Below are 121,896 nucleotides of genomic sequence, written 5' to 3' on the forward strand. Positions count from 1 at the left end.
TTTTAATTAAAGAGATATTAATTTTTTTTTCAAAATATTTAGGTTTTTTGTTTATTCTGATTGCTTTTAGTTTTTTTATTGAATAAACATCATAGCTTGGAAAGCTATTATTTAAAAAATATATATTTTAATAAGAAAAGCATGAATTCTGATAGAAAATTATTTTATTTTAATTGAATTAATTATTGCTCTTCTCCCAAAAAAAAGTTTCATTACCATAAAATAAAATAAAAACTTAAAAGTTCTTTGTGGCGCAAGATGAAATATCTGTATTCGCATTTATTTTTTAACTTGTCAATTTAGTTTTTAGTTAGTATTAACTATTTTTTTACATTTATGGACAAATATAATTTTTTTATTTATTTTTTTAAATATATGTATTTTTTTATTTGCAATTAACTTTTTTTTATTAATATTAAAAAACATGTTAACAATGACCACACATCCATTTTTTTGAGTTAAAAACTTGTTTTTAATAATATGGATGTTCAAACCAGCTTATATATATCTCGATTAATTTTATAGATTTTAAAGTTAATAATTATATAAGTTTCTAATAACTATAAATTTATAAAAATTAAACTAGTTATTTCTAGGCGACTATAGCAAGCAAAAGTTAATGAGTTTTCTTCATTCTACCGGTGATGAAACATGGGTCAACTAACTAATCTATATAATTATATGTGTGTGTACATGCAGGGATGCACTCATGTATACTATATTTGATTTCTCTATTACTTCTTTTTTTCCTCTCAAGTGATTTAGTTTTATGAAAATATAATTAATAATTAAAAAGAGATCATTGGTCCAAGATCGAAGAAATTAAATTAAAAAATAAGAATCATTGGTATGTACCTACTGAATTAATATACTTTAATAATGATAATCATTAATCATTAATCATTGCTAACTATTTAGAATTTCTTCAAACATTTTTCATAATGATAAACATCATCATCTTTTTTTCTTATTTTTTTCAAATGCATTATTCTTTTATCGACGAAGGATTCACCAAATCGTCAGTCAAAGTAATTATTATGCTCAACTAAACCAAAACAAAAGAATGGATAATTAAAAATAGTTCAAAATAAGTCAATAATTAATATTTAAAATAATAATAATTAAAAATTCATTCAATTATATGAAGGTATTGTTCTCTCATGTTATCTTTAATTACTCCTTTTTATAATCGTTACTAATATTAATAAGAGGTTGTTTATATAAAATAATTTATAAAATTTATATTATTGCCTTATTCAGATAAAAGTAATCCATAAATATTATAATATAATAGTGATTGTAGTAGGAGTAGACATTTTAATTTTAAAATATTAAATATAAATGTTAGTATATGATATCCAATATCTTTTTTTTTTTTGAAGCTTTTTTTCAAGAATTTTTAATTATATAAATTACTAAAACTTAAAAATTAAAAAAGATATAATATTACTAGTCGTCATATTTTTACCTTTTATAATCGTTTCTAATATTAGAAACACTTCTTTAAACAAAAATAAGTCATAAAATTTCCAATCATGTCTATGTTCTTAATTACTATTCACTCTGCATCTAATTAAAACTCAAAAAGTAATAAAATAATTATTAAAATTCAGAAAATTATTAAATGACCTTATTTTTTTTATGGAGTACCATTTGGTTATCTTATTTTATTTTTTCACACTACATTAGAAGGAATGTTTTCTATACTTTTATAAAATCTACTAATATTCTTTAAAAAAAATATTGACGGATGAAAAGACATTTCATTCTATTTGAGAGAGTTTGAGTAATGTAATGTTTTTTTATTATGTAATTTAATGTCACAATAGAAAGAATGTTCTTTAAAAGAATATGTGAAGAAAAGTAATATATATATCATAGACAATGAATATAAATAATATATTTTTTTAAAAAAAGAATTTATGTTCATTTCTTTTAATTAAATACGTACAAAGTAGGAGTAAAGCTTCTATTTCCACTACGGTTATCAAAAAACACTTTAGTATTGACAATTTAATAACTTTATTTATTTTTCGTTTGAATTACATAATAATTTAGATATCTATGAATGACACATTATGTGCAAAGAGAAAACTAGCCATCGAAAAAGCAGCAACAAAACTAATTAAAGACATCGAACTTCCATGTTTGGGACCATGAAAACCAAAGCATGTGACAATTCCCGGGAGATTCAGGCGATGGACAGCATATTTTAGCTGTCAATACATCTATATGGCCGACAGTGATTGTTTTCTTATGAAATGTGATCGGTATGGTTTATCTAACCTGTCCCAGTTAAGTTTAGTTTCAAGAAACAAAGAGCATTGAAGCTGTAATTGGATAAACAGTTCGTTATTTATATAAACAAGCTTGACCTAATGATTCTGTATCTGCAGGTGGTTTCTTGGTTGAAGGTTTCACTTGCTTCATTATCATCAATTTCATAATTTAGTTGAGAAAATGATTTTCATTTTGTAGTCGAAACCCAATGGACCGTATCCAATGCCTTGGAAAAGAGAGAGTTAGATATGCATATGTGAATTGTAAATATTTCACATTGAATGAATTGAAGAAATTAAGATGATTGTATATAATATGGATTCATAATTTATTAGTCCAGGTTTTTAGGTTAGAGAAGATCTCCATCTTTGTGTATGAGTCATCCTGAGTGCATGTCCAACGCGAATGTAGTGTATATCTTTATGTGTAAATCCTTTTGCATACAGTCTTGTGAAGAACACGAAAGCCTATTCATCTCTCTCAGCACTGACATGTCTGCCAAAAAAAAAAGGTATTTTAACTTTCAATTTTGACAACTTTAATTTCTATCAGGCTCGGAACCTTCACTTTAGAAATGCATTTCGTGCCACAACCTTTTCTAGAATCTTTGGATTCGGAGATATGATAGATAGATAGGCAAGATCCATTTGTAGCAGTTCTGTATAGAAAAAAAAAAAAAAAAAACCCTTCTGTAGAAGGAATAACCAGAAAGGAAAACTTTGATTCAGAAGAAGGCCCTCCACATAATTTGATTCCCGTTGAATCAACGTTGTCCCTTACCACATAGCATATATTACCAAATTAAAGCAGAAGAAGATACGCAATTGTAAGGGATCGGATCAATACCTTCTGCTTTAATTATATGTACGTCTGTAAGAAGCATATGTTTTTAACTTGTGTCTGGCTGAATTTGATCCACTATGCCTCAAGCTTACCAAGGCCAGTATTGAGTCCCACCATCACATCCATCTTCATAAATGTAGCTTTAGATTGAAGGGGGTGTATCATCTATTTGATAGGACGGAGCTTAATTAGAACTGCATTTGATCATGTATATGCTTAGGCTTTGATATTCTTTCACCGTTTCATAAATCATTCTACCCTGATTAGCGACAACTACCCCATATTTGGGAGGTCCCTTCCCTGAACCCATAAATGTTTTCGAGGGTCTTCGAGTAGCTAGTTTGTCCGGAAAGATACATGCCCATAATTTTCCACCGCGGCGTACATTGGAATTATAGATTTATATATCGATAAGATTATTCATTATTTCTCGAAGCTCAATCTCTCTTTCTGACGAACCATATAGTCAAGAAAAACCATGAACCAAAATAGCCAAGTGGGTTCAGGTCATGAGGTTTGTGTATTGATAAGATCATTCATTATGTCTTGAAGCTCAATCTCTCTTTCGGACGAACCATATAGTCAACAAAAACCATGAACCAAAATAGCCAAGTGGGTTCAGGTCAAGAGGCTAAATAAGTGGGAGGGAAAAGAAGTCTAATAATGTTCATAGAACTTATATATCAAGTTCCTACCGCAGGATTTTGGACCCCAATTATTTTCAATTACTCATAACCACAAAATTCAGAACAACGAATGATCTCACCTGATTCTCTTTTGATTAGGAAATGATTTGAAGACAAACTCTTTACCAAATATCACTAAATGTAGTGATCAGTTAAAAACTCACATAGACAAAGCAGCAGCACCACGCATGTGTTTGGCTATGGATGAATTGCAGGTCCTTCCACTAATTACAACAGACAGAATATATCTGTATGGATGAGGATTGGCGGGGTGACTTTGTGCCATGGTCCCCTTCTGCTACAATCAAACCACCTAAATCATGAGCTCTCTTTCTCAGCTGCTCATTATAGTGCTACTCCATCTAAAATAAAGCTTGCACCACAACCATCCTCCATAACTTTTTATGGCCGACCCACTAACATAGATTCCAAAATGTTCTTGTTCATTGACCTACCAATTCCCTGTAGATATCTCTTGTCACAATCTTCTTTTTTTTATTCTTTTTAAACAGCCGTACTCAATAGTCAGAAAATGCAGGGTTATTAAGTTCTTCATCAAAATACTAGTGCAGAAAATGCTAGAATCCACTAGACATATGAAGCTTCAATTTATTTTTTTTCTGCAGTACGTATCCTGTTAAACAGACAGGGGCCCTGTGATGATTTCGATTCAGAATTTTGCCCTCTTGCTTGGCTTTCAAAGATTTCTAAATTTTCCATCGAATATTGAAGCTTTTTTGGTGGGAGTCAGTTTTCGCATCTTCTTTCTTATATGGGAAATGAATACTGTTTCACTCCGAGGTTTAAGAATATAAATTTCCTATCAGAAAAGGGGGAAAAATTAAGAAGAAAAGGAACAGAAGAAACAAGTACATCAATATTTTTTTCTGAGGCATCTAACAACTCCCTTTTGGCTAGATTGTCTAATGTATATTTAGATTTCTCTGTAGCGTTGATTAATCAAACTGTAAAGCAACCGTACTGATGATTTTTGTAGCCTAATATATAGTGCTTCGGGTAAGAATTTAAGCTACTATGTGCACCTTAGGTTAACATAAACAACAATTTTAAATCAAGAAAACAAATTAAATCTCCTCGCCCTCTCCAGGGTAAGGTACATGCGCAACTAATGACAGATAGGGAAACTTCGTTAACTAATCTCGGTTTTGCATTATAATTCAGATCATCGTCAGCCTTATACTACCGGATTTAATGATATTATATATTAACAAAACTCTAGAAGTGTGAGTATTTAACTACAGCAATCCATACTTGAATACCAATTTTGCTATAAAAAAAACCACAATACTAGCTTTTAAGGTAATCCAGTATTTTCACAATGATCTATTGGTTATTACCAAAATCATAGGGTAATTAAATACTTTAACTTGTATAATGTACAATAAAATGATTATTCTACCCTTGGTTCCAAAAAAATTTAAAGTTGTTGTCCAAAGGCCTTTTTATATTTTTATTTTTATTTTTCTAAGAAAAAAAGAAGAAGAAATTAAGATGGTGCTTTGCTTTTATAATACTGACCTTTTAGCCGGGTGCCATCTGTCTCCGTAGGCATGGTAAAATGACTACATGCTCTTCAAAATAGAATTATATATCTTTAACTAATTACATCTAGTGGCATTTTGTGTTTTCATATGAGTTTTTTTTTGTTATTATCAAGTTGGTTTAGGGAAAATTTTGTAATTTAATAAATATAAACAATATTAAAAAGTGGCTAACAAGTGAGTTGCACGTGTGGGCGGTTCTAGTGCTCTTCGAGAGGCGCATGTGAGGTCTTTTGTTGATCAGGTGTAGGCTTTCACTGCATCATTTGAATTGTTTTGGCATCCCCTCTATGATGAGGCGACACATGTGTCCAATGGTTGTTTGATTTAGCGTCGATGGTCTTTTTATTTTTTCTCTTCTTTTCTTTTTCCTCCTCGATTTTCATACTTGCCCATTCAAAATTTCGAAGCAACTTTTTAATTTGTTATTCTTTTAGATTTTGTTTCTTTTCTTTTGATTATTGCTTATTTTGTTTGAAGCAATTTATAAAATTAAATTTGTTTTTCAATTTCATTCCCCTTCAATTATTTCATCTTTTAAATTTCATCCTCATTCTTTTGACTACTATTTTTTTATTTGAGATAAGTTCTTAAATTGATTTTTTTTATACAATTTGATAATTCTTAAGTTTTTTTTCATGTCAAATTTGGTCCTCGTTTTTTTATTTTTATTTTTTTCACTTTGACATTTTTTAAAAGATATTTTTTAATTAAATTAAAATAATTGATTAAATGTAAACATAAGATACCCACTTCATGATATTTAAAAAAAGAAAATAACTTTTTTATTGGGTAGACATCATTTTATTAGAGCAGATAATCATTTTCTAAAATAAAAAATTTATTTAAAAAAATAAAATTATTAGACATAATTAAATATATGTTCGAGATCAAATATCTTGATTTATATTTATTTTTAAAGTTTTACAGTTTATTCTTTGCTTATCATTATCATTAATGATGTTTTTCACATTTATTGACATGAATAGATACTAATTTATTTAATAGATTGACACATATTTTTTTAAAAAAAATTTATAGCCAAGAATACATGAAAAAACATGCATAATTATTTTTTTAAAAAAATATCTGATCTCATCAAAACACGTGTGAAATAGCATGTTGACCTATCCAGGCCAATTTTTTCCCTCCATGATATGTCTCGATCATGCTTTCTCTACTTCAATCTTTGCTATTGATGCAGCCCAACCCAACAGGCAAACCTCAAACCAATTCGAGTATGTATTTTCCACTCCTAAAAATAACACCGAAATGTCTCCATGGATGGTAATTATTCAAAATTCAAATTTAAAATCCTAATTTTCTCTTTTTCAAAAAAACCAAAGATATTAAAAAAAAACCTGAACTAATTGTTTATATCTAAATCTAAATTTTAACTTTCTTAAATTATTTATCTATTTTGTTATAAATTTTTAGATTTTTATATTTACGAGATTCGCATTAAAGAGGTTTTTAGTATTAATTATTTTACTAGTTTATTTTTTAGTGGGATAAAATAAAAATCTTAACTTAGTAAGATTAGTAAGACTATTTAAAGTCTCCTTAAGTATTTAGATCAATGAGAACAAGAAATAGAGAAAAACATTAGCTGTGATTTTATTTTTTAAGGAAAAAAATGTACATGAGTTTTGTTAAACATTGAGATCGACATTTTCACTCTTTTATAAATTATATAATTTTAAAAAATTGTTTATTTCAATAGAACATGATTACTTAATCCATTACTCAATTTATGCACCTAAAATGCCAATGTGGACGCAATCTACGTAGAAAGTTTGGGAAAGAAACGTTGAGGCAGCTTGTATCTAGACAGATATAATAAATCTTTATAATGTTTTCACACGTAGGCTCCAGTAAAAGAAAATGAAAATGAATTTAAGGATTTGTTTGTTTAGTGTAAAATATTTTAGAGAGAAATATTTTCTTGTATTTGTTTTCTATAAAATTAATGAATATAAAATATTTTACAAATAATAATTACAATATCATCTAATTATTTCAATTGTCATTTTTATCTTACCATCACCGATATCTCCTTTTCTTCCATATCTATTACCATTTTTTTTTTCATAACTAAAACATCATTATCGCTTTCACCATCATTATCATAACCACTACTATCTCCTTTATTATTATATTACCGCTGTCATTGTATATACCACCACACCCCCACTAAAAAATATTTACATAAAAAATATTTTATGCAAAAGTATTTTTCAAACCAAATATTAAAAGTATTTTACATACAGAATATTTTATTAAAAAAATATTTATCCCTCAAATATTTTACACAAAATAAACAGTCAATAATCACACTAAAAATATGTTTGAGCAACGGGAATGATATCCTCATGATGATTAGACAATGACTCCGCTAAATAAGGTACTATTGAATAATGTAATAAGAAGTAATTTAAATAAGAAAGATTTAGATTTTCCATGTCCATAATAATACTACGATAAATTATCTTAGTTTATTAATAATCATTTCATTAATGATTGAAGAGTATTTTAAAACTAATTTATGTGTAAATCGAGATAAAATGATTTTATGATAAATAATTGTGAATTTTTTATAATTTATACATTCAAAATTTAATGGTTGTACAGTTTTTTTATCTTAACAAGAATAAAAGATGGCTTAATTTCATAATCCAATGCTCCTTATTGTTTAAGGATCAATGCATGAGATTCTTAACCCACTTTTCTAAATCATCATTGATCTAAAAGTCGATTAGTAGCCTTAAATTCTCCATGCATGCATTATCCAGCTGGTGTCTCGATCGAGGGGAAGAAAATCACTGATTTGATTCATTAAAATAATTAAATTGCCTAATCATCATCGATTCCCAAATTAGATGAAGCTGGACTGGTCCCATGTGTTAAGCACTTGCCTAATAATTAAAGAGACAAACTAAACCTAGCTAATAATACAATTAAGAGGTGCTTACCTATATTCTCGGCGGGATTTATACCCCTTTGGTTGGCACATTCCTGCAAGTGTACAATATCATGATTGAATTTGTGCTCCAAATTTGGTCCAAGATTGTGTAATCTCATGACTTGGCTGTAAGGGGCAGTTTGGAATCTATATTTGCATCTCATAAGCATATTGAGCATATTAATTGTGTTTGCCCAAAGTTAACGACACTTAATTTTTGCATTAATGATGTGAGATTTGCCCCAAGTTGAGCAAGTGCCCAATAATTCAAGAGAGCATGGTGTGGCAAGGACAAATTAGAGGAACATAATGAGACATGTAGAAGAGAAAAGGTTCAAAGAAAAATGCAATAAAGAGCGGTCTACATATACCTGCATGATTTACATTTTCTTTTCAAGGCAGTACATGTATTTTACTTGGAAGAGAGTTTTTGATAACGCGATCCTCGCTTAAATTTTGAATTTTTATTTTTATTTAAAATAAAAAAAATTTATGATTTTAGATCGTTTTGACGTGCCGATATTAAAAATAATTTTTTAAAAATAAAAAAACATGTCATTTTGATATATTTCTAAATAAAAAATACTTTAAATCGCTATTGCTATCATAATATCATCTATAACACGACGACGATGAACCCAGTAACGTTTCACTATATATTATTTTATATTCTATATAATTATTTATTATAATTTTTTCCTTTTAATTAATAGCTTAGGGGGTAGATTTAATATTAGTATAAATAAAGTTGTTTTGTTTATTTTTTGATAGAATTTGATATTTTGATAATTTTAATTAAAAAAATATTCCTTTTCTCTTATTTGAGAAATTATCTACAACATCTAATATTTTTTAAAAAAATTCTGTAATTCAATCCCTTCATATTTTTCTTTCAAACCCAATTAATCTACGTACATGAAGCAAAACTTGAAATCAATGCCTCTAGCTCATTGAGAATTATAAATAGCTAGCTTATCTAATTAAACTCTGAAAAAAAAAGATGTAAATTTGTAACTGTTGACTTAGAATAAACTGAACCTTTTTTCAAAAAATCTTTAGTTTGATAGACATCCAATTATTAAGGGCGGAAAATGCATTATCTTGTGTGCTTTGACAACTCAAAAGTTTAAACAACGTGACATTAAGATGAAGTAGTGGAAAAACTTCGTTGAAAAAAAAATATTGACTTTTCATGATCGATGAGATTTGATTCCTTGTGGAACAAGGATACTTTGTTATTTAAATCCTTTGTTATTTAAATCAGTATTTAATTTTGTTTTATAAAGTGACATGCAAGTAAAAATTAAAAGGGATGAAACATTTATTTTTGGAATGTAAAGAAGAGATGTGTGTTGTTTTTCTTGTTTAGTGAATAGATAGTAAGTGTAGTGTTTCTTAATGAATAATCCTCAGTATTTATTGCCCTTTCTCTCTCAAAATCAAAAAATATATAGCTTGAAAAATATCATAAAATAAATATTATTCATGAATAATATCATGGAGAAGAAATATTACCATATAAATAGTACTATTAATAAATAATAAAATAAGATGAGATGAGGTAGCTTAGTCAGACCAAGCCGAGAGAAGAGAGAGAAGAGGTAGTGTAGCTCAGTCTAACCAAGTTAGAGGACCCGAAATTCATTCTAAATAAGCTTTGCGTAAATATTTTTAATGAATACCAATTAAAATTATACAAAGATAAGGGATGAAAGATACATAAAAAAAAAAATAGAACTCGGTCGGGCCATGCCCCACTGAGGATGCTAGGAAGCTTCTTTTTCTTTATTTTATATTGTATCATCACATTAATTTTAGAGATATATCTTATAGCATCCCATAATAACTTATTCTACGTGTGGTCTATTTTATGTATACTTATTTTCATGATAAACTCTTACATTTTTTATATATATTGGCCCTCTCAGTTTTTTAATTTTAATTATCCACTTTAATAAGTATTTTCCCTCCAGTTTTTCTAAGGACTCCACCTCACTATTGAAAGCGGTGTGCGTGTGCAGATGGCAAGATCAATTATTGGACTTGACATAATTATTTGAACATGATAAAATACATATTCTGTATGATCCATATGGGACCGAGAGGGCTTACATCATCGGAGAAGGTGTAACGGAACTTCGAAACCATTATTGAAGCTTGCATGCTGTCAGCTCCCTTCTCTTCCTCCTCGCGTGGCAATTAGACTACAGCATAATCTAAGCATTAAAATCCAGTATCATATCCATCTTTCGTCAGTACACAAGTTGACTCCCACCATATGAACTCGTTGTTGCAGGATTTGAATTTTAATTTATGATTAACTGAAAGGTGTCTCAATTAAAATTATTTATATATTTTTGGACGGTTAACCAAATTAAATTAGTATTTCACATTATATGAGCTAGCTAGTGATAAGAAGAACCGGTGGTGCAGCGGTGTCCGCTGAGAGGATGATTAGAAACATTTTATCTCCATTCACACTGTCAGAACTTCACTTATCTTTTGCTTCAATGGATGAATCAACTTTGATTTTCAAGATTTTATACATTAAAGAAAATATTTGATTGTTAAAAAATAAAGAAGCAACAAGTCAGCTTTTAAAAAATCAGTGCTCTGCGGCAATGGATAAGATTTCTTTGAAAAAAACTGCAACTTGTTAAATAAAAAATTTGGATTCAATCAATAAACTTAAATATTATCCAATTTAATTTTAAAGAAAGGAATCATAAAAATAAATATTAATAAAAAAAATTATGAAAAAAAAGAACAATAAAAAAAAGATCAGGGCTAAAATTTGGCAAGAAAAATCCCCAATAAGAATATTGAAATTTGAAGAAAAAAATGATCCTAAACAAAATAAAATTGCAATTAAAGAAATTAGGATTAAACTTGAAAGATTAAAAAAATCATAGGAGGTGAAATTAAAAATCATTTATAATGTGATAGATTATTTATAGACTAAAAAATGGTATGGGTGAAATAAAAAAAATTATTGAGGGCTAACCAAATAGAATAAAACTGAAAAAAATTAAAAATTAAAATAAAAGTTAAAAAAAGATGATAAAAAATCAATTTCAAAAAGGAAAAAAAACATGACAAACCTCTTAAACTTGATCTAATCTCTTAAAGTCATATCCCGTGAAATCTTTGACTCAAATTCAATCAAGAAAGATAATTCTCAACCAGTTTAATTTTGAAGGATGAGATCGGCAGAAGAATATTAATAATAAAAACTTGAAAAAGCAACTAAAAGAATGAGAATAAAAATTGATAAAAAAAATCTAAGGAAGACGCAATTTAATGAGAAGATAAAAATATAATTCCAAATAAAATAAATAGCAATTAAAAGAACAAGAATCAAATTTTAAAGATTAAAAAAATAATAGGGGTTAAATTAAAAAAAAATATGTAAAAATCAAGTGAACTCAAACAAACATCCTAAACTTGATCAAATCTAAAAAAACTCATAACTTATGAAACCGAATCTAAGTCTAATCAAGAAGTTTATTATGAGCCAATTTAAAAATATAAATTTAAAAAATTTGTCAAAGAAAAAAATCAACAATCAAAAGAATAAGGATTAAATTTGATAGGAAAAAAAAAACAAAAGAGGATGAAATCATGAAACAAAACCAATTTAAAAGATGATCCCAAATAAAAACTTGTCAAGTCCAAAAAAATAGCAATCAAAAGAACATGAATTAAATTTGATAGGAAAAAAAAGCTAAGGAGGGTGAAATCGCAAAATAAAATCAATTTAAAAAATAACTTAAAACTAAAAAAATAAGAATCAAAAGAACGAGGATTAAATTTGAAGTATTAAAAATATAATAAGGGTAAAATTGAAAAGATACAGTAATTTTATAAATCATTCAAGATAAAAAAAACATAATAAAAAGAAAATGAACCAAATCTGATGAACCAACAAATTAAATGGTTGTTCTTGAATTTGGCAAGGGTTGTCGCAGAAATCTAGGTGGGGAGAGAGAGAAGGGGAGAAGAAATGGCTAACGGCGCCAAACCACTGTGAATGGTGACACATGCACAACCTCGTGGGGTTGGGAACGTCGAGACCTTCCAAACACCGCTTTGGAATGCTGCGTTTGGTGGTTGGACAGCCCCTCACGCACCGCTAGAACAACGCAATGGCCATCCACATACTGGCTTCTAGGTTTTTTTTAATTATATTTAATAAAATTAATTTACAACAATGCCCTATAACCCTTGAAATTTACAATAAAACACAAAGTAAAATGACAAAAAAGCTATTAGATGAGAGTTTAATTGGTTTTGTCTTTAAAGGTATTAAAGTAATTATACTATTTTATAAAAATAAAAATACAAAAATATTCTTATGTTGTAAACATTGAATTATTTTATTCAGGGGTTAATTTTATTATCCATTAAAAAACATAATTATTAAAATAACCCATACAAACCTTAAAAAAATATTTATATCATGGTTAAAATACCAGCCTATCCTCGAAAAGAGATTAAAAAATTAAATAATAAGTGACAGATATAATAATTATGTTATAATAATAAACAGTCAGCTGTGTACTGAGAGACGATAACTTTAGCAGCAGCAGCTTTAATGTTTTTTGATAATAATAAAACAATCCCTAGTGGAAGGAAAGCTTCCTTGGCAATCGCAAGAGGTATGCCACGTAAGGAAGGATAAACAGGAAAGAGAGAAATAAATAAAAGTGTTGACGATATTGTTATTTCTAATCCAAAGGTGATGGACCTCCCCTGATTACTCGGCGGACGCCTCGTGAGAGCATCGGAGGGCCTACAATGCGCCAAGTCTTGCCTTTCTTGATTCTTTTGTGAATTTTTGTGGTTACGGAAAGCGAACAAAAACTTTAACATGCATCCCGTTGTATCATATTCTAGCTCGATATCCTAATTATATTTTATCCACTAATTCCACGGTCTTCTCGATTTTAAGCCTTTTCTAGGTTTGACTTCCAACGAGCACCCTTTCCTTGAACTCGCCCATGACGTCTAAAAAACCATTTGCTAATTTGGCTTTGAGGGTAAACTGTTTTAAAAAATAATTGTTTAGTTATATTGTACTACCGGTTTAAGAAAATAGTTTAAATAGTTGTTGAGATATAAATCATAGATAATATAAGGAAAAAGAAACTCAAAAATCATTAAAAATAAATAAATCAAAGTTGGCCTATGACATTTTCATCAAAATTTAAATTTTTTTATTTAAAATATTTAAAATATTTTTATATTGTTTTAATGTGTTTTTAGCCTATCTTCCCTCGTGAAATCAACATGGATTCGCCTTATATTATATGGGTTGTATATATTATATGCATTCGCGGAATAAGTTATTTGCCAGTGTTAATAATAAATTTTAAAAAATATATTGTTTTAATGAATTTTTAAATGAAAAATATTTTAAAAAATAATCATTATTATAATATTAAAAACTAAAAAATTATTGTTGAACGCAACTATAATAATATCAGATAATTAGATAAATATATTTAAAAAAATAACCATAACAATATCGGAAAAACACGTAACCCTAGAAGCAACCCAAGTTTGAAAATGTGAACAGGGAGAACCTGGACCCAAACACGTCCTCGTTCAACAGACCACTGACGTTTACGACTAAAGGCACGCAAGCAGGCAGGATGGAGAAAGAAAAGTTATATTATCGATAAACGTTGACATAAACAGCAGAGGCGTAGAATAAAGTGGTAGCATCGTATGGTGTTTCTCTTTGTTTGACTTTTCCCCGTGGCAGCTCCGTAAATAACTAGAGTCCAAGTTTCCTACCATGAAACAATAACCAAACTTCATGGATTTAAGATTGGGTTTATGCTTTTTTACCAAATCTTTTTTTTTTCCCTTCTGTTAGATTGACAGAGAAGAGAAGCTAATGTCCTATTATTAAGTTTGAACTCGGCAATCAAACAGAGAGTGACAAAAAGAAAAGACTCTTTTTTTTTTCTTATTTCTTTGCCAGATATTTTTCCTGGGTTCACCTTCTTTTTAGCAATAGCAAAAGAAATAGTAAACACAGGGAAGAACCTGAGCTGGACGCATCGTTGTAAGAAAAATACATTGAATCTGGACAGGATTTGGGGGCTGTGTTGTTGTTATAGGATACACAGATAAGGGTTTTCCTTGTTTGATTAATAAACACTATCAAGTTTGGCGCACGTAATATTGGGTAGGTGATAACTGTTTAATTTAAGGTTTTATTACTACTTTATAATTTTGTAAATTCTACTTCTTTTTTTGCCTCTTGTTTAATATATTTTATTGTCCTCTTGTTCCTCCTCCTTTTTTACTTACAGAAATGGGCGAGGACTGTGGTTAATCTTATATGGTTTTCGTTACAAAGTGCATGAACGAGGAGGTGAGATACAATGTCTTTTAATTTCTTGAACCCATCTTCCTCTATCATCTTCTAAAAAGACATGCAATTTGGGAGATTCACATTTGTTAGTTTCAAATCATAGAAAGGAAAAGGGGACCCTTTGAATTCTGGGTTTTGCTTCTCATCATCATGGTATTGTTTTTTCTGCCTGCACATTGAAAGAAAACAGTAACAGACCGAAAGTTTTACAGTGTTATCCTGTGACATTTCTTTTTAACAATGTAGGTTGAGTATAGTGATATACAATGATTTGGGTGTTGCTTCATGATTAATTAATTAAATAAACAAATCAATCAATGCTTATGACGTGCTTTCGTTGTTGCAGTCAAGTTGGCTTTTAGGGTTTTGCGGAGAACACAAAATTGATTATTGAACTAAACGATCATGTATAAAATAATTTTTGATGTCCTGTTCGTGTCCTGTCTGAATATCGCATTCCTGTTTTAGGGTTTTAGCTTTTAACCATAAATGCTTAAATGCAGTCATTGAATGTCATTTCTTCAATAGAATAATGCAAAAATTGCTGTTCATTTTATGTTTGGATACGAATATCCCTTTTCTTTGTGGACAGGACAGGGCCTTTTTCTTGTTTCTTTTGGTTGCTTTTTTCTGGTCCATAAGAACCATGGAAATTAATAACCTAGTTAGAAAAAGGAAGTTAAAAGCTTAGAACGAAAATGCTCTTTTTTCTAATGACTAATTGTGGTTGGAGAGGAGTTCCGTTTTCAGGCTTTTCACTTTGTGATACCAAATCCTTAGGCAACAAGACATTAAACCTCATTTCGCTTTACATTAGCCATGAACTATTGATGGTTTGAGGAGAAAACATGCCAGGAAAGCGAAAGGTGCCAGTTTCTTAGCTGCTGCCACGTATGCTCCCAGGTCAACTACTCTCATATTGCAATTTTTTACTTCACAAGCACCACAATTATGTAGGCGATGAAAAACTGCTTACATCTATCACCAAGTGTTGAATAATCCATGTCTAGATCGGTCGGAAATAATAAAGTCGCCGTCCACTTTGCTCTGTATCATGTATTTGACATGTAAGAGATCTAGATTCATACTTAACTACTAAAAAATAGAATTAGCAACGGACGATTCCGTTGCAAATAATACTAACATCTGTTGCTAAAATAATTTAGCAACGAAATTAACAACGATAAAAATTGAATGTAGATTTGTCGTTGCTGATTTTTTTATAACGGATTTGTCCGTCGCTGATTTAGCAGCTTGGTTGGTAATCATGATTCTCTCTCTCTCTCTCTCTCTCTCTATATATATATATATATATATATATATGTTAATTAGGAAGGTTTGACCAGTGATCCCTTTCAGAAATTATATAAGCAGGAGCGTCTATACTTTCATTCATGTTCAAGACGGCTTAGCATTTCCCTTGTCCTAAACTTCTCTCCATGCTAGCTTCCTTTGTTGTGGTTAGCTTCAATTTCTTGACTATTGTTCACTGACAAAAGTTCCATTTTGTTAGTTTGTCAGCGTCTTTCCACTTCTTTAGCTTCTGCTTAGCTTTTCTTTGGGGAGACTATACTGAATATGCTTGATGTTCTGTTAATAAATTTCAGAGTTTGTACTTGAATAGGTTTACTGTACATGCTAATAGAACACATCAAGAACAAAATAGAAAACGATATTTACCTTGGTTTGATTCAGTATTTCAAGCATTCGCCTCATATTCTTTGTGCGCAGTTATGATCAGCATTGCCTTCTTTCTGATAATGATCATCTTGTAAACTGTCCTGCATTACAGGTAAATTAGTTGTCTACGTCTTCAGTGCTTCATTCAACTGAAGAGAACCTTGAAAAAAAAGTTATGGATATTCGAAGCCTGTCCTCCTCTCGCCGTCATCCTCAAGATGCACCTTATGTTCACAAGGTTGGACTTCCTCCTAAGCAAAACCTCTTCAGTGAGTTCAAAGCCACTGTGAAAGAGACATTCTTTGCGGATGATCCTCTACGTCCCTTTAAGGACCAACCGAGGTCTAAAAAGTTCATCCTGGGCCTCCAAGCTATATTCCCTATTTTTGAATGGGGAAGAAGTTACAATTTTGCAAAATTTAGAGGTGACCTCATTGCCGGGCTGACCATTGCTAGTCTTTGCATTCCCCAGGTAGATTATCTGCTTAAAAGATACGTGAGCAGCAGCAATATTGTGTAGTCCCCACTTTGCACTATTTCTAATAGTCTACATTTTTGGAAAAAATCAGGATATCGGGTATGCAAAGCTTGCAAATTTGGATCCTCAGTATGGATTGTGTAAGTTTCCCTCACTTGCGTGCATCTTGCATTGCTTTTCCTCTTTCTTGAGTCTGATGGTGTGTTTCTGTTGTTTTTGTTTTAAAATGTTTTTCAGACTCCAGCTTTGTTCCACCTTTGATATATGCCTTCATGGGTAGTTCAAGAGACATAGCAATAGGACCAGTGGCTGTGGTGTCTCTCCTGCTGGGGACTCTGCTTCATAATGAAATTGATGATCCTGTAGGCAATGCAGCAGAATATCGGAGGCTGGCATTCACAGCCACATTTTTTGCTGGAATCACTCAAGTAACCCTTGGGTTTTTCAGGTTAATGTTTCCAAAGGAGATTAAACTTTCAGCTTTCTTTCATATTGCAGTTTTTTTTAGTGTCTCTCTATCTATTATATCTTTCTGTTAACATCATACTGGTTGGGAACAATTTATCAGGTTGGGGTTTTTAATTGACTTTCTATCACATGCTGCTATTGTCGGTTTCATGGGTGGAGCTGCCATCACAATTGCCCTCCAACAGCTTAAGGGTTTTCTTGGGATAAAAGATTTTACAAAGAAAACTGATATTGTTTCTGTAATGCACTCAGTATTTGACTCAGCTCATCATGGAGTAAGTTCTCTCCCCCTTGCTCTCTGACTTGTAGTGTAGCCTTTTTCTTACCTTTAAAATGTGAACTACTATCTAGTAAATTGAGAATCCCTAGTTAAATAAATTCTCATATCTGTGGTCACTGATTTGTGTACAACAAATATTTCGCAGTGGAACTGGCAAACTATTGTTATTGGAGTGAGCTTTTTATCTTTCCTTCTTGTTGCCAAGTACATTGTAAGTCTGATCAAAGTCTAATTATACTAATTCTTATGTGAACTGTTACCTTATTGCAAAACTTTTCTAATTCTCACCATCATTTGAGCAATAGGGAAAGAAGAACAAGAAATTCTTCTGGGTGCCAGCAATTGGTCCGTTGATATCTGTTATTCTGTCAACATTTTTTGTGTATATAACCCGTGCGGATAAGCAAGGAGTTCAAATTGTAAGAAATTCTCGTTTTTTCCTTCAATTATAACGTGCATGATTCTGTGATTACAATTATGGTTGGGACATCAGAAGTAGTGATAGCTGCAATGGCTATGGTATCACTATTAATTATTCTGTGATTTTTGAAGGTGAAACACATACACCAAGGAATAAATCCCTCCTCTGTGAATCAAATATATTTCAATGGTGACTATTTGCTAAAAGGTGTTAGGATTGGTATTGTGGCTGGGATGGTTGCTTTGACGGTGAGATAACTTTGCAAGCTATTGTCAATTTGCACATTATATTAAGAGAATTTGGTCATCAATCATCTAACAGACTTTGTATTCCCTTTATCTTGGAATGGGATTTTCAGGAAGCCATAGCAATTGGAAGAACATTCGCCGCGATGAAAGACTATCAGCTGGATGGAAACAAAGAAATGGTGGCACTAGGAACTATGAACGTTGTTGGTTCAATGACTTCTTGCTATGTGGCAACAGGTGAGAAGGATGCCCATATAAATTATGGCACCTTACATTTTAATAATGACAACGAAGTGTATCACCTATTGTGGATGCGTAATCATATATGATCTAGACTCGACTATAGAAACTTCATTTTTCTGAGCAGCCATAAAATCCAATCAATTAAAAGGAAAAGTAGATGTGAACTTTTCAATCATACAGCTACTTACAATCGATCTGTCATGACGCCTAAGTTAGAATAGATGCATATAATGGTTCCCAAACAAATGTTTGACTACTAGATGTTTTGATCTTCCTTTTGGGTTGAGTTTGGCATGGGAAACTCCTTAGGGCTAATATGAGGAGGTTCATGTGATTGTGCAAATCCTTTGAATTCACTATATTTTTCTCTCATGTTCATTACTTGCAGGTTCATTTTCTCGATCAGCTGTGAATTACATGGCTGGCTGCCAAACTGCAGTCTCAAACATTGTTATGGCGATAGTTGTATTTTTCACGTTGCAATTTTTGACACCTCTTTTCAAGTATACCCCAAATGCTATACTCGCAGCCATAATTATATCAGCTGTGATCGGGCTGATTGATTTTGATGCAGCATATTTGATATGGAAGATTGACAAATTTGATTTTGTTGCTTGCATGGGAGCATTCTTTGGTGTAGTTTTTGCTTCTGTTGAGATTGGCCTCTTAATTGCAGTAAGAATTATGATACCCGCCAGCTAAAATCCTTGCATTACTATATATGATTGCCAGGATTAATTAAATTATGTTTTCATTGTGTCATGGAAGGTTTCGATATCCTTTGCCAAGATTCTCTTACAAATTACCAGGCCCCGGACCGCAATTCTTGGAAATCTACCAAGGACAGCTGTATACAGAAACATTCTACAATATCCTGAAGCAGCTAAGGTCCCTGGTGTTTTGATAGTGAGAGTCGATTCTGCGATCTACTTTTCTAACTCTAATTACATCAAAGAAAGGTAAAGATGTTTTTTGGCCTTTTAGCTATTCGATTCATGTGTATTTTGTGTTGTTTTGGTGGAGAAAGACCATCTATGAATTGAAATCGAACCGTGGGCTGTTATTTTTTTCCTGTCTCACGCTTCTAATTAAGTACCTTTTTCTTTGAGGTTTTGGCTTTAGCTATAATGGAAGAACACAACCCTAGTATTTGTAAGACTTGTTTTGATTAGGAAGCTACCTGAATAGAGTTGAACTGTAGATGATAGGCAATTAGAAAGTCAAACAATTTGTATGAGTGACTATGATGGATAAATTCAGTAATTTTATAATCTGGTCAGGCTGTTTTGTTGGCTTGGGGGAGGCATTTGAAGCTTAAACTTGTGGAATTCGTGTGTTTGAAGCGCTATGGTTGCAGCGTTCATAAGTAAAAGGAGCTTAAGACATAGCTATGATTTTATTATTTAGAGTTTCGCAAGAAGTTGAGATTTCCTGCAGCAGCTTTGGTGAGGCTAAAGATGAGATTTTCTTGCAGGATATTGAGATGGTTGAGGGATGAGGATGAGCTAGTAAACAAATCCGGCCAGACCAAAATCCAGTTTTTAATTGTGGAGATGTCACGTAAGCTGTTCTCTGCTGAATCTTCATTGCTATCTACGAGCTGACTTGCTAATATTTAATTTCAAAACTCATTTACGATGCTTTTGGATTTGGTGCCAGCCGTTACTGACATTGACACCAGTGGCATCCATGCGATGGAAGAGTTATTCAGAAGTCTCCAGAAAAGAGAGATTCAGGTGATTAACTCTTGCACGTTAACACTGCCACCTAATATGTTATGAAATCTAAGCTTGTAAATGAACTACAGCTACATTGCAGTATCATACACGCCTCTAGAACTAACACACAAACACATGTAATACGATAATATGTGCTTCGTTGTTAAGAAAAGTTGCCTTACCGGATGTTCCTTGTGCTGTTGCACAGCTTATCCTAGCAAATCCTGGAACGGCGGTGATTGATAAGCTCCATGCCTCTGGTTCTGCACAATTGATTGGAGAGGACAAAATCTTCCTCACGGTTGCTGATGCCGTGGCATCATGCTGTCCAAAATCGATGGGAGAAGTTTGAATTGTGGTTTTTGTGTTTGAGAGATGAGATCTCAGGGCTGCTGTGCTGTGTGGGCATTAGAATGGGGGGAGCAATAATGTTGAGTGGTGGTGGGTCATTGTAAAGGTGGTTTGTTCAGTGGATTGTCAGTGCTACCCTCCCTCCCTATTACCATAACACAGGAAAGGTGCATTGTATGCTCTGCATCAAGGGATAAGTTCAAGAAGGAAAGGTAAAAAGCAGTGGAAAAAACAAAAATAAAAGGGGGTGGGAGGCGATAAGGATCTGGTCTTTTCTTTTTTTTTTTTTTTTTTTTGGTGTGTATATTTGTGAAATGTGAATACATGTATGACCATAAAATCCGAGTATAATTTGCATTCCGTATACGGTGAATTCGAGGAATGGTGTTATTCAAGGCAGTTAATTTGCATGTCGCAATTCTTTCACCAGTTTTCAAGCTTCTCTGTTCTATTTTCTCCCTAGTTCTGCTGAACTCCCATCCCCTCTTCTTCTTGTTTCTCTTTTTTTTTTTTTTTTTTAACAATGTGAATATTCTGATCAGCTGTATACCTTAATTAATTAACTCTACAAGTCATCATAAAATTAACAAACATATAAGTTTATAATGATTCTGAAATTTATAACAATTAAACTGAAAACTTTGAAGAACAAATCCAGAACGAAACAAGTTAGCTCCTCAAAATTACTCATCCGCTCTTCTTACCATTACAGGTGTTAGACATGATCGTTCACTGTTAAAGCTTTAGAGTTGTGACACTCCGATGCGTGCAGAGCAAGAAAAACAGGAGGAATCGAAGGAAAGGAAATCGGCACGCTATTTGCTTTCGTTGCAGTCAAAACGAAGCTATCAAGTAAAGAGACGTAATTTAACGGTGGGCCAAAAAATAAAAAGGAAGAGTATAATTGGCTGAGAAGAATCTGAAAGATGAGTTACGTGTTGAACAGTAGAAAAAATTGCAGAGACTTGTGGGGTCTGATATGGAAAAGGACATTGACATGTGACCCTCCAAATCCAGAGAGCAGGTTTTTGAATGAGGTAAGCGGGGCCCCTACAGCAGTGAGCTTTTTATTTTTTATTTTTTATTTTTTATTTTTTTTATTTTGTTGGGTTTTAAGAAGAACATCGACGAGAAGCAGGCCACATTCATTCTGACTTTTTTTATTAAAAAAAATGGCAATATGATGTGGAAAGGGATTCCATGCTGCATGGTAGCGTAATCTCTTCTCTCTTTTCTTTTCTTTTTTATTATTATTATTTTTTATTATTTTTTCTAATTAATATTTTAAGCAGTAGTGGTCCGACTATCGAAGGTGACATCTCCCATCATTTCTATGATAAGTGTTGGAGAAAATTCTTAAGGTGTCCTGGCATAATTAATAGCATTAATGTTGCTTTCTTGATTTATTTATTTATTTATTTATTTATTAAAAAAAGGTAGATATAAAAATGAGAGAGAGCCTGGATGAAGAAGTGTTTATCATTTTAGTCGGTTGTAGATTTGGATTTTTCAGTTTAAAAAATTACTAATAAAATTTATTAATTTATCTCATGCACCATCACTTTTTTCAGCTTTGAGGTTAAGATTCCTGCTATTTTAATGGCCATGTGTACTAGACCATTTATAGCCCAGACACCCCCCCCCCCCTTTTTTTTCTACCTTCAGTGTTTTTTCCTCTTAAATTTAAATTTGAATTCATTTTTTTTTTATTCAAACTGGTTCTTTTTATTTTTTTAGCTCAATTTCATTTAATTAAATAAATTAAAAATATATTTAGGATGTTATTTTTTTAATATGATTATAACATGTTTTTATAATATTAATGGATGTTTTTTTTATGCGGCCTTTTATAATAAATTTTATAAAAAAAATTTGCATTTACTACTTTTTTTCTTGCTTGTTTTTGTCATGGCTTTAGTAGATTAAAAAATTGATTCCAATAAATAAATTTATTAAATCTAACTAGATCCATGACTCGTGTGGCAAGTTTACCAAGTGAGCTCGGGTCGATCAAAAATATTATTGCTTTAAAATTATTTTTTTCAAAAAAATAAAACAAGGAATTTTGAAAAGTTTTGAGTCATATCGAGTTTTGGATAGAACAATCATGCTATGTTTGGACCTGCTAGGTTGAACGAGTCATATCAAACCAACTTCAACATAATATAATTATTTTATTTTAATTGAATTTTAAATTTATTTTTTTCTAAAAAATGGTACATAACTAAATTTAAAAAAAAATAAAAGCATGATGTGTGGCACAATATCATATTTATTGATTTTCTTATATCCCTCAACTTTCATTGGTTGTTTTTTTTTAATATTAATTGAAACATATGATTATCAATTATTTTTATTAAACACAAGAATCAAGCTTTCAATTTTTATTTGAAAATTTTATTATTTTTTAAAAAATTAACAATGCTCACATGTTTTTTTTTCATTAAAATTAATTTTTGATCTCGCACGTGTCACATGGTAAAAATTGGATTACTTATGGATAACCTTAAAAAGGCATGGTAAGAACATTGCTCACCGTGCCATTATTCATATAGGCATAAGCCCTTTTGGATTGCCATGGTGCTTCTTTTTTTTTCTCAAAAAATTGTTTTTTTACCTTCATAAAACCAAATTGAGAAACAATTGAAGTAAATTTGTTAAGAGAGGGCAAAATTAAAAGAAAAAAGAGAAACAATCTAAACTATGCAAGATAAAATCAATACATTAAAAACTTAAATTCTTTTTAGCATGTATCATATCATCATAAAATATTTAAGCAAAAAAACATGATTATATAAGCAAAGTCTAATATAAAAACAAAGCTTTGAGAATTTTTTTCAAAGTTATAAATATATTAGACTAATAAGCATTGATATATCGTTGCCTCAAATACATATAGTTTTAAATCTATAAACATGCAAAATAAAACTCATGTCAAATATATTTTCAACATAAATATAATAAAAGAATATTAGCATATATATTAAGCATTTATATATTCAAACTTGCAATTGATATAAAATTAAAGTCCTGTCATGCATACTAATAATAATAATTAAATTAAAAAAAGAAAAAAAATATTTATTTGTTGAAACATTTTAACGTAATAAAACTTTTGTTATTATCAATGATGAATATATTTGTTCTTAAAAGTTTACTGCTCGTTATTTATGTAATTAGAATGTTTGTAATATGTTTTTTAAAATTCTAACTACAACGTCTTAGTTTAGATGCGTACAAAAACTTATACAACTCAATTAAAAGCAATCACTCCAGTAGGATACCTGTGAAATGGCATCTCCATTGTCAAGAACACCTTCTGCAATCATGTCTTTCCCACCTTGCCATTGTTAACCAGTAGGTTGAAATACAAGCACGACAGTCCCCTGCATTCGCAGTTCTTAATCTCGGGGTTGATAGTAACATCATTATAAATCAACAAGTTACCATAAAATCACCCATTATCTATAATGTATCTTGCAATTGTTTCAGGACATGGAAGGGGGAGGATTGAGGGTTTTGCAGGGAACTAGTGGAGAAAATTTGGAAAAAAAAATATAAAATAAAACTTTTAAAACACAAAGATGTAATTTCTTTAAAAAGAAAAATAGAAGGGATGTGAAAACAGAGAGAGATTTGGGAGAATGGGCCTTAGCAATCAGGGGAATCAGAAATACAAGGAGATATTTCAATAGGCTACCGAGCACAATTGAAATGAACCCAGGCCCATATAAATAGGAGCACCCTATCGAATCCTATCCCCCCCCCCCCCCCAACTCATACTGCCTCAGTAAACGCCATGGCTCTTCTCCCTGTATTTCGCACTATCATCACCCATTTCTTCAAACCTAAAACCCTAAACCCTTCCCTCTCACCACTCTTCCAAGAACCCACTGTTAAAAATCTTTCCTTTCTTGCCAAGCACAAAACCCTTCTGAAACCCCATGCCTCTCTCAATTCAAAAACCACTTTACTTCTCAATGGTCAAGACCAGCGCTTTATGGGCCTAAATGGTACTGACGACAAGTCGATATCTACCACTATTGCAGCCATTGTAACCTCCGTGGGTGGACCACCTGCTTCCGTGGGGATTGTCAGGTTATCTGGTCCATCTGCCGTCGAGATTGCTGCACGTGTGTTTAAACCAATGAGAAAAAAGAAGAAGAAAGGACTTTGTGTGTGGAAGCCTACCAGTCATGTCGTAGATTACGGGGTGGTTTTGGATCATCAAGGGAATGTAGTTGATGAGGTATGTTTGTTTTTCCATGGTTTTTTGTGAGTGCTTAAAATGTTGAAAAGAGATCGTCATCAATGCTCTTGGAACTTAGCTGAGTAATCATAACTCATGAATTGGCGAAAAAATGCAATTTTTTCCTGCGGGATTTTTATTTTTGCAAACTGGATTGATGGGAGTGTTTTTCTGATAGTTTTTTTTATTTATTTTTAATTGAATGATTGAATGTCAAGTTTGTTGTTTTTATGGCCTGGTTGTTTTGGTTAGCCCACGGTCTTGGTCCTTCTTCCTTAAAAAAAAGGGTTTTATGTTGGTTTCTTACTTATTTCAGGTTTTAGCTGTACCCATGTTGGCTCCAAGGTCTTACACTAGAGAAGATGTGGTTGAGCTTCAGTGTCACGGGACTGAAGTCTGTCTTCGTCGTGTGCTGAAAGCTTGTATAGAAGCTGGAGCCAGGCTTGCAGAACCAGGTTGCCTTCTTATTTGATCTTGTTCTTGGACACATGAATTTTGGCAAGACAAATCTATGGCTTTCGACGACATTGACCGCCCTTCATGTGCATTGCCAAAGTGGTCAACTCTTTTTCGTTTCTCTCTTTCAGGTGAGTTCACTCTACGTGCATTTCTAAATGGCCGGCTGGACCTTTCGCAAGCTGAAAATGTTGGAAAGCTCATATCATCCAAATCCGTGGCTGCTGCAGATGCAGCCCTCGCTGGAATTCAGGTATGTGTTCTTTAAAGCACTCAATTTATCATCCATTTGTCTTCACAATTTAATCCTACCTCTGACCTTCAAGTAACTAGGAGTTCTTATTTACATCGATCATGTGAGGCTTTGTTGAAAGCATGGCTAGCAGCCCTGAAACAATTTCTTTGACAGGGAGGCTTTGCTTCTTTGGTCAAATCACTAAGAACGCAATGCATTGAGCTGCTTACTGAGATTGAAGCTCGTTTAGACTTTGATGATGAGATGCCGCCACTAGATTTGAATTTAATCATGGATAAAATACATTCCATGTCAGAAAATGTGGAGAATGCACTCAAGACAGCCAATTACGACAAGCTTTTGCAATCTGGATTACAGGTATCGGCATGACAACTTTCTAACTGTGGTTGCCTTGCATTGCTCAAGTTATCGTTAACTAGCAGATTACACGCATAATCTACAACTAGTAGGCTTGTTACTTTATCATTGCTTTGTAATTTGCATAATGCTCAAGAAATTGCAAAATCTGCTTTGTTTTGTGGTGATAAATTACACGCATAATCAAGTTGTCGATGATGTTTATGATTTTGATTTGGTGACATTCTTCTTTTGAAATCTGGCAGATAGCAATTGTTGGCCGTCCTAATGTTGGGAAGTCCAGCCTTCTTAACGCATGGAGCAAAGTATGTTGCAAAAACCACTTTCTTATAATTCTAGCTCTGGGCATCCATCCTTACCTTAGCAATAAAAAAAAGTTTGAGTTTAAGGTGTCATTTGACACAATGCCATCATAGTTGTTTTGTCATGATGTTTCCCTTCTTAAGTATAAACAGAATCGACATCTTTTGAGTTCCATGTTTCAATTTAGCGTGCAGAGTGAGCGGGCAATAGTTACAGAAATTGCTGGAACCACCCGTGACATTGTTGAAGCCAGTATTACAGTTGGTGGCATCCCTGTGGTCCTTCTTGATACTGCTGGGATCAGGGTGACTGATGATGTCGTCGAGAAGATTGGTAAATTTACCTGATAACTACGTCATGATTCTGTTGATGTCTTACCAGTTGCAAACATATTTGTGCACATATTATTGAATGAATGGATACCTGGGTTTCTTTTGTTGTTTTGCTTAAAGGTGTAGAAAGATCTGAAGCAGTTGCCCTGGGTGCTGATGTCATTGTTATGACAGTTAGTGCTCTTGATGGATGGACACCAGAAGACACCGAACTTTTGAATAGGATTGTATCTAAGAAGGTCTTACAGGCTACCTCTCTCTTTCTCTCTCTCACAAACACATGTGCCCACCCACGCACACACAAACACTATTTTAAATGTCGGTAGTATCCTTTTCTTAAGTTGGTGCTTCTCTATTTTTCCACTTTTAATGCGATGAACTTCGGATGGAGTTATAACTTGTTCCTTTGCTTTTGGAAATACAGAAATCAGTTGGCTCTTTTACACCAATGATCCTTGTAGTTAACAAAATAGACTGTTCTCTGTCCTTGTGTTCGGAATGGGTTGATAGGGGTGGTGGTTCTTTTAGTAAGCATGTTTTCACCTGTGCTATTACTGGTCAAGGAATTCAAGATTTAGAGATGGCAATTTCAGAGATTGTGGGTCTTAACAAAATTCCTGCGGGGGGACTCAAATGGACTGTCAACCATGTAAGCTACCTGTCAATGTGATTTCTCTTTCTTGTTTTGGTTGTCGGTTCTGCATTGCTTTGTGTTCTTATTTGTAATAACTATAATCCAATCGTTGGCTTTAGTTCTGAGTTTGACTCAAATCATGAGTTAATGTGCATTGAACTGACTCTGTGCAATTTAACAATCAAATATCAGAGACAATGTGAGCAGCTTGTGCGGATGAAGGAGGCTCTTGTAAGGTTGAAATCTTCAATTGAGGAGGAAATGCCCCTGGATTTTTGGACTATTGATTTGAGGGATGCTGCATTGGCTCTCGGACAGATAAGTGGAGAAAACATCTCTGAAGAGATTTTGTCAAACATTTTTGGTAAATTCTGTATCGGTAAATAGATGGTTCTTTTAGTGCTTTTAGACTTGTCTAAAATACGAAAACTTGTGATGCATATTTTTCATTTCCTCGCTAGTTTCTTGTTAGAAGAGTATTGAAATTGCACATGTTTTTGTTGAGTGTTTCATTTCTCCATAATAATGAATGTGATTTCTCCCTCAAGAAAAACATGGAAGATGACTTTGGTAATAGTGACTTAAAGGTGCACGTGGGCTTTTGGGTTTTCTCGATCGTCCATTGTTTTAAACCATTAGTAAAACTTAATACTTTCACTTCTGTTGCAGCATGGTACCCATGGGTGGAGAACTATGAAAAGAATGGGATAAAAGAAGGCATTGTTGGTCTAACCTGGTGGGCCGACTTAGAAACCTAGTGATCTGTGGCCTAATCGTTGCTGGGTTTGTAACTATACCAGTAGTAGAATCAAAACCTGGTTTACCCAGTTAAATCGTTCAATCCGATTAAGATTTGATTAAGATTTGGTAGAGAAAAAAAGTTGACTTAAAAAATAAGAAAAAACTAAACTTCCAAATAGTAGAAAGTTGAATTTATTAAGGTAATTAATTAATTGTATCTAACTTGTTAACCTAGCGGGTTGGTTCACAAATCAGTGACGACTCAAGATCTTGATTAGGTTAGGCTGGGCGTGACAACTATGGAGTTAGGTTGACAGCCCATCCTCTAACCATATATATAGTTTTGGAAATATAATCGTTTTCGTAAATCATAAGCTGAAAAAGTAGTCTGGAGTATCAAAATATTACGTAGTCAGTGGGTATAGCGGCAGACAGGTCGCCCGTGGAATGTTTCTGCATGAGGGTGGGGGGGGACGCCTAAGATATTGGGGTAACACCACCACCATTATATGTTTGCATCTTCCATTGCAACTTTATTCGATAATAATCGTCTTTGGCCGGCAAAAGGCAGCAGTTTAACAATAATGACAAACATGGGGGTGTTGGACATGAGTAAATAGGGCGGCTTGAAACAACAAAGCAGAAACCAAAAGGTTATTTATATTGGCAAGGGAGTTTACAGGCTTTGCCCAAAATGTGTTTCACTATCAAAAGAAAACTGACAGAGAAGGAGCTGAAGGAGAAAGAGAAGAGACGTAAAGCAAAGGAGAAGGAGAAAGAAAGGAAAGAAGGGGGAAAGAACGCCAGAGAGAAGGAGAAAAGGAAAAGAGAAGAAAGCGAGAGAAAAGAAAGGGAAGACAGGAGAAGGAGAGAAGACAAAGAGAAGGAGAAGATGTGGGAAGAGGAGGAGGAGATGAAAAGGAAGAAAGTGAAGGAGAAGAGGAAACACGAAGAACTGAAAAGAAAGGAAAGGGAGAAGAAAGAAAAACTGAAGCATAGGACGACGAAGAAATAGTCAAGCCATGCCATTCTACCTCCTTTATGATGCTCATAGAAAAAAAATTAAGGTGAAGTAGTCACTCGGGTAGTGTTTGTGATAGTTGATTCTCTTTAACCTCTAATTTGCCTGCACATTGCGATGTCTCTTAAGATAATAAAGCAATCAGTCTGAATATCAAAGAGAAAAAGGTGCCTACTACAGAACGAGATTCGCCAATATTTGACGAGCAATTTGTCATTTTATTTTTATTTAAAAAAAAAATCTTTCATCACACATTCCAGCAGCATCTAATAAGGCACTGTGCAGAAAAGGCCAATACTATAACATCATTTGAGCAACGTCAAGCACACAGAGAGTCGGAATTTACTACCAGAAAAGAAGACGGAGCACAAGGAAGATAAGGATGGAACTAATGATTTTCATTCATTAAATGAAAATAGAACGATTAAATACCATCTTAAACATCATTATTACAAAAACAATCACACTACTAATGGACGAAGCATTGGCTAATTTATGGCTACTAGTGCTGCTGGCGAACCGCTCTCTCATCGAAGAAATTTATTTCCCTACTGGACTGAAATGTACAATTGCATGAAAGCTATAATTGTGTCTCATGACTGACTGACCGACTGACTCCTCCAATATACAGCGATGATCAACTTAACTGGTAATATTACATTGGCATAAGCAGCTTGTAGATCCCAGTGGCAGGGCAGGGCAGGGCAGATGTTTAAAATGCTTCTACTAATATGTTTCTTATCAGAGTTGTACTTATTGCAGAGTAAGAAATACCAAATAATGGGTGCAGGACCATCTTTGCTGGCGAAGAACAAACTTGGCAATCAACTAAGCACTTTACGAAGTTCATTAACCAAATGTTCTCTGCTTGATGGTTCCACCTGCATTAAATATAATAAAGCATCACATCACCTCTGGACTGGACAACAAAAATAATATTTATGAGGGTAAAGCAAAGAATGTACAATGATTTTACCTTGCTTAGAAGGGCAGCAAGACCTTGTGGTAGAGCTTTCAAATCTGACATAGATTCACCAACGCTTGTTAACTGAAGCAATACCTTCTGGACCCGCAACTCTTGTAGCTTGGCTTCATAATTTCCTGAATCATCCTTCCATGCAAAGAATGCTTCATCATCCACCCAAGCATCTTCTCTCCCTCTTGCAGTATCTGAATTCAAGAACCAAATTTTGATCATGTCCATTGCAGATTTATGTGTCAGCTGCTGACCTGCTGCATCTATCACATCCTTGATCAGCGAACACTCAGCAATTCTCCTACGCAACCTTCCACAGAAGAAATGGCGTGATCTAGCCCAGTCCACAACTTCTCTTATCACACCTTTTGCCTCCATTCTTAGAGAAGAATCATGAAGCTCGGCAAATTTTGTGGCTATCTGAGTGTAGACAGGCAAAAGCTGCTTTTCACGAGTTTTTATCTGCTGTTGGAGAGAATCAGCCATTCCATATGGTGTACTGCTCCTGGCTTCCTGAAGTTTCAACTTCAAATTGATCAGCTGTTGATCAAGCCTACCCATGCACTCAAGCAGATCCTTTGTCCTGAATTTGATCTCAATCATTCCTTCTGGCTCAAGGACATTACCTTTAGCTGTTCGATCTGCATACATTTCAATGTGATCTGAATTGATCTTACTATCAAGAACAGCCCATGCCCCGCCACGAAGCTCACCCATCATGGGAATATACACAAAAACAGGTTGTTTGTAATTTCTAAGGTTCTCAACTATGGTTGCACCTGCCTGGAGGATACCTTCAAAAAGGTCTCTCTGCCCACCAGAAAAGCCTCTCCAGTTGGCTAAAATGAAAAGCGGGAGCTCTTCTCTATTGAAATCAAATATTGCCTGAGCTGTTTTGGTTGCAGAATCTGGAAACCATACTTGCCCAGCCTGAGGAACAACCCTCTCATGGGAATCAAGCTGTCCTGGGTCAGCAGGGATCACTTGCATAACTGTCTGTGTCTCAACAGCTACTATTCCAACAGGGATTCCCCCAAGCTTTGCCCGTCCTGTCACGACTGTCCTTGCCCAGCCTTCCAGTGTCTCAACAAAGCTATCCTTGTCAAAAATACCACCCAGCCACTTCCCACTGCCATCAAAAATGCCACAAATAGCAGCTCGAGGGTCACATGAATTCTCTGGGAAGTAATCCACAGGTCTTTCTGGAGAATCTAATGGACGTGAAATGGGAAGTGCACCACCCACACGAGGAGGAATACAGCTTAGCCACTTGAAAATAGCTGATACCCCTTCAAGATCATCCGAGACAGTAAGATGAACTACCCCGTTGGTTGCCATAATTTTAGGTCCACCAAGTTGCATGTGCGAGCTGTACACCTCACGACCAAGAAGTTTGTTTAAAGCAGAAAAACCAGTCAAAATAATAGGCTGATCAAGCCTCTGAATACAACGCATTCCAAGCCGAGTAAGATAGGCACCAATTCCTACAGTTCTGCCAGTCACATAAGTTAAGGTAAAGGTTTCTTTGTATGCCCTAGAATATGCACTGGCAATGGCCCCACTTCCAGATAAATTCTCTACCCCCAGGCCATCCTCCTTCCCCACAATGGCATCGATCACCCATCTTGTTTCTCCATTCTCCAGCTTCAACTCATGTGCTATCACTGATGATCTGATCCGAGCATGATCCAAAGGACTTAAATATACATACTGAAAGCCACGATCAGGGAAAAGTTCATCTGACCAACCAACTTTAAAGCAGGATTTGACTTCATCAGCAACCCCAATACGGGCACCTGAATTTGCTGCCAAATAAATAAGTGGAATTTTCTTATTGCAGGCAAGATCAGTCACTGCAAGAAAGAATGCATCCTCTCTTTGGCCAAAAGAACCTGCTTTGAAGGTCACGTCATTTGCCACTACCAAAATAGTCCTTCCTAAAGGGAACTCAGGAGTTAGTATTTCCATGCACCAAGCTACCATCCCAAAATCATTGAGCCCAGCTGGACGCTGTGTGGAAATAAGAGGTGTGCCCCAGCTACCATTTTCATTAGCAAATATGAGCTCTGTCACCTTTAGAACTTTACCCTCAGGTTTTTTCATGCCCGGGAATTGGGATGCCCATATTTGTTCCAAGACTGTCTCAAAAGCCTGAGAACAAAAAAATATGTCAGCAACGTAATTTGACTCCTCAGTTATTTTTGTGCCAAAAAAATAACTTCTGTTGTTTTCAAGTACATAATGCAGGACTGACCAATGGAAAATCATAGCAGTAAGTGGTGCTGCTTTTCCTTGCCATTAGACGTTTTCGATCAAGAGCTCCCAACGGTTGATAGTGTGCATTTACTGGTACAAGATGCAGAGGACCCTGTACAGAGATTGAATGGTACACCACTCTGTGCTTGCTAGTATCCTCTAATTCCCGGTATATCTGAATATTATATCACCAGCTAGTTATTTTTCAGATGAAAGAAAATTGTATAAACGAGTGAAGAATTACAGGAGCAAGTTGGAGAATGAGCCATCGTCACATCAAACACCATGAAACTGGAATCCTTTTCCATGAAAACTAGATGTTTTAAACTGGTGCAGGAACCAAATCCAATACATTGTTTGAATAATACCCCAAAAGTTACCATGGTGGCAATTTTCACACCATAACTATATTGGTGCTAAACCCAAAATTTGCTGACTTGCAAGAGCAGCGATAAAGATTCCCACACTCAAAACTCAATATCCCGAACTAAACAAACCAAATATAGCCATTATTTCATCTGAAAACTATGGGTTATGCCGGTTATAGCCCAGGATAACCAAATGACAAATCAACAAACTTATGGTTAACTAGGAGTAAGCAAACCAATTGGAATAACTGAATTATTTAACTAGATCAAACTAAAGAAACCAAATAGGTTGGTTTCTCAAGTATGCTGGGTAGGTTTGATTTGAAACTTTCATAATATTTATTGATTCGATAATTCGATTCAATGTTTCCATGAGTTGTATGAAATTTAAATTTAAGCTGGGGGCAGATTTGGGCCAGCAACCTAACCCTGGTATGGGCCAATTCAGTGTTTCAGAAAAAAAAAAGGGCCTATCCATAATTACCCTTTAAAAAATGCTATTTACAGTTTGGGCTAAAAAATAACCATACAGAATCAACCCAAGACAGTCAATTTTTAGTTGTCAGACGAGTTCTTTTTGAAAATTCCAGTTTTTGCAAACACGGTATGGTAGTGTTTTTTCGGGTGAAAAGTGACCCGAATGAACTGATGCTCACCCCTAATATGAGATTAACCAAGGGTTATCTTCTGAAATGCATGTCTGGAAAAGGCTACCTTCAGGACATGCAACAGATGATATATATACTTACATGCACAGCGCATGTGTGACCAGTCACATTTGCGACGACAACCCTCCAAGCACCATTTGCCTGTCCAGATGACGCCATCCAGAGCTTCACTTCCCACTCGCAGACGCCCAGTCTATGCATTCTCACACCAACAAATGCATGGATTTCCCTAGCCAACCCTTCCAAGATTGCCTCTACTGCTGCTTCTTCTTGCTCAGCGTCTATTTCAACTTTCCTGGTGACAATATCTCAAATATGAGAAGCATACAAAAGGTCCACTGACTTCTTGCAAGAAAACATAAAACTTAACAAGAGCATAGGAAAAAGTTACTTTGGGTATGGCACAAGATCATCTATTTGCTGCTCACGTAAGATACAAAGGTACATATGAGCATGGTCAGATTTGACCGTAGTATTATGCACATTAAGCTCCAATTCTTCCATTGCAGCCACCAATGACCTCAAAATGCTCTTTGAAGTAAAGGAAACAGCCCATTGGGTACGAGCTGTTTCCATTCCCAGCCCTTGATATGCAGTAAATCCTTCATTCATTGTTGTCTGCCTTACAAGTGTTCTAAGAAACATTCTCCGAATTGGCACTGGCTTGTCTACAACAGTGTACAAATGCCATTGTCGGTCCCGGGATGGAGTATATTGTATATTTTCATAGCCTTTAAGCTTGTCCTGTATAAAAACAAATTGTGATAAAATTCAGATCAAAGGATGTAAATTGATCCCTTCTTTCCTTAATTAAAACAAAGAGTCTACAGACAAACCAATTCAAGGTAGATGGACAGTGGAGGTTCTAGGTGACGCAACAGAGGCTCTTCTGCATAATAAAGCTTTTCTGCTGACCAGTGAAAGGAATGCCTCATAGGAGCGCGTCCTTCATCTCTCTGTATAATGCAACTAATAACACCAACACCAGCACTGTGTAAACTGGAGCCCACCTCTTGCTCCTTGAGTATTTTGGCTAATTTGTTAATTCTCTCCTGAGCCTGGTCCTCATCGCCACTGCAAAGAATGATGGGCAAATGCCAATAAAGGGCTAGGTTAAATGAAGGGAGTACTCCTCAGGATATTAACCTGAAGAAAATTGTGTGTTTCTTTAGTTTCTCTCTCAAGTACTGTAGAAACTTAGTAGTTGCTTTATTCCCAAAATAGGACTTGCAATGATTGGTGCTATACACAAATTTAAATCAGACCTGCCTGAATTTAACAAGTTCTTTAATGATTTTCAAAGTGGAACTAGCCTTTAGATTCTAAATGAAAAACATACCACGGTGGGATGTATAATAAACGGTTATCAATGCAATAAGTATCATATAATGAAAACTATGGAAAGGAAACATGAAACAACCACTATACCTATCCTGAAGTAGACTCATCGGATTGTTGATTCCCACCAATGCAATGTGCATCATATTTCCAAAGCTAGATGGTTCTAAAGATCCATTTGAAATTGTTTCATGAGGGTCATGCACTGTCTCCCGTAATGCAGCGCTAATGATAGCTGGCAAAAATTGAAGAGATTTAATAATAACCATAGCTCCCCATTTTTGCTCACAGTGCTTTTCAACCAGTGGTTTATCTGATGTTTGATCTCCAGAACCATTATTTCTCTCAATGTGTTCTTCCAAGAACTCCCATGAAGCAATAAGACCAGATCTGTGCCACTGCATCCTGACACTCCCCTTCACAAGATAGGGCTGATGGAAGGCAAAAGAATGCTAATTTCGTCCAGAAGAATAACAAACAGAAAGTTGTAAAAGTAATAACAGAAAGTTGTAAAAGTTAGTGATATGGTACCTGGTATAGCCTACGGACATAAGTTTCCACCACTCTCCTTTGAAGGGTGTGGTCGCCGTGATCAAATAGACCCACAAGGGCATCTTCAACAGCTAAAGGAGCACTAACAAGGTCCTCCATTCGTTCATTAATTGCACTTTTCCTCTTAGGAGTATCCATGTTTTCACCATCCTCTGTGAACATCTCCAATTCAGAAAGGCTTCTAGCAATGGTGGAACGAAGTTCACTCAGTTTGGTTTGTTCTAGTAGCTGACTTGCCTTTAGTGCGAGCTGCATATACAACATTGATAATGATCTAAAATTGAGAAACGAAAACAACCAACGACTATTAGAAAATGACATGGAGGAAATTCTCTTCCTGTGATGAAGTTAAGACTGATTTTCAAAAAAAAAAAAACAGAAAACAAATAAAAAAACAGAGATAAAAAATACTAATAAAAATAAAAAAACATTTGTGCACAACTAAACAGGTCTAGCAGTCAACCTCGGAATAATTTGTGTGGTTAAGTTGAGAGAAGCGGATTAGTTTGTCCCTATATGCAGCAGGGTTGGGATAAACCAGTTGTTCCATGAGGCATAGTATCAGCTTATTTTTACTTCTGACCCCCTGCAAGCCCATTTATACAGTATCAGTTGAAATATTTCAATAGAAAACTAAAAGAAACAAGAGGCAATCCAGCCGAGCACAACATAAATGTGATACCTGATGAGAAAGCACAATGTCAACAACCTTCAATAGATCTTTCTTATATTGAAGTCGAAGACGTTCAATCACATCAGCCTGGAGAAAGATACAGGCAGGGAAAAAAAAATAAGGAATTAAAAGATAATAGTATATTCAAGAAGATTTTATTGTGGAGTCACCTAGCAATTCCTGATGATTTTTTCTTGCAAGCAAAAAATTATTAAAATGTAAGCTAAAGTATAGGAGTGGGGACCAAGCTCCAAGTCCACTGAAAGTTCTGACAGAAATTCAACTGTTTTGCCTTATGATTTTAAACCAGAAATTAAGAATAGCAGGCAAGCACAATGAGAGGTGTTCGTGCAGTTATTGTCAAGAACACAGATATTGATCGCTTAAAAAAAAGGATAATGGGAAGGAAAACAAAGAGAATGGATGAAGTTACTGTCTGTTAAATTAGCGTTCTCCAAAAGAGGGAGCCACCAATTAAGATGCTTTAAAACGTGGAAGGACTAACAGAACAATACAAAGGAAAGAAATTAAAACAAGACCGACTCCAAAGATTAAAGAAAAGAGGAAAGTCATAACTTAAAGCTTGAACTGAACAAATAAAAGAACAATCTTGTACTCTAATTGAAGCATGATGATTATTCAGGAATCAGGATGTAATTGAATCGTGATGCTTATTCAGGAATCAGGATGATATAAAGATTGGTGCTAGCAATGCCAAGTTATCAGGACAAGATTCTCAACTTAGAAGACCAATTCCATAGAAAGACTTGTGTTTCGTTTGAACACACTAACCTGGATGTTATCACTAAATAACTCTTCAACGGATAAATACTCTTCAAAAAGTGACTGAACAATAACACGGGCATGGCTCTCTCTTCCACCCTCATAAGACTTCACTAGACTCATCAAAGGTTCAACGAGCCTTTCCTGAGCTCCTTTTTCTTTTTCTGGACAAGAGGATAAATGGGCCTGCAGAAAAAATGTCCGTAGTCCAAGTGTATTGAGCACATTAAGGAAGAGGAGCAAAAAGGGTTACAAAACAAGGAACATGAAAAAAGGAAATCACCTCAAGCACGCCCTTCAATAATTTGGCAGGGAAGTCAATATTCAAGGAGCTTGAAACCCCCTCAAACTCTCTGTTAGTAGCTTCCAACTGAAAAAATTACACCAAAACAAAATCAGATATTAGAGAGAATCCAGACAAATTTATGGGCATGATAATGGATATCAAAGCCACATGATAACTACTCACCTCAGTTCTAAGATCTTTTGGAAGGCGGTTTGCGAGAACAGCCAAGCACTCTTGCCATTGGAGGAAAGGGAGTTCAGGACTATCAAGACAAATAAGCAAGTTTTGCACTACCTGTCATCGTTGTTGATGAAACATAAACTCTTAAGAAAAAGGGATTATTGTAACATGATTGCAGGCATATGCTATTTACAAGTTTATGAAGCGATAACTTAAAGTGCAACGCAAATGAAGTTGAAAGAGACTAATGATTCACAATAAGGTTTGAGCTTCAAATAGAAATTGCAAAACAGTGAGAGAACACTTGCTTCGTCAATATTATGATCATAACCAGCAAGAATCATCCGGGCTGCATTTAGGCTTGCAGCACATCTTTGATGAACTTTTCCAGAAATAGCAGTTGGCGGGCCCAGCACCGGGAAGCTCCCATGAAAAGGTTCAGCCTTTCGTACAGCTGAAGGATCATCAAGATCAAGCCTTGCTATAAGCTCACCAGCCTACAAGAAAATTCTTTTTCTTAAATTCATACCAAGACTGAGAAATTAAATTTCTAAAAGGGAATATTATTTACCTGCATTGCTTGACCTTCGGACATTTTGAACTGAATCAATCCAGAAGCAGGTGAAAGAAGAGGCATGCACATTTTCATAACTTCAACCTCAACATATGGCATGTCTGCATCAATATGACTACCATCCAAAACCAAATATCTCAGCAACTTGCATGGTGTCTCTGCCATTAATTTTGATGGATCATGATCATTCTGTAACAAGCAAGTCCTTCCATCGATGAGGAGGCGAGTTCCAGCTGCTTCTTCTTCTGCATATATCACATGGCTGTTCCCATCCAGCTGTAACAAAGTGGAATCAATAAGTTTAATTGAGGTGTCAAAAACATATTAAGGAAAATAAGTACGTAGAGAGCACTGATAACATAAGCAACAATGCAACATTCACAAGGCCATGAAAATGAATGCTTGCCTGCATCAGTAGACCTCCATCACGTAAAGTATGTATCTCTACTTCAAGCTCTGATTTGTTCATCCTCAATTTATAGCTGCCCGGTCCCTCTCTAACCATGTCAATCTAGTTTTTCAAAATGTGAATGATGCATGTTATATGAGCCCATGAGGCACGAATCTTCAAAAATTCTAGATGGGCAAAACAAGGGGGGCAAAAAGAATAATATAAAATGTATAACAATCAAGTACCGTGTATTTGCTTCCTTCAATGTTCAGTGAAACTTGAGAGTTAACAAGAGATATGTGCTGTAAACACGATTGGCAAATGTTAACATCGATAAACATCAAGTGAAGAAACAACAGGTACTGATATAACCATGCTTCATCAATGTACCTTGGGAGGGATTTGCCCCTTTTCCAGATAACCAATATAATCAGAAACTACAGCTGCGCTGCTAGCAGATGCTTTCTGAAGCAAACAGAATTTCAAACATAAATGCAACATAAAAACATAGCCAAACATGATATTATGATTACTGTTTTCATTTCAATGGGCTGCTACTTACATACAGAGCCCCTCCGACAACAGAGAGATACCATGGGGGTCTCTCTGCTCTAACCCGCATCGCAATCCTACTGTCCAACCAACCTGTGTGGATTTTATTATCTCTGTAATCTGAAGCCTGTATAGCATTTAATCTATGTCAGTTTGTTTTTTTCTGGAGCATCTCTTTTATCAATTTCTGTGAAGAAAGGGAACATCAGCAGAAATGAATTATCAATGGGTGAAAAGTTTACATGTAAAAGGTCAATTGTGTAGTCAACATTTGTACGGATTTCTCCACGGATTTGAATTTCTTTTAGTCCGAGGACCATATTTGCTATAGCCAAAGCTCTAGATTCCCCAAATGCAAAAACATGTCCTGAGGAAAAGTTTGGAAAACACTCAATGAACTGCAGGAAACAAAAATGTAGACAAAATTGATGGGAAATATTACTGTTGAAGATTAAAAATCTAACATCAATCTCTGTCGTAACAAGATATACAAGGCAAGGTAAAGAAAATCAGTATGTTTAACGTCTCAAATAATTTTGCAATTACACATTCCAATTCAAAAAAAAATATTACAGAGAATTTCCATTAGCAACTCTGTGCACTTCAAAAGAAAGTAAAACTGCTTTTTTTCAGATTTCAACATGCAAAGCTCACAGAGACCTAAAACCATTTTGGCTAAGTTGAAGAATAAGGCATTGGACCTCTTGCAACAACCAGTTAATTTCATTTGATTGTATTGCAGAGAATCAAATGACGTTGTGAAAGAAAGTTGATTGCAGTTACTCATCAACTTGCACCTACTTTATTTAATTTCTTCAGTTGATAGGTGATGCTTACCAAATTGAGAATCTGAGAATTCATGAATGCCTCCTCCAGACTGCAGATGATAACCCAAATCACTAAGTTAGAAAAACCAAGGTTCTGTCAACAAAAATAGTAAAAAAAAATAATCAAAAGACAGACAATAAAAACTACCTTAACAGAGAAGTAAGCCCACACATTTGGCTTGCTTTTAAAACTTAGTTCCTGTTACAAGGCCATGTAATTCAATATGGGTGTATGACAAGTTAATGAGCTTCAAGCGGGAATGGTAAAGACCCCAAGAGCCATACCTGTACTTTTCCACTTGTTGGCTTAAAACCATCATCTGGATCCTCACTCGTCACACGCACAGCTACACAATGACCTTTTGGTCTTATGGACTCAGCCTTGTCAAAATCAAAAGGGGTTGCAACCAATGAAGTTTTCCTCCATGCATCATAACCTCCGCCATGTTCCATTCCATAAAATCTCCTTATCTCTAATTAAATAAAAATAGCAAAAAACATAAATTCAATGGCTAAGGAAAAGGGCCTTGATGAAATTGTGGATCCATTAGTGTCATACCAGCAATTTGCCAGAGAGGAATACCCATCCCCACTGCAACCTGGGCTGCTGGCAGATTTATTTCAGCAATCCACTCAGTGACAGGGTGCTCCACCTACATTGAAATTATTCTAAATGTATTTAGAAAAATCCAACGTTTGAATTGAGCAGAAATGAGGTAAGAAGCTGCTACCCGATATGTTTATTCATGCCTTAAAACATTATTACACAACCAAGGCAAGTTTATTATCATCATGCAAGCAAGTCCTTTCAAGAAGATCATGGTAGTCCTAAAAGACTTTAGCTCAAGCAAGGAAAACTTTTCAGAGTGTTCTGGTTACCAGCTAGCTTAATATGCTTCCATATACTCATCAAATGCATTCTTGGATTAAAACATTTTAGCACCAGAAAAATCCAACAAGAAGGAAAAATGACAACATGAAATGACAGTTAGTGAGGGCAACACCAGCCTAAACTTAGGCCTTGAAAAGTATGCATACCTGTAACCGAGGGTTGAGTTCTAAGAAGTAATACTCGCCAGTGTCCATGCTATACAAATACTCAACAGTGGCTGCTCCCACATAATTCACACATTTTGCCAACCTTCGTGCTGCCTGTTCTAGTTTTTTGACCGTGTCCACTGGTGCAACAGTAATTGGACCCTCCTCAATTATCTATTTAACAAACATCAGCATGCCAGACTGTCAGATCTTAGAAGGACACACTCCTCAGAGATGATGATATGGCTGTTACATTGTATTTTATGATGATGATGACAAAAATAAGAAACCAAATAGACAGTTACGTAGGCCAAATTTAAGGTTACATCTAATAAAGAAGCCTACTTTCTGGTGCCGCCTCTGAATGCTGCAATCACGGCTATGCAATGCTGCTACATTTCCATGATGATCACATAGTAACTGGACTTCTAAATGTCGACTCTAAGAAACAAATTTGAAGTAGATCATCAGAATAAGATCTTTGTAGTAACAGTATGAAAGGAATCTGTTCAAATTAGAAGACCGTTGATAATCTAACCTGAGAAGCAACCTTCATAATAAATATCGGTGAGCCTGGGACTTCACCCTGAACTTGCTTGAACAGTGCCCTGACTTCATCATCATTATGAACCTAGAAAATATACAATCTGGTTCAATAAGTGATATACATAGCATATCCCAGTGTCCATTTCAAGAGACCTAATAAGTAACATGATTAGTCATGCTTTTTAACAATTGAGAAGTATGAACAATATACAGGGAAGGTTAGAATAATATATTCCATAAGCGAATCATTCTAAAATAGAAATCACAATACAGCTGTGCTTGAGGCATACCTTTCTTATGCCTTTACCACCACCACCCCATGATGCCTTTATCATTGCAGGGTAACCGACAACTTGACAGCTAGCAATTGCTTCCTCTGTTGTATATACACATGCTTCCCTATATATCTCATCTGGGATAGTAACCAAGCAACTTTGTGGAGAAATTTTCACCTGCAAAACAGAATTGGAGTATCTTAGACATGGAATAACACTGAAAACAAAATCACACTACGTCTTGTGAGAGATAATTACATGAGAACCACTCCATGGTAGGGTAGGAACATCAGCTGCTTGAGCAATCAAAGATGAACCAATCTTATCTCCCAATGCTGCCATTGATGTAGCCGGGGGGCCAAGAAATACAATCCCCTTTGCATTCAGTGCATCTGGAAGCTCAGGGTTCTCAGAAGCATGACCCCAACCAGGCCAAACTGCATCGACATGAGTTATCTCTGCCATCTGGCAAGTGCAAATTACAGTTTGTCAAAAAAAAAATCTCAAGTGAAATAAGAACTCAATTTTATTTATTAACAAACTAATATCCTTAAACAAACCAGAACTGGATAGGATAAAGGATAGCTAAGTAAGAATAAGAGCAAATTCCATAGTTGCTGATAGATCTTCTTGATGTTCTGAGATACTTGAAGGAAGAGAGACTTTGCGAGATTCTATTTCTCACCTCTATCGTACAATTCATTGACTAATCAAGTTCACCTTTTCTATCCAATTAAAAGCAGACTTCAATAATTTCAGTCAACGAAATTGAAAATTAACGACACTGAACAAAGCTTTTTCTCAAAATAGGTGACCTAACGGCCGCTGCCAGACTAAACACGCCAATATAACTGGAATGCCAATTCAGTTGCCTTCTAATGCTTTTGTCTACTTTTAACTGAAACAACAAAAAAACTTGAATGCACAAAAATGGATTGAGTTCAGAGTACACACCTCTACAATGAGCTGCACATTGGCATAGTTATTATTGTTTGTTCCACCGGGAACTTCCACAAACTGATCAGCTATTCTGATATGTTCTGCATTGATTCTCATATCTTCTGGAGTAGCCATAGCCACCAACAGGATAGCTTTATCCGTACCAAATGTTTCATAAGCCCATGTCCTAACGCTACGCATAAACTTGACAGCTGCCATTCCATTGTTTGCAACTAGAATACTATGTATTGGCTTATTTCCTCCAAGGGCACGGCAGAAATGATCCACAAGGGATATTGTAGCAGGGCTCCTTATTGAAGCTATCCCATTTATGTACCCATTCCCACGCCCAACAGCCAAGGTTATAGGCGGTCTCCTTTGTGCTTCTGACATGCTGCACCAGAAAAGGAATATGTTACCTGTATAGCTCATGGAATCGACAGTATCATCTCTTAAGAAATTTATTTACTCTAGTTGGTTCTCTTCAGATTGAATCAAGAGCAGTTGACAAACATGAAGAAACAAAGTGAATCTGAAGGTCAATATGAACACATCAACTAAACAGCTCAATCATAGAGTCAGACTGTTTCATTCCGTGACATCATGAACACTTGCTCGCGTTTAAGCAACTAACTAAAACAGAACCCCAGTTCCCATCATGTTCCAATTCTAGTTATAAGCAACCAAACAAGACCCAATAGTAGAGTGTATCACGTTCACGGATGCAAGATCTTAGAAACAATGATAACAGACAGACAAAAGGTTTTGCTTAAAAAAAACCACTCCTTAAACAATGATAAATTAGAGTCCCTCGAATTCACACATCAAACAAAACCCACCCATTAAGCCTCGCTAAGTTGACATTTCAAGTGAACCAAGAGAAAGAAGGATGGAAACGAACCTGCTGGTATCTGAGAAAGCTGGAATCAAATTCAACTCGACTCAAGCATCGAGGTGTGAGATTAGGACGAGAGAGAGAGAGAGAGAGAGAGAGAGAGAGAGACTGGGAACGGGAGAAATGTGATTTTGTGTTACAGTTCGCGGCAATGTCTGTCATCTTTTTATATTGCTAGGTGACATTAGACCCCTCTTAAAAATGCGAGGAAAAAAAAACATGGAGTTTATTAATTAATAATAGAGGAAATTTACAGGAGGGTAGGTTTGAGTTAGAGAGGTGGACCTTCATGAGGTGTAACGGCTTTTATTGCTACCCGGCACGTGGTGCCTGCCCTTCCACTCCCCCTACCCGACCCCCTCCCTCCATATTTATTTTAGTTCCATCTACCTTCCATTCTCTCTTTCTTTTTCAAGATACGTTTGATAAATTGTCGGACCATTTTAATGGTCAAGGTTGAATCTATTGTAATCAAATACAAAGAAGAATAAAAAAAAACCTACATGTACAAATACTGTTCTTATAAATATTTTATTAATATAAGTTTTTCCTGAAAAATAAGGGTTATAGAAATAGCTAGATAAAAACCAAATAAAAATACAAGCATATCTCGCAAACATATAAAAATAATACTTTAATTTTTTCAGTTACATTTTTACTGTAAAAATATATGATATATATAGATTACTAACATGTAAGAATTAAATAAAAAATAAATTAGAAATTAAAAAGTTGTTATAACATTTTAAAAAATAAAAAAGCTCTTAGAAAATTAAAGAGTTATAGCTGTTAAACAAAATTAAAATAAAAAAGTTGTAAGGATTTTGTGATTTTTTAAAAAATTAATTTTAAATATTTAAAAATCATGGTTTCAGTTGATATTAATAAAATACAAGCATTATATAGGTAATTAAAAAATTTCCTCTTGCTCCGCTCAATTTTATACGTTTTTATTAATTATTATCCTATATATTAAGTTCAATAGATAAAATCTTTACTCAAATCCCATTCAAAGTCGATATAAACAATGTGGAGAGTAAATCTGATGATGACGTGACACCCTCCAAGCCTCTATCTATCATCTATTTTCCTATCCAGTAACAGTTGATGGATAGGAAAGGAAATCTATCGTCATTTTACCTCTCGGAGAAGGTAATCTTTTGATTAGTATGCACTATATCGTCATAAAACGAGAATTTTCTTTCTGCCATCTTGACTGCTACGGCCATGAGGGGTGGTGGTGCAGCCCACCAACCCTTCTTTTTAATAGCTACCTTACTAGGGAAGACCAGAAATCTAGTCTTCCTTGCCCAGACATATAGAGCATACATCATTCATTTTTGTTTCAGGATGATCCGTGCGAGAAAGGAACAGAGGAGGGGGGAGGGGAGAATGGTAGAATGAGAGTGATTGAATGAGATAGATGTTGTGTGCAGGTGAAGGCTTTGTTTAGTGTCGTGGTTCGACTTTAATTTCGCCTGGTTCGGTTATGGTTGGAGGGTAGATCTACCCATGCCTTTATTTATTTATTTATTTATTTATTTTAATGGGAATTATTATTATTTGTGATCATGCAGGAATCACATTCCCCCTTCAATTTCAATGTTAATGTTTGTGTTTCGTAGCGTGATCAATCAAAGGGATAATGATTAATGCATTTGCCAACACTGAATTTCGGGGGTTAGATGGAAGCAGGTGGACTGATTTCGCCCTCTACGGATTTTTCTCCCATGTCTACCTAACTATTCAAATATACAGAAAACAAAATTGTTGAAACTAATATTGATAGAAATCGAGGTGATATATAGTAGCAATACTTGTAAAAATATTGTAGTTATATTATTATTATTATTATTAATATTATATATGCACACACATACTAAGTTTTAATTGGATTGTGCTATATTATAGTTCAGATTAGAAAAAAAAATTCAATGTCAAAAAAGTATTTAGGTTGGAGAGAATTATGTGATAGTTATTAAATTTTATCAAACAAGTTAATATTAAAACCACTTAGAGTGATTTTTTATTCGATTTAGATGTAAAATTAAATCATGTAGGAATTGTCTTGATGTAATATAGTTGATGTAACAGGTCAGAAGACAATTTAAATATTCAGTTTGATTTTAAAAAAATCATGACGATTATTTTTTAAAATATTAAAAAGATAATATATTAAATTGATCCAAAATTTATAGATTAACTAATCAAACTCATGATCCGGATCATGGATTTTACTTGATTTAATAAATATGTTTTTTTATATATTTTATATTTAATTATATGATAATAAAAATATAAAATATAAAATTAAATAGCAATCAAATATTCAAGTATTTTTTTCAGATGGCTAAAAGATAAATTAAAATAAGTTGTTAAAAAAAGAGAGATACAGAGAATGAGCATGTAATTACATTTTGACTCTAAATATTTAATTCTTATAAGTATTGAATAGAATTTCACAAAGAAATCTAGAATCTTTAAAAATACTGTTTGTTTTCTTGTTATTCTTCGCTCGAGCATCTTCCCATCCGCTCCTTATCAGTAGAGTGACCAGGCAAGCAGTAGGAGTAGCAGGCCGTACTGTTCTTGACGAATAATTAAGAGGGTGGTTTAGCGTTGCCCAGTTAATCAATCGTTGTTAATGGTACGTCGGGTTATCTTTAAATTAGCTAAATTTTATGTCAAATTAATTTTGATTCAATTTAATTTACATTCAAGCCATATAAAAAATTTAATCAAGATATTTCATGGTTAATCTGCAGAATTGGTGGGTTTGATAACATTATCAAATTTAAAATTAAACTATATAATTTAATTGAATTGATTGTATCATAATCATAGGTTATATAACTTTAATGATAGATAACGTGAAAAATCAAATTATATAAAATAGGATATTAAACTACTTAGTGTTTTTCTATTAACTAAAAAGGTTTGCTAACCCACAATTAAGACCAGATCAAACAGCATATATTGAAAATGAACATTAAACAAGCCTGCTATAATAGAGTAACCCTTTAAAAAAAACACACACGAAGAACATACCTCTTGTATCCCTTTCAAAATAAATTTATGGATTGAATGGTAATGTGCTCTTTAAATTTGAAACAAATAGTAGAATCATATAACTAAAATTTAAATGGTAAAATCCAAATATTTAAATTAACTTGTATTATATCAGTTCAGTATAAACAGCTAAGAATAATCACCAAAATAAAGAAAAAATCAAGGAGGCTGGAGTTTCAGATTAATTAGATTCAAATCAAATCAGGTTGCAAAAATCAATAAAAAATTAAAAACTCATTTAAAGGGATTTACTCGACAATAATCATCAATCCAATAAAAAACTTCGTTCATCGGCTAACCTTAATAACATTTATAATCCATTCAATTATCTAATAGATGATTTAATAGTAAAAATTTAGGATTAAAAAATTTATTTTTTTTTGTAATTTTAAGTTCAAGACATATAATTATTAATATAATGATCATTAAATATTTATATAATTATTAACTTAAAAATTTATAAAATTAATTAAGATATATAAAAGTTAACCCAACAGTGATAAAAAAAAAACCATTAATGATCCATTCCGACAGAATATGAACAAATGCTGGATATTGAAAATTGAACCTTATAAGAGAGAGTTGTTAAAACCCATAGAAAGAGTACATCTGTTTTGGTGCATGGTTGTGTTTGACCGATAAAAAGATCAATGAATATATAATTGTTTTCCTATTCTATCTGTTGCATAGAGTGGTTTTTTTATAGGATATACAGTGTAGAAAATTATCACTGTTTGACAATGATTGTGAAGAAGAAGAATTTGATGGCCACGACGATGGTTTTTCATATTCTACTACATATTTTTTGAGATCCGGATAATTATTTGAGTTTTTTGGGTTAAAAAAACTTAGTGAATATATAAAAAAAAGACAAAATTGAAATTTGAATCACTGGATCGACTGCATAAGAAAAAACAAATAAAAAAAAACAACCAACTTAAACAAATTGCTAAAGTAAGTGATTGTCAAAATTATTAGAAAATATTAAAAAAAACGTTTCAAATTAGATTAGCTTATTAAATTCACAATTCAAGGCATGAGATCAAAATAATTTTAAAAAAAATAAAAAAACAATGAAGGAGGATCCAAAATTAATCAAATGTGAAGAATCAGAATCAATAAAATAATAAGAAAAAGGTTTAAGAAAATTAAGAAGTTGACTCGAAATAATTCTCTAGACTCGTGACTCGGGTCATCAAAACATAATTATTCCATAGAAGACAAATTAAAAAAAAAATAGCACAAGAATCTTGATAAACTAAATGTCAAAGGATAAAGTTAAAAAAAAATATTAATCCAAAACAAATATAAAAAAATAAAAAGACTACTGGAAAACTTGACTTAACCAAGCAGGTTGACTCGTGAACCTTGTAACCCTAATCCGAGCTGAGTCTCAGAAAATAAGGGGAAATGACCTAGCCTGACTGGGTTAGAATCTTGGGCTGATAAATGACACAATTAGCTAGGGAAACATCAAGTCAAATCCCGTTGAGTCTTTTCTTCATTTTTTTAATCAAAATAATATCATTTTTACTTTTTAGCTAATAAAAAATTAAGCAATTAGTCAGGAAAAAGCCATGTCAAAACTCATTGATTTTCTTTGCCATTATTTTTGTTTATCAAAATAATATCATTTATACTTCTTGCACAATAAAAAATATAATTGACCCCAGTAACCCTAGTCATTCAACTCAACTCGTGACCCGCGTTATGACGAGGGTCAACTCCCAGACCGAGTTTTAAAACCATGATAAAAAAAAGTATCAAATATGATATGAAAATTCAATGAAATTAAACAACGAGGGATAAAATTACCAAAAAAAATCAACCAAGAAGAGAACTCAAAATAAAAAGGATTTGTAATCATAAGAATGATGATTAAATTCAACAAAAAAAAAGAGAAATTAAAATCAAATGACTAGGGATGAAATTAAAAAATAAAATCCAATAAAAAAAGATTAAAAGCAAATAAATAGAATCAAAAGAATGAAGATTAAATTTGATTAAAAAAACATAAAAAATCAAATCTCAGTTGATAAAATTAAAAAATAAATAAATAAAATTCGATACAATCAAGAGATTGAGGACCACCTTACAATTTTGTAAGGCCATAACATCTTTCGAGATGGAGGAGAGAAAAACAAGAGGAAAAAAAATTATCGCATAAGCTCTTATGTGCCATGAAAGCTGACACATGCCGACCCACCGTGTAATGAGTAACACAATACTTCGGAAGCCTTCCTAAAAGACCACCAACAATAATCGGGAGGTGTCACATGCTCTTTTTGAAGGGCGCAAATAACTCTTACTTGTTAGGATATTATATGCACGCACCATTCATTTTTCCTTCTAAACTTTAGAAAGATCAAAATACTATTGAAATCAATCTTGATTTCAAGAAAATCAAGGTTAAAAAATCCTAATCATTAAAAAGAAAAAAAATATGACCATAAAAGCTATGTGGGAATTACACTGCAGAAAGTGTGAGATTTCGAAAACCCTCTTAGACATTATCTGTTATTTTTTTTTTCAAGGGAATGAGCGCAACTACCAATCAACATTAAAACACTTTAATAAGACCCACCAATTTGAACAGCATGGCCATTCGAAGACTACCAACTACAAGTCGTTAGTAAATTTGATTTTTAAAATTATTTTGATGTACTAGTGTTAAAATAAAATTTAAAAAATAAAAAAAAATATTATTTAATATATTTTTAAATAAAAAATATTTAAAAATAACCACTATTTTAATATCATCTCAAATTATTAAAAACAAAAAAGAGTACTGGAGAATCCAACACGACCTGTTCGTGCATCCATCGTTACCATAGTTATTTTCAAGTTTGTCAACATTTTAATTTTTTGTTTTTGAAAGTTGTATTACCAAAAGAAAAGGGTTTGGAAAATACGCCAATAAAAATTTATTCTCTTAATAGGTGAGAAAATAGGTAAAAAAGGTATGATTTTTTTTATATTATAGACTGATTAGTAAATACTAGCTACCGCGGTCGTCCGGGTCTTATAAATTAAAATATAGTGTAATAATATTTACTGGAGGAAATTTTTATTGATGAAACATTCTTGATGGAGTAAACGTGTATTTTTTTTTTCATACACGTGATTTGTAATTTAATTTTTCATGAAAATTTTGACAAATACATAAAAATCTTAAACAGTTATTAAAAAATATAGCATGAATAAATAAATAAAATATTTTTTGTATTTTTATAATAAAGTAAAACAATTTCTTAAATTCAAAAAACAAATTGAAAAAAGTATTTGTATATAAATAGAAAATATAATTTGTAAACAATTTTTCATTTTTTTTGGATTTTTTATTATTGTTCTAAAATTTTTGATCATTTTCCCTAAAATTATAGCAATTAAAAATCTGACTCACATCCCTCCATACTTTTAAAAGTAAAATTAATAGAAAATTAGGTTGATTTTTTATGAAAGGACCTTTACAGCGTAACAGAAAAATCATAAGGGTTGCTCAAATTGAAACCACAAACATATTTTTGCTAGAAATCGATATAATAGAAACCATAATCAACTATGGCAGAGCTAAGATTTTTTAAATAAAAAAATAAATTACTAACCAATATTTGATATTATGTATTATATAAATATGTATTATATAGAAAAATTAATTTGAAATATATGTATTAACTCATGTCAAACAAAATTAATTTAAGAATATTTTTAAAATGAAAAAACTTACATTATAATTATTCTTTTCGAGTTTTTTATATTTTAAACCCATTTCATAATAACTTTATTATTAATCTCATCGAATATATTTTTCTCAATATATACAATCAAATTGTCATTCATCTATTTTTAGTTGAGAGTGGGTTCAATGCTTGTATTTTTTAAATCTTTCAAGGATCGGTGAAATTCTTGACAACAATTCTATGCTGACATGATAGACAGTAGCTAAAACCATAACTTAAAATGATTGCCGTGATAAATTGATATTGTTATTGTTGACTTATTATTTTTTACAGGTTGGTTAAACATAAATGTTAAATATACTTTTTATTTTTCTATTGTATCCCTAATTTTTTGAGTTGTCCTATACTTTATTTTTAATCATTAATAAGTTTATCACCATCCATTTTTAATATGAAATTCATAGCAAAATACTTATCAATTCATCAAAACCCATTTCAATTCATATCCATATGCATGTAATATTACCAATACACATATTAATTCAACAAACCCTTAAATTATAATAAATCATAATATTTTCAATAACTAATTATAAAAGAATAAAACTAAAATTAAACAATAAAAACAAATAAAACAAGATGAAGAAAACTTACCTAAAACATAAGAGGTTATTTGCTGACTTAAAAGAAATTTTGCAAAAGAGAAAGATGCAAGAATAGTAGCTTTCAGGAAAGAAGAAAGACTTTCAGTTAATTAATGAAAAAAAAGAGAAAAAGATTACTAAAATGTACTGGATATATATATTATATATTAAATTATGTATAAGTTAACAATAGCCTACTTGAGTTAATTATTAACCAACAAAGAAAATTAAATTTGTTAAGGTATTATTAATATTCTAACATAAAAAATATTTTTTTAAAAAATTAATTGTTCCCTTTTACCATAGTTTCGCCATTGCCTCTAGTGTCATTAAACCATTTATAACTTGTAGTTATCTACACAATTCAATGACATATTTATTGATATTCTATTAAATTAGCTGTATGTCTCATGAAAATTATTCAATTAATTTTTTTATAATCAATTATTTAATAATTTGACTATATTATCATAATATAATGACTATATATATTATGGTAGTCATTATAATTACATGTATTTGAATAAAATCATTAATAAATTTTATGCCCATAAAATATTTACCTTATTTTTTCTCCTGCTATCAATTTTTAATTTTTTATAATAATTTTGACGTTTGGACAAAAATATGCCCGTGATATAATACGGGCCATCTATTTAATACATGCTAACTGCTCTAGAGTAATATTAATGCGCAATTGCTAACGTCATGCCAATTTTCATGAAGTCTTATTCTGTACTTGTAACATTAATTAATGCATTTTTCAGTATGTACTTGAGTTCTTATCATAGTTTTTATATCGTTTTGATCATAATTTTGAGATTCGGTTCAGTTCAATATCTAGATTTTAAATTTTAACTGATTTTATAAGTTGTTTAAGTTAATTTTTTTATTTTAAAATCAACGGGTTTTAATGAGATTTTTAATCAAATCTTACTGGATCAATTGAATCATCAAATTACACCGAGTTTTTTTTTTCAGATTAGATCATGTTTTAAAATTATAGTTTTGATAATTCAAAAGAAGTATTACCAAGAGGGTCGTCACATGGCTGCATTCATCTATCAAAAGAAATATCACATGGGATATACACTTTTAATTGCTTGATTGGAAAGGTTGAAGGTTAGCATGCTAGAATTTTGATAAACTAGTAAACGATAAATTAATGTGATAAGTTAATAATTTATTAAATTTATAAGATAATATATTAAAAAAAACACATATATTTCATTTGATATTTAAATGAACAATATTTTTGTACATCAAAATTATACGCACACACACAAACCGAACTTTTGGTTAGTTATCTTCACGCCATACCATCCATGCCTGCCGTTTTCCCTTGCTTTTCTGCCCCCCTCGAGTATATATACACTGGCACCGGATTCGTAGGGGCCGAGTAAAAATTTGGGAGCTCAAGAGGATTCAAATTTCCCCAATCAAGGGAAAAAAGAAGAAGAAGTCTGAATCAAATTCAAGAAACCAAAGATCTTCTATTTAACAGAACAAGAACAGGAAGGCATATACTATCCAATAAGTCCAAAACTAAACAAGAACCTAAGCAATAAAAACAAGATGGTGAAAGCCAACATCTTGTATTTCAAATCCACAGAAAGAGAGAAAGAGCGGAAGCAACAGCGGAGCTAATAAGAACCGAAGAGGGTGCAGAGACAGCACATGCCGTCCCTTTTGCTGGTGCTTGTGCTGGTACATCACTAGTTGCTGGAGCTGCTGCTGATCTCCCATTATCATCACTGTTCGATGGCGCTGGAGCTGGGGCTGAAGGCTGGTCATTCTCTAAAACAGGAGATGGTGCAGCTGGCTCTGGTGCAGAGGATCGATGGAGTGTTAGCTGCATGAACATTAGCCACACAAAAAAAATGTTCAAGCTTATAACAAAGATTAACAGTTAAACTCCTTATAACAGATTGAAATCATTGAATGTCATCGGTCATCGATCGGTCATGATAATATAATTACGAGACTGTTATATAATAATCTTGTTCTGCAGCACCCCACGTTTTCACAAATTGAATTCGTTGTTTAGAGGTAAGGTGTTTTACTCGATGAATAAATAAAAACACACAAAGTAGATCTTTCAGATTATTAATTATTATAAAAAAAGAAAGAAAGATGAAACATTTTCAGATTGATATTACAAAAACATAATCGAAAACGTACCAGGTGCACCGGAAGGAGGCACGGAGACTACGTTCATGCAGAACAAGCAGATCATTAAATAAAAAAAATTATTAAAAAGATTATAAATAATTCCAGTCAAATGAAACACGCTAGTATTAAATCACTCACTGCCACATCTACTAAGAGGAGGAGCAGACACTCCACACTCAGAAGATAAAGCTGCAGCCCTAGTAAGATTCACTGCAACGCCGGCAAAATCTGCACTGTGCTTTAATGCAAAACATAAGCACTGATCATCATCCAGACTAAGCACTGCTTCAAACCCAGCACAGCAAGAATCAGTGGGCTTCTCCGCATTGCCATCTGACAAATAGGTTACACAATCCAACATGTCAAATGCAACATCGCTACAATCTACTGATGGTGCCGGTGCTGGTGATTTTGGAGGTGATCCATGTTGCGCACTGTTTGCTAGCACAGCCAGCGTGGCCAAAATGCATGTAATGAAGAGAGCTGTCTTCATATACATATATTTTCTTTCTGTTGTTATTCCTCAGTATAGAGAGTGATCAAGGAGAGAGGGAGGCTCCGAGGAACAAAAAAGAAAGAAGAAAAAGGTATAGGTAGCTAGGGTTTGTTGTTTATTAGTTTATGCATATCACTTTAAATAATAAAAAGCTTAAAGATAAGAAATTCTCCTCGAATATCTCTTCTATTAGTTTGGATTCTGTTTAGGAACTGGGATGTTAGTTTTTAAACTCTTAAGTTTTAATTTCTAATCAATTTATTCGTCAAGTAAGCCAGTGTTCTAGCCACACTAGAATTCTTAGAGGTGAGGTGAGGGTGTATTTGGGATGATGATTGCGATGAAATTTAAATTATTTTTTATTTAAAAATATATTAAAATATTTTTATTTTTTATTTTTTAAATATCCAATGAAGCAGCCGTTGTTTTGATGTGAAATTTGAAACGATGGCTTGGTTTGGGCTCCTCAGTCATGTTTATAGTCAGGGCTAAATATTTGCTGAGTTGAGAAAAGACTGACCCCAAATCAGAGCTTTTTAATGGGCTTTCAGTCAAAACCCAACCCACCCGCATTCGTTTAATTTTTTTTTTTAAGTTTCAGCTACTGGGCCACGGCCCGCCCTCCTTCTCTAATAATAGCGATTCCAATTTCGTTTTTACGCACAAAATAAAACTTTGATGGACCATGAAAAGAAGGGACAGCGAGATCAAATTAGTATATCATTAATTGATTAATATATCTTAGATTTCCACACCAAATATTATTTGTTCTCGTTAAAAAAAACAAAAACATGCTATTGGAACGATTTAAAATATCCCCATACAACCATCTAGTAGCATGTAGATTACTTGTAAAAATTTAAATTTAAAAAGTTTGTTTTTCTTGTAATTTCAAGTTTGAATCTTGTAATTGATAATATTGATGATCACTAGAGATTTATCTGGTTATTAATTTTAAAATTTATAAAAATTAATTAAAATATATACAAGTTAGTATAAACATCCCACATGAATGAAATGAAATAAAATAAAATATCTACATACATCTCATTAAGCTCTGCCTCCACATGTATAATCTTGTAAAAAATATCTTAATTTGGACAACAGGTGGGACCCTTTCTGGCCTTTAACACTAATGACTCCAAGTAATTAAAATCCCTCATTTTTATATGAATTAAATATCTTAACACGATGTCTTGTCTCTCTCGTTATAGCACAGGAAACAAAGCAGAAAGAAATTAAAAATATCTATCGCCTTAGAGGGTAACAGTAGTAGTCAGTGGGACAAAGATGTAAAGAGCGAGCTGTGTGCAGTATCTGCCCGCCAGAAATGCAGCTAGAGCTAGATTCATCCACCCAGAAAAGAACCATGGTGCTTTTTCCAGTACAGGCCAAATTCCCTATAATTTTAATATTTCACGAGTGGACAGGTTCCTAAACTGTCATTCTCCCATTGTGGACCAAAATGATAGCCCCTCATTGCTACTGGACAAGTATGTAGGGTGCCCTATGCAAGATGGGTCGCTTCGTAAATTTAATGGACAAAATGGGACCCTACTATTTTGTTTTTGAGGCGCTAGTATTTTGTTTTTGAGAAATCCATAATTTTGCACCCACAAGTTGAGGCATTGGAAACCAGAAACTTACCTGCCAATCATTGCACGCACATTATATACACCTATACCTAATTCCTCGAAAATGGTCCACAGCTAAACCACGTCCCCTTCTTCAACAGATTGGGTCTGAACAGTCATCGTAGCTGGCTAATAGCTGGTGTCAAAAGCGACGCTAATGTCTATTTATTCTATGGTCCTCCGTCCAGTTTTAGCAAGTTAAAGGTTCTGGATCTCTCAATATTTGATTGTCTGCAAGTCTTACACTATCTCTTGTAGGAAACCCTAGCTCTTCGTTATACAGAATAATATCAGCGACAACCAGCACTGAAGCAGTTTCTCATCATCTAAAGTTGTGGCTGTCGAGATTAATCTAACCATCAGAATTAATAGTGTAACTAAAGGACTAACAAATGGGCAACTCTAGCTTGCTCAAGAAAAGAAAAGAAAAGGTTGCAGCAGTACACGACAACAATTTCCCAAACCCAATGCATCATTGTTATTGTAACTTATCATCATGAGTAGAGAAATATCAAGAAAAAGGAAAAGGGGGGGGGGGGGGGGAACTTGTGTCGAGATGCGCACCACTGTGATGTTAGCATGAAATCTTGTATATGTGGTGGATAGGGTTTGTTCGTGGATTAAATCTTAGCGACTGTTGATCTTTTTAAACATACATTTTACAGTTAAATTTTGGGTTAAATCTATTGTTATAAGCAAAAGGAATTAATACATTAAACTGCCATTTTAGATTATCTGAAGCTAACAAAACCATCAATATGCATGATATTTTTTATGTTTCATAGCTGAGTTTTTCATGTTTTTAATAAGAATATAACTGCAGTAAATAGCTCGTCGTGAATTAAAAAAAAACTTTAATTATTGTACCTTAATGCTAACATTTTTTATTCGTTTTTCATATTTTTAATAAGAATATAATTGCAGTAAATAGTTTTTATTCATTGTCCAACCACCAAAAAATATATTTTATTGATGGATTATATTTTAATTATTTGTTTTTAATATTTATGATGTGCTGTCTGTATTCATCCATACAGGGATTAAAAATAAATTTACGATTTGTCATGTAATTTAATCTGATTAAAGGATAAATTAATATCAAATATCACATTAAAAACGAACCAGTTACGGATATATAGGGTTAGTTTCGAGCTATTCGTGGTCCATTGAAAAATTGTTTTCAAGATCCAAGACAACGTTACAAATGAGTCTTGAATTGTTGTTCAAGACTTCTTTTTTCTTTTGCTCATACAAAGAACAAAATAATTTTTTAAATGATTTTAAAAATACATCTTCAACTAGCTTGGTGTATCTACAAAACAATGTTTTTCAAAAGCCAACCCTAAAATCCAAATTAAAATAGTCTAGCGAAAAAACAAAACTGGTTACATCGTGAGTGTTGTGGGCGTCAATGGCGAAGTAACTTATCATTTGCTACAACTTGGACGAGTCATTAATGACCAACCATTTATGAAGACTCATAGTGGCAGTTGATAAAATTCTGAGGGCACTTGTGAAGCGGGGATTGGTAGAAAGAGCTTTTGGAAGATGCAAAGGGCACCGAGAGTTGCTCTCCCCGAGATGGAACAAATTAACGAAAACAGCATCTACAGCAATAATATATATATATTATATATATATATATAGATCCTGCATTAGCAGTTCACAAAGAAGCTTGCAATTTCAGGGACTTGGTGCTGAAGTTATAAACGATCGTGACTTGTGGGGCCAATGACGCCTTAACATCACTTGTATCTTCATCATTGTTTGGCATTTTGGAAAAAAGGAACAAAATAAATTTATTTTCGGCTGGAAAAACATATGCTTGCTGCATTTATTTTTGTAATTTTTCTTGGAGGATATTTGTACAAATGCTATGTGGATATGAATTGTTTGTGCCTTTTCAATTTCGTTTTGATAATTACACAGCGCAGCACCTGTGATCTGACTCGTGAGTTTGGTCACTAGCTGGTTGGTTTGAGCCCATGGCTTGCATAGTGGAGCCGGACCTTGGCTGGACCCCGGGACCATCTTGTCCCAGAGAGGGGAAACAAGGGCTGGTGTGGATCTTGATATGCAAACAATTAGCACGATAGGAAGCGCGCTAATTTGCATCGATCTCGCTTAAGATCATATACACGTTGGGGAGAACTAAATGGAAAAAAAGAGAGCAGAGGGATAAGGAGCGGGGGATGCCAATCTTGCTTCTGGTGTTTTTTCTTTTCACTCCAAAATTAGAGATTCATTAGAGGCTTGATGTTTCAATAAATCCCCCATAATATCGAACGGCTCTGTATCATTCTTTATTCACATGGCAACGAAACTTGAAGTTTCAATACATCCTAGAATGAGAAGATATGGCGACATCAATTGAATGGATCACCATGTGAGAAACGCGAATGCATACAAGGAAACTTTTATAGCCTAATCTAATGATTAATGAAGTTTTGGGCGAGGATAATTAACTTCTAAAATGAGTAAAATGTTGTTAATGAATTTGATCCTCCAAATTCATAGGCATATAGCAATCTGGTTGTTATCTAGTGAATGAATCGCTCATGAGAGTGTGGTTTGACATGATTAAATAAAGGGTTCTGTAAGAAGAATAAAGAAACAAACAAAGAAAATCACACATGGAAGTTATATATACACATCAACGATGATGGCCATAAGTGTATGAATCTGTTAAATTTGGTATTCATCTTGAAACTTGAAACCAAATTTCCAGAGTTCCTCGGTCGAATAATTACAGGGAGATAGGCAATGTCCTTGTTATGAACATGTTGGCAGGCCAGGAGCATTGGTTGTTTACGAAAAAAATCTTGAATTCTTGCTATGAATTAGCTATAAGAATATCAAACTTCCAGCCCGATCGATCGAGGACAAATAAACAGTGATCTTGGCGTCTTATAATTAACAATTAACTTCGCAGTGAAAACAATATAAGATGATTGAGTTCATCTGCTCGATCGGATTAAAAGTGCTTTGCCAATAATATTAAAATTAGTAAAATTTCTAATTATCATAATATAATTTGAAACGATAAAGATGAAATTAATATACCTTTTAAAGAATTCTCTAAAGCACTTAATGATACGTGAAGGAGCACAAGTCTCCAATCCCTACTGGAAAACTAAACTTAGATAGAAATAAATGATGTGTTTTTTTTAGTTTAGTGTGGGTGTTCGGGTTAGCTTGCGTGTACCTCGATTAATCTCACGGGCCTTGAAGTTAACGACTATGTAAACTTTCAGTGGCCATTATATGAACAACCACAAGATTTGAACCTGAAACTATAGAAAAAACAAATTTTTTAAATCCAAATTTTTATCACTGAATCAGTATCTATAATTAATAAATGATGTTTTTACATCATATCAAGCGAAGACTGACATTTGGGCTAAAGTTAAAACGGGGATATTGCATGGAAAATTAGGGTGAGAAATGAAGGTCGTGGATTGGTTGGCACTGACCCCTAATTGTAACATGTTATAGGAATATTCACTTGAGTCAGCGACACGTACGCCTGATATTTTTTTTTCTTAATTTAGATTGAAAGCTAAATAGAATGATGAAGCGAGCATGATAATTAAGCAGACTGATGCTAGTTAATTAGAGGTTTGATGCAGACACATGCCAACTTGCTCAAGTGGGGGAGTTTTGTGTATTTGATTAAATTAAATACAAGTATGGAGCCCTGCTAGACGTGATAATTAAACTGAGAACCTGCAGGGTAACTTTCACTATAAGTTGTAAAAGAAGATTTTGTTGTTTTCTTTATATCTTGACGTTTCTTGTGCCAACTGTTTCCCAATCCTCGGCAAAGCAGATGGGGGCAAGCATGGATTCAAAGCAATATAAATAATTAATTAAACATACACAAAGCAAATTTTATAATATCAAAATCTAGCTAAAGCTCTTTTACCACGTACCAAAAGAAGTTACGAATGAGTTTATAGTTAAATTAATGCTACTAGCAGCTTGTTTTTGTGTTTTGAAGATATTTTTGATTTAAATTAGTATTTTTTTTATATATTTTTTAGATTATTTTGATTATGCTGATGTTAAAAATTTAAAAAAATAAAAAAAATATTATTTTATTATATTTTTAAATAAAAAAAACTTTAAAAAATAACATTTATCACAATAATAACCAAGAAACATGAGTAATAAGAGAATGATAATGTATTTGTTTTTGTAATAATTTCTACTTTGGTTGCATTTGAAATAAAAAGCTTGTGTTTTGGGACCATTACATCTTAATAAAAGCAACATCAACATGCTTGTACTTAGTTGCAAGCTCAGTTTAACAAAAAAAATTCTTTTTTTCCACATGCTACGACGGTCATTAATTTACCCCACCAAAATTAATGTCTTTCTTTTTTATTGGTCTTATTCCAATATATTATGATTGTTATGCAAATTAAGATAAAACATAGTGTCCTTTTTGGTAATTAAAGTTGCAACATCAACTTGAACAATGGTTTTAACCAAATATTTTTAATATGTTTTTTTATTAAATAATATTTCCAACTATAATTTTAATCAAATATTTATTTAAATTAAATCAACCACAATTAAAAATGATTTTTCTAAACCTAAACAAAAAAAAAACCAGCCCCGAAAATATCCAAGTTCAAAATCCTAGTGGAAATTGGAGTGTTCAAATTGAGAAAATCCAGCCATTGAAAGGAGGTAAATGGAGAGATCATTGAACATTATAACGTCGAATCAAATTATATATATATAAAATACAGGAAAAGGAAAAGAAAGAAGGAAAGTAAGAGCTAAAAGAAAGGAGTGCAGAAGAGCAGACGTACGAGTGATATGGCGAGTACAAGGAAAGAAGAGATTAAGATTCTACAGAAAGCATCCGGAATTAATCCTGTCCTCCAGTTGGGCAAATTGAATATATATATATATATATATATATATATATGCCCTGCCATGTTGTCCATTTTAATAAACCTTTTTCACCACCTGCTGCTACACTTGCTGCAGAGAATCTGTGAGCATCTCCATGTATAAATTGTCTAATTAATAATCAATATCGCTGCTCTTCTGTTAATTTGTCTATTCCTTGCGATGTGTATCTTCTCCCTGCGGTGTCAAAACCACAAAGACTCGTTAAAACCTCGACCGATTTAATTACTAAGATCATTTAACATCGAATTAAGTAAGTAAAACAGTTTTTATTATATTCTTGAGCAAGCCCAAACCATCTTTCATGGTCTCCAACCCATTCTCTTCATCTCGATCAATCATTAATTTATTAATGGATTCTCAATTAGATCTTTTTTTTGTTAAGCTTAAATATTCACGAAGAACATATATAATCAAGGTAGCTTAGCTTCTCTCTTCCTGTAGAAAGGGCAGATTTTTCTTTTTTCATAACTCATCTAATAGATCTCCACCATGCATGGATGCATGCGAGCAAATTAAATTTATTCCTAAATTATTTAATGTCACAATAAATAAACTAAGGTGGCCTTTGATGCCGGGGCATCTCAAGATCCCCACGTAGGAATCCCAATTTTCTCATAACGCATGTTTGTTTTTCTAGGAAAAATTCCTTGGGATACTCGACGGTCACGCCCCAAAACAGATAATTTTATTAGGAATAATAATCTCACCCACCCGATGGAGTTAATATTCATCTGACTTGTATCCAATCCAGATTATTATTATTTTAATTCTCTCTTTTAAAACAAAATTTAACTTTTATTATGTGTGAGTTTTATTTTATGATATTTTTGTTCTATATTGAGATTTTATCCTATCGTGTCGTGATTTATGGATGGAATTTTATTGATTTTTATGCTCTAATTTCTAGAGTATGATTTTATTTAATTTTTGATATTTTTCCTTTAAAATAAGAAATGGGTGGGGTTGGCTGGAGGAAAACAAAGCCCTCCATCCAAATGTTTTTCACTTCTTTATGTTAACAGGTCGAAGAATACAGCACCGTGCCTGGTGAAGTGGAAATCAGAAATCACGTGGGAGCTGCCAATTTCAAGAGAAAAGGCGGGGGGACATTTATTATATTAATTCTGGTTAGTCCCACCCGGGGCACGAATCTGAGAAAGAGAGGACTCTCCTCCTCCTCCTCCTCCTCCTCCTCCTCCTCCAGATGAACCACTTCCTTATTTCTCTTTACTGTGATGGTGATGGTTGGGACCCACTGCTGACTAGGCCACTGATTCCATTCTACTATCAGCTTGCACAAGAACAGCTACCAATCCCCTGGACTTGTCGCCCCCAATAAATAAATAAATAAATCATTTAATCAAATATTTGACAGAATCTTCTAAGATGTCATCTCTCTCCGTGCTTATTTTCTAAATCAATAATAATCCTCATCATTCCCGCTGGCTATTTGCGTGGCCAAGTTAACGAGGGCAAAATCTCGCCCATGGAATCTTCCCTTGCCGGACGGAAGTGTATCCCAGGGAGTTTTTTTTTTTACTGAAAAAATATTCTTCAATGTAACGCGGCTTAGGGTAGTATAGTTGCGCGTGTATATTACATGCGCGACCACGGAAAACACAATGTCTGAGCACTTCTCAACCCTTTTAGCCCCCTGCCAAAGAAAATACAATTTTGAAAACAGCAACTCAACACAACAAGTTAATTATCCTTCAGCACAGATCACCACACAACTAATTAAACACAAATCGCAATTTCATACCAACTAATTTCTTAATTAAAGAAACTCAACCACAGCACCAAAACAATTTATTATAATAAATAACTTTAATTCAATTACATCATGAAACTACGTCTAATAAACTAACCCGTCGACTGACCTACACCCTCAGAACCACGAGCATGTCATTGTCTTCATGCACGATAAATAGCCTTATCCTTTTTTATTGTAGTGTTCAAACACTCAGGCTCCCCAACCTTGTCAAGTGAAGAACAACAATATGAGAACTAAGTATTGAATGTGGGGCACATAATATCGTTAGTGTCATTAAGAATCATGGTCGTGGCTCTCTGACCCTCATGTATTAAAAAAAACTCACATAATATATAACAAAAGAATATATCTTCATTTATAATATATATAGAAAAGATTTTTATAAGTTACAGAAAAATTGATCCACACTAGTTCATCATTATATCTTGGTGCATATGGCTCTCAATTATCCAGATTGCATGCCGACTGACGCAGAGTATCACGTGGAAGTCTAAGAGTACACTCCCATGGTGGTGTAATGAATCGCCTTTTTATTTTCATATACCAAGACATGTAGAGTTCTAACTTAATAGGTAGATATCACTCTGTAAATATGTGACCTCTCATTGCATGCTAATGATTGACATATTCTACATGCATTACCAACCAATCATGGTCCATTTTACCTTGATGATTAACAACATGTAAGTCATCAAATGTGTCGACATCGTGAGGGATGTGTTAATGCAATTCAAAACCCCCGCATTACCCGATCAGGGAAATGCACATCAATAATAGCAAAATAGTGCATTAGAACCACTACAAGCCATAAATCATTGCCCTCCATGCATAACAAAAAACTTTTTCTATCAATGAATTGATGTAGGGTGTTTGTATCATCTATCAAAGCATAAAATAAATATATAAAAAAAGCATTATATGGTGGTTGTGTGGTCATTTGACTGTAACTTGAGACCTATGTGAACTCCAAACTCTAGGATTTTTCTTGTTTGAATCTCCTATTTAAGTAGAGCTCTAATATTTGTAACCTATTTGTGGTTACCAACCAAAACATTGCATTAAAACTCACATTACTAGCCATGGATACACTAACATAACAATTTGGATGTCCCTCATGTAACATCCTTCAAGTAATATATGTTTTTTTTTATAATCATCGAGAGTATATTGAGAAGGCCATAAAGCGAATAGCCAAAGAGAAATACAAGCGATATAAAAAAAAAATGTTAACATCAATTTTAAAAAAATTCTACCAAATGCGTCCACATACTAATTTTTTTAGTTCGACAAACAAACTGTCTAATGTCAAATTAAAGAACTTGTTACTTTCTCTATAGTAAGTGATATCATTATCGACATCGATGATGGTACCACCATAATAACATAATAATTCCACTATAAAAGGTATATTTCATGAAAAACACAACAAAATACAATGACAGTTTAGTAATATAGCAAATTCATCAAGTTACATCGGCTTGATATTAAAATTTTAATAAACCTAAACACAATCAATAAAACCATAATTCATAAAATCTATCAAAAAAATAACATCATCTATGAACTAAATTGGGGTCATTTGAAGCTAATTAATAGAATTTATAGTTAATGCAACTTTAACCCTAACATGATTAACACAAACCGAAATTCATCAATTTTATATAAATAATAAAATATACATACTTAATTGACTAATTTTATATTTAATTGATATCAAATATAGTTAAGTTAAATAAAATTAACACAAACTCTAAAAACCTAACCCTAGACCTTGTATCCAGTGATGAAAACAAATACATTTCTACAACATGTATTATTTATCTATTCAAAAATTCCGAAGAATAGATCTTCACATAATTATACTCGTTACTCACCCTTGCTTTGGTTATGACGATTGATTATGGAAAAGCAATTCAATTCAAACATTTGCTCTCTATTTAAATAATTAGTATTCAAATTCCAGAAGTCCAAACCTTCGAGACAGAAACAATAAGTACTAGCTAGTGGCTCAATACATCAGTTCGTACTCCATAGACTAGTCACGAATTATTGTTGTTTACGCGCGCAAATCTCTCTGATTATTAGGCAACTCATGCATCGAAACAAGATGGAGGTGGGGGTACCACCGGGAAAATGACGGGAATCTTCTTTAAAATCAATACCCTCCCACTTAGTACTGTTCAGTCCCAAACCCATCAATTTTATCTCTTGAAATCATTTTTTTACCACCATGAATTCACATATGCGAGCACACATGTACACACACATTTAATTCTGCGTATAATAATAATAGTGATAATAACAATAATAATCGAGAAAAACTTGCGAATCTGCAATTTTCTTCCATTACCAGCAAGACAAAACAGGATAAAATAAAAAGTGTAAGAAAAAGCCAAAAACAAAAACAAAAACAAAAACAAAAAAAAAACTAGGAAAAGAAATGCAGACTCGTTAATTCTAGCTAGGCAGGCCTCATAGTATGCGCCGCGGATCCACGTAAAGCAGCTTCAAAACTTGTCCCTTTACATACAAAAATATACGCCTGCATTCAAACCCACGTTCATATACTTCTAGACTTGGATTATATTATATATAGGCGAAGTTTTTTTTTTTCATTTTTCTTGGTAATTAATAATTTCTACAAGGCGGCAACGGTGCTCTCTCCTTTAGCGGAGACTTCTGTTGCGGTGGTGGTGGATACAGATTCTTTCTTGGATGCTAATGAGCACTTCTCTTTCCTCTCATCTAAGCTCATTTGTTGTTGCCTGCATTCCAGGCTGCAAAAAGCACTGTCACCCCTGCAAGAAGCCAAATTAACTTCGTTAAAAACAAAGTCGATGCCATGTGATCACTATTAAATAAGATAGATTCACAGTAATTAATTAAAGAACAAATAGTGTATTGACCAGACAGATGATAAAATTAAACAAAGTTGTTTGATAAAAAAAAAAAAAAGTTGGATGCATCAAGAGAAATTATTTCATGGAAGATGTGTCGGATTATGTTGTTATTTCTTGCAAAACATGATTGGGAATCGAATTGTCACATAAATAAACTGAGCTTACCATGTAAATCTGTCACTTACTAGTGAAACAAGGTTAATTCTTTTATTTTTTTTCACATGTATTACAACCGAAAATCCCAAGAAACAAGCAAAAATATCTCCGAAGATAAATTAACGATTTGAAGTTAGGATAAAAAAGAAAAAGAAAAAAAACGTAACAGAAGATGTTCGATTGTTGGTAAAGATTGTCAAAAGAGAATAAGTAGTAGCACAACTTACATAGCCTAATATAGAGAAAAAAGGATTACCTGTACATGTAGATGTCACGGCCAGGGATCAACCGGCGCTTGCAAAGAGAGCAAGCCCTCAAGAAGTGAGCAGTCTCCAAGAAATCAGCAGAAGCCCTTCTATAGGTAGTTCTTGGTGATCCAGCGTCAGACAAGAACAGTTGATCTATCAGGCCACCATATCCCGCCTGTTTTTGATGATGATCAGACGGTGGTGGGGCTGCTTCACTAGTAGCAGTGTTTAGATCAAAGGTGATCTCTGAGAAGCTTGTTGTTCTCTTCATTGGATTACGTGGTCTCTTGCCCAGCAACATCTTTGTTATACTCTTAGCAACTGCTAGCTATTAAGTTTTTGAGTTTCCTTTCACTGAGAAATATAGAGAGGGAGAAGGAGAGAGAGTCTGAGAAAGAGGGAGAGGAGAGGGGAAGTGCAGGAGAAGAGGGGGTTGGAAAGATAAAAGAAGAGCCAGAAACCCAGGAGTGAATCTGGGCCGTTGAATTAATATGCTGTTTTGGTATTACAGCAAATCCACGTCATTGACCCTTTCATCATTGTTTTGGTAGCTTCTGATACTTTTTTTTTTTTTTTTTTTTTAATATTCCCCATTCCAAGCAGTTAAACTTGAGGGAGCTTGAGTTTCCTCGTTCGTGAGTGGTTATATATATACATTTCCACTGTAATTTACTCTACCGTATGAATCGGTTCAAATTAGTCCCTATATTATAAATTTGATCAAATCAACTCTCCTACTTCTAGTTTTGAATTGCTTGGGTCCTATTGTCTACTTGTTCAATTAGGTTTATCAAAATCCAATAGTTGACTAATCTAATGCCTCATAATCATTAATTTGTCATAAAATGTGTCACTTATTATATTAAACATAAATAACCAAAGTAAAAAATATTTTTAAAATAAGAGGAGACTCGTATTAAGAATAATAACAAAAACTACTATCAATGAAATAGTAAATAAAAAATTAATATATATGCATGTGTGTGTGATTATACACTCAAATGCAGTTTTTCTTTTAATAAAGAATTAAATATCATATTTTGCATTTCATCAAATAATCCATCCCCTTCCTTAGAAATTGCTTTCTACGTATTGTTGTATCTTGTTTTCAATTTAAAGAATATATCAACTTATCTGGATCTTAGTTAACAGAGAAAAAAGATATTATTTTTACCAATCATCTAAACCATTAATAAAATCTATCTCCACTGCTCAATTATTTAATGATTTCATTAATTAAACATTCATTAATTATTGCACCACAAACCATCATCATTCACCAAAAACTATGGATAAACAAAAATTTATTTTGTTGTCCAGATTATTATTTTACAGCAAACTCGAATTCAAGCACAAGCCGAGCCAAGCTATCATATGTGTGATTTTAAGTATAAAGCCCACTTTGTATATGATTTTTTCTCTCTTTTAGGATTCAATTTTAATTTTTTAACTTCTTACTTTATAAACACCAAGATAGTTTTGTTTATTTTCTATGTGGAATAAATTTTTTTTAGAGGATTTTGGATTTCATCAAAACATATCAACCAAACATTTTTTAAGATTAATTTTTTATTTATTTATAATTTATTTAAAATATATTAATGTGTTTTATATTAAAGAGTTTATGTTATAGACTAAATTTCAACAAAATCTTAATTTTAAAAGTAAAAGGACTGCACTTTTAATTTGGTTTTATTACCATGTTTTTAAAAAGATTTTGCAACAAAATCATCGTATCCACACACCAGCTAGAGCCTTGGACCAATCACTGTATGCGGCCGTCTCATGAGTCATTTTCCATAGCTAGCATCCTCTTTCTGCATCAATTATTTGGGGAGCTTGGTCTGGACTCCTCTGGCCTTCCCACTTGCGCTGTCTATTTTGTAATTGCAGTTTAACAAATTAAACTGAACTAGTTGCGTAATTATATATAATTCTCTAATTATAATTCACGTGAAGAGCCTCCTTATTCCCTTGCAGCAGCACAGACAGTAATTTTTCGTATTTCTTATTAAATTGCAAGGCTAAAATCCGCCAATCTCAACACCAATAGAACGCAAGTAGAGTGGTCCCTGACTGAAAAGAAAACTTCTCCGGGGAACTCTTGCTTTTGTCATATATCAAAATTGACTGATGGTCAGCACTCAGCACTGACCAGTGGGTGCGTTGTAAAAGTTTCATGTAAAATGTTTGGCTGGCGTGCGATTGGTTTCTGATTTCCAGCAGATTATTTAATTACTCGTAATTATTTTTAAGTTTTGCCCAAATATTTATATATGTTGTTGAAACATTTATTTAATCATGTCGTTTTAAATGCTAAACATCGCGAGAATCTCTTGTCTTGCTTTCATTGGTTGAGTTCTTCATTATTTTTGGAGGAACTGGATGCTATTTGTCTCCATTTTCCTTTCCACAAACATCCTGGTTGGGCGTGCGAATTAAGGTACACACCGGCTTTAAATTTCTCAGTTTTCCTCTTTTGAGTATAAATAAAAATTTAACCCCGTATCTTTAGATGATATTGATATATATATATACACACACACACCTTAGCTTAAATTTTCGCTACAATTCCTAGATTAGGTGGAACATTATCCTAATTACTTCTCTGAATATGAAGCCTTTGTATCACTTAATTATAGGTTATGAGTGTTATAAGTAGAAGCTACAATACCATCCAAGATTTTCCAAATTCATGGGGCATCGTAGCAAAAAACCAGCGAAGAAAGGAGGGATGCGGCCTGCAAACAGTGAGCATAATAATAACAAAAGAGAATATATATGGCAGTGAAGTGGAAACTAGAAAGTAGAGGATTTCTCTAAATCCTTCATGATAAGATATCATATCTCGATCTAGTTTAAGTAGTTTTTAAAGTGTCAGTTCTTTTTAATGTGGAGAATATTATGCTATAAATATAATCTAGCTAGCTACGAGCATGCACGTTGTGATAGCATATGGTATATAACTTTTATCACGAGAAGAAATATTTTGTTTGCTTCAAATTAATGTGACAATTTATCGGCATCTATACTTGAAGATAAGAATCAATCGTGCATGGAGCATTTGAAAAGATGTTAATATGGTAAATTTTATATCTTCGAGATCTTCTTTATTGCTGATCCAATCTTTGATTAGCCTAAACTGCCCCATGAATTGATAAATCATTGTAAGTGTACAGCGGCACCACTGAAAGTAAAGTTCTATCAGTGATTAGACATTCTTTCTTCAAAATGCGCCCACTTTCTCACCATGATGATCCAAGAAAGAGAAAATTAAAGGTAGAAGAATGACGTAAAGAAAGAAAATTAAATTAGTTTTAATATATTTTAAAAATATTTTTTAAATTAAGATTATAAAATAACTAGAATATATATATATAATTTTAAATTTAAATATTATAAATTTAACTATTATTATTATATTATAAAATAAATAATACTTTATATAAAATAATTTTTATTATTTCATTAAACTATCTACAATTTCATTACGTATAAAATTCATCCGACAAGAATTACAGTTTTCATGATTTTTTGAGCATATAACAAAATCAAGTAAAATATTATCAAGAATAAAATTGAGATTACAGTGCAAGTGAATTTAATTCATTCTACACTAGTTTTTTGGAAAAAAAAATACTATTCAAAACAATGCAAGTAAATTTATAAAAAGTTTGCACTATTTAAAAAAAACAGTTCACATAAACATTACGAGTGGATTTAATTTTGCTCTGCACTGCTCACGTAAACAAAAGCAAACAGTGCAGAGTTTAGTTGATCGTACAAAAAAAAAAGTAATCGAGAGAGCTGTTTTGAATTTATCTACGTTTTAAACACGAAATGCACTGGGCACATAAATAATAAACTATATTTTTTACTTTATCAAACAATTAAAAAACAAAAACAACCACGTAAAGTGGTAATCTAGAGTATAAAGTGTATCACTTTGGTTACTAATTTGCCTTAGGAAAACACAGATAATTTCCACGCTGATGAGAACTTGAAGCACATACTTTTTTTTTTACCACTTTGTAATTTCACGGGGTTATACTTATTGGCACTATATTTATGTTTTTTTTTTTCAGGAAATACAAAACGATGCTAGCAAAACAATTTTTACTGCCAAGCAAGCATCAAGACTTCTAACAAAAAACTGGAAATCTTAGCCGGACATCAAAATTAATCTGCGTCGATGGCTCAATTCTGCTAAAGTTTTCTATAATTGCTGCAGGTAATTAGATATTACCACAGTCCTAACACTGATTTTGTTTCTCGGGATGAGCAGAAAATGGTTTTGGTCCCGCATTATGGTTTTTTAAAAAATTAAAATTATTTTTTATCTTTAAATTAATTTTTTAATGTTTTTTTTATTGTTTTGATGTGCTAATCTCCAAATAAAATTTATATATATTATTTTGATATATTTTTAAATAAAAATTATTTAAAAAAACAAATATTATTAGACTCCCAAAACAATCACTTTATATATCATAATTGAAGAAAATTTATCTAGAGTGAATCTATTTGTTATTAACATTAATAAAAAAATATAAAGCGAATTTAAAAAATCTTGTAATAAACACCCTGTGGACTCTGATTTCACGATTTACTACTGCAGTGCAATGAGTATTGTGTCTTTCAAAGAAAAAATAAGAAGGTTAATTATAAGTAGAGGGTATTTTGATCTTTTTGAATGACCCATGAGTTATTGATGATTTGTTGGGGGTGTATATGACTTTTTCTTTTCTTGAAATAATAAAATAACTTATATACTCTTCGTATTAAATTTTTTAAAACTACTAGGTGAGGATATTTAGATCTTTTTAATTTTTAAAATACAGTAAAAAGATAGCTTTGCCCTTAGAATCCAAAAAAATAAAACATGGATCCAGGGGGCTCTTGGTCTTTTTAGTATCTTTTATTTTTTTTCAATTTATCTTTTATTTTTTTAATTTATAATATTTTTCTCTTAGTTTTTTTTTAAATTTTATTGATTTTCAATTTAATTATCGTTGTTTTGATTTTTTTATTTTGTTAAAGTTTTTTTTTCTTTTCAATTTAACCCACTAATAAAAAAAATATTATTGTCCTCGAATTTATTTTTTATTTTGATTTTCACTCTCATTCTTTTAATTTTCATTTTTATCTTAGATTATTTTGTGTAATTATTTTTTTTATTCGATTTTATCTTTCAATGTTTGATTTGCTAGGGATTGGGATTTACATTTTTTTCGTGTATGCTGCCTCCGGTCTAATACCCGGGTTACAAGATTGAAAAGTTAACGCAGGTCAACATCCCTTTTCATGCTTATTTTTTTAAAAAAATTATCGTTCAACATTAGGTTTTCTTTAAAAAAAATTGATTTTGTGGTTTTTTTTTATTTTTTTTTATCAGGTTATCCAAATCTTATTATTCGAGTCACGAGTTTTGCATGTTAACTCTGGTTGATTATCTCTTTATTACCCAAATTACATGTTTATCATGTTAAAGTGAATCGACTCGGATTGATTTTTTTTTTTGTTTTTTTTATCCAATTTTATGTTTCCAAGGTTTTATTCCCAAGTTATATTAATGATTTTTTTTATTTATTTACATAATTTTTTTTTTTTTATGATAATGATTGCTAGGTGCACCAATTACTTCAAGACTTATGAGATGTCTTGCGAGGGATAGCGAGATCGGTCTAATATCCTGGCTGGACTTCGGAACCCACTCGTGTGAGCAGCTTATTCCTTGAAATTGAGGTATCATAGCTTTATTGCCATAAAATAGCTGTTTTTGTTTCGTAATAATTTACCAAAAGAAGTACCCAAGCAAGGTATTGCTTTAGAACAACGTTTTTCTGCAAGTGGTCAAATATATATATATATATATATATATATATATATATATATATAGACACACACACACACACACACACATACATCTGTTCGTTGAGTTGAGTTGCTTCTGCTAACAATGGCCAATAAAGGGATGTCACCCACGATCACAAGCAAAATATCTTCTTCAACATAGGCATTTGAAGGGCGCCCACCAGCTGCAGAATTCGATATTTCTACAACAATCATAATTGTAATCTGGAGAGTGACCCTTCAAATCAGACTTAACGATGAGTATATTATGTAGAAGCGTGATATTTTGAATTGGTTGAAATTCAGCAGAAACATACGTTATAACTTGTTTTGTCATGTAATGATTGATGTTAGCCACTGAACATCGACATGGACAAAAGCTTAGGATATTTCTAAAAAGGCTACACTCTGCCAGAAATTAAATTAGAAAAACTACAAAAATCAGTGTTTTACAGTGAATCAAGACTGATTATATTGTAGATTACTATAGTATAATACCATTTTTTTCCCTCTAGAGTGATAGCCAATGAAATGAAAATAGAAGGCAAAATAATATTTTCAAGAGGATTATTTCACATTATCAAATTATTCGAAGTAAATTGAATTTTATTTTTATTTTTTAGCACAATAAAATTATTTAATTATTTTTAAAAACAATAAAAAAATAAATTGTTGTCCAAGCGATTGTAGTCCTTTCACCTTTTTCCAAAACAATAAAATGATTGAATTACCCTTACAAACAAAATTTACTAAAATGAAATTCAGGGGCTATTATGTATTTTCATTATGGTTTTCTTTTTTAAAAAAACAAGTGCATTAAGTTACAAATTACTATTTTAATAAACATAAATATTATTAAAAAAATTAGTTGATGAGTGCATTGCTCGTGTCAACTTGGAGTTTAACTATAAAATTTAGGTGATGCATACAGTATCACCCGACAACCAAACTTCAACTTTTAGGGCAATGTTAAAATCTACTCGATGGCTTCTGCATGTTTGGGCAATGCTTGTGAGGAACGAAGCTTAGGTTTGGCACTGATGACCTTTCTTTTCTTTTTTTTTCTTTTTTTTTCTCTCATCCTCAATTCTCGTGTCAAACCCTCTAATTTTTCAAACCAACCTTTTAATTTTGTTTTTCTTCAAATTTCATCCATGTTCTTATGACTGTGATCGTGGCTCTCTTAACTTAAAGGTTGTGAGTCGGATTAGTCTTTGTTATTTTTGTTTTATTTGAAATAATTTATAAAATTGGATCTTTTTTAATTTCATCCTTCTTTATTTTTTTTATTTATCAAATTTGATTTCAATTCTTTTAATTGCTATTTTTTTATCTCTTTTTTTTAATTTTTAAATCCCATCCCTTATTATATTATTTAATTTAATTTTCATATTATATTTAATCCTTATTCTTTTGATTTATATTTATTTTGTTTCTTAATTTTGAATGTTTAGAAATTTTTCTTTGTGATTTTGATGGGTTTGCTTTCTACAGGGCAACTCGGTCTAATGAATAAGGTCACAGGTTTTGAATATTGACTTGATTTGACTATGATATTTTTTAGATCTATTTTTTTTAATTTCATCATTCAACATTAGGTTATTGGATCTTCAACTTTGTGATTTTTGTTATTTTTTTTTATATAAGGAGTTATCTCAATCTTATATCCCGAGTTATGGGTTAGCCGAGTTGAACCTGGTTAACTCTAGTTTTTTCTTTAATTTTTTTTAGTTTCATCTTTCATTATTTAGCTTGCTTAAAAGCTGACCTCTATTATTTTATTTTATTTTATTTTTGTACAGAGTTATCCTAACTTCACAAGCAACCCATAAATTATCTCATCCAGCTCTTTCTTTTAAGGTGATGTATGTGTCATTGTTAGACTCCCAACATTACCTTGATGACCTTTTCTTTGTTTCCTTTCTTTTTCTTTTTTTGTCTTGAGATATGTGCAACAACATAAAAAAAACATCATATGTTTTGAGTGTTTGCACACTATTTTTTTATACTTTAGAAAAAAAACCCTATAATTTTAGTTTTTACCATGACATGTGTATAGGACTATATATAATAGCAAAAACATGCATAATTTTTTTAAGTTAAAATGATAACAAAGCGTGAAATTTATTTTTCTATTTTAAGTTAAATAAAAAAAGTAAATCATTTATTACAAAGGATTAAATTGTATTTTTTTTTAGATTGAGAGATAAAAAATGCGTTAAAAAATAGCTTAGACGTTATGGCTTAACTCTTCGAACCTATAATCCAGGTCATGAACTCGACTAGGTCTAATATTTAAAAAAATAATGATTTTGCATGTAAATATAGAATAACAAAATTGTTATAAAAAAAATAGGCCTAAAAAGAGCTCAAGCACATGGTCTTTATGGGCCAACTTGCCCAAGCCTCTAAAAAACCCAAACTCGTTGGCCTTCAAGCCCATACCTGTACACCTGGACTTGACATATTATTTTAATCTTTTTAAGAGGAAAATGACCTATTGTTTATCTCAATTTTTTAAAAAATAATAATAATTAGGCGACATGTTGTTTGTTGAGGTAGGTGACTTGTAATTTGTCTGCTTAATTTTAGGGCACCACTATAGTGGTTAAAAAAACAGAGTATAGAGTTTTTTCCCCAAAAAACTTTTTTTAATCCATTTTAACAACAAAAAATCTCATAAACACACGTAAAGCATATATTAATCAATTTATTAGCCTAGAAAACTAAAAAAAATTGTACAAAAATACGAAATCAAACAGTGTTAGATTTTTCTTTTTCAACTTGAATCTATGTTTTTAGGCAAAATTGAGATTTGAAAAAACCATCATCAAACTCCTTTCATAAAACAAAACTCGTGAACATCAAAATCAATTATTTTGGTGGTCAGAATTTGCAACCATTTTGACTTTATCTCTCTACATCAAAATCTAGCGAAGGTCTCTTTTCTCTCACAAATCCGGGATTGAGAAATAATAAAAATAAATTTTTTTACAAATACTGGAATTGAAAAAAAAGAAGAACATAAAAGGTATAATTTTGGAAATGTATTGACTAAATTGAACTTTTCACACCAACTTTGAACACTATTGATTTTTTAGTCTTTTCTAGCTTAGTCCTCCTTTGACTCAATAAATGAAAAATAAGATTTGGGGATTAAAATTACAAAAAAAAAATCTCACACTACAACAGTCAACGGTTGAACAGCATCCTTCCGTTTTTTTTTTTTTTTTTCACTGAACTGGATGTTCCTCGTCGAAGTCTCAGCCTGATGTCACCATTATTGATCATCCACTCCTGGCTCCAATCATTGTTCACATTCTTTAGCGTCCAATAAGCCTGCGCAAAAGTAGCTCTGCCACAGACCTCCAATTGGGCCTTAGCGAATCTTTGGTAATCCTGCTGTGGTCACATAATTCAGTTGGGCCGACCTATTTGTGTGGATGAAATCAATGTTCTGTTGGACTCTCATGCCGTTAAAAACATCAGAGAAGAGGTTGTAATAATGGACATCAATAACAGATCCAGTTAAGCCACCAGATCGAGGAAAGAGTTCTCTTGGACCATCCGAGCTCAGCCTATTTGACATCACCACATAAGCTGCTGAGGAATGCTTGCGGACAGCGTCGTCACCGGCCTTGTAATATTTGGTCGCACTGTCTAGAGATGCTCCTGGTGCCCGCCGCTCATTCATGAGTTCAACTGCATAAAGGCTTGGGCTCTTTGCATACCTAAATACTCGCATGCATTTGTACCACAAAATTACCTGCTGGGGAATCCCAGGATATTTTCATTCATATTTCATTTACCTGGCAGTTAAGAAGTCTATAACATCAACTGTTTGTTCTGCATTTGCATCCGTTCGATCCCATTCTTGAGAGCCATCTGTAGAAGAGCTAAGTTCCCAACCATTTTGGGAGTCAGGGGCAGCATGCTGATCAATTACAACCTTCGATTCATATTTTCTGCAAGTTTACGCTGCCAAATTACATGGGGATTGTAGTATATAGCATTAAGATTAGTGGTCGGATAAAATACCAGTTACAGATAGCACAAAAAATTTCCCTCCCGTGCATGAAGCATAACTCTGCCCGTTTCTGTAGACTGCTAACAAAATCTGTCAAGATCTAATGTCTCATGTTAGAATTGCTGTAGAGTTTTAAGGTTATTAACTCCCGTTCTCTAGAAAATTCACGTTACTATGTTAGATGGCTATTAATGAAGTTGGTTGGTGACTAGAGTTCGAGTTTCATGTACCAGTTACCAAACCTAATGAAGACCAACTGGAACAACAGTGGCTTTAAATCGCAGCCCAGTAAATCTTAAGAACATGACCCATGAACTCTAAAAGTACTAATTTCTTGGCTATATATGTGTGTGTGTGGGTGGGTGGGTGTTTCTGATTTTGCAACGAATTGCATGGGTTATAGATGGAGATGGGCATACAGTGCCCATAAGAAAGCATTGTCTAATGCTTTCAAAGATCCGCCTACGCAAGGTTGTGGAGGGGTGGGATCACTTGCTATCCACCATCCAACCGGTATTCTCACAGAATTAATTCCCTTTTGAGATATGAACTTGAAGTCATCTTCAACAATGAATGTTCTCCAGTGATCCTGTTATGGACATCATCAGTTAGTACATCGATTATTTTCTACGTGACTGGCTTTAATTACTACATCTTCACGTCACATGCAGTCGTTATCCAAGTAAATGTTGGACACTAATGGGAAGTTCTAAGAGGTAAAATTCAGCTTAACTAAATCTTCTAGGCTTTTTAAAAACATAAATCTGCTATACTAAGTCCACGCTTGGATCTGATCCACATATGAAGGATTCAACAGCTAAAAAAAAATTTAAAAGATTCAAAGTCAACTCGTCCAGGGCACGCGAAAGGTGAAATGGGATAATACTTTTCTACAATGCCTTCGGTTTTAAGAAACAGATATAGATTACTGAAACAATCTTTACATTATTTTAGATGGCAGATATAGAATTTCGAGTAGTGATGAAAATCTTAATATATTCATTTCGAAATTAATCGTTGTTGACCAAAAACAGAAACTTCCGGTGATCGATTCTAGGAACATCCAGTCAACCAAAAGCACTGTAGAGACTTCTCCCTTGTGCTTAGCTCGTTATAGTTTTTGGAAGCTAAAGATTGACGGGAAATCATGAACCTGTAAATTTAGTAGGCTCTTACCCTCACAACTTGTGGGGCTAGTTTTGGACCATAACCATTAGTGACTTGAAACCCTCCAGCAATGGTCATCACAAATACTGACGTGTACATCGTCTCCCCATTTGCTGTCACTTGCATTATCAGGTCTTACCAGCTCCTCTGTTTTTGCCAGCAGTTGACAATATAGCCTATGCTTAAGATGGTTACAAAATACTGTATTTGCTTTTACTTATTTACACATCCTACAAATTAATCATAGTTACTTGTCTTAAGCCCGACCAAATATAATGATTTGCGGACTTGTGGTTATGAATAGAGGGAGAAAAGGTAAGTCACCTGCAAGAAGAATCCTTTGGATGCTTTGATTCTAACACGAATGGAGTCGTTCGAGTTTCTCACAATCTCAAGATTTTCAGATCTTCCAGATGTCAATCCCATCGGCATTGGCTTCCAAGCCCACGAATAGTTTGCTCAAGAGCCTGAGGTTGAAATTCGGTGCATTAATCCTCCGTAACTGCAGTGACAAACGACAAGCTTGGATTACACTTTACATCCTGATTTAAACTGCAGTCCAGGTCCATCCTAGAGAAGTTGACAAAAAATGAAAATCATGATCTGCGATAATCATCAACCGAAAAGAGTAACAAAAAAGTGACAGAGCAAATAGGGGAAATTATCCATTATAGTTTTCCTTGCCCTAAAGTGTGTTTATGTAATCGATTTTTTAAGAGTATTTCTTAATTGAAAATGTATTATTTTGTCATATATATATTTTACATAGCATATTAAAATTATATATATAAAAAAACATTTAAAAACATCATTTTAATATTTTTAAAGAATAAAAATAGTTTGAAAAGCAATTTTTTAAAATATAGGATGGACCACAAGTTTGCTGCGTTTGGGTTTTCTTTGGTGACCTTCACAGCAAAACCCCCCAAATTACTCATCAAGATACAACCAAAACATGCTTAATTGAAGCCCAGTATACTGTGAGAGAAGAAGTATGGAAGAGACTTTTCCATAAAAGAAAGACAATATGTCATTAATTTCCATGGCTGGTCTTCTTTGCAAGCGTAGTGGCTCCAAGATTAATCTTTTGGATTTCAGGAATCGAGGTGGGAGACATCTCATTACGGTATGCACTTTCTGTGTAGAAACGATAACATTTTCCAGGCCCAGTGCACCAGCCATGTCCAGCTCGTTGCTTGGCAGATGCCTGTGAAATTGGCTTTATAACTAGGGAATCAAGCCCTGGCTTTAGATCATACACATTCTTCTAGGCAACTCCAGGATCATTAACATAAACAATTCTAGCCACGCCACAGCATTCCGATAAATAATAAAAATAGCATTAAATGTTAGCAAGTGTATAAAATTTAAAATATAAAGCATAATTATAATGAACAATTATAGCTTAGATCAAACTAAAGGTAATTTTCTCTGTTTATAATCATGCATGCACCAACTGGTTGGCGATGCCATAAAAAAAGAGAAGGTTTAGTCCAGTCTTCAGTAACAAGCCAACCACCAAGAACAACTGCTTTTTACTTTAAAGCTGGGATTTACTCTTCTTTATGAAAGACAGGATGATAGAGCTACGACATGTAGTAATGGTCAGCAGCTGTCTTGCTGCATATATCGCCACTTTTCATTAGCTCTCTTGTCTGTTTTAACTCGCATATTAATTACAAACAAGCGTTGTAGATTTCTTATATTGGTTGACACAAATGATAATATAATTATCATTTTATTTTTTCCAAAAATATCGATTGATTAGTTACTGAGAGTAGTACGGCTCTTCTTTTTTTAAGTTCAGCTAGTTATTTTTAGATTGGTCGGGAGTGCAAATTGGTTTTTTCAAATATGTAAGCACGTTATAATAACTAAATTATTCTTAAATGCTTTAACTAATTCTTTAAGAATAATAACTAAATTATTCTTAAATTCTTTAACTAACATGTATAAGCTTTTTTATATTTTCATCATGATTTTTTTGTTGTTATTAAGTTGATTAACTGAGAGGTAATTTGTTATTTAATAAATATAAAATACAATTAAAAAATAAAAAGTTATTGGTGCGTGAGTTCAACATGCTATCACGTCCTTCATTTCACCGTTCTCAAGCGGTGTGTTTCAGCAACCAAAGACTGTTTCTCCAATGTGGCTGGGATCATCTTGGTAGTCCTACCCTTTCTAGGTAGAGTGTGTGACTTTCTGATCTTTAATTTGACATCGACGATCTTTTTTTTCTCTCTTTCTTTTCTTTTTAAATTCCATGTTTAACTATTTAAATTTTCAAAACAGTTTTTCAATGTGTTTTTTTTATTTAATCTATGTTCTTGTGATTACTATTTATTTTATTTATAATAATTTATAAAATTAGGATTTGCTTTTATTTTTTTTATTATTCAAATTTAATTATTATTTTTTTATTTTTTATTTGTTTTATTTGAAATAGTTTTGTTACAAGCCTAATCAATTGATTTCTAGTTGACTACCCAATCAACGGTTGAATGGAATCCGTTTGCAATTTTCTCAAGCTTTAAGCTTTCCCATGGGAGAAGGCAAGTAGTTGAGTTCGGCCTCGGCCTGTACTAGAACAAAAACGACTTTTGAAAAGTGATTATTATATAGACTGTACCAGCTGATAACATAAGCCTCTAACTATGCCTTATACCAATCTGATTGTTATATTTAGATTGGTGGATTTTCGGATTAAATTGAGTGTAGAGCACTTGGGTTTTCCTTATACTAATTTTCACATGATATATAGAATTTGATATTAAACAAATTCTAATATTGCAATTGCTTGAAAAAAAAAACGTTGACATTATAAGAATTGAGAGGTGCTGTAATATACTAGCAGAGCAGCAAAATACATCGCTGGAAAATGTACTTAGTTTGCTCCAAGAGAAGGCATTGACCAGTGCCTTGGGTGTTCCCTGGTGGAATGATCTGTTAACCAACACCGATCGAAACTACCTTGGACTGCCAGCCTTGCTTGCAGTATAGTTTGGATGCCTCCTGTCGACAAGGGCCAGGCCTGTTTGACTTTTAATCGTACGCAGGAGAAGACTCCAGCAGGAATTTATAACTTTTGTCAACTCCACGATTAGAGAAAAACGCAGACACTGTCATGTACGATTCAACCACGAGATCCAAATATACAGTGGCTTGGGAGTTTTTTTACTGTTATTTTTTAAAATATTTTTTATTTAAAAATATATTAAAATAATATTTTTTTATTTTTTAAAAATTATTTTTGATATCAGTGTATCAAAATAATCTGAAAATACTAAAAAAAATATTAACTTAAAATAAAGTAAAAATTAAATTTTTATTATATTTTTTATCTGTTTTAATTTAATATTTTTTTAGTATTTTCAGATTATTTTGATATGCTGATATTAAAAATAATTTTTTAAAAATAAAACAAATATTATTTTAATATATCTCTCTAAAAAAAATACTTTAAAAAATAACAAACTTCACTTCTAAACAAACTGTTACTCTTGTGCCACAGGAAAGAAAAGGAATGCAGGAGATGCGCTAGATTAGGAATGGTGTAGTTAAGAGAGAATATTTGAAACGTAATAACTTGAAAGGGTATTGGACGGCGTTTAAAACTCCGATCAGATCATGAATTAGGAGCTGTTTTGGATTAAAACTCGAATGATTCGGTGACAGACCGAAACAAGATTTTAAAGCAGTGCCGTCGTATCATTCATCCCGGAAAGGAAATTGGTGACAAAGGGAGCTTCTTAATTCACCGAGAAGAGCCCATAATTAAACTGGGTCACGACTCACATGTGAATGTGAAAAAGCAAGGACATGTGCGATGGGCTGGAACACAGTGAGTGATCCACCCTTTACTTCCCTCCTTGGACAACCATCTCTCTCCCCCCCATGTGAGCGCCGACCGACATTTCCAGCTATACTTTAATCACTACGCCACTTCCCAGCCCACTCCCTGCACATCTCAGTTATCTATCCAATGGGAAGATGCCACGAAAGACAATGCCACCTCTTAAAATGACGAAAATACCATAGAACATGCTCTGCTGAAGACCGCGTTGGGGCACCCACATATTTCTCAACGCGTAATCACCGCAATTGCTTTCGGTAATTGCACACTTCCCTCTTACTTCACCTGCTTGCCCATCTCTACTCCTTCCTTTTTGGGTTTTTTTATAGCGCTTTATCTTCTCTACTCAACGCATTTGCTTTTAGATCTCAATCTCTCTGTCTCACACTAGGTCTCAAACAAAATGGCTCGCGTATTCATGCTTCTTGCTCTCTGTGTGCTACCGGCCCTTGTAAGTGCTGCTCGCCCTGGAAGAAACCCATTTAGTGTTCAAGGACTCGTGTACTGTGACACTTGCCTTGCTGGTTTTGAAACCCCCAAAACGACTTACATTGCAGGTATGACTACGGTATCTCGTTTCATTTCAGTTCAGTTGTAGATTTCTAGATCTTACTCCATTTTAAAAAAGGATGGTTGTGTTTGTAGTTGATTTATACTCTTTCTTCAGGAAACAGACGATTTGTGTCAGAAATGTTTAGATTTACTTGCTGGTTAGTGTTCGACTGCGGTTTAATATTAGATCTGTTCAAAACAAAAATTTCAACTTCGACTTTTGTTGGCTAAAATGTTCACCCAGAACCAGTGTATTCTAGTTGCAAGGGAAGTGTGATCGGGTTTTATCTGTTTGATTAATGATTTTTTATTGTAGAGATCACAAAATCTATCAACTGTAATTGACATGGTAAAAAAAATTAAAAAAAAGTTCATCTTCAAAAATGTTTGCTTCTTGTTATAGTGGTTGTGGTATAATCACCAACCAATAAGACTATAAAACAACAATTCCGAGATGTTTGGCTATCCAATCATTCGTGTATCTTGCACACTGTTTATATATAGGCTGCATTGTTAGAATTATGCTGAATGTCTAAAGATCTTTATATGATGCTGTGCATTTCTGTTTCTTATAGGTTCCAAGGTTAAGGTGGAATGCAGGGACAGGAAGACACAAGATCTTGTCTATAGCAAGGAAGGCACAACAGACTCAACTGGAAAATACATCATCACTGTTGATGAGGACCACAAGGATCAAATCTGTGATGCCATGCTAGTTAGCAGCCCCCGCAAGGACTGCAGCTCACCATCTGCAGGCCGTGACCGTGCCCGTGTTATCTTGACCAGTTACAATGGTCTTGTATCAACCACTCGCTATGCCAATTCTATGGGTTTCATGGCTGCACAGCCCATGTCTGGATGCACTGAGCTTCTCAGGTCATACCAGGAGTTCGATAATTAGAGTTTCACTGAGTTACTCTGAAGTGTCTAGTTGACTAAATACTTGCGTGGTTTATTATTCTATTATTATCTATTAAGATTGTTACCCGTATTGATTTGTTTCTCGGTGTTTTAGAGGGCTATTAATTTATCCTTGTTAATGGACTCAGTTGGAATTTCTAAGTACTGTATGCAAGTCACATTTTGAGTATCTGAGTTGGTATTTTGCCCATCTTCATCATTATTTGATCAGAGCATCACAATGCATCTGGAGACCCGTGCTTTTCAGCAGTTATCCTTTATCTGCTCGTTTCTTTTTCTAGTCTTCGAGGAATATTTTTCAGGCAGCTGTATTTCTTTCTCCGGTTACTGGGAGGTGCTTATAGCCCCAAAAAGAAAGAACTAAAGTAATACCCGTAAAGAATTCCATATCCAAGGTGGGGCTTGGTTTAACAAGGCACGAGTTGCAATCTCTGTTGTGCTTGATATGGATTTTCCACCGCCTTCCCATCACCCCTCTGATAAGATCAGCCCATAGGCGCATTGAAACTGTTCCTATCTCGTTCCCCCCCAAACGGGACGACTCGAGTCCCACTTTGAGGATAAGCTTCTGGTAACCCTTATCCCGAGTAACCTCCAAACCGATTTTTACAGCCCACAGCGCTGCTCTCTCTCCAGAATACAATGAAAATGACCTTGCCGATCTCTAACAATCCCACCTCTCTGCTTCACCTGGGTAGGCACCACAGCTTCAAGTTTTATCCATTCGTAGGTGAATAAGTCCTTCCTTTTAGTTAGCTTAAGGGCTGACTGGCTAGCACAGTATGTGCTCCTGTCCATAATGGTGGCCTGGTCATATTCCTGTCCATCAAGTTTTAAGGTGGTCCCTTGCTCGTTACCCCAAATGGCGTCAAACAACCCATCATTAGATTTCCAATGCGGAGCTGAATTTGGCTTTTCCTTGCAAATCTCTTTCAGCACACGTCAAATACTGGGTTATAATTGGTTAATTCGACTGCTGCTTGTTTATGGAATTCCGCATCCTTGATCGGGTGAAAACAAGAAACGTAGCGCGAAAATGTTATTTGGGCCTTTGAACTCAATACCTTTCGCAAATGGTGAAGTCCGTACTCGATGGTTCCTAAAAGCCTATAAAGTAGTGTAGAAAATCCAATGGGCCGATGCCTGGTCCTTTTTTCTTCTTATCATGAATCCAATCAGATCCCTGAACACTCTGTTAACAAATCTTTCGAATTTTTATTCTACAAATGACTTCGATGTTTTAGAGTTCCCCTTTAGAAAAACATTACAAAATAATAATTTGAAGTTAAAAAAAATAATATTTTTTAAAAATACATTCTAACCACAATCCTAAACACGTATTGAAAAGAAAACAAGAAAATCGAGTTTTAGATCCTTTTAATAACTATTTGAATGTTGCATATGAGACTTTTTCTAAGATCCAAGACCAAGAAATTTGGGATTAACTAAGCTGTCGTGCATATCATAAATCTACCATGACAATTCTTTTTATAATTCACTTATGTATTTCTTTTTAAAAAAATAACTATTATGATATAAATAGAATCGAAAACATCCAAGGCCTAATTGATAATGAATGTTTAATCAATTTGTCACGATATTGTTTTTTTTATATATAGAAAAAATAAAGGTAATGAAGATAAAAGAATAAAACATGATATATATATATATATATATATATATATTATTTTACCTAAACTTATATATGTTAAAAAGTTATTAAATATTTTTTTTACTTGAAATTATATTAAGTTTTAAAATTAATAATATTATAATAATCTTAATTATAAAATCAGGACTAACCCAACAGGTTAATCTAACATGTTTCAACCTAGACCTGGATGAGTCTAGGTTGAGACATGTCCCATTATTCCTGTTTTGAAAGTATAAAAATTCACTTTAAAAATGTTTTAATAACAAAAAAAAATATTATATTTTTATGTTTTTTTTTAACTAAATATATTTTTATTATTTTTATTTTTATCTTAAAACAATAATCAAATATACTGAAGACTGAAGAGGTAATGTAAGAGGAATGGTTTGAAACATAGTTGCTCAGCTTAGAACTGATCCATCATAAAAAAAATCCATACAGGATTTTAGCATTATCTGATGTACTCCCTGTCCACTTCTCTTTTCTTACCAGTCATTCCTCATCGAAGAAAGCAAAAAGAATGAGAGATTATTCAAAGGAAATTGAAGATGTTGAATTCCATACCCACAAAATTAGCCACGACATACATCGCCCTCTTCCTTCTGCTGGGCAAACGATAAATAAGCAGAGGATGTCAAATCCAGAAAACTAGTCCCAAAATCCTTGCCCCTCTCAGGCACCACGTCTCGTATCATTGGACATGCAAGAAGTCATTGGGTAACTTTATAGTGGTTGCGGCAGGAGAGTGTTTGAGAAGGATGGAGAAGAAAATCAAGCAACGTTCAGATTTGTTTTTAAACAAGAAAACAAAAGGATTTTGATGACTTAACCTGTAATACAATAAATTTTTTATCCGATGGTCAATAGTTATTGACTGCAATCTGTAAATTTAAGGCATTTAGAAACCTGTCGCGAATATGTTTGATTCCGGACCATACAAGGACCCTCTGCAGATGTTTAATTTTGTTGTAATCCAGTTTGTGATTGCAAATTGATTGGGTGGGCCTCTAATTCGGTTCATCTTGAATCTATAGTTAGACTGGTCCTGAGTTTTTTCATTACTCTGACCTCCTGTGAATGAGTTTAGTTCTGTCCTGTCCAATTCACCGATCAAGCCTTCATGTGACGTCCTGTTCTTAAACATGAGATTGCCGATGACATCTTTTGGTTATCAGTTATCACCAGGGTTGCCATGGATCAATAGGATGTGTACCCAACAAAATCTACAAGAATCAAAACTTCTATCCTTTTATCGCTTTGGTAATTTACTCCGTTCTTCTTTCCCTTTTCTCGACCCAAAAACATCATCTTTTTATCGACGGAAAATGGCCGGGGAAAGAAGGTCAAGTGAAAAACACAAAGAAACTGCCTTGAATACCCTGAAATACATTGGTATTTTCTTGTACGCCTCCCTGGAGGGTTGAGAAATGGGTTGCCATGGATATACTGTCCACTCTCGGACGCCTCCCTCTAGGAGAGAAGGAATGATGCATTGGTATATTCTTTCAAAACACCTGGACAGTGATTGACCTTCCATATGCTTTGGCAATTTACAACGTTCTTCTTTCCCCTTTCTCGACCTAAAAAATCATCCTTTTATCTATCAAATTTACCCATATACCGGGTATTAAAAAATCATTTTAATTTAAAAGTTTAAGTTTTAAAATTTATACAGATTTATATTATTTTATATTTAATTTTTATTATCAGAGTTCTGATACAGCTATGTAGTCCACTCTCGTACGCCGCCATCTCGGAGAAAAAAGGAATGATGCATTGGTATATTCTTTCAAAACACCAAGACAATGATTGACCATGGCTGTTTTTCAAAAATTTTAGTTATCAAAACAACCGCTTTACAAATGTAATTTTAGTTCTAAAATTTTATTTATAATTATTAATTAACCTACTACATTTAAATAATCCTATTGAAATTTAAATTGACTACAACTAACCCATTAAAGAATCCTATTGAATTTTAATTTGACCACAACTAGATTTCTTTCATCTATAATTATCATAATTATTAATTACCCTAAAAAGTTAAGTAATTATATTCAAAATTAAACGGAATACTATTGAGAATAAAATGACATAAAAAATCAATTGTTTTGATTTGTAGAGAATAAGTATTATTTTAAATTAAACTAAAAAAACCAATATATATAAAAGTTCCCACTGTTCCAGTATTGCTGTTTTCTAGAAAATTATTTAGCATGAGCTACTCTTCAAAAAAAAATTAAAAGTGTTATTTTGGGAAAACAAAACATTTTTTTGGGTAAAAAATCATTTGTAAAGCATATTTATTTATTTGACTTGATAGTTTTTATGGGTTATAGTTGTTTTCTAACTGTTTAGAAATTTGACATAGTCAAACTTTAATGACTCAATAGATTAATTATGTGGCCAAAATCCAACCAATTTAACTTTAAGAATGTTTATTTTTTCAAAAAAATAAACTTGAAGCGAAATCATTTGGGATAAACACAAGAATCCCGACCTTACGTCGAGTCTGCTTCCTATGTTGTCAACTGGCCTCTCCTGGGGAAATTTCCCAGTCTAACATCTCATTTCCCTAAAAAGGAGTTGTAAATTCCATGTTTGGTGTTTATGAGCATGCCTTGAGCACGTGTTATATCAAACTCCGCAAAGGACGCGGTCGTGTTAGGTGGCGCTAATAGTTACGGGGGCTCAAATTTGGGGCAGCTTGGTTTGGTGGTGGTGGTGGTGGTGGTAGGTATACTTCATTTTGTGCGGGACAAGTCGGCATGTACTTACTGGTCCTTCAAGCCTCGCGAAGACTTGTTTGAAGCTTCAAAGAAATTTGCTTACCTACCCAGTACTGGAATTCGCTGGTAGTATACGACCATGCAACAAGGTTCGCCGTTCATTTCAGTTGTGTTTCGAGCTGGAGCTGGTGCTGCAGAATCGTTTTGATCCTGTTTGCTTTTATATTTTAAAAGTTTTTTTTAAACAAATTTAAAATTATTTTTTTATTGAAAATTAATATATTTGTTAGTATTTTCAAAAAAATAATTTTTAAAAGATAAAAAATTTATTTTAATATATTTTTAAATAAGAAACATATTAAAAACCAGTTGAAAGTTGAAACTCATGTTCTGAGATGAAGGAGGCATGACTGGCTTTTGGGTACTGCTTATGTGCGTGTGGATAGTTTCTCTACACTAGTTTTCATTTGTCAACCTAAATGATTAAGTTGGTAAGCCCACAGATCCTCCCAACACGAAGAAGAAAGGTCAATGTTATAAGGTATTTAAAAGAAACAGCATTTTAACCTTTTTTTCTCACTTTGCTCGTGCTTTGTTTTTCTCCAATAAACTTTAATTTGGCTAAACTTTGAATTATAAACTTTGGGTCAACGTAGAATAATTTGTGTATACACACCCTGTATATTTATATTTATATTTATTAATAATAATTTATTAGAAGGTGAAGTAAAAGACAATGCTATTGCTCCGGGTTAAGTTAAACATATGGAACTGATCCATTTCTCAACATAAAACGACGAAGGTATCCAGGGCAAATATGAGATTTCAAACTCAAACATGTGACTCACCACATTTATTTTAAGTGATTCTTTCTTCTAATTTACCATAAAAAAACACCAAGAGCCATCAATAATGAAATCCTAGCTTGCGAGAGTAATCATTTTGGATTCGCAGGATTTATTTTTTTAAAAAAAAAATTCTTCTTATTTTATCCCCAACTCGCATTGATCTGGATTGATTTAGATTTCACCTTCATCTCGGTAATTTGTTTTGTATGCGTGTCTATTGGGTTCTTGTTGTGTAAATAAAATATTTTTTTTATTAGTTTATTAACATTTGATTTGATAAAATAAAATAATTTTTTTTTAATTTTTTTAAAAACATTTTGGAGATTGGATTGATTTTATTTTAATTAGACAAAGATAAGTAACGATGTTAGAATGACCAATTGTTTTTTTTAAAATTAATCACCATAACTCGAGATTTTTTTCAAAAGGAGACAGATAATGCCACTCAATTTCCAACCCACTCAATATAGAATGATGAAATATGGTAAGAAAAAACACTTAAAAAAATACATTATGGTCAACCCGAGTTAGCATTACAAACCTTTAACTCTGGTAATCAGGGTTGAACCAGCTTGGATTATCCCATCAAGCTTGTAGCCCATATCATAAGATTGGAATAACTCAATATAAAAAAAAACCATCAATTCTCAATCATGACCCGGATCATTAGACCCGAAGAACCAAAAAATGATGCAATCCAATTCCCAATCAAACATTTGAATGATGAAATTAAAAAAAATATAATTATACAAAACAATTCAAAACAAAAAAAATAACAATTAGAAAAACGATGATCAAAATTATAATAAAAAATAAAATTTATATTTTATTGAAGGTTGAAATTAAAAAGAAAAGCAAAATAACCCAAAAAACATCTAAAGTAATGAGAAACAAAATTTATATAACAAATAAATTTTATCTTTGATTGAAGTGTGAAATTGAAAAGAAAAATAAATTTAACAAAATGACCCAAAAAAACAAAAGAATAAGTATCAAATTGGTATAAATAATATACCATTAATTTGGATAGAAAAATAAAATTAAAAACAAATAAAACTTTTATAAAAAGGTTAAGAAATAAACCAGTATACCATTAATTTGGATAAAATAATAAAATAAAAAATAAAAAAACTTCTAAAAAAATTAAGAAATAAACTAGAAACAAAAAAAATAAAGATCAAATTGAAAATTATAATATTTAGTAAATTAAGATTGAATGATGAAATTAAAAATAAAAAAAACTTAAATAAAAGGACCAAGAACAAAAATAGAAATAAAAAAACTAAGGATTGAATTAAAAATATCAACAACAAAGATGATCAAACTATTATTTAAAAAAAAAACAAAAAAAAAAGAGAAAAAACCCACCAACAAGAAACTAACCAACCAACACCAACACACGCTGCCATAAGAACGACTAATTCATTCCACAGAAGTGCTAACAACTTTTTAATTTTTTATTTGTGAAAATACCTAATTGGCCATAAACTAACCTGATAATTATGAAAAAAATATATGTGAAAAAAAATGAAAAGGCTTTAAGGCCAATTTTATTTTTTAACTTTCAAATGAATTTTAACTATATATTTTTATTTTTATTTTTTATATCTAGTCAAATATCAAAGTGATTCTCGTCTCATATAATAATTATAAAAACCCATTATGAAAGTGCGAAATTGCTCTTCAAAGCTAGTTTTAAATTTTTTTGTTTTTAAAAACATTTTAATTATTTTATTGTGCATTTAAAGTAAAATAAAAACTTATTTATTCCTAATCAATATGATAATAACTAATTTTTTTTGTGAAAAAAATTGAAACCTCTCAATAACTAGTTTTAAGAATTTTTTTTATATGAAGAGTAAGATTATTATTATATTATTTCAATAAACAATATTTCTTAATATGGAGATATAATATTTTCCCAGCAACGCTTAGCTATCGTTAATTTACTCATTTTATTTATCAAAATCAAACAGAATACTCTAACTTAACAATTCCTAAAAAAAGAGAACAGGAGTGTTTGATGCGTCGTGCTTGCCTGTAACGAGGGGAAAAGGAGACAAAACTGCATAGTACTACAGTAGAAAACAAACAGAGAGAAGGTTGGTGAGGGAGAGAGAGAGAGGAAAGGAAAGGAAAAGAAGAGAGACAACAACCCGACGATTTGTTCTATAAAATACGAAGTAGCATTTTATTTTGTCAGCTCCCCTTCGCTGACGCTCACCTGTTAGAACACAGAGATAATAAATATACAAGTAGGAGAACAGTATTGAAATGGACACGTAACTAACTAAGCTGTTCTTTCTTCATCTTCTCCGTCAACTTTTCTCGTAATAAACTCTCCTCTGTTTTTGCACTCCTCCTCGTTTTCTTCGCTCTACTTCCTCTGATAATTATATAAATACCCCCTCTCAAGTCACTCCCCTTTCTGACTTTCTCTCTATTATATTACTCTGTACACCTTTTTTTCTCCCTTTTCCCCTTTCCTTTGCCATTTTGGTTTCTGGGCTCCTTCTCTTCCTGAAAGGTAATTTGTTGCTTCAAAATAATCTGTGTTCTTGCTTTCTAATAATGTGTTTCTCTATTAATTCTGTCACTAAGTGATTGGTTTTAATTTGAGTATTTTGCTCGGACATGGCCGCCCTTCCGCAATAGATCTGTATGTGTGTGTGTGTGTATTTTTTTTTGGGTTGCCGCAACAACATGCGGCTTTTGTTGTTGGTCTTTTCTTTATTCTTGCTCTCTCCCTCTCTATTAACATTGGTTATGTTGGATCTTATTTGGGTTACATATGTTTGAATCTTTTTGGCGCTTCTTGAGTTCCTAGGCGTCTATTCTGCCTTCTTTTATTATCAGTGTTGATTTAATTTGCTAGTTTTGTGAAAAAGAATACACTATGTGCTATTTCTGTAATGCCTTCAAAGCTACTGTAGATTCGTGTATCTTTCTACTCACTGTGTTGAAGTAGATGTTGGTCCTTGAATGGAAGAAACCCACTTGTATAATTATTTGTGGGTCTTGGATTTTCAGGATGGCCACTTCTGTGTTTCACCAACCCCTAGGGACTGCTCAGCCCCATCAACACCTCCAGAACTCTGGTTTTCGTCATGAGCTTGGCCATGCTTCGGTGAAACTGACATTTAAAGGTTTTAAGGTTGAGACTGGATTGTCAAGAAGAGGAGGTTATAGTTCTTGTAAGAGAAAATTTGGTGCTATTCAAGCCTCAGCTTCTCATACATCAGTGGTTCAGCCATTCTCATATCCCCCAAATAACAGCACCGACGAGTTGCGAAAGAAATCAAGTAAGCCTGTTTCATTTTTTTTCCGAAACTCATACTTATCAAAGCTTAGATTTTCATATCAATTGCCAATTTTATCCTCGAAAAGGTCTCCTTACGTATGGATGTGGCCACATAGATCACAAGACGCTGAAATGCAGTAGCAAAAAATACCATGACAATATATAATTTGATCCATATTATTAGGCGTCCAACCCAAATTTTGGAGCTGAGTTTTTTCTTATTGTGAAACTTCTCAATGCCATATCATAATCAATTTCAGGTGAAGCAGCTTTGATCCTGATTAGGCATGGTGAGTCACTATGGAATGAAAAGAACCTGTTCACAGGCTGTGTTGATGTGCCATTGACAAAGAAGGGTGTGGAGGAGGCAATTGAAGCTGGTAAGAGAATCAGCAACATACCTGTCGACATGATATACACATCAGCCTTGATCCGTGCACAAATGACTGCTATGCTTGCCATGACCCAGCACCGTCGCAAAAAGGTAGATTGGTAAAACATGCCATTGGTTGTTAGAAAACACAATGTTTAGCTAGTGGCATTCAAATCTCAGAAGCTATAGACGTTATAGTAGATAAATATGTCGCTCCTATGCTAATCTGAGCTAAACCAGCATTATTGGTTACCGGTCAATAATTACTCAGGCTAGTACGTCTGAAACTTATTTGTATATAATGCAGCAAGATATGTTAAAATGGACTTATTTATAAGACTCCATTTTTCCTCAAAAGTTCTTCTATTTTCTCTTCTTTAGTTGCTACCATATTGACTATCAAACTTGTGGCAGGTTCCTATCATTTTACATAATGAGAGTGAACAGGCAAGGGAATGGAGCCAAATTTTTAGTGAAGATACAAAAAAGCAATCCATCCCAGTTGTAACAGCTTGGCAATTAAATGAAAGAATGTAATGATATTGTCTCCTTTTCTCATGCAATCCCCATGTTATGTACAAATTATGAACTGATCTTCTCTACAGGTACGGGGAATTGCAGGGTCTCAATAAGCAGGAAACAGCAGACAGGTTTGGGAAGGAAAAGGTTCATGAGTGGCGGAGGAGTTATGACATTCCTCCACCCAATGGCGAGAGTTTGGAAATGTGTGCTGAAAGAGCAGTTGCTTATTTCAAAGATCATGTATGCATGACTATGCCTTGCTATTCCTAGTTCTCTTATGGTTTGCTCGCCATTGATTGGATGGTTTACTTAAAGATTAGAGCAATTTTATACAATTCATTTGCCCCTGACCACAGAATATTGTGTTGCAGATTGAACCTCAACTTCTATCTGGGAAGAATGTGATGATTGCTGCCCATGGGAATTCACTCAGGTCCATAATCATGTACCTTGACAAATTAACTTCACAGGAGGTGATAAACTTTTTACTTTGATACCGGGGTGTTCCCTATATTGAGCATCTTTGTGTTATCTCTTCTTTGTCATTGTCGTCTTAACTATATTTGGTCATGTTTTGTACTGACAGGTTATCAACTTAGAATTATCAACTGGAATACCAATGCTTTACATTTTCAAAGGGGGAAAATTCATTAGGAGAGGAAGTCCTGCAGGACCAACCGAGGCTGGCGTGTATGCATATACTAGGGTATGCAACTTCTGGTCATCCTAACAGTTTCTGAACTTGAAAATTTTCATTCTGGCTTAAGTTTATATTTGTGTGATTTTAAACATGGGATAGATGATTTAGTTCAACAGTCGTAACCTGTCTGAAACTAGCATGGAAATTTTTTTCTTGAAAACAAGTCATCATGCAGATTTTAATTGCCCTATTCAATTAATGAAGCAACCATCCAAAACATGCATGCCTGTGTCTGAGAGTAACCTTTCTGAGTTCCCATTGAGGTCATCAGATCAATTATCCTAATTAATTGAACTGCAATATAATCTTTTTCAGTAATTTACTTTTGTCGCTAAGAACCTGCTTCTCAGATTGGCTGGTAAGCCCTAGGTCGAGAAAGCATAGGCAGAGATGGTGGTGTCATTACCTAGGAAGTATGGATATCACACAGAGATGCATAAAAAATATTATACTAAGATGCATAAAAAATATTATACTAACATGTTATTAAGGAAAACTGAAAAAAATACTAAGAATCCATTGTGTGTACAAGAATGAATACTATTATCTCTTTTTTTTTTGCCTATGACATGATATTCACTTGAATAGCTGAATACTCTCGGAGTCCAATCATGTATTAACATTCGTGCAGTACTCATGTCTTACAAGTCCCCATCTTATGTGGGCAAGATATGAATGCTTACTTTAGCAGAAGTGTCGTTGCTGCATGTTTCGTTACCCAGGTCTCATTCTAAGAAAGGAAAATATGCCAGATAATTGCTGATGCTGTCTTCTTTCTTTTGCTGTTGTTCATTTACATGATGCTATTTCCCTCAAGTACCTAACAGAGTATGACCTCACTACTTTTGCAACTTTAAATGTTGTTGCAGAGTTTAGCTCTATATAGGCAGAAGTTAGATGATATGCTGCATTAGCGTGCTCACATATTGGTAAGTTCTATTACTTCTTATCATCTTCTGGATCTAATCTCAATCACTGGCTCCTCCTTTGCTTCCTTAGATGAGTACTAACATTCCTTCTCTTTTTCAGGGGGCCATCTTCCTCTGCACTAATATTCATGATAGCTGTTGGTGTCATAAATAAGAAAACGCAGAAAAGCTAGTTATGCATTGATACGTTTGGGAACACGCAAATATGGTCATCTTACCCAACCAGTAGGACGGACAGCTTTCTGCTGCTATTATTTTTTAATATATATAATTTTTCTGCGTGTTTCAGTTGGGTCTTTAACCATGTTTCTTCTGAGGAAGGCGTAGGATTCTTGATAGTGATGTTTAAATGTTGTAAAAGATGGACTGAAGTGAAATACGAGTATTCTTTTTTATGGTACCATTTAGCTATTACAATGTGCAGAGAGTGATACGAGAGTAATTTCGTCCCTCTGTGTTTTGTTATTTCTCGCCATGGGATTTGGATCCTGGAACATGATGAATCATGTTGTAGAATCCACATCTTTGGATTCAAATCAACGGTAATGATTAAGTCTTGAATTCATAAATGGATATGGATAGCTTTCCAAATATGCTAGAGTTTAAAATAAAACCAAACTCGGTTAAAATTATACAAATGGGATATAAATAGGATCCATTATGTTCTCCAGAACAGGACTAGGTGACTGTTTGGCCGTGCTGTATTTACGATAAACATTTTTAAAATGTAAAATGTATATAATGGTATTGTTAACATGTTTTTTAGTTAAAAAAAATAATCATGAATTAAAAAATTGATACATATTAGATAATATTTTTTAAATATTGAGATTATAATATATTAAATGAAAAAAATATTGAGATAACAACATATTAAATCAAGATGAGCATTAAATGTTTAAGGATAAAAAAAAATTAAAATAAATTATGAAAGCTTGATTTTTAATTATACAGATATTTAAGGATGAAAATAAAATAAAAATATTTAATTAAAAAAAACTACCCGAGTCAACTTGAAAAAATATATACCCGCCAAACATTTGATCTAGATCATAAGAATATATTACCCTGTAAAAAGAAAATTGAATAAAAATTATGAAGTTTAATTTTCATCAAACTTATTGAAAGACAATAGAAAAAAAAACTAATTTAAAAAAATGACCTTAGTCAACCTAATTTAATTTGTCAAACCCGCGATCTATTACATGAAACCAAAATGACCTTATAAAAAACAAATAGAAAAAAATTATAAAATTTAATTTCCAACCAATTAAATATTGAACGATAAAACTGAAAAAAAAAAGATAAATTTAAAAAATATAAAAAAAAATAAACTAAGTCAACCTAGGTTGTGAGACTGAGATCACACCATAGAAAGTAAATTGAAAAAAATCACGATATACAATCCTCCACTAACTCAATGTTGAAGGATAAAATTAAAAAAATAATTAAAAAATAATTAAAAATAACAATAAAAAAATAAAGACTAATTTTGACACAAGGAAAAATTGACAATCCACTATGCTTATGCTATTTTGGACAAAGCAAGGTGTGAAAATCAAAGAAATAAGAGAAAAAAGAGGAAATAAAATAAAAAGAGTGGGTCGCTAGAGCCACAACGCCACTCCTCTAGTGGCACGCGCCATCGAAAAATGAAGACCTTGTCGAGACAATACCAGTACCACCAAAGAAGACCCCTTCGAAGCTTAGAGGAAGCTGCACATGCCATCACAGTGAAACAATTCTCCTCACACGATAGCATAGTTGTTGCTTGTGTCAATAAATATTTCCTTTCTCATTCAATTTAGTCTCTAATCTAGCAAAATAATAGGGCTAAATATTTGTCTCAGTTTTAAAATCGATTATTGCTTGTGTCAATAAATATTTCCTTTCTCATTCAATTTACTCTGTAATCTAGCAAAATAATAGGGCTAAATATTTATCTCAGTTTTAAAATCGATCACTTAAAACTTTAATTACTTTAAATCAATAAGATAAAATTTTATTTTGTCAAACCAAACATAATTCGAGCGCTGAAATTTTTTCTTAACATTGCAAGATCTCTATATCTAGCCATTAAAACAAATCATCAAGTTTAATATCAAATGAACTAAAAAAACAAATTGAAATAAAAGCTTAGCTATCTAAAAAAATCAAAAGGCAAAAAAAAGAAAAGAAAAGAAAAGAAAAGAGTAGAACACTCTCCACTTCCCCTTTCCCGGTCAATTTAGTCCATGATCTAGCAAAATAAGGGGCCTAAACACTTGTCTCGTATTAAAATTTAATTCTTAAAATTTTAATTATTTTTAGATAAATAGAACTCAATCTTACTTTTTCAAATTGAGCATTGACTGAATGTTGGAATTTTTTATCAACAAAAAAATCCTCATATCTAGACAATTAAAATAAATTATCAGACCTAATCTTCAATCATTGCAGTAATCAATTTAAAGAAAAAAAAAATTAGTGATTAAAATAAATAAATAAAACATTATTAACACTATTATAATTTACAATGTGTTTTCTACGGGTGCGGGTACAATATTAATGAGAAGCAGGGAAGATATGTTTGGAACACTTACAATCCTTTTTTAAAATAACATCTTTTTTAAATAAAAATATCTTTTTTTTTTACCTCTATTTAAAATCCCAATTAAAAATTGCTTAATTTACTTGAAGTGCTCATTTACGAAGCAAATAGACAGATGAAAATTAAACCGATATGTATGGACCAGTGTATCGACGTCTTGGTTGGTAATCTCGTAATGAGTTTGCTACTGTAAAACCCGCCTGAATCTGAAACACCGAGATTACGATGTACATTTTACGTAGAAAGGAACATCATCTTTAGGACACCTAGCAGCGAGCAGAAGTTCAAGGCGGCACAACTGCACAAACTGCGCATCAGACAATGATATCATTTTAGAATCCGTGAGGGAGGGCACGATTTGTCAAGAAGTAAATTCCCAAAAAACAAGAAAGGATTTTCAGAAACAGACTCGCCCTTATGCCTGGTAAAAAGTTTTGTACCAACTGAGGAGAATCAAGATACACGGGGACATGGAAGAGTGCATTTGATGCTTGCTCCGACCGCCATATCATGAAACTCAGTGATGAAAAATCATTCACTAAATTCGATGATGTTATCAATACAACTTAATAGAAAATCTTGATATTGTAGTCTCTAATTAAAATGATACGTCAGCTGTCAGCTGCCCTACACCAACCGCTGTCAGGTCATTCTGCCTTGGCAAAATTCAAGCATGTGCTTGGTCATCAGGTTTCACGTCAGTACGATGCGGATCTTCCGACTCTGACTCTGAATCTTTCTTACCACCAATCACTAAAGTATTTTCATCAGTGAAAACAGTATCTGAATCTATTCCATGAGGCATGGAACCTTCTGTTTTATCATCGTCAGAAGCATCAGAATTTGAGTCCAAGTTGAGTGAGTCCAAGGTAGCAGGTGCCAGGTCCGGTTGTGGTGCTGCTGAGGGAGAACTCGCTCTTGTCCAAAAAGAAGGCATCCTCTTGTCATCCTCCTTCATCCTCTCCGCATACTTAGTTATATCAAAACCTACACTATCTTTTCCACCAAATGCAGCTTCGAGATAGTCCATATCAAATAGATCTTCCACTATTTTCATAGTGTTGATTTCATCAGAGTAAACAAACTTGACTTTATTGTAAGTTTTAGGCTCTAAAAAGGCTTTTGCCACCTGCAATGAAAGATTATCCTGACATCAGTAGCAGACTAGCATATAGAGTGTAGAGCTAGAAATCAGAAAGACTAACCAGAAATAATCTAATAGCATCAAAACAGGACCGTGACTCAACAAAACACACTGGAATGCCCTTTAGCTAATGCTCAGAGACACCAACAAAAGCTAAAGGAAGACATTAAACTAAAATTAATCATTGATCCATACAATTCACACTTAAAACTAAAACAGTTTTGCATCGAATTTTGCAAATACATTCACGACATTAAAGATTGGAAACTAAAAAATGCAGCCAAAATCACAAGTTGAGGCCAGCCCTGATGCATGGGAGTGAACGTTGGCTATTGAAGCAACAATATAAACATAAGATGGCAACGGTGGGAATCTGTATGCTAAGGTGGATGTATGGTAACAAAAGAATGGATAAGATTAGAAATGAACACATCCACCAAAAGTTCCATGTAGCACTCATCAGTGAAACAAGGAGAAAGGGGGCCTAAATGGTTTGGCCATGACCAATGTAGGACACCAAAGCCCTGGTTCAGAGAAGTAATAAGCTGCAGTAGTACGGGGAAGGGGGGAAGAGGGAGCCTTAATCTAATGTGTGGAAGTGGTATCTGAGGGTTAAAAGCATCATGAAAAAGATTATCCACGATATAATCGACAATCACAAATTTATATTTGCAAGAGCCAAAATAAAGTATTTTTTTTTTATCAAACTATTAGAAATTTAAAGCATCATGAAAAAGAAAATAAATTTAAAGCAGCATGGAAAAGAATAGCAGAAACAGGCAACAGGTTACCATCCAGAATGGTTCAAAGAACTTTGGAGGATTATACAGAATTGCCAGGCCCAGGCGTTCCGGATAATGGTCTTGTAAAACATGGGCTGTTTCGCGTGTCACCTTCAATGAGATATGAGATAAATTGAAACCACTGAAATCAATCAGCCAGACCATCTGCTCCTGGTCTGGTGGCAAATTTAAAATGGCATTCTCCATGCAATACACCAAATACTTAATTTGTCCTTTTATTGACTTGGAGTTCTGCAGTCAAAATGAACTTGAAGTTATTACAGGTAACCAACATAAAAATGAAGTAGATTAGTTTTGAATTTGATCCCTGAGAGATGATGTTTCAGTACATACTTAAATTACAAAAGATCTCAGCATCATGCCAAACAGATTGGTTTTATACAAAAGATCTCAGCATCATGCCAAACAGATTGGTTTTACACATAAAAATATTGTCACTAAGGATTGCAGTAAGGTTGATACTCTCAATGATGCATGAAATTCACACACTGGATCGACTTCAAGTATAAATCACCATGAATCTTGTGGGAGGAGAAGAACCAAGTGATTATATTGTTTGGCCTGAGTCCTGACCCAAAGCTAATCCTTTGAATATTAGGTGTCAGAGTCATTACAACCAGTTGGCCTTTTTTTTTCTTACTCTGGATTAAGAGCATGTCCTAGTGATGTATCTACATGGACCAAGTTTCTCTTCAAATCTAAGAAATAGCAACCTCACAAGCCACAAGACAGAAAAAAGTCAGGAGAAATAGTCAGATGAAACCTGGCAACTAGGTCTCATGACAAGAACTGTTCTTCCATGCTTGTCAACATAACTTGATCTGTAGATTTTCCCTGTGTGTGCTTCATGCGCAATCTCTTCCTGCGTAACAAACAAAAACAGTAACAGAATTAAACACCATTGCCTGAGTAAATCCACAACTAAAACAAACTTGACCAGTCCAAGAACCCACAGTGCTGAGTTCCTAGTGGAAATTATTACTAATTGTACTGGGACTTACAGACGCAAACCAATGCCAATATGTCTTAATTTTGTGTGTTATAAATAATAGGTGGCAGTTTCAATATGCTTGAACCCATAACAGGTACGTTTTGAGTTAAAGCTTCTTGAAAAGCTTTGTAAAATTAGCCCCAGGTTAGTATTCTGTCAAACATGACTGGGGACCATTTTCCCAGTGCAACAAAATGCACGAAATGGATGTAGGAAAGCTTCAAGACTCATTCATTGCTCATTAAAGACCATTGAAATTGAACCCTACCAAATTTTCACCCATTGATCAAGACTTAGACACTAGAGCAAATCTTTACTCGCAAAGACTAGAGATAATCAAGAATGAGAAGAAATGCCAGTGTACCCAGCGAATCTCTTCTGGTTTGTATGCTACTCTCCATTTTAAGGTTTCTTTCAGCATTTTCAGTGCCTTCTTTACATTCCAATTCCGTGCCCTTAGATGCCTTTCAATTGAAGCATCGGAGCAATAAATAGACAACTTCTCTGGCAGCGGCCCCACCAACCTTTTCACCTCATTAACCTGCATACTTGAAAGAGTCACGAGCTTGAAAGTTTCTCTCCAATATGAAGTAACAAATGTGACGAGCAGATGAAATGGACATACCTTTTCCTGCTGCTGTTCAGTTGTCAAAGGCTTCTCAAAGCCATTTGAAGAGGATCTCTTTACACCCTCACTCATTTTAAGTTTCCCTGTAAGCCAATATTTGAGATTACACTATTACATCATAATCTATGTTTCTATCTCGTACCTTGTAGTCTATATTTTGTATCCTTTTAATTGCAAGGAGTTTTTCAAGAACCAAACATCATTCCATATACAAGTATTTCATAAGATGATATAACAAAAGCTTGCGGATACCTTAAATTATTTATTCTTTTTCCAGCCAGGATGAAAGTTATTTGTTACACTGCAGAAGTTAAAGTTACAAGAAAATCTACTTACAGTAATCTTTTTCTGATCTCAAAGGAATTGTTGGGAAGAGAAAAGCAGTTTCGATGAAACACTGAATCTTTTGTTGCTGGAGGTATACAGGATTTAGTAAAATATAGTCAACTTAACCAAAGACTCAACACATTTACATATGCTGAACCACATGAAAGATAGTATCAAGCAGCAATAAAAAAAGAGTCGATATATTTTCTCCACGCTATCTTGATCTCCAAACCCTATTTCTTGATGTTAAATTATCAGAGCGTATGTATAAGATCATATTCAAGCATAGTTCTTAACGATCAATACCTCTTAGTATAGGCTAGGAAACAATTGGATGGAAAAGCTCACGAAGTCACAATTAGTTATTTCAAGCGGTGCCAGGAAATGAATCCAAAACTTACAAGAGAGATACAGGTCTGTAATCATGTTAAAAAATCAGTCTACCCCTGACATTATATTTAAGCATCTACTTGAAGTGGATGCCAACTCCCGGTACTTCTTTAATGAATAGGAGAAACAAGTCAGTAGCCCACCAAGGAAAAATGTACTCTACTCCAAATTTTGGCACCTAACTGAAGTGCAAAATTAATGGGTTGGGCAAATCAATTGTTATGATGAATCGGTATATTCTTATTTTAACAAAAAGTCGAAGTTTTTTTTTGCCATACTCCTTCCTCTTACTGAGCTACCGGTTACAATGGATGGCACTTGCATTATTTTACTTAAAAGAAAATACAATTATTCCTATCTTTCAGTATTCGGCAATGCTCTGTAACAGCACAACAGCTTCAGTGACACTAAAATTAGACAAATCTTCCTGTTAGTCCATACAAAAAACTAACACCCACTCCACGACCCCAATTCTACTATTCATTTTTATTTTTATTTTGGACGCAGGGGCATAAATTTGGGTTTCCAAAGCCGATACGTGAATGTCTTGATCGATCAAACGATTGTAACTGAGATTTAACATAAGCCCTTTTTTTGTTCTAAAGATCTTCTCTTTTTCCCTTCCTTATCATTTTACGCCCAGCTACGCTAAATCACGCCTTGTATTATATTTCGTAAATCGAAAAGGAGGAGGAAAAAACATAATTGACCCACAAAACCACGTAGATCATTAAAAGCAAAAATCAAATCTGAACCTGGATTTCACAAGAAAAGAAAAGAAAAGTCAAAGTGGCAAACAAACCTGTTTGATTCAGCAATTAGGAAGCCTAAAAAAGGGGGATAAGACCGATTCTTCAGGTCTGAGTTTTTCAACTGATAGAAACCGGGTGTATGTCTTGAGGAATACAAGGAGTGAAGGTGGTTGCTGGGATCAATTTTGAAAAGTAGCTGTTTTGGATCCACACTCGCACACGACACAGGTTTCTCTCGTGACCGAATTGGATATTAAGAAGCCGGGAAAAATAATATAATACTGGTATGAGCTGGTAATGCTTTGTCTTTTTATGCAATAATTTATTTGAATTATTTCTTACAACTCTCACATGTGTGCATGTCGTTTTGGACACATGCTCCTCCTCTTTGCCTAACAATGGAGAAGTCGTGAATGACCCTATCCAGGAGTAACATATACAATTTAGTATGAAGGTTTTGGTGATTTCTAAAGGGCCATTTTGACCTTTTGGAATGTCCGAGGGATCATCAGCCAAAGCTCTGGCGAATAAACCCTTTGCGATTCCATGTAAAGGACTTCGCTGTTGGTGTAAAGCTTACTTTCGTCCCTTTTCTCTTGATTTTTTACTGTTCTGGGCCTTTTACTTTGATTTGTGTTAATATGAGCCCTTTACTCCCCATTTATGTTAGAAAAATATCCCTAGGAAGGCTCCTATGTCATGTAGATTTTAAATTAAGTGACAATTAAGACTTATAGTCTATTAAATTCTAGTAGAGGGCCAGGCATATTCATGATGGATTGATGTGTAAAAATTAGGTTATATATAAAAGGTTTTTAAATAGGCACAAAAAAAGGTTATGAAAGGTTTTGTGTCTTTCATTAACACAAAGTAAAGTAGTCCTAAAGTTTGGCATAGATTATAAGACCTTTTATTCTTGAAAACAAATTGATTTTTGGTCGATTGCTTTAATACTTAACCAATCATGGCAGAAAGGGTGTATCGTAATAATTTTCTGCTATGTTTACATGCTTAGCATATTAAAATTATCTTACATGTGGTATTAGAGTCTCCTTCTTGTTATATTGATTAGTGTTAATTTATTATTATTTTCGTGATTATGGTATAATCATACAATGAAATTTTGGACACTTGAATTTATTTATTTATTAAATGGAGGATGAAATCAAGCCCTAGTCCCTATATATCTAAAAATTCAAGCGGCACATGCCACTAAGTTAAAGTGCTCTTTGATTTTTATATTTTTTTTCACTTATGATTTATTCCAACATTGAGAGGAGACCTAATTTATGCATAAAGTGGCTAGTTAGAGACATTGAAAGTTAGAGACATGGAAGCTTATATGGATGGGAAATATTGATTATGAGATGTTTAAGCAATCTAGTCGTTTAAGTTTAATGTAATATAGTTCGGCAAACCTGCATCTACATCTCAATTATCAAATTATACTTGAATATTATATTATTTTATTTGTCCAAGTTATAGAGTACAATATCCACTTGATAAATTCATACCAAAACTTTTACACCACTTGAAGATATTCTCTCTTCAATATTTTTTTCTCACTTAAATACATGTCATTTTCAAAACTTTTCACTGGTGAAAATATCTCATTAATACCAAGAGTTTTTACCTAACTCATAAATATTTACAAGAGTGATTTTGTTATCATAATTAAAGATACTTCATTTTCAAGATTTTTTATTGGTGAAAATATCTCACCAATACTTAGAGTTTTTACCTAACTCATAAATATTTACAAGGGTGATTTTTTTTATCACAATTAAAGATATGTCATTTTCAAGATTTTTCATTGGTGAAAATATCTCACCAATACCAAGAGTTTTTGCCTAACTCATAAAATTTTATAAGAGTGATTTTGTTATCACAATTAACTATTTCAATAGAATGAATAATATTATTGAAATTTGTAATATTTCTATATCTCACAATATGTAGCACTTAAAGGATTTGTAGGCGTTTAAGTGTAATGCAAATGAGATTAAATATCATTGTGATAGAATATAAAAGTTTAATAACATCACTTAAAGTATAATCAATGATTGATGATTTAAGTGTGAGTGTTTCCACTTACTATATATTTTGAACTCTATAAATATATTGTCACCTTTCAGGTGGTGTCATATAGGCCAAGTAGAAGAATATTAGAAAAAATATTCTTAAAATGATCTATGTGTTATGTAGATTTAAATTAAATGATAATTAAAACTTATTGTTTATTGGACTCTCTTAGCAAGCCAAGCATATCCATGATGGATGGATATGCAAAAGTTATATTATATATCAAGAATCCTTAGTCTAGCCAAAAAAGGTTAATGAAAAGTCATATGTCTTCCATCCATATAAAACAACTTTAAATTTTGGCATGAACTAGAAGACTTTTTAGTTTTTACAGTGCCAAGATTTGTGAATAATTGCTTTAATATTTATTCATTCACGGCAGGAGATATGCATCCTATTAATTTTTTGTTATGTTTACATGCTTGACATATTAAAGTTATCCTACAATTTAGTCATTAATTAGTCCATTTATCTTGCTTTGTTTTTTTATTGCAATAGCATGTCTACTTGCTTTCCTTGTATGAAGGTGTTTGTTATTAGGCTTGACTAAGAAAGAAATATGGCATCCTAAGTTAGGGGTTTTTCAATTGACAACTAAGTCACATCAAGGGTTTATTGTCAAAATATATTAAATTATATTTAGACAGGTGAGTAAGAATGTTTAATTTATTATAACAAGAGCATACAAAACATAAAAAATTATTCAAGATAAACCTGAAGTGCATACAATTTTAAATCTATAAACATGAAAAATAAGATTTAAGATTAACACGCTTTTAACATATATATAAAATCAAAGTCATGGCATGCATTATAATAATAAAAACTTAAATTAAAATAAAGAATAATACTTACTTGTTGAAGCATGTTAAAATAATAAAACTTTTGTTATTGTCAATGATGAACTATTTGTCATTAAAGCTTTATTCCTTGTCGTTTGTGCAACTGAGATGTTTTCAAGATGTATCTCAAGACTCCAACAACTCCAGCTTAATTCAGATAGACTTCTAAGTATGATCTTTGAGCCAGAATAAAAAAACTCAAATATCTCAACAAAATACGAACCTAAGCTATATATATGGGGAAAAAATTAAAGTATAAAAGAGAATAAAAACACCAAAAATGAGATGAGAAAGAGTAGGGAAGAAATTGATAAAATCAAGTTTGAAACTCTTTTTTCACTCTCTTTTTATAATGAATTTTAAAAGCTCAAATATTAAAAAATTAATAATAATTAATTTCTACTGTTATCAACCTTTAATTAGTTACCATAAATAAAAAATTAAATCTAGAAAAGCCAATGGTTTTTTTAGTAGAAAAATCAAGAGTTCTTTAAAAATTAATTTTTAACTTATCTATAATTTATTTAATTTATGTTAATTAAACAAATTTCAAACAAAAATATTAATTAGATTTATTGTTTAGCCAAGTTGACCAATGTTCCATAAAACATGGTAAAATGTCTTTTCTTGTATTCATCTCATGAGACTTTTAGCTGTCTTGTTTCCTCTGTTCCGTAGATCATGGAATCAACTTTGTTTTTGTCCTGCTGCTCTTTTCTTAACTTCGTGAAAATTTGAACTAAACTGGTGGGTTTTCTTCATTATTTTCAAGTATTCATGGGATATTTGCCTTTTTATAATTTTGAGTCAATTTCTTTTAATTTAATGGGCAGCCGTCTTTATTTGATACTTGTTGGCAACGGATGCCGGTAGAGGAACCAATGAATAGCAGGAGTTGGCCTCGGCACAAATAAAACAGTTGGAGATCCAAGACGAGTCCAAATTCAGAGTTGAAGGACCCCATTAACCTTTAAACCTTAGCTACTCCATTTTGTTTATCCATTTTAAAAATATTTTTAAATCATTTTGATACGTTGATATTAAAAATAAAAAAATATTATTTTAATAAATTTTTAAATAAAAAATACTTAAAAAAAAAAGATAAGTAATACTGTCAAGCGGGCTCTCCGGCTCCATTCGTGTCCGATAGATTGAGATTTTCTTTTCTTTTCTTAAAAAAAAAAAAAACTCCACCCTTTTGAACAAAGCAGGTGATTTGATCCGAAGGATAAAAATAAACAGAAGGGTCGGACCTTCCAGCTATCGTGGACCAAGTTCGAGAGGCTTTTGTTCGGGATGAATAATAATGCATCATATATTATGCCACGCGCTAAGGACACCCTTCACATTTATTGCATTAGAGCGCGTGTATTGATCACCAACCAACCAACCGTGTTCTTGGAAGTCTCGCCTATTTTTTTTTTATATAAATATAAATATCATAAATTCAACCATATCTCTTATTTTCAATTAATCACGGAACCAAATCGCCATCACTATCTTCAAACGCAAAAAAAAAAAAAAAGTAATAAATAAAAAGAGGACTGGAAAATGAATGGAGGAGAGCACCCACGCGATCGCTTGGATGGAGCGTATGAATGAGGAGTGAGGAAAACCTTTTATATTTATATATATATATATATATATATATATATATATATATATATATATCATTATAAATAAACAAAAGATGAACAGATAAGTAAGACTTCATGGTGGGTTTGACCAAAAAATACAAACAAACAGATAAGACTTCAGACTCACGTGCCCGGTTCCTTAACATTTCTTTTCTTTACCCATGGACAATCTACAATCTATCTGATCCACGTTGGGGGGAAAAAATATATTCAGTGTGTTTTTTTTATATAAGAAAATCTTAAATATAAATTCAAAACTTATACAAGTATTTAATTAAATAAATCAAGAATTATTTATATTTATAAATATATATAAAAAAGTAATTAAGAAATACTAAAATAAAAAAACTAAAATATAAATGAAAATCAAGATATTTAATCTTGCAATATGAGTTATTTACTCGTTTATATCTAATAACTTTGTTTATTAGAATCAATTTTTTATTTAATTAAATGTTATTAAAATAGATACATGCATAAAATTAATTGAATAAAATTTTAAAAAAAATATTCAAGATTGCACATATTATAATAAAAATATTGTTATTTTATGTGAAAACCCAATAAAAACAAAATAATATATGACCAAAGAATAAATTGGAAAGTTGAGATAAATGTAAATGTAGATATTTAATATTGAAACACAAATTATAGACCCAATTATATTTAATAACATTGTTTATTGAAACCAAATTTTTATTTAATAAAATTAAAAAAAAACACGTCTATGTAATTATTGGATAAGATTAAGAAGAAAGAAATTTAAGTAGGGCAACGTAGAAAATAATATCTCCTGATATCATAAAAAAAATTAAAAATATATTTGTAAACTAAATAAAATAAAATAAAACATCATAAGATTTTGTAAACAAAAAAATAAAAAAATTCAATAAAATTTAACATTAAATGATAAAATTGAAATGGAAAAAAGACTAAAAAATACAAATAAACCAAAAAATAAAAAGGCCTAGCACGCCTAGGCTTGAAAAAAGCCCCCCCCCCTTTCCCGGCATGCCTAAACTGAGTTTTTATTTTTATTTTTCAAGGAGAGGACAATGTATTTTTTTGAGAAAAAAAAAGTCGGCGACAACCGAATTTCAGATGACTGGAGGGTTGCCAAAACTTTAGGCCATGGGTTTTTTTGTTGAAAAACTTGATTTTTAACTGTTTTATACGTAAAACATCTAGAAAACACCATATAAACCTTATCAAACCTATCAATTGCCTAAAATAACTCAAATAAGAATCCAAAAGGCCAAAATCAACCAAAGATTAAAAACTTCACGAGTTCGGATCCACTATTTCAAGTGGTAGGAATGACAAAGAACAACTAGGTGGTGAAACTCTCATCATCAAATAAAATTTATTGACACCAAAATTAATCTTTTTCACAGTCTAAATCATTTTCAACCGAAACTCTCTCTCAACTTTTGAAATCCAACAACTATTTTTCTCTTAAATTAAAAACAGAAAAATAAAATAAAAAATGAAGTTTTTTTATCAAAATTAAAACTAAAAAGAAAAAAAATCAAAAAATATAACGACCAAACAAAACTTTCCACATAAACTTTGACACAAACATCAATTTTTCTTGCATTTTCAACTTTGATCCTCCAATCTTGTCGTTGTTAATAAATTAGAGCTAATTGACCATTAATTTGCCAACAAAAAGACTTACTCATGAAAGAACAACTTCAATAATCAAAGTAAAAAATCACTATAGAGCTACTTGGCCATCAACTTAGCCAAAAATAAAAATAAAAATCTATTTAGAAGTATGATTCTATTTAAAATATTTTTAATTTAAAAATACATTAAAATAATTTTTTTAAATTTATTTTTTATATTGGCATATCAAAATTATTCAAAAATATAAAAAAATTAAAAACTTAAACATCAAAAATTTTTAAAAACATGGTTAGATAACTATACCAATTACCAAACAAGACTTTAATTAAAAAAAGAACAATTTTAACAACTAGAGTGAAAAAAAATACCACTATGCCATAATGAATCGTGTATGACAAATGGCATGGGCACCTTGTAAAAACCGTTTGGAACTACGTTTCAGACAGAAAATATTTTCTTATAAAATATAAATCGAAAACAACCACTATTATATTCTAAAAAATACCCACTTTGAGGGTTAATTAAATAAATATTGTTATTACTTTTGAATTTGACTGTTTAAAAAAACGTACATAAACGGGCTCTTACTCCCTTGGCAAAATACAATTCTTTTCTCAGAAAATAATTATCTCGCCAAATACAAAAAAATAAAAAATTTACTACTTTCCTTTGTGTTAACAATAAGATACATGCGATTACAAAGCTAAAACTGTATGTACAAAGTCAGTTGAAATCACAAATGCCTCTAGTATTGAATTTTTTAGATTTTTGGTTAAACAAATCCTATACTTTCCTTTTTTTCCTATACAGAATTTTGCGAATCTCCCATCTGTTGCAGGCATACCTTACTTCCCCTTCAGACGTCCTCCTAGTGCGCATTTGCACGCCAAAAAATTAATGTACACAGCATCTTCCAAATGTTAACTCTTTTGTCGAAGCTCTGATACAGATAAAGAACCGAGTCCATTGCAATCAGAGAGCTCCAAAAAGGGAGTTGCACGACTGGGAGCCTCCGACTCCCCAAATCGAAAGTAATTTCTCCATTTGCATGGGTTCCATAGCAAAACAGAGGCACCTCATTGCAACTTCGTATGCAAAAATCATCTCGATGCCACCCACCACTTCCTGGTATTCAAGCAAAATCCAAAAGTATATGCAATGTACCCAGTGATCACCAGACGATAAGCTTAAATGAGACCAGATATTATGGCATCTAACAATAATTTCTCACCTTTGAACCAGGAAGCTGGTCCCTTTGAGGGTATGATCTCCCACAACCTACCCAAAAGCACCCCCAACCCTTTTCGATATTGCAGGAATAAATTCGACCAAACAGATATGCTGCAAAAGCAATCATCTTGACTTGTTTATCAGTTTAGCTTCGCCATTAGTGCCGCACCACTTTTTTGTTTCACATCCTGTTCAGCAGAAGCAGCTGATGAGTTTGGCAGGTGTGCATCAAAATGAGTAGCAAGGTTCGAAAGGCCTTTCTGGCAATAGGAGACAGCATCACAAATTCAGGATATATATATGGCAACGCTACCCCAAAGTTCAAAATGAATTTGCGGACAACTACCAGCACTTCTATGAGTCCCTCTTTCCTACGATTGCTGATGAACCCTGCTTCTTCTGTATACCATATTGCCAGGCATCTCTTGATTTATCACCTGATTGATCAAATTCATCAAACGAACTGTCCATTGCTGGCTTAAAAGGCCTGTAACTCCCATTCCTGGAAATTACAGATGCACCTGAATTCTCATCATCCTCTGATGGCATCCTTGATTTGGATTCCATGTGCATATCAAATGATCTGTGTCTTGGTCCACCTAACTTCAAACCCCTTACATTGGAAGAACCTTTCCCCAGTACTCCTTTTGAAACTAAAAAGTCTTTGGGGAGAGAGTCCATATTCATATAACAGTTTCTTGCTCTAGCATCAGAAATTAATGCAGCCCAGTCATCCGATTGCACAAGAGAATTGGCATTCCCCATGACCTGTTGAGAAATCAAGTTCAGTAACTTGTTAGACACAGCTAGGGGGTGATGGCACAAATGACAAGCTAAAAAATGAAATGCCAAAGAAAAAAACAGAAGTGTGACAGAGAGTGCAGGTAAAAAACAAAAGACAAATCATACCCATAGAGCCCTTCTGGCACGGGTAAGAGCAACATTCATTCGGCGGATATCAGCAACAAAGCCAACACCGTGACTTGAGGCCCGTACACAAGACATAATAATGACATCACGCTCCTGGCCTTGGAAAGCATCGACGGTATTAATATAGATATCTTTCCCTTCTTCAGACTTTAAAACAGCTAAAAACTCTTGCTGGAGGCATTTCAACTGCAACTTATATGGAGTTATTATGCCAACCGAGATTCTTCCCATGCCCAAGGATTTTAAAGATTTCTGAAGATGCTCATACAACTGAAGACAAAATTGTGCTTCATGAACGTTCTGATAAGATACTGATCCACCTCTGTGTGACTCCCGCCCATGAGTAACATCATAGAACAGATAAGGTCTAAGTAAAGGGTCCTTGTAGTATGTTTCATCAGGTAAATTAGCAACACTTTCACTGTCAGTGAGACGTCCTTGGTAAAAGTACCGTGAAGGGAAATCTCGTATTTGAGGATGCATCCTATATTGTACAGATAATAACATTGTTGGGCACCCTGCTTGCTGAAACCTTTCGAAAAGACTTCTACTGTATAACAAGGTTCCAGCTGCCTTACTGATAACTGTTGCAGGAAGCTGCTGAGGATCGCCAACAAGAACGCACCTTGCAGCACCAAGTGCGAGTGGAGGAAGAGCAGCTACTTCGCTGGCTTGAGCTGCCTCGTCAATAACTACCATATCAAAACCATGAGTGAGCCGAGAGAACAACTTGCGACCACTGCTTGAGACAGTAGTGAAAACAATCTCAGCCTCATTGGCAAAACTTGCCTCGAGACTAGCACGGGCTTCTTCCAGATTAAAATTGCTACCAGCACGAAATCTGGGTTCTAAAATGAGAAGACGAGAGATCTCAACTAGAACTTTATCCCTGCTTTCAACAGCAGCTGCAAGGTTCTGAAGTAATGCATCTCGGTTTTGGTCCCTAGCCATGAGAATATCAGGATCAACACCAACAGATCCTTGGGAACGACCGTCCACTGCTGCAACATTAAGCTTATTTTGAAGGTCAGCGATGTGTGCCGAGAAATAAGCTTCCTGAACTCTTAAATCTTGCATCCATTTTGAAATTTCTTCGCGGCTCTTGATTAAAAGTTGTTCAGTTCTCCGCTCAACAGAAACTGCCTGAGCAGCACGTGATTGTGAATCAACCCCAACTCTGGCCACATCAGGCCTGTAAACTTTCATCTCACCATCAATAAATCCACGATCAAGAACACGTGCAAGAAGTTCATCAGTTGCAGCGTTAGAAGGAGCACAGACTAACATTCTGGGCTTTGGACAGAGTTTCGAAAGGGAGCGGAAGAGATTCTGGTCCATGTTATGAAGAACTTCATCAATTGACCCCGTAGCAATATTGTCAGGATTGCTTTCATTGGCATGCTTATAACTCTGTGGTGCCAGTTTCTTAAGCAAAGAGGTATAGTAATGCTGATACTGAACCAGATGGATGACATTTAGCATTCCCCAGACTGTATGTGTCTTACCTGTCCCTGGAGGCCCTTGTACAAGAGTAAAGGGCCACGGCTCTTGCCTCTTAGTTACCCCACTACTTGTACCAGCAGCAGTATGCATTGCAGCCCACTGGATTGCAGCCAGCTGGGGTCCATTGAATGTCCTACGCAAATGGTCAACAAAATTCTGTGTAAAGCATTCAGGCATGGCTGGGGTCTGCTGCTCATATTTTGGGAAGTGATCTGGACTGGGCTTTAGGATTGCAGTTTGCATCTACCAGGATGGAAATAAAACTTTTAGTTTCCTGTGTTTAGAGGTGTATGTATTGAATATGAAGCAAAGACAAAACTTGGGTATTCATAAAGAAAAATTTGTTACCTGTAAATTAAGACGGCAAAATGCATGCAAAGCAACATACTCCCGCTGGGTGGTTGCAAGCGAACCAAGGACAGTCAAATACCAGGTGCCTCTGGGTTGAAATTTCCTCAAAATATGATCCTCGTCAACCTTTCTGGTGAAGAAAAAAACATAGAACAAGCAAGCAAATAAAAATTATGAAATACAGAAAAATCTGATAAGATAAAGAATTCTGGTGACTTAAAATCATTCAAAGCAAGCATAAATACCACAAAACAAATTGAGATTTCAGAAATAACCTGTGAGGATCATAGGAGTCCCCTACATAAAAGTGAAGGATTGCACCAGGAGGATCACGAGAATCCAAAGGGATGTGTCTTCTAACAGTGCCAGCCACATGTCCACTGATCTCAGGCTCTTCTTCATCTTCATTTGATGACGAGGAGTTGTTTCTCTTGGATCTTACTGCTTGACATGATGAAAAATAATCTTTGCATATCAGAAAACCAAAATGCACTTCTGTCAATTCAACCAAGTCATAACAAACCTATTCTAGCCCTTCGAGTAGAAAGAACTGCAACATCACCCTCCTTGAATGTCCACTTGCACTCATTTACTGGAAGAACGATGACATCATACCATCCTGTGGTCACAAGTATTTTTCAATCAGTCAATGAAACAGGACAGATATACACCACTACACTAACAATTTGACACAATACCTCTTTCCCGCCTTTCAATGCTCTTTATACGAACCATAACGTGTGCATTAGTTTCAGCTGACTCCTCCCAGGTGCTGTAAAGTTGTGCTCGGCATTCCTCAAAAAGCAAAGGCTCAAATACTTTTACATATTCTTCCACAGACTCAAAGTGACCAGGAACACATTGGAGCTCAGAGTCCTCTGGTGCACAGTAATAAAACAAAATAAGATTCAAATAATACAGGGACCAAAAAACACATGGAAAAAGGACACAGCTCTCAGAAAAATATATGGAAAGAATCAACATCCACGTATTTTCTCAATGGATATATAAAAGGTGGTTAAATAGGAAGTAGCTGCATAGAATCAGCAAAAACATATGTTTAACGTTTTGATCACCTCCTGGGAATACATAAATTGGCAAGCAAACCTCTATCAAACTTGTTTGCTTCTATTTGGAAAAATTATGCAAATAGCAAACAAAAATGAAAAAAATGCACGTGCAGCCCTGCCAAAAAGGAAAGAAAAAGATGATGGCTGTAAATTTAAATGGCAATAACTCAATAAACCACAAGTTTATTCCATCCAAGAGGCTCTCCAACAGTTGGACCCCGCCAACCACACGTAGCCATGAAATCTCCTCTGGTATGCATGGCCCTGGCCCCGAGCAATACAAACATCAGCTTTTGCATATTAAGGAGGAGCACAAAAAAAACCTAGCTGATCCACAATTCTCTACTGTGAGAGAGAAACTGGAAGATGATACAAAATCCACATGGCCAAATATTCCAAACTAGTAAAAACAATATAGGAAACAAAATCGGAGATGAAACTAATTTGTCCAGCATTTATGAGTTACTGACTTGCAAACTCTTCTGGATACATCTGTAATCTGTCCTCTACTATTTGTACTTCTGACCCCCTCCTAAAGACTTGAAACAGAAGCAAATTGCAACACTATTGTGAGAGAGAAACTGGAAGATGATACAAAATCCATATGGCCAAATATTCCAAACTAGTAAAAAAAATATAGGAAACAAATCCAGAGATGAAACTAATTTGTCCAGCTTTTATGAGCTACTGACTTGCAAACTCTTCTGGATACATCTCTAATCTGTCCTCTACTATTTGTACTTCTGGCCCCCTCCTAAAGACTTGAAACAGATGCAAAATGCACGTCCTATGTTCTATCTCTTTGGCCCAAAAACCAAACAGACACAGATAACGCATATAGCCATATACATGAATGGATGTATATATTTTGTTTAATACCTGGGTGATGCCAAAACTTCTCATTAGTCACCTCCCGTATGAGACGCTCCACTGATGTGTCCTGATAGGGGGTACTCGCTACAGTTGGCTTTTTCACAGGAAGGTATTTCTTGTTTCCCAACTTTGAATCCATGGAACTTTGGCTGGTAAGAGAAGGCTTCCTGTTAGAGAATTGTGAATTTTTTGGCTGCCTTAAATCAGCAGGATGCTTCCACGAACTCTCGGCAGGCTGTCTCCATGAATTCTGTTTTGGGATAGGTGGCAAGGGTGAGTCTACAGAAATATCAGAGTCGCCATTCACTTTCCTATTCTTAGCTGGTTGTACGGAATTTACATTGCCAGTACATTCAGATTTGGGTAGACAAGATTCCACAGAATTGCCGCCACCATTACATAGCAGATCAGCTTGTTTCTGATCCTTAATTAAAGGATGGCTAGGCCTTTCTCCAACACGTTCAACAGGTGGAGGACCATTACGAACTTCCTTCACAGAACGAGTGACAGTTGGCTGCCTTCTTGGTGTTGAACTTTTCATGCTTCCAGCTTGCTTGGCTTCATCTATATTAATCAACATGGTCTGTCTATTACGCTTTTTACCCAGCATTGCTTCTTTGTGTTGGTCTATCTTCCTCTTTCCCAGATTATTTGAAGACTTAAGTGCATGGCTTGCTTCCATACCTCTAACTTCACATTGTTTTGAGACTGAGGCAATTTCCTCCTGACCATCCGTTGATACATCACCATTTGCATTGCCATTTGAATTTCGACTATTGTTACTTTTATGATCATTCTGACCTTGATCCGGTCCAGGTGAAACATGGCCACTGCTTTCAGCATTGGCATTATCAATAACCTTAACACTGCTAGAAACATTCATGGAAACAGCACCAGAAGTACAGCCTTCTAATTCAGACTTTACCTGATCTTGAGAAGCGTTGCCCTGTTCACACATACTACTGCCAGCACATGCATCAGCAGAGCCCTCTACATCAGACCACTCACCTTCTTCTCTTTCAACGGCCTTAATGTCTGCAGAACCAGAAACTAGAGATGGTGCTTCTTTCTTATCATCATCAGTAATTGTTTTTGCTGGTGATGCAAACTTGGGATTCTGTTCCTCGGCCATCTTCTTTTCAAAACCCATTTCAGGGCCATAAGCAACCTTGGGTCGAACAAAAGGCTGAAAACCAGATACAGATGATGCATGTGAAAAGGCATGATTATTGTTTAATCCTTTGGGGTCCATTGATGCTACAAATAAGTCAGAATGGTGGGGATTTGCAGAAGGAAGTGCCTTGTGTGGCTGCAAGCATACAACATTATCGGTCTCCTCATCATCCTCAGCTGGGGGTTCATTAAGATCAAATACTAGCCTTCCTCGAGAACCCATTTCATGTGTAAATGCATACAAACTGAATCTTCTACACGAGAATATCTAATTACTCGAATATTTGTTTTCTTCTTATCAAAGAATGTCCACCTTAAAGACATAAAAAGCCCCTTTACAAGTTGGTCAAGAGGGATGTACAAGCACTGGATATCTGCAAATCAGATTCACAAAAAAATAAAATAAATAAAAAAGAAAGAAACAATGAGGAGCAATTTATTACACTAAACAGAAAACATGCAAGTACAAAGAACAGGTGTGATGGACAATCTTCCTAATATTAAAAAACCATGTCAACCTAAAAGCTTGAGCTTTCGGGTTAAACTCAATGAATGATTTTATATTGTTCTCTAACACACATCCTCAAGTAAGAGCCATTAGGGTTTGAAACATGCACAAACCCACCACTACCACGTGTTGAGATTCAATCTTTTAATTGCTTGGTCATTAAAGCTCCAATACCATGTTAAATAGCCATCTCACTCAAAATCTCAAGCAAGCTTTTGGGTGAAGTCTAATGAATGGTTTTATATTAATCTCTAACACCTAATAGACCCACAACTCCTTGGTAAAAGGACTTGTGCTAAGGAGCACCCTCCAGTCAGGAATTGGGGCCTCACAATCACTAGCCAAGGTGTATTTCTCTCATGCCTAATGATGGTAGGTGGAACACTCATATTCAAATCCTTCTATTCTGACATCATCAGAAACAAACTTCCTGGTAAAAAGTAAAGACTTGTACAGAATATGCATATGCAATGTTAATCCCGTCAATATGTACCCAACACAATTGCTTCCACTCAGATTTATTAATGCCAGAAAACCTAGCAGTCTCAACACGTAATCCAAGTTTCAAATAAACATATGAAAGCAACCACGTTCCGTGTACAAATTAGAACACGATGCAAGGCATAAAGCACCCAAGGCCTCAAGCCTAAAGCAGGCAGTACAAAGGAAGCGAGCAAGGATTTTCTTTAAACTTGCTAACCACACCTATATTATTACTCATGAAAACAAATCCCCCGATCTATATTTATAAGCACATATGCACATACATACAAAAAATCAAGCCATGCTTATCACAACAGGCTCTTGCTCTTTACAATACAAAATTGATTATATTAATCCTATTTAAGAACAAACGCAACTCTAAAAGAAATCAGATGCTGCGTAATCGTATCACAAAAAGAAATAACAAAATCAATTCACATAGACACATTCTAACATTCAAGGAGGCATTCATATTACAAATAAAATTCCAACAATGTCATTTCACAAAACCAATTTTTAAATTATAATAATTATTATCAAAGCCCCACGCCAGACTATAAACCAAATCTTATAAAAGACCACCAAAAAAAAATTAAAAACCCTCCATTACTTCACAGAGACAACAGAACAGCATTCACTCGCTGCTTTTTTATTAAATGGAATCACAAATCAAACCAGATCCAAAACCCCTAATTTCTTTGACTAATCCACTAATAACTCAAATCCCTAACTTAACCCTAAAAGCAATTCCTAGGGTTTCAATAACCAAACGAACTAATCGCTCCACGAAACAGCATCAGACCAATCATTACTTCGATTACCGCTCTTAACCTCCACAGATCAATCCTTATTAGCTCTCGCATAAATCCCCTAGTCAAACACACGATTTATTATTTTATTCTAATTATGATCTCAATCTCAATTTTGAATTTCCTTCTTGTTCTTTGGTTCCAAAGATAAATACCACTCCGAACAATAAATAAACAACAAATTAAAAAATAAATTAAATTAATATAAATTAAAAATGGATAACTGAAGGTGAGAGAGAAATTGTTTTTTTTTACCTATTAAGAGCTGCTTTTGAATCTAACAAATAGTGTAGATAGGGAGATTGGCTATATAGAGAGAAAGCAAGCGCTTAAAAGCGAATGCAAAAATATGAGAGAAGATAGCTTGTGGTTGTGGCTTTATATAGGAAATAACGAGACCCCTCTAACCGGCCGGTTTTTTCTCAGTTCATCAATAGTTTATTCCATAATACACATTTTTTTTTTTATTTTTTTTTATCATTTCAATGCAATCATATTTACTGTAAATGCCCTTGTTTCCATTTATTTGCTTGGGATCGAGAATGATGGATGAGGGGTAATACGGGTACTCTGTAATTAATAGTTTTGGCAGGTAGGTTGTTTGCGTGCATAACACTTACACGGAAGAATCTTGTGCTTGAGCCAATAATGGACGTCGGTTCCGTGGCTAAGTGGGGCCTCGTGATTGCCACGTCTATATAGGGGCATCCATGGGTCTGATTGGCTATGCCTGCTGATTTTAAATAGGAGAGAGATGAGATACTAATAACCCACGTGCGCCGAAAGAAGAGGGAATGCACAGTCCTGTCATTTTGACAATTTCATGTGCTTAGTCTGGAGTTAGGAGGTGTGTTTTATCGAAATTGTCAATAGGGCATTGGAGAGTGTACTGCACTGTTGATTGGTGTGTGTGTGTGTGTCTGTGTGTGTGTGTGTCTGTGTGTGTGTGCGTGTGGGGTGGGGCACTGGGTTTTTTGTTCGTATTTAGGAAGGAACGCTTCTCATTGAGGTTTCTGTTGCTATCTGCAACTTGTTGGTTATTTGGTGAATTTACTGAAAATTCCACCTTTAGCCGAGCGTGTGTGATGGCGTTGTCATGATCCGTGAGATGACAAAATAAAATGAACCGGGATCCATATGGCCCAAGCAGGATGGCTAAGATGAAAACCAAGGGCCATTTCTCTGGATTAATTAGTATGCTGGTTAAAATTGTGCTTAAAAATATTTTTAAATTGTTTTTATTTAAAAAAAATATTAAATATATAGTTTTTTATAATTTTAATATATTAATATTAAAAAGATATTTTTTAATATATATTCGATTAAAAACATTTTTATAACAATATCATACATCAAATTATTAAACACACTTAAAGTACTGTAGACCAATTAATCTTTAACAGATCAAAGTGGAGATGACTCGAATTAGGGAATAATGCTGCTTGTTCAAAGTTAGAGGAGATATCCTCCGAGCTTATATTATTCTATCATATTTATTAACTATTTGATTTGTGCTATACTGTCAGTTAAATAAAAAAAATGTTAATAAAAAAATAGATATACAAACTTTTTCAACCTGTTTTTTTTACATAAAAATTTCTAAATGTAAATTAAAAGGTTTATACATATATTTAATAAAATAAATCGGGAATCATTTGTGTTAATGGATAAAAATAAAAGTAATTAACAATAACTGAAAACAAAACTGAAAAAATAAATGGATCAAATTAAGATATTTAATATTTCAATACGGGGCATTTACTCAATTGTATTTAATAACTTTGTTTGTTAAATTAAGTTTTTTATTTAATTAAATAACAATAGAAATAAATACATTCATGAAATCCATTGAAAAAAATCAAAGGGAAAAAATATTATGCAACACTACACATATTATAAAAATTATCAAAAAATAAATATTTTGTATTTTTTAAAATAAATTTTATTTATATAAAACATAAAAAGAATTTATAAATTAATTAGAATAGTCTTTTCAAAAATCAAATACATGTAAAGTAATTAAAAATAATAATACCCACCATTTTAAAATATATCAAATAGACAGTCTGAAAAACTAAAGAGATTGGGGGTATTAATTTAAACATAAATTAAGATATATATATATATATATATATATATATATATATTAAAAAAATACCACTTAAAAAACAAAGAAAATAACTAAAAAGAAAGAGGTCATGCCTACACACGCTGATCCATTTGAAAAAGACTGGAGCATTTAGGCCTTTATTTTTTTTATCTGGCTATCTACCTCAAAACTTTTTGAAAAAAAAAATACAAGGAATGCATCACCTGCTTTTTCTGTATTCTAGCTTTATTAGTGGTGGTTGAAAAATTTGGGTTGTTGCTTTTTGTCACTTAAAAAACCCTTTTTTAAGCTATTTTTTATATAAAAAAATATCTATAAAACAACATAAACACCTTGATAAATCTATCATAACCTCAAAAACCTAAAATCAACCATAAATAAAACAAAAGGACTTTGAGCTCAAGTATGTCATCTTAGGCAAGATAAAGGGCAAAGATCATATGAAATAAACTTTCATCGTCGAATAAAAATTATTGACACTAAAATAGTTTTTTATTGGTCAAAATCAATGTTAATTAACACTTTTTTTTTCTATCATCAAAATCAAGTTATTTTTTTTCTCCTCTCTTCTCTCTTTAAAAATTAAAAGACGAGGAAAAAAAGTTATAGACTAAAATTGAATTTCCAACGAGTATTGGGATGAGACTGAGAGTTTATAATTTAAAAAATAGAAAGATTAAAGTAAACTTTTGATCTAATTTCAAAACTAACACCTATTTTATCTTTATATATATATATATTGGTCCTTTTATTTTAATTTTGCTATTCCTCGATAAATGCCCTTCAATTTAACCACAAAATAATAAAATCACACAACAAAAACGAACAATGAAATGTAAAAGCGTGAAGAATGTTTTCGCTAAAACGATTCTCCCATAATTGTTACAGTTTTTTATAATAATTAATTAGCTTCACTCTTAGATTCCATGATTTGATTTACATCCTGGAATATTGGGATTGTTAAGAAAAAAATTCAAATATGTATGGAATTGATTATCCATTTTAATGGAAAAAATATAAAGTCAAATTATAAATCATGGGATGGGAAGAAACGATCTGGGACACGTAATGCATATTTTTCGAGTGAGGATTGCAGTGAGATTTGGATTGCCACCCCACTCCAAAAAACCCCACCGTGAACTTCTTATTGTCACTGGTGCGATGGGTACGTAAAAAATAAATAAATTTCCATACTACATTGGTTTTTTCTTGGCACCAACATATTAACATGATTTTTAGAATAATGTTCATTATAAGAGTATAATTACAAAAAAAATTTTAGATAAAAAAAGTCATGGAACTAGGTGCTGGGAGCAATATTATCATTTTACCATAACACAATTGTCTTTAACATATTATACGGGGCTAAAAATTTATCGTTTCTTGATTTTTGCATTGTAAAAGTACTACTTTAGCCTTCCAATGTGATATTGGACCCGTCTTGTTGTGATCTTTCATTGGTGTTGCACATGTACACGACAGAGCAGTGGTAAGTCTCCACTTGACTTTTTTCTCCTTTCTATTTTATCCCTCTTATCTGTCAAGATATCAAAGGCCCTAGTCCTACCACATATCAAGAGATTAGAGAATAAAATGGTTAGAATGTTGTTAGTATTGTTAGACAATTAAAAAAGTCTGTTACCGTTGATAGATTACGTAAACAAGCTTCTAATCATAGTTGATATAAAAGAAATGTAATGGTGTTAGTAAACAATTAACAAAGAATAAAATACACGAACTTTTCTTCTTCATCTGCTCTATATAATTCCTCTATACTTTTCTTCATCTCTATTCTCTGCTTTTCTTCATCTCTATTCCTATTCTGTGTAAATCTTATTGTCCTCACATGGTATCAAAGCTTAGGATTCTTAATCTTGTGATCTTCTGCTTCTATATTCTCTGTTTCTGTTTCTGGCATTATTATCTCCTTATGCAAGCAATTCTTTCGTATTAGTTGACCTATCTATTATCTATTTGATATATTATCAAATTGAAAAAATCTTATTCAAATCTTTAACTTTTTGCAATATTCTTCATTTTTAATCTTTGATTCTCTTATTTTCTACTTCCTACGCTCTAAAATGGTAACTACTTCTTAATTTTAGATTGTTTAATCTCCTATTACCTGTTTGCTTCCTATTGTTTCTACTATTTGTTGTGCATACTGGACCGAAAGCAAACACAAATAAAACACAAACAAGCAAATTTACGTGGTTCCCCAAAACCGGGTACGTCCACGGAGGCAGCAGATTGTATATTAATGGAGGAATGATACAAACACTCAACTCAACCCAGTACAATCCCACAAAACCCAGTGTTTCACTCTTCACTCGGTGTTTCTCTCAAATCTACACTTGCACTCTCTCTCAAAGTTGCACTGTCTTCTTCTCTCTGCACTTCACTACACACACTGCACTCTCTTGCACTCTCTTTATAGGTGAATGGAGAAGCATTGGCAGCAACCCATGTGCAGAACCAACTACTACAATGACAAAAGTCATGGTGGTTGGAGAAAGGTTGACAAAAAATGTTGACAATTGCTACAAATCTCCACCTTGGCAAGATTTTTCCATGCAATCCTCGTGATCAATCAATGCTGCCTCTAACGCGCCATATGGCGCTGCACCCTGAAGGTGCTCAACATCGAGAGATGTTGACCAAGTCCAAACAATGTTGGAACTTGATCCCTGAGACACATTTTGTGAGCATGTCAGCTGGATTATCTGCAGTACCAATCTTCTGTAGCAGAATATCCCCTTCATCCACAATTTCTCGAACAAAATGAAATCGAACATCGATGTGCTTGGTGCGGGAATGATGAACCTGATTCTTTGCAAGACAAATAGCACTTTGACTATCACAATGGACATCCACGTGCTCTTGAACAATTCCCAAATCTTCAATCAACCCATGTAACCAAATAGCTTCCTTGAAAGCTTCCGTTACTGCCATGTACTCTGCCTCAGTTGTTGACAAAGCTACTGTTGATTGTAACGTTGACCTCCAACTTACAGGCCCTTTAGCAAGTGTAAACACATAGCCTGTTGTGGAACGACGCTTGTCTAAGTCACCAGCATAGTCCGAGTCCACATAACCAACTAAATTTTGTCCGAGTCTATCATCCCTCTCAAACTTCAAACCAATATCAGTTGTGCCATGAATGTACCGTAGAATCCATTTAACTGCCTGCCAGTGACCCTTTCCCGGATCATGCATATACCTGCTCACCATACTGACAGCATGTGAAATATCTGGTCTCGTACAAACCATTGCATACATTAATGCACCAACTGCATTTGCATAAGGAATTTGAGCCATCTGTTTGCGCTCTTCCTCTGTGTGTGGAGACATTGAAGCACTTAGCTTAAAATGAGGAGCTAAAGGTGTGCTTACAGGCTTGGTCTTACCATCTACCCCAAATCTCTGTAGAATTTTCTTCAAGTATTGGGTCTGTGTCAAACAGACTGTGCCTTTTCTTCTGTCTCTCTGAATCTCCATGCCAAGAATCTTCTTAGCTTCTCCAAGGTCCTTCATTTCAAACTCAGTTCTCAGTTGAGCTTTCAGTCTATCAATCTCCACCTTGCTCTTTGATGCGATCAACATATCATCCACATATAAGAGCAAATAGATGAAAGAACCATCAAGAAGTTTGCGAAAATATACACAGTGATCAAACTGACTCCGTGTGTATCCATGTTCTGCCATGAACTTATCAAATCGCTTATACCACTGGCGAGGAGATTGTTTCAATCCATACAATGACTTCTTCAGTTTACAAGCCCAATTCTCTTTCCCAGTGACTTTGAAACCATCTGGCTGAGACATGTAAATTTCCTCTTCCAAATCTCCATGTAGGAAGGCAGTTTTCACATCAAGTTGGGCTAACTCCAAATCAAACTGTGCAACCAAGGCTAACAGAATACGGATTGATGAATGCTTAACAACTGGAGAGAATACCTCATTATAATCTATCCCCTCCTTCTGAGCATAGCCTTTTGCTACCAATCTTGCTTTGAATCGGATGTTGTCTTGTCCAGGATTACCTTCCTTCTTGGCATATACCCACCTGCAACCAATTGTCTTCTTTCCCTTAGGGAGTTGTACCAAATCCCAAGTCTGATTCTTGTGGAGAGATTTCATCTCTTCATCCATTGCCTCTTTCCATTTTGCACTTTCTACACTCTGTACTGCTTCTTTGTAGGTGTAGGGGATTCCATCATCAATCACCGGAAGTGCATAAGCCACCATGTTACAATACCGAGCAGGTTTCTTAATAACTCTTTTCGGTTTACTCGTTGCAATGGATTCTTGTTGTGTGGTTGCTGGAGTTGTTGCATCCTCTTCATCTGAACTTTCATCTGGATCTCCTTCAATAGGGATTGTCTGAACAGTCTTTACAGGAATGACTGAAGTCTCCAACTCCACCTGTTGTGCATCACCAGACTGTTTTTCCTTCTCCTGTGATTTCTCTTGTTGTAACATGCCAGACTCATCAAAAGTGACATCTCTACTCAAAATCACTTTCTTTGATTCAGAACACCAGAGTCTGTAACCTTTCACTCCTCCACTAAAGCCCAAAAATATAGCTTTCTTGGCTCTAGGATCTAGCTTGGACTCAGTAACATGATAATATGCTGAGCAACCAAATATACGCATAGAGTCATAATCATTTGCAGGAGAGCCTGACCATACCTCCAAGGGGGTTCTTCCATTTAATGCTGCTGAAGGTAACCGGTTAACAATATGACGAGCATAGTTTAATGCCTCGCCCCAGAACACTTTGCTTAGTCCCGAATGTGATAGCATACATCGGACTTTCTCCACCAATGTGCGGTTCAT

The 121,896-nt window shown here is 33.5% G+C and overlaps 9 protein-coding genes, 1 long non-coding RNA gene and 1 pseudogene across 17 annotated transcripts; 4 read left to right on the plus strand and 7 right to left on the minus strand.

Moving 5' to 3' along the window:
* Positions 1–14,040: 14,040 nt before the first annotated feature.
* On the plus strand, positions 14,041–21,034 carry LOC133691465 (sulfate transporter 1.2-like). 2 transcript variants are annotated; one of them, XM_062111981.1, is made up of 16 exons: positions 14,041–14,529; positions 14,657–14,718; positions 15,469–15,621; positions 16,511–16,870; positions 16,968–17,016; positions 17,114–17,324; positions 17,445–17,619; positions 17,770–17,835; positions 17,930–18,043; positions 18,177–18,293; positions 18,404–18,530; positions 18,925–19,211; positions 19,305–19,495; positions 20,011–20,096; positions 20,196–20,272; positions 20,463–21,034. In XM_062111981.1, exons 4-16 carry the CDS (start codon positions 16,574–16,576, stop codon positions 20,604–20,606), a joined length of 1,941 nt encoding a protein of 646 aa, XP_061967965.1. In that variant the 5' UTR covers positions 14,041–14,529; positions 14,657–14,718; positions 15,469–15,621; positions 16,511–16,573; the 3' UTR covers positions 20,607–21,034. The 2 variants fall into 2 exon arrangements, with proteins under 2 accessions (XP_061967965.1, XP_061967964.1); XM_062111980.1 differs by lacking the exon at positions 15,469–15,621 and having other exon boundaries at positions 14,118–14,529.
* Positions 15,800–16,515, minus strand: LOC133691466 (uncharacterized). The gene is made up of 2 exons (XR_009841687.1): positions 16,399–16,515; positions 15,800–16,308 (listed from the first exon to the last, which is right to left on the minus strand). It is a non-coding gene; the product is annotated as an uncharacterized LOC133691466 (long non-coding RNA).
* Positions 21,035–24,360: 3,326 nt separating the features above from the next.
* LOC133692300 (uncharacterized) lies at positions 24,361–27,694 on the plus strand. Its single transcript, XM_062113139.1, has 9 exons — positions 24,361–24,854; positions 25,171–25,309; positions 25,442–25,563; positions 25,720–25,923; positions 26,169–26,228; positions 26,421–26,559; positions 26,679–26,797; positions 26,983–27,207; positions 27,385–27,694. Exons 1-9 carry the CDS (start codon positions 24,405–24,407, stop codon positions 27,577–27,579), a joined length of 1,653 nt encoding a protein of 550 aa, XP_061969123.1. The 5' UTR covers positions 24,361–24,404; the 3' UTR covers positions 27,580–27,694.
* A 1,637-nt stretch (positions 27,695–29,331) lies between these two features.
* On the minus strand, positions 29,332–43,243 carry LOC133692299 (acetyl-CoA carboxylase 1-like). 2 transcript variants are annotated; one of them, XM_062113137.1, is made up of 31 exons: positions 43,078–43,243; positions 42,192–42,570; positions 41,496–41,702; positions 41,253–41,414; positions 40,955–41,047; positions 40,762–40,857; positions 40,417–40,590; positions 39,938–40,031; positions 39,664–39,851; positions 39,527–39,577; positions 39,389–39,428; positions 38,794–38,918; positions 38,562–38,678; positions 38,390–38,464; positions 38,245–38,301; positions 38,015–38,119; positions 37,606–37,884; positions 37,343–37,531; positions 37,038–37,148; positions 36,852–36,938; positions 36,578–36,754; positions 35,795–35,872; positions 35,576–35,698; positions 35,092–35,361; positions 34,651–34,991; positions 34,059–34,296; positions 33,614–33,966; positions 33,304–33,517; positions 32,185–32,361; positions 29,931–32,081; positions 29,332–29,835 (listed from the first exon to the last, which is right to left on the minus strand). In XM_062113137.1, the coding sequence occupies exons 2-31, from the start codon at positions 42,567–42,569 to the stop codon at positions 29,779–29,781; spliced, it is 6,807 nt and encodes a 2,268-aa protein (XP_061969121.1). In that variant the 5' UTR covers position 42,570; positions 43,078–43,243; the 3' UTR covers positions 29,332–29,778. The 2 variants fall into 2 exon arrangements, with proteins under 2 accessions (XP_061969121.1, XP_061969122.1); XM_062113138.1 differs by having other exon boundaries at positions 37,038–37,144; positions 37,339–37,531.
* An 8,821-nt stretch (positions 43,244–52,064) lies between these two features.
* Positions 52,065–53,129, minus strand: LOC133690543 (non-specific lipid transfer protein GPI-anchored 31-like). Its single transcript, XM_062110769.1, has 3 exons — positions 52,775–53,129; positions 52,646–52,672; positions 52,065–52,288 (listed from the first exon to the last, which is right to left on the minus strand). Exons 1-3 carry the CDS (start codon positions 53,127–53,129, stop codon positions 52,065–52,067), a joined length of 606 nt encoding a protein of 201 aa, XP_061966753.1.
* Positions 53,130–63,777: 10,648 nt separating this feature from the next.
* Positions 63,778–65,339, minus strand: LOC133690923 (FCS-Like Zinc finger 5-like). Its single transcript, XM_062111203.1, has 2 exons — positions 64,779–65,339; positions 63,778–64,264 (listed from the first exon to the last, which is right to left on the minus strand). Exons 1-2 carry the CDS (start codon positions 65,069–65,071, stop codon positions 64,105–64,107), a joined length of 453 nt encoding a protein of 150 aa, XP_061967187.1. The 5' UTR covers positions 65,072–65,339; the 3' UTR covers positions 63,778–64,104.
* Positions 65,340–73,815: 8,476 nt separating this feature from the next.
* On the minus strand, positions 73,816–76,469 carry LOC133690546 (probable glucan 1,3-beta-glucosidase A; annotated as a pseudogene).
* Positions 76,470–79,892: 3,423 nt separating this feature from the next.
* Positions 79,893–81,315, plus strand: LOC133692433 (pollen-specific protein C13-like). Its single transcript, XM_062113366.1, has 2 exons — positions 79,893–80,230; positions 80,801–81,315. Exons 1-2 carry the CDS (start codon positions 80,077–80,079, stop codon positions 81,124–81,126), a joined length of 480 nt encoding a protein of 159 aa, XP_061969350.1. The 5' UTR covers positions 79,893–80,076; the 3' UTR covers positions 81,127–81,315.
* Positions 81,316–88,517: 7,202 nt separating this feature from the next.
* LOC133690918 (2,3-bisphosphoglycerate-dependent phosphoglycerate mutase 1-like) lies at positions 88,518–92,602 on the plus strand. Its single transcript, XM_062111199.1, has 9 exons — positions 88,518–88,904; positions 89,408–89,679; positions 89,939–90,162; positions 90,466–90,584; positions 90,657–90,813; positions 90,945–91,046; positions 91,160–91,279; positions 92,143–92,202; positions 92,303–92,602. The coding sequence occupies exons 2-8, from the start codon at positions 89,409–89,411 to the stop codon at positions 92,185–92,187; spliced, it is 1,038 nt and encodes a 345-aa protein (XP_061967183.1). The 5' UTR covers positions 88,518–88,904; position 89,408; the 3' UTR covers positions 92,188–92,202; positions 92,303–92,602.
* Positions 92,603–95,186: 2,584 nt separating this feature from the next.
* On the minus strand, positions 95,187–100,115 carry LOC133691651 (uncharacterized). 4 transcript variants are annotated; one of them, XM_062112246.1, is made up of 7 exons: positions 99,878–100,115; positions 98,695–98,770; positions 98,356–98,441; positions 98,095–98,271; positions 97,503–97,601; positions 96,728–96,970; positions 95,187–95,921 (listed from the first exon to the last, which is right to left on the minus strand). In XM_062112246.1, the coding sequence occupies exons 3-7, from the start codon at positions 98,428–98,430 to the stop codon at positions 95,460–95,462; spliced, it is 1,056 nt and encodes a 351-aa protein (XP_061968230.1). In that variant the 5' UTR covers positions 98,431–98,441; positions 98,695–98,770; positions 99,878–100,115; the 3' UTR covers positions 95,187–95,459. The 4 variants fall into 4 exon arrangements, with proteins under 4 accessions (XP_061968230.1, XP_061968229.1, XP_061968231.1 ...); XM_062112245.1 differs by lacking the exon at positions 98,695–98,770; XM_062112247.1 differs by having other exon boundaries at positions 98,356–98,770.
* A 6,550-nt stretch (positions 100,116–106,665) lies between these two features.
* Positions 106,666–115,360, minus strand: LOC133692103 (uncharacterized ATP-dependent helicase C29A10.10c-like). 3 transcript variants are annotated; one of them, XR_009841793.1, is made up of 9 exons: positions 115,203–115,360; positions 111,981–113,521; positions 110,730–110,909; positions 110,555–110,650; positions 110,307–110,472; positions 110,029–110,161; positions 108,157–109,923; positions 107,249–108,015; positions 106,666–107,142 (listed from the first exon to the last, which is right to left on the minus strand). XR_009841793.1 is itself a non-coding variant. In XM_062112802.1 (8 exons), exons 2-8 carry the CDS (start codon positions 113,368–113,370, stop codon positions 107,602–107,604), a joined length of 4,146 nt encoding a protein of 1,381 aa, XP_061968786.1. In that variant the 5' UTR covers positions 113,371–113,521; positions 115,203–115,360; the 3' UTR covers positions 106,666–107,601. The 3 variants fall into 3 exon arrangements, 2 of the variants coding, with proteins under 2 accessions (XP_061968786.1, XP_061968787.1); XM_062112802.1 differs by having other exon boundaries at positions 106,666–108,015; XM_062112803.1 differs by lacking the exon at positions 115,203–115,360 and having other exon boundaries at positions 106,666–108,015; positions 111,981–112,804; positions 112,900–113,100.
* Positions 115,361–121,896: the final 6,536 nt, after the last annotated feature.

Source organism: Populus nigra, chromosome 4 (genome assembly GCF_951802175.1).
Source record: "Populus nigra chromosome 4, ddPopNigr1.1, whole genome shotgun sequence".
Lineage (NCBI taxonomy): Eukaryota > Viridiplantae > Streptophyta > Magnoliopsida > Malpighiales > Salicaceae > Populus > Populus nigra.

Bases quoted from the DNA above. Each gene is read 5' to 3' on its own strand.
- LOC133690923 (XM_062111203.1), bottom strand. From the start codon at position 65,071: ATGTTGCTGGGCAAGAGACCACGTAATCCAATGAAGAGAACAACAAGC. The intron at 64,265-64,778 runs GTAATCCTTTTT...GGCTTCTTGCAG, and splicing joins CGTGACATCTACATGTACAG to GGGTGACAGTGCTTTTTGCA.
- LOC133691651 (XM_062112245.1), bottom strand. From the start codon at position 98,430: ATGAGTGAGGGTGTAAAGAGATCCTCTTCAAATGGCTTTGAGAAGCCT. The intron at 97,602-98,094 runs GTACACTGGCAT...TTTGTTACGCAG, and splicing joins AACCAGAAGAGATTCGCTGG to GAAGAGATTGCGCATGAAGC. The intron at 96,971-97,502 runs GTTTCATCTGAC...TTTTGACTGCAG, and splicing joins TCATGAGACCTAGTTGCCAG to AACTCCAAGTCAATAAAAGG.
- LOC133690543 (XM_062110769.1), bottom strand. From the start codon at position 53,129: ATGAAGACAGCTCTCTTCATTACATGCATTTTGGCCACGCTGGCTGTG. The intron at 52,673-52,774 runs GTGAGTGATTTA...GCATGAACGTAG, and splicing joins TCCTCTTAGTAGATGTGGCA to TCTCCGTGCCTCCTTCCGGT. The intron at 52,289-52,645 runs GTACGTTTTCGA...CCTCTGCACCAG, and splicing joins GCCTCCTTCCGGTGCACCTG to AGCCAGCTGCACCATCTCCT.
- LOC133692433 (XM_062113366.1), top strand. From the start codon at position 80,077: ATGGCTCGCGTATTCATGCTTCTTGCTCTCTGTGTGCTACCGGCCCTT. The intron at 80,231-80,800 runs GTATGACTACGG...TGTTTCTTATAG, and splicing joins CAAAACGACTTACATTGCAG to GTTCCAAGGTTAAGGTGGAA.
- LOC133691465 (XM_062111981.1), top strand. From the start codon at position 16,574: ATGGATATTCGAAGCCTGTCCTCCTCTCGCCGTCATCCTCAAGATGCA. The intron at 17,836-17,929 runs GTAAGTCTGATC...TTTGAGCAATAG, and splicing joins TTCTTGTTGCCAAGTACATT to GGAAAGAAGAACAAGAAATT. The intron at 19,212-19,304 runs GTAAGAATTATG...GTGTCATGGAAG, and splicing joins AGATTGGCCTCTTAATTGCA to GTTTCGATATCCTTTGCCAA.
- LOC133690918 (XM_062111199.1), top strand. From the start codon at position 89,409: ATGGCCACTTCTGTGTTTCACCAACCCCTAGGGACTGCTCAGCCCCAT. The intron at 89,680-89,938 runs GTAAGCCTGTTT...AATCAATTTCAG, and splicing joins CGAGTTGCGAAAGAAATCAA to GTGAAGCAGCTTTGATCCTG. The intron at 90,585-90,656 runs GTAATGATATTG...TCTTCTCTACAG, and splicing joins TGGCAATTAAATGAAAGAAT to GTACGGGGAATTGCAGGGTC.
- LOC133692299 (XM_062113137.1), bottom strand. From the start codon at position 42,569: ATGTCAGAAGCACAAAGGAGACCGCCTATAACCTTGGCTGTTGGGCGT. The intron at 41,703-42,191 runs GTGTGTACTCTG...TGCACTTGCCAG, and splicing joins ATGTGCAGCTCATTGTAGAG to ATGGCAGAGATAACTCATGT. The intron at 39,429-39,526 runs GTAGTTTTTATT...TATCATCTGCAG, and splicing joins GGGCTTACTTCTCTGTTAAG to TCTGGAGGAGGCATTCATGA.
- LOC133692103 (XM_062112802.1), bottom strand. From the start codon at position 113,370: ATGGGTTCTCGAGGAAGGCTAGTATTTGATCTTAATGAACCCCCAGCT. The intron at 110,651-110,729 runs GTATTGTGTCAA...TTGTGACCACAG, and splicing joins CATTGAAAGGCGGGAAAGAG to GATGGTATGATGTCATCGTT. The intron at 110,162-110,306 runs GTTATTTCTGAA...TTTCTTCACCAG, and splicing joins GACTCCTATGATCCTCACAG to AAAGGTTGACGAGGATCATA.
- LOC133692300 (XM_062113139.1), top strand. From the start codon at position 24,405: ATGGCTCTTCTCCCTGTATTTCGCACTATCATCACCCATTTCTTCAAA. The intron at 26,798-26,982 runs GTCTTACAGGCT...TTGGAAATACAG, and splicing joins ATAGGATTGTATCTAAGAAG to AAATCAGTTGGCTCTTTTAC. The intron at 27,208-27,384 runs GTAAGCTACCTG...ATCAAATATCAG, and splicing joins TCAAATGGACTGTCAACCAT to AGACAATGTGAGCAGCTTGT.